We start from the raw sequence: 144,179 nt of genomic DNA on the forward strand, positions 1-144,179 counted from the left end.
TGCACTTCTCAGTTTTACTGATAATAGTACAAGTAACTCATCCGAAGTCGGTTTGCTGTTCCTTTATGACGACAGTGTTATGGATACTGCGAGTGAGTGATTCGTCTCCTCAGCTCACATTTTCTCCGTAGACTTCGCTTTTTATCCATCCCCAAAGACAAAAGAGACTACGGTATCAAATCTGTATTAACAAGTCATTCGTGTGACTTCAATATATTTGTAACATCGTTCCTATATGCACTATGCAGACAGCTGTAGTTCCACACACACATTCCATATTGGACACAAGTTTATATGATCTTTTTACGTGAAATAGCCTACATTACTGCTTCCGAACGCATTTATTGCTCTTCCTCAGACGTCCTTATAAAATTGAAAGATTTACGAGTTGAACAGATTATAATTTCGATAAAACAGAGAAAAGTCGTAAATCTTATTTATGGAGATAAAGTAGGTAACACGCAAGGTGTATCTAAGCAAGAAAACAACTTGCAGCACCGGATGTGTCTATGTATCATTTTAACTAGTGCATACACGCCAGTTCCACTCTTTACGCGTACTTCCGTAGTTTACACGTGTACTGGGGAGTTCAACATCACTTACAACAAGTAGTGATAAAATTACAACCAATTTTCCGGCTATCATCATGCCACAATTGCTGACGACCCTATATCACGAATAAAAACAGCTTGTCCCTCAACCCTCCAGCTCGCTCTCTTCATAATTCAGTGGTCTGAAATATTCCACCATGACATCCGCCATCTCCCTTCACCCTCCACCCACCCACACTTGGAGTGCTGACGCAAACAATTCCATCAGTTCTATGTTTCATACTCACGCAACGTAAAATTTGTGGACGTAGTTGATCTGATGCAAATGACTTACAGTCACAACTACTCACTCTGTGAAAAGGCGTTATTCTTCTTTTAAATTATTATGAACTTACTATTAGTAGGATGAATCAAGGATTAACAAATTCAACACTATTTGACTTTTATAATTAAAAACATATATTTTTACGAAGTTCATATATAAAATTATTCTCATATAACTCTGAATGGGAGTAAACTCTGCGTAAACTACATACTATGGAGGTAATCGATATGAAATTCTGTACATTAAGAACAACTGTCAAGTTACCAGCTGAGAGGCTGGTTGGATCATCAGATAGTACATTCTATACATTAAGAACAACTGTCAAGTTACCATCTGAGAGGCTGGTTGGATCATCAGATAGTACATTCTGTACATTAAGAACAACTGTCAAGTTACCAGCTGAGAGGCTGGTTGGATCATCAGATAGTACATTCTGTACATTAAGAACAACTGTCAAGTTACCAACTGAGAGGCTGGTTGGATCATCAGATAGTACCATCGAGTATTACGCAGTTATAACCCGAGAACTGTCACGGTGGACCACTATGACCCATACGCTTATATTTCCTTTAGCACCACCACCACCACCACCACCACCACCACCACCAAAGGTGGCACCGTAGCACCCCCACTAACTACTTTTCTAACTCCCATCCCTCTACATAAGGGAGTAGTCACCAATCAATTTGAACTTGTCGAAGACAGTTGTTTGCTGGTCGTTACGGCCCACCGTATAAGGTAGGGGGACCAAAATCCGTCCCCGCAACTAATTTCGTCCCTCTGAGGATTTCTAATTTCCAGTTCGCACGGTTGGTACCTAATGTTTAGCCGCACTCACACACGTAGCCTCGTCCCGTTGTCTTGTTGTAAGAGTTCGTTGTGTGCACCATATTTAGTTTCCGTGTACAAGGAACATTCATTCCTCATGCTGAGCTGAAATAATGCACGTTCACATTAAGAGCCAGTTATTCCTAGAGTGAGCACTGATATGAGTATGAAATACTCGACTGCATTTCAGGCGTGCGGTGTAGTTCCTGGCGTGTAATCGCTACAGTGAGGTGGTTGGCGTGAGTTACTGTAGCAGCCATTATAATAAATAAAGGAATGTTCGTAATTTCGTCCCCCTTTATTTTATTTGTTACTTATTAAGTTTATTATTATTTTCAGGTGGGAAACGCAAGCAGTGGGATAAGGAGGCTGTGAAAACGGCTATTAAGGCAATGAGAGACAACATAATGGGTTAAAAACGTGCAAGTAAACCGTTTGACATCCCACGAGAAACGCTGAAAGACTATGTGAAAAAGAATACTAAGAAAACCTTTTTTCATGAATGACCAAGTAATTCATTACAGGGGAAGTGTTTGGTAAGGTTAGAAAGGAAAAATATAGAATATTAAAATGAACTGTACTTTCTATAAATGTTGTGGGAGACGAAATTTAAAACACAGTTTTGGTAGTTTAGTTTTTGTAGTAGTAATGTTTATATCAAATATGGACTACCTTACGTTATAACAGTTTCATTGTATCTTGCGTGTAAGTGGAGAATATATTCAATAATATATATACCAATTTCTAGCCTTGTCCACAACATTCCTGAATTTCTTCAAGTACAAATCTGCTAAGGGGACAAAATATGGACCCCCCTATCTTATGTAAATTTTTCTCAGTTTATATCTGTGGACAAAATCCAACAGATGGCCTCTAACAACGTTCTTTCGTCTTATGAATGTCACAGCTATAAATGCAGTATTTATCTATGCTTGTAATAACAATCATGAGCATCTTATAAGGAGGTATTTCCTGAAATAACTTGCTAAGAAACTGGCCCTTCCTTAAATGAAGAATATCCAATACTTGAAGGACCTCAGATGAGTGTGGTAGGAAACGAAAGAGATGCGCACTGTGCCCCAGAACTGCAATCAAGTTACCAAACCTGTGTGATCTGCAAGAAGTTCGTGTCTGGTAACCATTGGAAACTGACCTGCCCGGACTTCCGTGAAAGTGCTAAACTAGTACCTTACGCAATAAGAAGCTGGGTTAGTGTAAACTTGTCTATTATCTCCATTTTGTAAAAAAAAAAAATAATAACAACAGTAATCACTTGATTTTGAAGTTCGTTAACTTTATTCCACTTGCTCAGATTTTTGGTGTAGCAAAAGTCCATGTGTGGAAAACATTGAAACTTTTACCATAATGTGCATTTGAAAACGAACGTAAGTATTTTCTATATTATGATGAATTTTTGAAACACATGTATTTTTAATAATATTTAAATAAGAAGTTTGTACCTCTATTATGAAGATTTAACAATGATATGGTAATTTTCATGTTACAAAATACTAAATTGATACGCTAGAAGAGCTCCTTACAAAATATAAGATACGATAAATCAAATAAGGTAATAACTTGTGGGTTATCGTGACCCAATTCGGCAATATTAAGGCGCACCAGTGGCGCGACCATTGCCGGAATAAGGAAATCGCAGAAACCTGAAGAAATACTGGACTGCCTTTCAGGCGTGTGGTGTAGTTCCTGGCGTGTAATCGCTACAGTGAGGTGGTTGGCGTGAGTTACTACAGCGGCCATTATAATAAATCATGGAATGTTCGTAATTTCGTCCGCAAGTGGTCGCGCGGCTTGGGTCACGTAGCTATCAGCTTGCATTCGGGAGATAGTGAGTTCAAAATTGGGCACTATGTTCCTGTTTCGGCACATTGTGCCGGTGCATAGTTATATTCCGCTGTTCCGGAACACGGAGCGTCATTTGTTCCGAAACATTCTCAAGCGAGACAGTGACAGTGACTCACTATCCCGTCAGAAGCGCCACCGTGCACTGTCTTTCACCTAGTAGCTAACTGTCGATACCGGCAGTGCGCCGCCATGTGCTGAAGTGCTCCGTGTTCCGCCGTATACTCTTTGTTCTGTGAGTTCCGTTGCACCGGCAACTGGCCTTCGGTACATGCGGATAACTGCGTTCTGTTTTGTAAGAGTGTTTTCATTGAAGCCTAGTAATATACCGTACGAAACACGGTAAACTTTGAATAATGTCGCACCGGGGTCCTGTTTACGACATTTTACTAGAATAAAACCGAACAGGGTAACATGCAATATATGTTCTTCTATTTTGTCTGCAAAGGGATCTTCAACCGGCTCAATGACGAGACATTTGAAACTTAAACATCCTACAATTTTTAATTTCGTGTTCTGCTTGTATAGGCCTAGGTTTATTTTAATCTCCTGTTCCGCTTGTACATTGTGTACGTAAATAGAGTACTGACGAATGTTTCTTCAACTGTGCGAGTATATTTTTAATTGGTGAAAATAACATTGTGACATTTATAAACACACCTACTGCCAGTGTAATTGTGACAGGTGTGTTTCAGTATGAATGAAAACATTCTTATCCTAAAAACAATATTTAGACATGATTTTCTGGGTGCCTATTTCAGAGTTCTTACTGCTTTTTCACGTGCCGTGAAGTTTTATCCTGGCCCTAATTACTCACAATATAGACTGATACATTCAACTGGTGATAATATCCTTGTATTAGTAACTTTTAAACACCTGTACTTCCATTGTAACCGCGCTATATGTATTTCATATTGATCGAAAAAAATCTTCACCTAAAAGCAGCCTTTAAACGTTATTACTGGGCGCGAATTTCAGTGTTCCGACTGTTCCTTCACGTTCCGTGCAGCTTTACCCTGGCTGTAACTACACACAGCACGTCCGGTACAGCAGCACATTCCTGTTGAAGTGGAGCATATCATGTGATTACGTACCTGCCCTTTGTACACACCACCCGTCGCTACTACCGACTGAATGATTTAGTGAGGTTTTCGGACCGGTGCGCGGGATCTGCTTCGCGCGGTTTCCGATGTGTCTGGAAAGATGACCAAACTTGATTATTTGGAGGAAGTAAAAGTCGTAACAAGATTTCCGTAGGTTAACCTGCGGAAGGATCATTACCAAAATTGTTTTATCATAAAACATTTCGAGAAGGTGGATTCGGACGGCCGCGCGCGGTCTTCTCCTCCGGCGAGCCTCCCTCGGGCTCCGTCCGTCGCCGACAGGGAGAGTGTCGCGGTCCGCGTGGCCGCGTCTCCTTCGATGCAGACGTTCGGCATTGGGTACCTCGCTCAGTGGAGCGGGGATAACACGAGGGGAACCATCGTGGCTTCGGCCCGGCGGGCAGGATATAAACGAACGCAACGCCCATGCTCGAAATACTTCTTAGCTCTGTGACGACCCATGAAAATGATTGTTCGTCCTCCACTCACCGTGGAGAGAACGATCGAAAAATGAAAAAACTACCCTGAACGGTGGATCACTCGTCTCGTAGGTCGATGAAGAACGCAGAAAAATTGCGCGTCGACATGTGAACTGCAGGATACTTGAACATCGACATTTCGAAGGCACATTGCGGACCATGGATTCCGTTCCCGAACCACGCCTGGCTGAGGTTCGGTTGCTAAAACTGAACGCTACATTGCGTTTGAAGGGTGGGAGCGTGGCGTCTCCTGAAAAGAGCTTCACCCCGGTGGAGCTGGACCGGTCGACACCACCACTGTGAGTGTGTGAGACGGTAGGGTTGGTCCGCGCAGCGTCTTTGTGTCTGCTGGCGCTGGTTCGCCGCCCTTGAACCTCGACCAAGCAGCGACCGAACATTTTGTGCGATACGCACAAACCAAACACAACCTCAGAGCAGGCGAGACTACCCGCTGAATATAAGCATATTATTAAGCGGAGGAAAAGAAACTAACAAGGATTCCTTTAGTAGCGGCGAGCGAGCAGGGAAGAGCCCAGCACCGAATCTCGCAGGTTCACCCTGCCGAGATGTGATGTTTGGGAGGGTCCACTTATCCCGGGAACCTGCGGCGAGTTTAAGTCCTTCTTGAATGGGCCCACGCTCCTCAGAGGGTGCCAGGCCCGTAGGGACCGCTGCGGCTTTCGGGAGAATCTCTCCTTAGAGCCGGGTTGCTTGAGAGTGCAGCCCGAAGTGGGTGGTGAACTCCATCTAAGGCTAAATATGACAACGAGACCGATAGCGAACAAGTACCGTGAGGGAAAGTTGAAAAGAACTTTGAAGAGAGAATTCAAGAGTACGTGAAACCATTCGAGGGTAAACGTGAGAAGCCCGAAAATACCTCAACTGGGGAGATTCAAGCCTTATCCGCGCCTCTTCTCCTGCTTTGGCCAGATTGGTCCGTCCCTCTGCATGGAGCAATCCGGCGTCAGGGTGGTAAGGGGTTTCTATTCGGCCGGGTAGTGGTGGGGCGGTCGGTGGGGGCTCTTCTCCCCTCGTTGGACGTCGCGACCCGTTGGGTGTCTGTCTACGGCCTGGGTGTGTAGCCTGTTCGTTCACGTCGCACGGCGTGTTCGTCGGACAGACCACCTGGTGTTCCGGCCGACGGGTTGACGGTATATGTGCGCGGAGTTGATTCACCGCCCTTCGAGGCAGGCGTCCGTCCCCTGACAAGCGAGGGTGCGTGGCATGGACGACGGACCTCCGGCTCGGCTCCGGCCCAGCTCAGCTGTTAGTTTGGGGATGCCTCAGACAGAAGAATATTGTAGACTCCCGTCAGCAGCGTATAAGCTTCGGGTAATTTCAGGACTCGTATTGAAACACGGACCAAGGAGTCTAACATGTGCTCGAGTCATTGTGTTGACACTAAACCTAAGGGCGCAATGAAAGTGAAGGTCCCTCCTCGTGCGGACCGGGGGAAGATGGGCCGCGCTGCTGTGCAGCTCCGCATTCCCGGGGTGTCTCGTTCTCATTGCGAGTTGAGGCGCACCCAGAGCGTACACGTTGGGACCCGAAAAATGATCAAATATGCCTGGCGAGGACGAAGTCAGGGGAAAACCTTATGGAGATCCGTAGTGATTCTGACGTCGGAGCTGGGTGTAGGGGCGAAAGACTAATCGAACCATCTAGTAGCTTGTTCCCTCCGAAATTTCCCTCAGGATAGATGGTGCTCGAACGAATCTCATCCGGTCAAGCGAATGATTAGAGGCCTTGGAGCCGAAACGACCTCAACCTATTCTCAAACTTTAAATGGGTGAGATATCCGGCTTGCTTAAAACATTTTTTTTAAGCCGCGAGAGATTTATTTCTTGGATCGGAGTGCGAAGTGGGCCACTTTTGGTAAGAAGAACTGGCGCTGTGTGATGAACAAAACGCAGAGTTAAGGCGCCCCGTGTCCCGTTTGCCGGCACACTGTACCGAAACACTCAATCTCAACCTCCTAATGTTCCGTAACAACTGACTGTTCCGGTCTGTCCAACCCTAGTTCGAACCCCACTGTCAGCATCACTGAAAATTATTTTCCGTGGTTTCTCATTTTCACACTACTCCTAGACCTTTCCTATCCCATCTTTGCCATAAAACCTTTCTGTGTCGATGCGACTTAAAGCAAATTGTTATTTTTTAAAAGAACAAACATTTCATTGTGCTCATTTTCCTATGCGTAAGCCCCTATGTGTAAAGGAAAATGAACCTTAGCCTACCGTACTGTAGAAGTGTGTGTTTCCATTATGTATTTACACACTCCTAGAGTGCAAGGTTTATTTTCTTTTACACTTAAGCATAGGAAAATAAACACAATTATTCTGTTGAACTGCATATGCATTTGTGGCTGGAAGCCGTGACCAGTCTTAAGGAAAGTAATGGAAGGAAGAGCATTACGAGGTTTACCCCGCGCGACGATGCGAAGAATGGAAATAAAATTTTTAGAACTGCAAATAGATTTTCCCACAATCGTAATATGAGTTACAAAACCTTATTCATGCGCGTTGAAAATTTTCATTGGGTTATCCGATGTCCCTCTTACGTATGAACACAGGAGCTACTCTACTATTCCTAGCTTTTACAAACAATAGCAAGCTTGTAGTTTTACGTGATTGTAAATAAAATTACAACCTACAGTTTCACATGAAATGTGAACCTCATGAACGTTTGAATTTTTTTATTTCAAAAATTCCACATGCATTGGCCGCATTTATGAGAAACCAGTAACGACATTAATTAGGCAAATCTGCATTTGCCTCTTCGTGTTGATGTTTGGATAGTGGTTTAAAACCGCTGTCCGCAGACTAAGAAGACTTGAAATTTTATGTAAAAATTCCATACCGAGATTACAATTCTGCCCCCAGCTAAGCCACCCACTACATTGTTGAATATAGCATCCATAACTGGTCGGCCTAAACTTATGGCATATGTTCCGTAAATATACTGAATTAGTCATCAATATGATGAGTCTGATGTTCGCTCATGTATAACCACACTATCATAAGGGTGAGTTGTCCCAATAACCAGAACACACTTGGTTAACGGATTATTAGTAGCTGAATCGATATTGGTCATGTCACACACTATGTCGCCTCAGTAATACATCATAGCTAACGATATAATCCTTTGATACATACCAATCTAATATGGACACCATTATACTGCTTCCTGCATCAGGGACTTTGTAATCATACCGTGAGGGATGGGATCTCCTATCTTGTGGCTGCGTTCAATTGCGTGACGGATTGTTAGTGGAAGGGAGTAGCCCATTGTACCATTGCAAATTGTGTTCCAGAAAGTACATTTAAAATAATTTATTTACCAACAAGAAATGACAGTGTAGCAGAATAACAATTTAATTAACACTATACCCTTGTAGCTACTTGTGCATATCAATGGTAATGTATCAACCTCCGGATCTCAATATTATAGGTTCATGATTATTAAGGTGTCAAATCCTTGTCGTTGGACACTGTGGCTGTCCGATTCGTCCCGTTGGTGGAAAACGCTTTCACAGTCAGGCGCAAAGGATAGTAGATGTGTGTATGAATACAATTCTTAGTCACCAGATGGCGTGCCAAAATCCTCAGTTCAATTCCGTTCACAAATAATGAAGGTATATAACTGCTGTTTCCGATTCGCCCGTCCGAATGAGATGTTAAGCCTTGAGCGGAACCTTTGGTAGTGTTCGACAGGAATAGGCTATAGTTAGACACCAGATTTTACCCTCTCTTTGTCATCATCACCATAATAATTATCGCTAGATAAGGATTTTTTATGATGATTATAATAATAATAATAATAATAATAATTGTACCGGGCGGTACACCTCTACTCTGTTTATTTAAAAGTTGCGCCAGTTGAAACTCCTCTTCTGGAGGAAGTCTGAACTTTATCTACACTATTAATCTACTAATTTCTCAGAAGATGTCACTACCTGGAAATTTTTGAGTTTGTGAACTGTGTCACTTTTGATGTGTTTTTGTTTCGCTTGAAGTAAGAAGTGTGAACTTTCTCTTCTAGAGGACACTACTGAAGATCAACAATAGTGCACCCTAGTGCGGAGTCAAAGAACTATTTTGTTGGAGAAATTTTTATTTCAAAAGTTTGTTTCTTGTTAAATTTCTTCCTGTTATGGTTTAAGTTGGCTGTTTACCCCTCTTTTTCCCCTTGTTTTAGATTTATCCAATCCCGAATTTCTTTTAGTAATTTCTGACCAATCTGGTGTATTTTCCCCCAACTTGTATCTGTTGCGGGGTCCTATCCAATAAAAACATTGTGGGCGGGTGTTTTCTTTCCCCTAACGCCTAGAAACTTCCGCGAGAGTATTTAAACTGCTGATTTTTGGGTCTCCGGGCCACTTCTGTTCCATCTTTCAGTGTGTTAAGTACCTAGCAGGAGGCGGGAGGCGCCTCTTTCTTCGGCAGCGGTCAACAATAAGGTAATGGCCGATTAATAAATTCTTTCTTTTCTTGCTCAGCAGTTTAACTCTCGGGGCGGGTGCGAAGCGTTCCACCATGTAACCTTTTCCTAAAATGTAACTAGTCTTTTCTTCTATTCTCTTGAAAAGCTACATACTGGGATAGAGAGTGCTAACCCTCTCGAGCTCCCACTCATAATGTTTTGAGGTGAACTTATTGTTTCTCAACCTATTCTTCCGTAATGTAATGTAAATTGCTATTAAGTCACCTCTGTAGTATGGGATTAGCCCTTGTAATAACGGCCTAGTGCCAAGGTAGGTTTTAAAATCAAAGTGTATTAGGAGTGCAAGTTCGGCTCCTCTCAAATTGTTTTAGAGGTCATTTAATTAACCTGCTTTTCATTTAATAGACCTCAGTAGGTTGGGTATTTTACCCCTGTGAATACGTCCTTAGAGGACAGCTTGAAGGTAGAGTTTGGTGTGGCCTTTGAGAGGCTTAAATTTTGAGAGCGGATCGCTCTTTTGAAAATGGAGTGTCATATGCCTCGTGGAGGCTTTTCTGTGTAATTCGGAGCCAGGGGCTCCTAGGGATGAATGGGGTTTTCTGCCCCTCTGTTAAAACTTGTGTTTGTGGTAAAACTGAGCTGATCGCTGAAGTCAGGGCGTGAGGCCCAAAAGCTGTAAATATTGTAACTCCCCTTGTTTTGCTACATTGTACCTGCCATGTCTGTTATTGCTTTGTTTTTGAAAATAAAATATAACCTTGTTAAATTTTAAATTAATTTTACATGCACTATAATTTCGTAGCTTGAAACCCATTCACACCCGCACCTTCTTTTACGCATAGCTACCGCTAAAACACGGTAACAATAATAATAATAATAATAATAATAATAATAATAATAATCGTATGGCCTCAGCTACCGTGTGCAGACATTTCAATTTGACTCCATCTGGCTCTGTGCTCATCAATTGCGAGTTCCATTTTACTCTAGGCCCACTAGATAGCAGACCAAGTAAACCGAAACTCTCTTGGGCGTCTATGGCTGAGATTTAATGAATTTTGTCGGATGAACACCAAATGTCCGCTCAGAAGACTACCATTGACTCCACAACATAGACGTGCACGCCTGGCATGGTGCCGGGCTAGAGCGACTTGGATGAGGGAATGGCGGAACGTCGTGTTCTCCGATGAGTCACGCTTCTGTTCTGTCAGTGATAGTCACCGCAGACGAGTGTGGCGTCGGCGTGGAGAAAGGTCAAATCCGGCAGTAACTGTGGAGCGCCCTACCGCTAGACAACGCGGCATCATGGTTTGGGGCGCTATTGCGTATGATTCCACGTCACCTCTAGTGCGCATTCAAGGCACGTTAAATGCCCACCGCTACGTGCAGCATGTGCTGCGGCCGGTGGCACTCCCGTACCTTCAGGGGCTGCCCAATGCTCTGTTTCAGCAGGATAATGCCCGCCCACACACTGCTCGCATCTCCCAACAGGCTCTACGAGGTGTACAGATGCTTCCGTGGCCAGCGTACTCTCCGGATCTCTCACCAATCGAACACGTGTGGGATCTCATTGGACGCCGTTTGCAAACTCTGCCCCAGCCTCGTACGGACGACCAACTGTGGCAAATGGTTGACAGAGAATGGAGAACCATCCCTCAGGACACCATCCGCACTCTTATTGACTCTGTACCTCGACGTGTTTCTGCGTGCATCGCCGCTCGCGGTGGTCCTACATCCTACTGAGTCGATGCCGTGCGCATTGTGTAACCTGCGTATCGGTTTGAAATAAACATCAATTATTCGTCCGTGCCGTCTCTGTTTTTCCCCAACTTTCATCCCTTGCGAACCACTCCTCCTTGGTGTTGCATTGTCACTGTCAGTCAGTGTATATGCTGAGAATGACGAGCTAGTGTTTTGCTTGGGGTTGGAAATGCACAGCTGAAGCTCGTTTATCAGTGTGTTTTAGAGTAACCAATTTGTCTCCGACTTGGTCCTCTAGACACACACACACACATATATACATAACAGGGTCTCCTACTGAACGCGCTGTTAATTAATAAACGCCGCTCCGTCTTTACGTAAAGAGATAATTATATCACGCATTTCTTTTACAGAATGCAAAGTAAAACGTAATATCCCCATAATACCAAGACATAAATGTTTAATTATCTCATCTTAGCTTCTCACCGTGAGCTTCCTATTTTGTAAAAGAAAAAAACATTTTATACAGAGAAGAAATATACTCTCTTTTAACGTTATTTAACAAATGACAGCTGCTATTTCTTTCATATACAACAGGAGAAGCTAATCCGTTGCGTTTGACGGTAACTACACGAATATATTCATGGGCAGTATTCCTAATCAAATATTTGTAATTTACTTTCATAACCGAGTGAGTTGGCCGTGGCGTCAGGGTAGCGCAGCTGTGAGCTTGAATTCGAGCCTCACTTTCGGCAGCACTGTGGTTTTCAGTGGTTACCCATTTTAACACCAGGCAATTGTTGGGGCTGTACCTTATTTAAGGCTAAGCCCACTTCCTTCCCACTCCTTGCTCTTTCCTATCTCATCATCACCATAAGATCTATCTGTGCCGGCGTGACGTAAATAAAAAAAATATTTCGTAGAAATCGATATCCAAGTCCGGCTGCTTGGCAAACAGTTCTGTGGACAGGTCTTCGGGTTGGATTCTCGTTCGGTTCGAGGTTTTCTTAGACAAGTTTGACTGATTCCTCTACTTCGCAGATTGCTTGCTTGTTGCTTGTTGTTTTAAAGGGCCTAACATCGAAGGTCATCGGCCCCTTCGCAGATTGGATGTTTCTGGTGGTCTTAATACCCATCTTCATTAACATACAATATAAATCACGCTAACAAAAACTACACGCGATATTGTATACATCCCTCCATATAAGACTGGTGTCATAAAGGGCATCCGGACGTAAAAGTAGGCTTCATGTATGTTAGTGCTGACCCCAGATAATTGAGAAAAGTGTCAAGAAAGAAAAATAAAAGCAATATACGTAATGATCGAGACCTGGATTCGGCCCTCCTCCCTTCTGAATGTTGTCATGAAGTCAATTTCTTTCCGTTCCAGTCAAAGTACCAGGATTTATATTCTCCATTATGTAACCTTGCCCTCCCCGCGGTGTTGGTGTATCGTGCCTGCCTCTTACCTGGAGGCCCCGGGTTCGATTCCTGGCCAGGTCAGGGACTTTTACCTGCATCTGAGGGCTGGTTCGAGGTCCACTCATCCTGCGTGACTACAATTGAGCAGCTATCTGACGGTAAGATAGCGGCTCCGGTCTAGAGAGCCAAGAATAACGGCTGAGGGGATTCGTGGTGCTGACCACACGACACCTCGTAATCTGCAGGCCTTCAGGCTGAGCAGTGGTCGCTTGGTAGGGCATGGCCCCTCGGGGCTGTTGCGCCATGGGGGAGGGATGCTGCAACCTTGTAGTCGGGCCCCATTCAAGCGGTAAAGAAATAATTTCGATCCCTGGTCTCTGTGTGTGAGACGGCCTTAAATAATGTTATTTAAAACACAAGAAGGCGTACCTTGCCATCTACGTTAATAAGGCGACGGGTATTAAAATTTCTCCATCCAACCCATTAAATCCCGAATTATATTGACTATCCTCTTTTTTATTTTTTACTGTTTTTTGCTATTTGCTTTACGTCGCACCGATACAGAAAGGCCTACGAATGAGAAGGAAGCCGCCGTGGCATTAATTAAGATACAGCTCCAGCATTGGTCTGGTATGAAAAATGAGAAACCATGGAAAACCATCTTCAGGGCTGCCGACAGTGGGGTTCGAACCCACTATCTCCCGGATACAAGTTCACAGCTGCGCGCCCCTGACGCCACGGCCAACTCGCCCGATAATGAAATTTTAGTACACGTCCAGGTCCTTGCGGTTTTATCTTTCGGTTTAGAGGGCTCCCAGTTCATTTCTACACCGGTTTATGAATTTTAGCCGCCTCGGATTCATTCCACCAGATCAGGAGCTCGGTTTGTTCTAATACTCAAAAGTCTTCATATACACATAGCGCACACCACTACCAATCACCACAGTAACACGCAATAGTGAATAGATCCCAATGGTGGGATGACGTTTCAACAGAAAATAATATATTAAACCCTAAATTTATAATTCGCTTAGCTGACAATACACAGAATTTGAAATGAGATAGTTCGTGCACGAATTTAGCAACTTCAAGAGCACGGGTTTAGCCAGCATTAATTCTGGAACTGAACATGCCGACCAATGAAAGTAACAGTATCGCACGTGTTGAATTGTCAGTACTTCGCCTCAGATTCGCTTTTTATCAGTCAAATTAAGATCTTAATCTCTTCAAGACCTTAAACACGATCCACTTCTCAGTATGACGCGGTTCTTTGAGTAATAGACAGGAGATAGGGAGTTGAAATATTTTCATTTTAAAAGAGATCTACTAAATAATAACAACAATAATAATAATAATAATAATAATAATAATAATAATAATAATAATTGTACCGGGCGGTACACCTCCACGCCGCTAATTTAAAATGTGCGCCAATTGAAACTCCTCTGCTGGAGGAAGTCTGAACTTTATCGACGGTATTAATTTTCAAGTTTCTCGGAAGATGTCACTACTTGGAAAGTTTGGAGTTTTTGAACTGTGCCACTTTTGATGTATTTTTGTTTTACCGGTAGTAAGAAGTGTGAACTTTCTCTTCTAGAGGACACTACTGAAGAACTACAATAGTGCACCCTAGTGCGAAGAAAAAGAACTGTTCTTTTGGAGAAAATTTAATTTCAAAAGTTTGTTCTTTGTTAAATTTCCTTCTGTCATTGTTTAAGTTGGCAAAATTAACCCTTTCTTTCCCCTTGTTTTAAATTTAGCCAATCCCGAATTTCTTTCATTAATTTCTGACCAATCGGATGTATCTTCCCCCAACTTGAATATGTTGCTGTATCCTACCCAATAAAGAGTTTGTGGGAGGGTGTTCTCATACCCCTAACGCCTCGAACTTTCCGCGAGAGTATATAAACTGCTGATTTTAGGGTCTCCGGGCCACTTCTGTTCCATCTTTTCGTGTGTAAAGTACATAGCAGGGGGCGGGAAGCGCCTCTTTCTTCGGCGGCAGTCAACAACCAGGTAATGGCCGATTAATTACTTCTTTTCTTGCTTGCTCAGCAGTTTAACTCTCGGGGCGGGTCCGAAGTTTTTCCATTATGTAACCTTCCTTAAAATGTAAAGAAACTTGTATCTATTCCATCTTTTAAACTGCATATCGGGATAGAGAGTGCTTAACCCTCTCGAGCTCCCAATCATATTGTTTTGAGGTGAACTTATTTTTCTCAACCTATTCTTCGTTAACGTAAAGCAAATTGTTCTTTTCTAAAGTCACCTCTGTAGTATGGGATTAGCCCTTGCATTAGTGGCCTAGAGCCAGATTAGGTTTTAAAAACAAGTGTATTAGGAGTGCAGATCGCCTCCTCTCAAATTGTTATTTTAGAGGTCATGTAATTAACCTTCTTGTCATTTAACAGACCTCAGTAGGTTGGGTTTTTACCCCTGTGTATATGTCCTGAAAGGACAGCTTGAAAGTGGAATTAGGTGGGGCCTTTGACAGGCCTGAATTTTGAGAGCAAGTTGCTCTTTTTCTGAAAATTTTGTTTTCTGCGCGCCTCAAGGAGGCCTTACTGTGTATTTTGGAGCAAGTGCTCCTAGGCATGAATGGGGTTCTCTGCCCCTCTGTTGACACTTGTGTTTGGGGTAAAACTGAGCTAATTGCTCAAGGATTGTGATCGCGGGGCTCGAAGCCCAAATCCTGTAAATACTGTAATTATACTTTTGTTGCCTTGCTACTCTGTACCTGCCATGTTTGTTATTTCTTGATTTTGAAAAGAAAATATAACCTTGTTAAATTTTAAATTCACTTTAATTTCGTAGCCTGAGACCTATTCACCACCCCGCACCTTCTTTCACGCATAACTACCACAAAAACACGGTAACAATAATAATAATAGTAATAATAATATAATTTCGTGTGGCTATTTCTAGCCGAGTGCAGCCCTTGTAAAGCAGACCCTCCGATGAGGGTGGGCGGCATTTTCTATGTGTAGGTAACTGCGTGTTATTGTAGTGGACGATAGTGTTGTGTGTGGTGTGTGAGTTGCAGGGATGTTGGGGACGGCACAAACACCCAGTCCCCGGGCCATTGGAATTAACCAATGTAGGTTAAAATCTCCGACCCGGCCGGGAATCCAACCCGGGACCTTCTGAACCAAAGGAAATAATAATAATAATAATAATAATAATAATAATAATAATAATGTATTTATTTATTTATTTATTTAATCGTGTAATAAACATACATTATAACCTACAATAATATCATGCCAATGACAAATCTGGTACTATAACCATTAATCATTTCTGATGATGGCAGGTAACGATGTGATTAAGCTCTACACAAATACAAATTTAATTAAATGTGGTGTGACCAATATGTGGCCAAATCATATGCTTCCTTGGTAGCGTCGATCACAATCTGGAGAGAGCAAGTAGTTGGACACAAGTTACAAACAAGAAAATGGCTCATTTTCTGTTCTTCACCACATTCACATAGAGTGGAGTCGCAGACAAAACCCCATTTTCTCATGCTGGTCTTTGCTTTTCCAACTCCTGAATCCAACCTGTTGAGCGTCTTCCATGTTGACCAGCTTTTCTCGTGGCCTGAAGGAAATCTTTCGGAAGGCGTCATCCATCCTGCAAGGTGGCTGGATCTGGAATGCCATGAATTCACTCTGAAGTTCGATGATGATTCAGTGAGGCTTTCAGTTGTATGGAGAGAGCTTTTCCTTGACTTGATTGGATTGCTGGTTGGTACCCATATAAAGTATGGGTCGTCAGGTTCAGTGCTTTAGATTTCTCCAGTCTGGATGCACACTCACGGCGAATATCTGGAGGTGGGATACCTGCTAGAAATAAACCTTATCAAGTGGTGTAGATCTTAAACATCCTGTAATGAGTCTGCAGGTCTCATTTAAGGCGACATCCACTTTATTAGCTTGACCAAATCTACACCAGACAAGACAGGCGTATTCTCCTGCTGAATAACGGAGTGCTATTGCTGAAATTCTTAAAAGGAAAGGATGCGTCCCCCAGGTTGAACCCGATAATTTCCGAATAACATTGTACCTTGAAAATACCTTCCTTTCGTGATCAGAGAGTGTGTTCTATAGGTTAGTGCTCGGTCAAGAGTTACTCCTAGATATTTGGGAGTGAAGCAGTGTTCTAATATTTTACCTTCCCAAATCACTTGCAATTTTCTCGCTGTCTGTCAACTTTTTTAGGTGGAAGGCACAGACTTGTGTTTTTGATGGCTATGGCTTTAGTTGGTTCTCTTGGTAATAACCACTTAGAATTTGTAGATCATGGAAGAGCTTCTCTTCAGCAAGCTCAAACGTTTCCTCCTGAGCTGCTAGAGCGACATAATCTGCATATAAAGCTCGTTGTCCCTTGTGGGCGAGGCTGATCATTGTTGTATATGTTGAAAAGTATAGGAGCTAGCATACTCCCTTGTGAAAGGCCATTTTTTTAGGTTCATCCATCTACTCATCTGGCCTCGGAATTCAACGAAAACCTTCTGTTCTGTAGAAAGTACTCAATCATATGGGTGAGTTTATAGTCCTTAGCTATAGTGTGCACTTTACGAAGCAGTATATGGAGATTAACTGTATCGGAGGCTGATGTCAAGTCTATAAAACCTACTCCAGTGACTTTGTTGTTTTCATAGACGTCTTCTATATATTGTGTGAGGTGAAGGACTTGGGAAGTACAACTTCTCCCTGGTCGAAAGCCGGCTTGTTCTTTTAAAAGTAATGGGTCTATCAATTCGGATAGTCTGTCTAGAATCATTCTTTCTAAGATTTTGTACAAATGGCACAACAAAGAGATTGGTCGGTATTTCTTCGGATCACTTGTATTCTTGCCAGGTTTAAGTATTGCTATAACTTTTGACTTTCTCCACAGTTTAGGAACTTTGCAATATTTGATGCAGTTGTTGAATAAGTCCAAGAGCCATTGGTTACTGATAGGACCAAATCTTTTGAGTTGCTCAATACAAATGTCATCAAGACCTGCCGCCTTACCATTTTTCCATTTATTCAGCGCTCTATGTAGATATTCCATAACAAACCGGTTAGAGAGAATGCTGTTTTCATGATTAATCGTCTTTTTTTCTTTTTGTTTTGATCCTTTCCCAGCTTTATTTGATTTGCCGCTCTCCACGAGCTGACTAGCTATTTGATTTGCAGAAACTTTGCTATGTACTAAGGTCTTAGTTGTATCATTACTGAAGTGTAAGTAACCTCCTCGCGATGTAACTGTTTCTTCCCATATCCAGCTCTTCCATGAATTTAATCCATTGGTTACGTTTGGATTCTGAAATGGAGGAAATGACACGCTGAAATTATCTTTTTGAAAAGGTCTTGATATTCTTTCACCAAAGTGGATGTTTCAGAGGTAATACCATGAATGTAACTGGTCCTACATTCTCTAGCAATAGATTTTCTGGAGCAATACTGGACGACTTCCAAGAACTCTTCATATGCCTCTGGAACGGGATCAATTGTTGTAATCCTCTCACCAAGCACTGTGGTGAACTTTTACCAGTCTACCTTCTTGAAATTGTACCTTCTCCTGAAGTGCAGGAGGTGTGGGCGGATTGCTGGTACCAGCTGACACATAATTGGGCGGTTTATAATAATAATAATAATAATAATAATAATAATAATAATAATAATAATAATAATAATAATAATAATAATACGGTAATTATCTGTAATAAGACGTGAAGCTCTATATGCAGCAGAATGGCCTATCAATGCATAAGAAAGGTCTGGTAGATCAACTAGAAGCCAAAGAAGGGAAGATCCGAAGGATACCCATTTGGCCCAATAAAGAAAAATGGAGAATATTGGAGAAGGCGCAATCATAAATTATATCTGCATATGGAGAAAGTAACAGACACTATTAGGTAAAGTAGGATTTCTTTCTAAGATCACATAATACGAATGAGACCAGAAGGACTGTCCACTCGAATCTTTACCTTCTTTCTGAATAAGAAAACTAAAGGTGTCTGGTTCACCAAGGTGGAAGAGGGTTTAGAATAATTTGGGATCTTACATGATGGCATCCTGAAACATGATCCTTTAAAGAAGAAACTCGCAGGTCTACAGAGTTTTCGAACAAAAACCTGAAATGAAGACAGGCAGGACGCTTACTGAAGAACGGAAGGAAGTTTATCGAAGAAGGATGTGGTAGCACTGGGCGAGTGTCAAAGCTCAAAATAGAAAACGTTTGAATTAGTGTGGTCCATAGCTGACCTAAACGAAATAAGAATACTTTTGGTAAGTTTTTTTAATTTCTGGTAGATAGTTTGGGCAATTTTCTAGCGATAATTCAAAGTTACTTTCACTCACTTAAATGTTAAGTGGCTGTCCTTATGGGAATTATAATTACTGTCTACTGCATTTGTACAGTAATTATAATCAGATACATCCTTTGATCCCTATAATAGGATACCAGCCCTGCTATATCTTGCAGCACTACTGAGAGGTCCGTAAGCGCTCAATAACGGTAAGCCTCCTCCTCCTTGCCGTCACTTGGAAATTGTTTCGTCGCTTTGACGTACTTGATCTCTGGCTTCTGTCCCTGTAGGCTGAGTTAATTAATAGCCTGTCTTAAAAGAAAAGGAAGAGGCAACAAAGCGTGACAAGACTTTTGATTTTATGTCTTCACAAAGCATATTTTTCTACATATATTCGACACCAAATGTAATTAAGTTTTCCCATTTAAAAATGTCTAGGCCATATTTTGTTTGTTGTTGGATTTCGTGAACCAAAATCCACATTTATCAACGATGGCCTACCAAAGGACAGTCCTTCAACACGAAGGCCTGCAAATTACGAAGCGTCGTGTGGTCGGCACAACGAGCTGGTAAAATGATTTTTTATATATATATTTTTTTCACCATTTGCTTTATGTAGCTCCAAAACAGATAGGTCTTATGGCGACGAAAATAACAATGTACAAGGTAGGAATTATTCAAACTGGAACTTTTGTATTTGGCCGAAGAAAATCAAGTGACATTAATGTGATTTTGTCCAGCCCCATGGCTAAATGGTTAGCGTGCTGGCCTTCGGTCACAGGAGCCTCGGGTTCTATTCCCGGCAGGGCCGGGTATTTTAACCATGATTGGTTAATTTCGCTGACACGCGGGCTGGTTGTATGTGTCGTCTTCATCATCATCATTTCATCCTCATCACGACGGGTAGGACGCCTACGGGCGTCGAATCAAAAGACCTGCAACTGGCGAGCCGACCATGTTCTCGGATACTCCCGGCACTAAAAGCTAAACGCGATTGCTTTATTAACGTGATTTTGAGGAAAACTGAAATCCGACACATTCCTACGACTAACTTCTTAAAATACGAACTGCTCTATAGCTGTAGTTTAAGGAGAAATTTGGAGAAATTTCTGGTAGATATACACACAATAGTGGCACTTTGCTAATAATTTTATAAATGTTTGAATTTAGTTATTTTATGATTAATTTATTAACGAACGTATTCCAGACACCTATCTAATTGTATTCATATCTGAGTCCACATGGCCAGGACATCTGTTGAAATTCAAGACATAGTTTGGCCGCCTCTGTATGGTTGTTCGCTTAGCACTACCTAAGAGTCACGTGTAAGGAAATTTAAGGTTAAACCTACGGACGTTAGCAAGGTAAATATGCAAACTATCATGGACAAATCAATGGACGTATGTAGCTCCACGGCGGTTCAGGTTTCTCATTCCAAATCATGCACCAAAAGACTTTTATCTACCGAGCTGGACTTAGACAGCACTGAATGGGTTTCACACAACACATGGCCAATGTGCATTCTTCCTTCGTAATTGTGACTTCTAAACAGACGCGAAGCTCAGACACTACAAGGCAAAAGTAATATAATAATAATAATAATAATAATAATAATAATAATAATAATAATAATAATAATAATATTTTGCTAGTTGCTTTACGTCGCACCGACACAGATACAGTAGGTCTTATTGCGGCGATGGGACAAGAAAGGCCTAGAAATAGTAAGGAAGAGGCCGTGGCCTTAAGGTACAGTCCCAGCATTTGCCTGGTGTGAAAATGGAAAACCCGGAAGACCATCTTCATGGTTGTGTCGGTGCGACGTTAGCAACTAGCAAAAAAAAGAAAAAAACAACTGCGTTTCAATATTTTTTTTGTGTTTTTCATAAAAGTGAAAGACAAAGCAAAAGTTTTTACAGTGTAAAAAAATGGACATTTAATTTGTATTCCTATTTCAGGAAGACGAAACCTAAAAAGGTAGGATTATACATTTGAGTCGTCCAGTTGCAAAGCCCGTTATGTGCAGACAAACAAATTTTTCAGGAAGGACAAAAAACTGTCATTTGTTGCACAACATAGATAGGAGGTTGAAATTTTGCAATTAAATTGTAAGCATTCATCTTCATCATACCGCAAAACCTCTACAAAACATAACTTATAAATCCCATGTTATTTGCAAAAAACATTTGGGGACATACAGAGTTATGCAGCAGTTTTGTAGAGATAAAAGGTATGTGCTGCAGTATATGGAATGTAGTGTGCAGATTTATGGTTAACATGTTTTATTAGCTACGTTTGAAAGTATTAGACTATGAAAATAGCATGAATAGATATAATTTTAAGGTTAGGATAAAATGTTTTGATATCTAATCCCAGCTCTTTGATTTTATGATTATATCAAGGAATCATAATTCATTCAAAACATTTTGTAAGTTCTTTAACATTTTGTACAGTTATATTAACAATCCGTTATTGTCCTCGACAAAATCTCCCACATCAGTGCCATAGTCTGGCATTTCACTGTTGAAAGTTTGCCGCTGGTCAAACAGTGTCTTGTAGAAAGTGTGTTCATTGTTCCTCATCCACGTTTTCGCGAAATGTTTGGTCAGCAATGTGTCCAGGTCGTTGAACTTATCTTTCTTAAGAGGAACCCCTTCCTCCACTGGTACTAGCACAATAGCAGACAATTGTTTCCCATGCTTCAATATGCCTTTCGCTTCCACCACAATCGCTGTTATAGTTTACTTCACCTCTTATCACATAGTTTCCTGATTTTGTTCGTGTAAGTATGATCCTCTTACATAGTTCTGGGACATAACGAGCTTTGCTGCATAACGACTTCTGCAGCAGTTCCAGTTATGTTTCACCCTTAAACGTGTGGATTAAACGGACTTTCCTCACGTATTACATTACTGGACTGTGTATTTTGATGAGCTGCATACAATAGCGGTGATAACTCATTTTGAGAAAGGACATAACGGGTTTGCGATTGGACGACTCATTTATAATACAGGGCTCTTATCATTTGTTCTGTTGCATAGCTTTAAAGGTTATCATTGTAGCTGAGGATGGTGTTAGTAAGAGACCGAAACTGGTACTACTGTAAGAACGAGATTACAATTGTACATAAATGTTAAAAGCGTTGATTAGCTGGAAGTGTTTTAATTTAGAATCAAAGCTACTGAAACCGGGAAATCAACACGGGAATTATGAAAATCATAAATTATGAGTTAACTTATACTTATTTCAATCCGAAGAATAATAAAAATTGCTAGTGATGAAACAAGAAGAAACTAACATTTCCCAGCATTAACATACTACTTTTTTTTTGCTATTGGCTTTAAGTCGCATCGACACAGATAGCTCTTATGGCGACGATGGGACAAGAAAGGGCTAGGACTGAGAAGGAAGCAGCCGTGGCCTTAATTAAGGTACAGCCCCGGCATTTGCCTGGTGTGAACATGGGAAACCACGGAAAACCCTCTTCAGGGCTGCCGACAGTGGGGTTCGAACCCATTACCTCCCGAATACTGGATACTGGCCGCACTTAAGCGACTGCAGCTATCGAGCTCGGTAAATATATTACCAGGGGACCCGTGATGCTCTGCAGTATTTGTTATAGATGCATCACATAACTTCTCTTGCTAAGAAATTGCTCCATGCACTGCCCGGGTATATTTTTGAATTTTTTATTTAAGGTTTGTATTAGGCCTACCTCTTAATTTTGTATGAAGTGATTTCATGTAGAGGGGGTTGCCTGGCCGAGGCAGTAAAGGCGTGCTGGGTTTGCCCGGAAGGACGTGGGTTCGAATCCCCGTCAGGAAGTCGTAAAATTTATGAAACGAGATTTCCACTTCCGGAGGTGCACACGGCCCTGAGGCTCACTCAGCCTACACCAAAAATGAGTACCAGGTTAATTCCTGGGGGCAAAGGCAGCCGGGCGTAGAGCTAACCACTCTACCCCATCAAGTACCGAGGTTACGGATAGTGGAAGCCTTTACCTTCCACCCCTCCATGGGCCTTCATGGCCTGTACGGAGATGACTTTGCTTTGCTTTGCTTTGCTTTTATGTAGATGTCTTTATTATGACGTTGACTGTGCGAATTGTTTTTTTGGTTTTTAGAGTTATTGTTGTGTTTTTGATTTAAAGTTTCACTTTTAAATTATTTTCTTTCGCGAGGATATTTTTCCTTGTGGCAGCCCAGATTGTCCGCTTAATTATTTAAAATAAATAATAGCTGTATGCATTTACGCTGTCTCGACTTCTTGGCAGAATGGTCAGCGTTGAGGCCTTCGGATCAGATGGTCCTGGGTTCGATTCGAGGCCGGGTCGGGGAATTTAATCGCGTTTGATTAATTCTTCTGGCTCGGGGACTGGATTTTAGTGATTGTACAAACACTCTCCTCTTCAAATTCAGACACCACATCACACTGCCAACCACCGCAGAAACACGCTACAGTAATTACATCCCTCCACATAGGGCTGGAGTCAGAAAGGGCATCCGGCCGTAAAATAGGGCCAAATCTACATGTGTGACACAGTTCGCACCTGTGAATCTACATGTGTGGGAAAATCTGTGAAATAATAAGAAGAATAATTTGCGCGTTGTGCTATGGATATAATGTAAACGATTCCAACCGCCAATAGGACTGTCACAAATCAGCTTAGCGAACCCAAAAACTGTGAAATCAGCACTAACATCGGTCATTTTGGAGAATTTATTTTTCACCTCTTCTGACTCCCATGCCGATGGGGGCTGAACATTGACCGAAAAAGGCATCCAGAGGGCTCACAATTTATCTCAGCAATCCGGAAAAGTGAAAATTCGACACCCAAACGTAGGGGTGCTAGGAGTGTCCTACCCACTCACAACTTTTCTTTTCAGAGGACCTACAGTAAGTTATATGTGTACCATGCTTGGTTGAGAGCTATGCTGGAACCAACACACACACACACACACACACACGCGCGCGCGCGCGCATCCATTTTATCGGTCATTGTGAAATTTCCTTTTTCACCCTTTTTCAAACCACATGCTGATGGTGGCTGAACGGCAACCGGAGTGTCACTCTTCACCCCAGCGAATCCAAAATCTACGGATTTGGCACTACTATAGGTACTGTAGTTTTCGATTATTTTTACATGTCACATCCTCCTTACCCCCACCCCTACTGCCTTATCGCACAATATTTTTCTCCAGATAGTATGAAGTCATATGTGTATCCGGTTTGACTGAAATTGGAGCTTTGCCTATGATCGCCTATCATTTTTAACCGTTTAGCTGCGCCGATGTCTTTACGGAAAGATATTGCTCCTTAGCTGTGTGCAACATGCTAAGTACAGAATGTATTGCGGTCTAGATCAAGCTTTCGCCTGCAATTATTGGAGTGGCAATTATTTTAGTTATTTCACTTTAAGATTACTTGAAGTTGACTCAACTTAGATACCTATCAACGCTCGATGATTCACTGGCAGGTAATTCCGGAGAGAATAGAAAATGGATGAAGCCAATCGGTCAAGTAGTACGGCCGGACGTACTGGAAATAGCTGCGTTTAGTATGTTTTATTATAGGCCTATAGATGTTTCGTAATATCACTGAAGCCTGTAAAGTAAATTGTTGTATACAAGGAACTTAGTATACAGTAACACAACATAAAGTTTATTGCTTCAATAGTTTTATACAGTATTTACAAGAAATATAATGAAACTTGTCTTGAAGCTTGATTGATTGCACGCAGTTAATGCTGTTATTAAATGCTAGATTGAAAGTCTGTGGCACAAATATATATTTACAAAGAGACAGTCCTATATACACATTCACAGCTATCTTGAGGAGATAGTCTATTCCACTGGGAAATGTCCTTGGATAGTCGAAAACTATCTGCTGTGGGATAACAAGTGTAACTTGTAGAGAGAGTCGCGTTAATATAATGCTAGTATTGGGCTTAGACTTGCAAGGAACTTGCATCAATATTTTAATTCGCAGAATTCTAAGATAGTCGTCGGAGCACATGTGAGGACTTGGGAGTGTAGCAGAATGCTTGACTCGGGGCTCGACGTGGCTACGGGAATCAGGGAAGATGAGGCAATGTCCGGAGGTGAGACCTCACAACCAGCAATCTGTACACCTGTTCAAGACACATTTTTAAGAGGAATGCCTCCGTGTTTGACTTGCGGTGTGGTCTGGTCGTTGGGCACTAGAGTAGTCCTCGGTAAGGCGAGGAACGTCGCTCCTTATATAGCGCTGGCTGACGTCACAGACGAGCATGCCAGGCGCAGTGCTGTCATCTCGTAGGCTCTGGAAACATCGGTGATGTGGCGGGTTGCGGAGCTTGTAGGCGCGGAGCATGAGCGCAGAGGACACACACAACATAAATAATCATACGTCACTGAACCTTAGGTTAATCTGAATTAGCGTGGTCATCACCTTTTACAATCCTTAACTCATTTCCGTCAGTTAGAGGAACATTCAAAGTTTAAAAGTCCATGTATTGTCGATACTGCACTGTCGTCACCATGGTACAGCAGAAATACTGTAGTTTTCTGTGTAATAATCAACCAACCTCATAGTTCAATTTTTATCGACAAGATGACAGCATTGTTGCTGCAGTTCAAAGTATTTGATTATCTTTCAGAGTTATAGTGAACCACGTACATTTTCTCATTGGTATGAATAAGAAGCCTTGTTTCAAAGTAGCAAGCCATTCCGATTTCAAATTTCAATACCCAACAGAAAAAATACACAGAGGATCATACAGTGAACGGACTGAAGATACGCTGAATGTGATTCGAAGAAGACATACACTTGAATATCAGTTTCAAAGGAACTTACAGCGGGAAATAAATTTGAAAAGAGAGGAGTTAGGAATATGTCTACAGTCTTTACAAAATATCGAACAATATTTCCTCTAAGGTCTAAGATCCATAGAATTGTATAAAGAAAAAGGAAAGCAGGATGTATCTGTTCATGTTTTTTTTAAAGACATTTTCAATGTTCTTTATATTTAGATACTTCGTTGAGGACTTCAGATTTCTAAGTTTCAATTTGTACGTTGTCTATAAGAAACACTACATCACCTGCAAATGAGAGTTATTCAAATTTAAGGCCAGTTCCTTTGTGACCTAATCTAATTTCATTTGTAAAGTTGAACGGATACAATTCTTTTATGCATTCCCTGATAACTTTCTGTAAAACACAACTGAACCAAGATTCAAAAGAGACCATATCCTATTGTTAAATCTGTATTATTATTCTAAACATGATATAGGATTTTAAGATGATACCATGTCAAGAGAACAAGGTAAAATTATTTATGTTTCGCAAAGAACTTGGCTCTGCATCTTCAGAAGAAAATCTCGACTGTTCACGAGAAAGACTTCCCTACATGGAGAGAATTTCTCGACAAAACGTAAAGAATTTCACCTTATTTCCTTGACACGACCTAAGCCCAAAAGCCTACATCATGTCTACTAGTACGGGCCGAGAAAGCATTAATGTTAACTGTACTATTATTATCAATATTAGAATTACTTTTATTTTACGTTTTCCACTTTGGAATCATTTATACATGTATATATCAACATATATTTCCAAACGCATGTTAAATATGTTTACCAAAGGTGAATATACTGTAAAACCGTTCACTGTGTTTTTTTTTGTCTATGTTTAACTGCATTTCACAATGTAATAAAGCATGGTGAATACACAAACAATATCTGCGTACAAATATTATATATTTTTCTCTGAGGGGATCTATACAACACTCTCCGGAACAATTAACTTATTAATTAGTAGGCGAGGACTAATTAATGGTTAACATGCGTTTTATATTTCATTCTTTTTGTTTACAGCATCCGGTTCCAAACTATGTTTAAAGGGTTTTACACTTAATCGTACTCAAACCCTCCATGAAATTTCGTTTCCTTTTTCCATTAGGAAAGAAGACTGTCCCTGATGTTTCTATTTCTTCGTGGGCGCAGTATTCTTTTATCTGTCTCTGGGCAAAGGCCAGAGTAAAATGTAGCTTCCACCGAAGTCCCAGTCTCATCAATGGCTGTGAAAATATGGAAGTTGCTGTGGTATGGGTAGTGTTGAGTAATGACATTCGGAGCGTTACTTATGCGTCTGGATGAACGGGCTGGAGAGTTCATGGGTTTGGATCCAACTGAATTTCAGTGTAGTCAGTTTTCTGATTTATATCGATTGGTCTTTTTTCATGGCGTCTTTTGAGTTGACGCCGTATAGACGTTATTATTATTATTATTATTATTATTATTATTATTATTATTATTATTATTATTATTATTATTATTTGCTTTACGTCGGAACGACACAGGTAGTTGTTATGGCGACGATGGGATAGGTGAGGCCTAGGAGTGGAAAGGAAGCGCCCGTGGCCTTAATTAAGGTGTGAAAATGGGAAACTACGGATAATCATCTTCAGGGCTGCCGACAGTGGGGTTCTAACCTACTATCTTCCAGATGCAAGCTCACAGCTGCGCGCCCCTAACCGCACGGCCAACTCGCCAGGTCCTTACAGATGACCTGCGCGTTTGTGGAGGAGGGGGCCGTACCTATCACGAATTATTATGCTGAAGACGGCTCACACAGCCAGTGCCCAAGCCACTGGAATTAACAATGAAAATTAAAATCCCCATTCGTCAGGGATTCCCACTCGGGACCCCCTGAACCAAAGGCCAATGTATTTACCATCTAACCAAGGAGCCGGATCACTTGGGATATATAATATACATATTCCGATGATACTGAATGATGTACCACATTTCTTATTTGTTTATTTTTATCCCGGTCAGCATTAACAATTTTCAACTTCCTGACAGGGAATGGAACCCACGTCCTTCAAGGTGAACCAGGCACGCCTTTACCGCCTCGGGGAGGCAGCCACTATGTTGAAGTTCAGTGTACCGGGCGAGTTGGCCGTGCGGTTAGGGGCGCGCGGCTGTGAGCTTGGATCCGGCAGATAGCGAGTTCGAATCCCACTGCCGGCAGCCCTGAAGATGGTTTTCCGTGGTTTCCTATTTTCACTCCAGGCAAATTCTGGGTCTGTACCTTAATTAAGGCCACGGTCACTTCCTTCCAACTCATAGGCCTTTCCTATCCCATCGTCACCATAAGACCTACCTGTGTCGGTGCGACTTAATGCAACTAGCAAAAAGAAGTTCAGTGTAGTCAATTTACATCAGTCGGCTTTTTTGACGGGATCTATTGTATTGGCGCCGTATAGGCGACGTACGCGTCTATGAGGATGATGACTTTTTTTTCTAGTGGCTTTACGTCGCATCGACACATATAGGTCTTATGGCGACGATGGGATAGGAAAGGGCTAGGAGTTGGAACGAACCAGGCGTGGCCTTAATTAAGGTCTAGCCCCACCATTTGCCTAGTGTGAAAATGGGAAACCAAGGAAAACCATCTTCAGGGATGCTGACAGTGGGATTCGAACCCACTATCTCCCTGATGCAAGCTCACACCCGCGCGCCCCTGACCGCACGGGCAACTCGCCCGGTATGAATTCTAATACTGAAGACGGTATACAGACACACGCACACAGACCTAAGCTATTGGAATTAACCAATGAAAGTTAAAATCCCCGAGCCGGCCGGGAATAGAAACCTGGACCCCCAAAGGCCAGCACGCTAACCATTTAGCCATGGATCCGGATCGCTCGGGGTGAATAATTTATATATCCTGGGAATACTAGATGATTTATCGCATTTCGTACTTTTTTTTTCTTAATCCGGTCAACATTCAGAAACACTAAAGAAGGAATACCATTGCTTGTGTTGCAGTTCATTTGATTACTGACGGTTTAGTACAGGTGCGGAGAAAGAAGTGATCGCGAAAAGCGATAGATCGACGACATTTAAAAGGTTTTCTAGATCAGCACTTAAAATTATGTATAATCCTTACAGCTCAACCATTCTCTCCATCGAGCATTTAACAAGCGACTCCAGTCACCCACTCATTCACTCGTTCGTGTTTTTCCATAATTCCTTTCATTCAAACAGTTCCTCTTTAGCTCATTCTTTCGCATATTCTTTCACAGACAAACGCGGCAGTTCCTAGTAATGTTCTGCTCTAAGCACGAATTAAATGCATGAAAAAGCAAGTTCTTGGCATCCTCTGACAGCGAGATACTTAGCTCTTAGGATGCTCCTTGAAATGAACGGTGTTGAAAGGATTAGCGATAGAAAGAAATTGAGACAGAAGCGGGATTTTCGAAGAAAAATCGAATATTTTCCCCACGAGAGTTTATGAATTGTTATAGCTGTGTGTAGGGGATTAAGATATCCTTAAAACCGTGTACTTATGAATCAATCAACCAATCAATCAAATCAGTCAACCGAGCAGTCACCACTGATCTTCCATAAGGACTGTCACCCAAGTGGCCGATTCCCTATACATTTTTTACCTATATTCTTAAATGCTTTCAAAGGAGCTTAAAATTTATGAACCATCTCCTTCGGTAAATTACTCTAGTCCCTAACTCTTGAATTTAATATTTATTTTCATATTATCAACCTTTCCTTCTTTAAAAAAAAACTCAATTAAAGATTATTCGTCTACTAATGTAATTCCAAGCCAACTCTTCACTGACAACTATGAACATTCAGCTTAGTTGAGACTCCTTAAAGTCTTCCCAGCCCAATGTTTGCAACATTTTCGTAAAATTACTCTTTTGTCATAAATCACCCAGAACAAGTCACGCTGCTTTCCATTTGCTATTTTTAAGTTCTCAATTCAAGTAATCCTGGTGAGAGTCCAAGACATTGGAACGACAGTGATCTAGTGTTCGATCCGAGGTAATGAGTCCCCTCAGGTAGCTAGTATGTTTAAAATTTTCCAAAGCTATCTCCGGATGCCATGTGAGGAGAAAGGTATAACACAAAATGAGGCAGAGAGACCACCTTCGTATAATCGAATTTACCTGCCTGGTATGACTGATTATCTTTAATAGAGTAAGGGCACATCAGTTACCTCGACAGAGAATACTGCAATGTATTCTAAACGTCAGAAGTTTGTACATAATATAGAGAGAAAAACGACACAGTTCAACCTGGATGAAGAACATAGTAGGAGTTAGACAAAAACGGTCTAGTTGCTGTTCAGATACACCGAGTGCCTCACCCGCCCCTTATTATTTACGTAGTTTAAAAAAAACCCACCGGACTGTAATTTCTTGGCAAGGTGCATCCTACCGGTGTCTCTGCAATGTAAATGAGCCATGTAACTAGCAAAGGTAAACCTAGAAAACCATGGGCGAAACAGCCCCGAAGAGCCATGGCCTACGAAGTGAACCCTGCCCAGCTCGAAGGCCTGCAGATTATGAGGCATCGTGTGGTCAGCACGGCGGTTCTCTCGGCCATTATTCTTGGCTTTCTAGACCGGGGCCACCATCTCACCTTCAGATAGCTGCTCAATTGTAATCATGTCGGCTCAGTGGACCTCGAACCAGCCCTCAGATGCAGGTAAAAATTCCTGACCTGGCCGGGTATCGAACCCGTGGCCTCCGGGTAAGAAGAGGCAGGCACGCCATCCCTACACCGCGGAGCCGGCAAAGGTAAACCTACTTTGCACAATGTCCCCGATTGTCTGCTCCCTGAAATAACACCTGTACCATTGATACGATCGAATTAATAGGTTATGCCATGAGACCTGTAATGGTAGAAAGTTACCTGAATGCCATAAACCATGATTGAAAACTCTGACACGGATAATAACTTACGAGGTGGAAGGGCTTAACTTTAGGTCTACTCTTCTTGTGAGTATCAAGTAAGTTAGTCTTTGTAAACGAGTCGGTAATGTGCCGGTTACCTTTGGAATGTGAGTATCGCTAGTATAGTGTTTCGAATCCAACTTGATGCAATTTTATGAACGATAAAATGTTTCATTTTAGACAGAATATAACATCCCTCATTTGTTCATACAGTATTTCTTTCTACGGATTTACTGCACGCCAGTTTTAGAGAGAGAGGGAGAGAGAGAGAGTACTGGGTAGAGTCAGGTGTTAGTTTGGTAAATGTGTAAACCTTGGAGAAGGACAAAACACTATTGCAACCTACTGGGTCAGATTTTCTGACCGGTGGTGTACACGTATGCACAGAAATGGTGTCCCGAAAGAAACAATCAACACTGCCCCACTCCAGTACTGAAAAGATGGGGAGGGAGTGAAGGGTTAGTGATGAAGGCTACCCCAGTACGGAAAAGGAGGGTAATAGAGTGAAGGGGAAGTGTTAAAGGCACAGTGTGTGTATTGCTATACATCCCTCACTGTGCCCATTTCAATCTGAACCGTCTCGTAGCGGATTGTCTATCTGCAGCAATGTGTTAAGCAAGGAGGTGGGGGATACTATGCTTCGTTTTTGTACGGGACACTATTTCTGTGCATGCGTGTACGTCTCATATTGTTGCCACAAAACACCAGCACCACTCCTGCAGCCGTATGACAATAATTGAGAAGTTAAAATTGAAATAATTGATAAAGAGATTAAACCTATTCAATACAAAAGAATAAGAAATATAGTGAATTATATTCTTATTTAATAATACGTAGAAGTGGTACCGGTTTCGACCCTAGTCCAGGCCATCATCAGCCGAAACCGGTACCACTTCTACGTATTATTAAATAAGAATGTAATTCACTACATTTCTTATTATTTTGTATTGAATAGGTTGAATCTCTTTATCAATTATTTCAATTTTAACTGTAATATTCTTCAATACGGAACAATGAAATTTTTAACTTTAAATACTTGAGAACAAACATACATTACGTCCTTGAGTAAATGAGTAAGTGCCGTGAGGTGATATGATCTGATAGATGTGGATAAACATTGCGTCCCCGATACATTACTCATTAGATCTGCTGATGAAACAGGAGAAGTATCCGTGAGGAATCAGTATGAATCACTGCAGGTAGAACAGCAGAGGGAATATCAGAGAAAAGGAGAGTGTTGCAGAGGAGATGGAAGGTAAGAGTAATATGAATCATAGTGCAGATGATAAGAAGAGGGAGTTTCTACAGCTAGAGCAATTTCTAAGCAACCTCTCTGCTGAAGAACTGATATAAGGAGCTGATGATGCAGAAACTCGTTGTAAAATCCATTTTAAGACTGTTCACATTCAGGCGATTAGTTTTTCAGATATCGTTTCCCTGTGGATGTATGAAAGGATCCACCAACAATGGTGCAATATCAAAAAATTGCCATATGGTAACGCGCTGATTGCGGCGATATCAGCTGTGATACATGGCAGCCCCTAAGAACGATATTGAATACCACCAGTGAAACATGATTATTCAGGAATGACGTCTTTAGGCCTGTACCACCGGTGGTACACGTCGTCACGACCGTGTTAAGAGGCTGTAACATAATATGCAAAAGCCGCCAAGTCCACATTGACAATATTTTCAGAAATTGAGAAAAACGTGCCTCTGCTTTACAATTTGTAGTTATCATATGTGTATTGGACAAATGATATGTAAGGGGTTTGGGACTAATACGAGCAAAGAAAAATAAACGTATACTTATTATTTTCGATGTAAATGTGGATTTTATTTTGGACTTGAAGGATTTTGATTGGAACATGGTAGTTATCATCAATTGAAAATTACGTCATGTGGATGAATGAGAAGTTCAATCTCTGCAATCAAGTATTTTGTGTTAACAATGACATATTTCAATAATAAAAAGTTGTTTAAAATGTAAACTCAAGAATAATGGTTAATTGAATGCTTGACGTGGCTTCCCAGCATGATTGCAAGTTGGATAAAGCGGCAATGACTTTGCAGAATATCTGTAACAATAATAAACATTATTGTCAGAACGGTGGATTCATTTTATAGCTTTCACTCAAAATAGTACTAACGTAGAGTATAAAATGTCATAGCTAAACATCTAAACATACATACTTTATCCTCTTTTCTCTCTCACGTTTCTAGTTGCTAGGATACGCTTTTCGCTTCCGACCTCTCCCTGGATCACATGGAGTTATTTTAAAAGAACAATCTTCCATGTTATTAATATATTTCGTGATACAAATTTTATGTGATCTTACGGCCTGACAAACTGATCTAAAAATGAAACCTATGCAGAAGGAAGACATGAACTATGAATGTCACGTGAGGCGGATGAGCAGTTTGATTGACTCCTGTGGACTTGGCGGTTCTTGGTTGAAACTGCAAATTTCTACATGCGTTTATAACACGAAATTTCAGGTTTTTCTTATGAGTAATAGACTATAACCAAAGAATTCTTCATTGCGCACATAATGGCGTATACAGTTCAAAAATGTCAGAATTTGGACTTGGCGGGTTTTGCATATTATATCCTCGTATGTGACACGAATATGATTGTTGGTGGTAACAAAAATAATAGTCCACATATTCAGCAGTTTGGAGGATGTGAAGTTTTAAACCAGTACGTAAATCAAGGTTCCTTGCTGTCTACTTCCGGTGGTTCCACAGATAAAATAAGACGAAGATTTGAAATAACAAAGGTATCAACGATCCGTCTGCAGAATATTTCGGAAACCAAGCAAGTGACTACGAGGTATTCATCACGTAACTATCAGCTTGCACTTGGAAGATAATGTGTTCGAACCACACTGCCGGCAGCCCTGAAGATGGTTTTACATGGTTTTCCATTTTCACACTTCCGACGTCCACAATTAAGACCAGGATCGATTTATTCTCACTCGTAGCCCTTTCCTATCCCATCGTCGCCATAAAACCTATGTGTGTCAGTGCGACGTAAAGAAAATTGTAAAATACTGTATTTCGGAAGAAGATAACATCACTTTCAATATAAAAAACTCGTCGAATCTCTATTCTTCCCAGTCTTTTTGTATGGTGGACAGATTTTGATTTTCCTATAATGCGATCGTGCACGAATTGAATGCTCTGAAATGTGCTTGCGGAGTTAAATGCTGAGAATTTCTTGTACCGCTGATCGTACGAACATGTCAATTCTGAATCAATTTCAGATAAAATTTCGTCTGCCAGAGAAAGTCTCCCAGTGGACATGTAATTCACCGATGAGGTACCCGTTAAATAATATTGATAGTTGAAGGCAAAGTCCAAAGAACCAGATCACAGGGAGGAGTACCAGCACGATGGATCGACATGGTGAACGGTTCTGAGAAACCACGTGAAACTCCTTAGATATAGAAGAATGGTGGAGTGTCGTCCATCAAGTGTGAGAGTCATGGTGACTCAGCCATGAGACAAGGCGGGTAAGAAGAAGCCATGAGTACGTTTTCGTTTAGCTTGTATCCGCGTGTACCCATGCTGTGCTAAATGAAACCTCTTTGAATTTCCCTGAACGCGTTACGACAAACAGTGTGCGTCATTAGTGAATTTGTATTTCACCTGTCCTTTAAAATCCCAAGGATCATTGAAATAATTATTTAACTAACTACCTTTATTTTCTGCAGACTAAAGAAGAGGAAACTGCTACACAGATTATGGCACCATTGAGTATGGAGTTTTCTCTACACTGTGCACACGATGAGTCTGGTTATAGCAGAAAAGACTACCAGCTACTTCAGCTATGGCTCTTTGTAATGCTAAGTAGCGTAACTGGTGACTCTGGTCACGTATGGACGCCAGTAATTACTGTCGCGACGCCGAGGTAATTGGACGGTCGCAGTAGGACCCGCAAGATTGCCTCCAATTAGACAAGCAAAATAAACCTTTAAAAGTTATATTACTACACAAAAGTCTATTTAATTCAACAATAAATGTGTAGCTTCACTAAGTAAAAGAGAAAAAGAAGGCGGGGCAACAGTAGTCTTTTATTATGGAGATAGATTAACAAGGGACTTGAATTCTAACACTCATTACCTAAGGTTAAGGATAAATAAAACTGACTCAGACGTGAATTCCAGCTTGCATTCTGGAAACAAAGTGACAGCATTTAAAGCTTACTTCGTACTAGCATGATGATCACAGGTTTTGAGTGGCTAACATGAGAGTGTTTGATAATGTATCATATTCCTTCTTTCGTCAAAGTGTGTATGCTTACGTCTTTTAGTTCCTTCAACTGAAGTACAGTACACCTTCACACGTATGCCACATACGGACATGAAAATGGTCGGTACACAAAAATCAGATCGAATAATCCGAGGAGCAAACAAAAATCTTTATTAAAAATACATAAAGAACGTAAAATACTGTAATTTTACAGTAAATAAAATATAAATCATACAACGCTGTGACTGCAATAACAGTAGATTAACATCAAGAATTACTCTCTCGTGTGTTAAATCCAATGTACACAAAAATACAGTTCTGTAGGCCTTCTTATATATAGAGTAAAGGGAGGTATATTCGTGATACAGGTATGTTCGTGGTAAAAATTTTGAATAAGTATTATGTGACCGCTACATAGATGAAAGACCTATGTGAGTAGCTAGAGAGAGCTGTTGAGAACTCAGGAAATTAGTAGCAATGTTGAAATGCTTACTCTACAATCATGTATCATGAATATACCTCCCTTTTTCCTACTACTAATAAAATTGAGATTAATTTATGGCGTGTGGCCTCCGTAGAAGCCTGGTGCAGGTCTTTTGATTTGACTCTCGTGGGCGAACTGCATAAATTGAGATGTTTCCGTGGTTTCGAATTTTTACTCCAGGCAAATGCTGGGGCTGTACCTTAATTAAGACCACGGACGCTTCCTTCCTTCTCATAGCCCTTTCCCATCCCATCGTCACCAAAAGACCTATCTTTGTCGGTATGACCTAACATAAATTGTAAATTTTGAGATAGTTTTTGTTTGTTTGTTTGTTTGTTTGATTGCTTGTTTATTTGATAGGCTCGAATACTAATGGACAGACTAAGCTGAAATTTGGTAAGAATGTAGCTTTAAATTCCGAGTCACGCAAGGGAAGCTTTTGATTTCGATATATTTCACAATTTCGAGCTAGTGTGGGAACTTTACAGGGCTATGTCCCAAATTTGAACAATTTATATCCTACACTAACTAAGCAGGTCAACGGTTGGCCCTATCGAGAAATGAAGTGCACCGTGTGGCTTTGAAATTAAACTTCCTACAAGAAATGTCGTATGCATTTTCTTAACAACTAACGATTTTCGAGAAAGTTTAGCTTGCTTGTACTTTTGGCTGTGGCCGCCTTCACTAATGAATGGACTACTCATTTCACGCGTAAGTAGCCTCTTCAATCCCGAGCTTGTTTTTGCACTCGATGTGTGGTATATTTTGCTCAAATAATGTTAAAAATTACCACAGAAAATGAGTATGTTTCACTAAGTTGTTTTATGATGTGTAGCATATATTCTACATCAGGACTCAACAGTCAACATTCATGCCATTATTATATTTTCTTTCAATTGCTTTGTGTTATTGTAAGTAAACAATAGCATATGCTACATACGGACTGAGGAGGGTAGGGTTCATGTGAAGCCATGTTCGTCATCATTTATGTAAAGCCGTTGTTAGTTTGTTAAAAAGCCGGCTGAAGAATGAGCGAATATTTCTGCGGAAAGCTTCTGGAGGCTACAGTTGTATTGTTGGGCGTGCTAAACGTGCGTATCCATATTGCCGTCATCATCGTATTATATTTCCGTATTTCTTTCTGTGTTCTCAATCCGTTTATGGTCCAGGGTTAGTTTTTCTCTCGGACTCAGCGAGGTATCCCACCTCTACTCTCTCAAGGGCAGTGTCCTGAAGAGTGAGACTTTGGGTCAGGGATACACTTGGGGAGGAGGACCAGTACTTCGCCCAGGTGGCCTCACCTGTTATGATATGAGGGATAGGAATTTCGGTAGGGATAGACAAGGAAGAGGGAATGAAGTGGACGAGGCCCTAATTTAGCTACCATCCCGGAACTTGCCTGGAGGAGAAGCGAAATATCACGGGAAACCACTTCGAGGATGGCTGAGATGGGAATCGAACCCCATCAACTCAGTTGACCGCCCGTGGCTGAGAGGAGCCCGTTCCAGTCCTTGTACCACTTTTCAAATTTCGTGGCAGAGTCGGTAATCGAACCCGGGCCTCCGGTAGGGCAGCTAATCACACTACACACTGCAGCTACACCACAGACACGGCTTCCGTATTTCTATCCTTTAAATATTGTTTACATAAGATTCATACTTAGTGAGTCTGTAAATCACATATTTTGCGTCATTAATCACTTTAATCCTTGCTGATAAATCCGCACGAAGAAGGGGTACTTTAGCCAGTGTATGATTAAATATTAAGAAGTACAGTAATGCATAAAATTTATTTTGAGTAAATATATATTTACAATTGGCTGTTCGTCGCACCCGTACAGATAGGTCTTATGGCAACGATGGATTAAGAAAGGGCAGGGAGTCGAAAGGAAGTGACCGTGACCTTAATTGAGGCAGAGTCCCAGTATATTTCTGGTGTGAAAATGGGAAACCACGGAAAACCATCTTCATGGCTGCCAACAGCGGTATTCAAACCACTAGAATGCGAATGCAAGCTCGCAACTAAGCGCCTCTAACCACACAGTCAACTAGCACGGTGGAAATAAATAGCCGTAAATAAATCTGTAATAATATATATTCTTGTTTTTTGTGGACGAATCCTCCCATTTTTTTTACTACCACTTGTCCACAGGAGATCCTGCTAGATGATGTTCGTTTCGCCGGTTCTTTTTTTTTTTTTTTTTTTTTTTTTTTGCTGAAAACCAAGGAAACGGAGAACGCTCCAAAATCATATAGCTGACAGCTTGTACTCACGTCGATAGATTGCGCTCAGTTGTACAAGTCGGTAAAGCAAGAACATTGGAGTAGCGGCAGTTGTAAAATTGTTGAGTTACTGAATAACTGGTTATGGGTGAGGCCCGGATAGTGAACTATTTTCTGGGGCGGAACGTTTGTAACCTGTGAACAATCACGGGAGAATGCTGTCGCATACAGAGGGAAATTCTGTCTGCCCAACAGGAGTTAAAGTGGCGCCGTAAATTTGCAGACTCTTGAAAGACTAAGCGGGGAAGAGTGAATTGGTCGTCCATGAATATCAGACGCATTTGTTAATCAGTTGATGAAGTGGTACTGGGGATCAGACATGTAAAATTGGATCAATTAAAGGTATTAAACAAACAGGACGTCACTCTTTTTACACAATGAAAAATGCTTGAATGAGCTTGGTAATTCTTTTGAAAAATAAAAAATTGATGCCGAAATCAAAAGTCCTCTTTATTTGGACTTTTTCACTTAAAATAGAACGTTTGGGAAAACTAACTATCTGACTTTTCTTTGCAGTTGAAACTGTTATTTAAATTTCGACCCCAACTTGGCAGGTTCGATCCTGGCTCAGTCCGGTAGTATTTGAAGGTGCTCAAATACGTCAGCCTCGTGTCGGTAGATTTACTAGCACGTAAAAGAACTCCTGAAAAACAAATTTCCGGCACCTCGGAGACTCCGAAAACCGAAAAATAGTTAGTGGTATGTAAAGCCAGTAGTAGTAGTAGTAGTAGTAGTAGTAGTAGTAGTAGTAGTAGTAGATGTTTTAAATTTCATTTTTTAAATTCTGCCGTCATAATCTACAATCCTTACTTTCTTCTTCAATGAATGCTCTGTCTCCATGGCCAAATGGTTATCGTCTTGGCCTTTGGTCCAGTGAGTCCCGGGTTCAATTTCTGGTCGGGTCAGAGATTTTATCCTTTCTCTGGTGTTCGAACATTAGAATGCATCTTGGGCACTTTCACATCATTGGAGACCCGTAGGTCACCACAAATAACCTGCATCAAGCTTCTCCAGAGGCCATACGCGATTACATATTAAGCAAATAAAACATCCTAGCTTCCCTTCCTCACGTTTATTAATTACGTTGCAAATTATTACTTCCTTCAATTAATGTAAGTATTGGCTGTTTGAGAGATTGTACTGGTGTTTAATGTTGTTTTAAGAGGACGTTCAACTAGATCAGTATCCACCAACTGTCTGACGTGTGACGTCGGAGACCCCGTGTGACGTAAGAGCGCAGAGTAAGAGGGACTGCCTCGCTTTGCAGTAGGCACATGCCGTGCCGTACATAGTGGTGTTTTTTTTTTTTTTGCTATGGGCTTTACGTCGCACCGACACAGATAGGTCTTATGGCGACGATGGGATAGGAAAGGCCTAGGAGTTGGAAGGAAGCGGCCGTGGCCTTAATTAAGGTACAGCCCCAGCATTTGCCTGGTGTGAAAATGGGAAACCACGGAAAACCATTTTCAGCATAGTGGTGTTAGTAGTGGTACAGTACACTAGATCAGCATCGATGAACCGACGCATCATAGTGCGACTATATATATTTGGACTTTTTCACTTAAAATAGAACGTTTGGGAAAACTAACTATCTGACTTTTCGTTGCAGTTGAAACTGTTTTTTAAATTTCGACCCCATATATATGCCTCCGATCTTTCTTTCTTTATAGGAAGACCTGTATTTGTTGATCGAAAATGATAGGAATGATACAGCTAAATGTTTGGTTTGTGGAAAAGAGCTACCGAATGTAAACAGATATAATTTACAGCGCCAGTACAGATTATGATCAGTATCAAGGCGAAGAACGGGTGCGTGTAACTGCAGAACTGAAAGATAAATTAAATAACCCTGTGAAGCATTCGATCAGTGAGTCTGCAGTTCGATTGAGTTTTAAAATTACATATATAATTGCAAAGAAACTAACAGTTCAGTGATGATGAATTCGTGAAGGAATGTTTAATTCTAGCCGCGCGAGGCAGTCCTTTCGCCCCTCTCTACCATTGAAGCACCTGAGCACTGTGCGCTCTTACGTCATACGTCAGCCAGTTGGTGGACACTGAAATAGATAATCGTCAACACTATTCAGAAGGAAAAGTGAAGGTGCCTGACTTTTAAACGAATTAAGTTATCAGTTAAAGGAAAGGTAGTGGCATGGAAACGGAATAATACTATTGCGAATTACAAGCAATTAAGAGCAATGCCCTATCAAGGTAGGGCCATCGCAATAGGATTGGCTCTCTTAGTTAGTTCAAAAGTTCCAACTGTAGACGATAACTAGTTACACCATATTCGAGTCTGTTCATAAAAAAAACAAATTTTGAAAATATCACGCAAATGTTATTCTGAGCGGTTTCTTACAAGTGGCGCTTGGAATCCTTCCTATATAACCAGCCATTGGACGCGCATTTCTAAACCCAGCAGCTCTTAAAATAATTATGAGTGTATAGAATGTGTGTGCTGACTCTCGCGAGGTCTGAATATTATGAGCAGCGTATCAACGGTAGATTCTGTGTGAAATTGGGGAAAATGTTTCTACACAGATGTACCAAAAAATTAAGATAGTTCGTGGTGATTCACAGGGAACGAAGAAAGCCTGGCAGATACATTCGATTGTGAAAATGTTTTTGAAGGTCTGTTTTTGGCATCCACAGCGTCGTGTTCCATTAATCCCTACATACTGTCGGTATTATCTGGAAGTAATGAGAAGTTTGAGGGAAAATGTCAAGGGAAACAAAACAGATCTCTGGAGCAAACTCCTGGAGCCACACTATGACGACGCGTTGCTGTTGATTCCGGCATTTTTACGAACACAACAGGCGTCCTCATCTACCCTATTCACCCTATCCAGCCCCGAAAGAATCTACGAGAATAATATGGGCTCTGTACCTCCAATCTTTTCCGAGTTCCTGAGAACAAGAACTAGATCACCCTGGTGACAGCCGACATCCAAAGAGGATACGATACGAGAATAAGATGAAGCCCCGAAAGACTCATGTCTATCACCCAAGCTGAAATTCACACTGAAAAGACAATAATTTCAATAAACTGAAGAGATCAAACTGAAATCGTGGGTGGAACTGTGCACGGTCTCCCTGAATGCCTACCAGAACTGCTTCAGTTTGGTGGAAATACATTCGTAGCGTTATATTAATAGAGGAGGGAAGTACTTCAAAGAATAATAATAAGTTTTATCTCCAACTAACTACTTTTTAGGTTTCCGGAGACGGCAATTTGCCGGAATTTTGTCGTACCGAAGTTTTGTCTGTTAGGTCATCAGCCCAAAGGCTGGTTGGATTCTCAAATAGCACCACCAACAGCTATGCAGTTGTATGAAAACCACAGAAACCAATAGCAACACCAAAATGAGGCGTACTATGCAAGATGAGGAGTGAGGCAGTTTGCCATTGCTTTCCTCAATGAACTAGAAAGTGCGACTGCAGCACTACTAACCCTATGAGCAAGACCTTTTATAACACTCAGATGCACTAGTTGTGCTCTAATATCATTACTCAGCACCACACATGCCCCAGCAACTTCCATATCGTCACAGCCATGGACGAGGCTACGACTTGGGTGGAAATTGCACTTTGCTCCGGCTTGCGCCAAGAGATGAATGCAAAAGTACCGTATCCATCAAGAAATGACAGCAGGCAGGAAGTTATTTTATGTGCCACTAAATCAACTGACACGAAGTGGACATAATTGAGCACCATCAAATACCATCGAACTAAGGCAGATCGAACACGCCAACATGAATTCAAATGGCCTGCGTTCGACAGTCTAAACTACTCAGCCCAGCAAACTTCGAAGGAGGCAATGCAGACCAGGCTGCAAATAAACCACTATAGCACAATTTAAATTTCAGTTAATGTTTGAAAAGGTCTCCTGCTTGTTCATCGTTGGTCGTTCGACAAAACGAATTATTGTATGGTACCGTATGGGTATGGGTACCGTTTGTGTAGTAAAGAATTGTCCTGACAGATTAACATCATAATTACTACTTTTGTAAAGTAATAATAATAATAATAATAATAATAATAATAATAATAATAATTAGCTTTACATCCCACTAACTACGTTTAGGTTTTCGGAAACGTCGAGGTGCCGGAATTTAGTCCCGCAGGAGTTCTTTTACGTGGAAGTAAATCTACCGTCAAGAGGGTGACGTATTTGAGCACCTTCAAATATCACCGGACTAAGTCACGATCGAAACTGCCAAGTTGGGGTCACAAGACCAGCGCCTAAGCCGTCTGGGCCACTCAACCTGACTTTTGTGTAAGGAAATGGCTTTACAGTACAGTAGCTGATCCCAGAAGTTAAAAAAACAGACTTGTTATTTGTGATATTTTAAGATCAAACTCTCTAAACAGCCGATTTTCTACCTCGCTGCAGAAAAAATAATTAAGGGGTGGTGGTCGGGGTGGTGGCGGTGGTTATTGTTTTAAGAGTAAGTACGACCGGGCAACAATCCTTTATTATTGAATCACGGGGAAAACATGGAAGGGGTACGACACTTCAAAAAATGAAGGTATCGTCTAAAGAAAAAAAGAGGGCTACAAAGGGCATGAAAATGAAAGACTCCTATGACAATTGGCAATACGTCGCACCGACAAGGATATGTCTTATGGTGAGGATGGGACAGGTAAAAGCTAGGAGTGGCACAGGAGCGGTCGTGGCCTTAAGTTACAGTCCCAGCATTTGCCTGATATGGAAGTGGGGAAACCACGGAAAACCATCTTCAGGTCTGCCGACAGTGGGGTTCGAACCCACTATCTCCCGCATGCAAGCTCACAGCTGAGTGCCTCTAACCGCACGGCCAACTCGCCCTGTGAAAGACTTCCTAGGATTCGCAAACCTAACACCGTTGAGGTCGGAAAAGAACAAAAGTTGACCAAGGGAAGTCGGATAAGATAAATGAAATTGAAGACCTTGAGAAAAGTAAGTAGAAGTAATGGTAGAACTCAGCCAAGTGCCCCCTTTTCGCCAACCCACGCTCCCAAGTTATGAACCTCTTGGGCTGAAAAAAGAATAAAACTATTATTCCGTTTTGGTGTAGGTTACGTGAACCCAAGTGCCATATGCCTTTCCAGTAGTGGAGGTCTCATTTCTAAATGTCTCGATTTCTTGATGGAGTATTGAACACACATCCCTCGCCACCTTTATCCCCTCGGATAGACAACGACCATTCTCTAAAGGGAGAGATTACTTTTATTCGCACTTTGTGAAGTTAATTAGATGAGCTGGTGGCGTGAAGTTACAAAGAAACGTCTGCCGTGCAATTCTGGCGTCTAGAAAGAGCCCTCCTTCAACTTTGACTTGACGGAAAGAAATTAGATACAGAAAGATTAAAAACCGATTTTAACCTTCTTTTACGCCCTCTAAAAAGTGGTTGGCTCTCACCTAATATCATCACCCCTTATCTTGCTTTCAGCAGAATTCTGTCGTCTTATGTGCAGCTTTAAATTTAATAATTAAGAGGTTACTTATTTTTAATCCTCTTTCTATTCTTTTTCCCTTTCGTCGTAGGAAACGTAAGATTTCATGACCAGTCATGACTTCATACTAATCAAAGAGAGTACTGATTTACGTAAAATGATCACCTTTCTAAACTGATTAGAAGGAATTGTTCTCTTCCTTAATTTAATTGAGATCTAGGGCTACAGAGAAGACATTTAAGGGGAAATGGAATCGGATTTTGGGTGAAAAAGTTCAATTCTATTTACCTAAGACGGGACGTTATGGATGACTCCATAGCTATCAAACTTAATTCGTGACTTTAAAGCTACTACTTTTCAATGTGATGTTAATATGTAGTGAAAGAAACGTTGATTTTAATAGTTGGTACAGTGCTGGATGCTTTTGGATATGATGAGGAAGTGGAGATAATGCAACAGGATGATTTAATTTTTGAACTCATTTTTCGAAAGTTAAAATGTTCATATTCAAGGAACATTTTCTCAGATTCTGCTGACTCTATTCTTCTGAAGTTTTCCTAACATATTCATTATAGTACTCTAGATGTACAAAATAAGCTTTATTTCAAAATATACCATAATGAGAGTTTCATAAAGGAAAAAATACTCAAGAAAGTGTTGAAAAATCTTAACCATTAAAGGAGTTAATATCTTACTCAAGAGTAGCACTCATAAAAACTATTGTTTCGGTACAGACAACATAATTATATGCTTTCGTTCAATTTCTAAATTTAGATTTGTGGATGCAGTGTTTTATGGGGAAATTTTCCCCATATTAGGCATAAATTAACATTGTGAAGGTAGGTGATTCAATTTCACCTTAAAAGAAGACAAGGTGGCTTACTGTTTTTCCATTTCATTGAATCTTATGATCATGTACCATATAGTCTATCTTGCATTTATCTAAATAACTGAAAATGATTCAAGACCATGGCCAATTATTTTTGGAGATAAATCTGGATTTGAAGTGCAGATGGTAAGGTTACACAGCAAGAATGAATACCACAAAGCGGGCCAAGATTTTGATGATTTAAAAATGTTTAAAAATTAATCTATAAAATGACGGCAAAAACCCAGTAAAATGATCCAAAAACTTTTAAAAAATGACAAATTTTAAATGAAATTTAACAATTATATTGTACGGTTTTGGGATCTTGTCATGTCAAGAAAAAGAGGTGAAATTCTTGATGTTTCGCAATGAATTTGCTCCGCATTTTCAGAATAAAATCTCGACCGTTCGCCAGAAAGACTTTTCCATTTGGAGGTGTCTTTCCTGGAATGTGGACATTTCTAATAAGTAAGTGGTGAACAAAGTTTCCTTAGTCCTCAGATTGAGAAAGCTTTGTGAAGCTCCTCAAGTCTCCATATTCATCCTCACTTGAAGCTCCTATAATGCTTCAAAATCCTCAAACATGTTATAAAATGACCCAAATAGTATAAAATAGTCTAATAAAATGTCATAAAATGACCAAATAATGACGTACAATTTTAGAAAATTATCCAAAATTACAAAATATAAAAATGACAAAAAATGACATGTTAACAAATTAGCATTTCTACAATTTGGGAACTATGATCAGGGTTTCTGTACAAGTTAGCAATGCCTGTTGTAACCAATTAAAATACGGCATTTCATCGAAATCCTGGCCCTGGTGATAACTGTTGGGTACACCAGAACTAAGAGGTAATACAGGGGACGTTCCTCAACCAGATAATCTGTTGGTGTGAAGAAGGTTGTGGAACCGATTTGGATAAGGAATGAATGTATGCAGAAGAACTTGAATGAAGAGAATCCTTGTCCAATCAGGATACTAAGCAGACTAGAAGAAGTAGAAAAAGAATATAAACCATATAATCGGGATATTTACGTGGTAAACATCTTAGAGTGCGTTAGGCTTCATTTCAAAAATTGTCTGAAATCTGAACTTGGTGATAAGCTAATATATTTCACATAAATTGTATGACTATTCTTTCACGGTTTATAACTCGCAAGTGAAAGCACTCATTATTTACAGTGAGGCTTTCTGCGTGTAAAATAGAGAAAACCATGGCAAAAGATAAGACGCTACCAAGCGGCATAGAAATGAACTGCTAGAGCATCCCATGATCAGTCAGTGCTAACAAGTGATCCGCGAACTTAAGCTCTGAAACACTGCCTATGCTACGCGTTTTTATCTCCTTAAGGTCTGGAAAAGCTTTTAGCTGTTACTTAAGTCCTAAACGGAACTGTTACATCAAATTTTACTCTCTTTGGTATGGTGGTTTCTTGTATATCAGCCGGGATGAATGGCTCTGAAGGTTGAGGCGCTGGTCTTCTGAATCCAACTTGGCAGGTTCGATCCCGACCCAGTCCGGTGGTATTTGAAGGTGCTCAAAAATGTCAGCCTCTTGTCGGTAGATTTACTAGCACATAAAAGAACCTCTGCGGGACTAAATTTCAGTGCCTCAGCGTCTCCGAAAACCTCAAAAGTAGTTCGTGAGACGTAAAGTCAATAACTTTATTATTACCTTAGATATCATGATGAGTAAGTGGTATTTTGTTCCTATATAGGCTACAGACGTGTCCGACTCATTAACCGCATGGTCAGAGTTGATGCATTCCATTTAGAGAGTCCCGAGTTTGATTCCCGGGTCGGAGAGTTTAATCGCGTCTGATTAGTTCCTCTGGCTCAGGGACAGGGTATTTATTTTTTTCCCAACACACTCTTCTTCAAATTCATACAGCACACAACAGAAAAACACAGTACTGAATACATAAGGCAGAATATGCGGCGGCAGATGATTCACTGGAGAAATTTTGTTCCCTGACATGCTACTTTGTATGAGAGGAAGCGGTTCTATTATTATTATTATTATTATTATTATTATTATTATTATTATTCAACTCTTTCTTTTTGCTAGGGGCTTTACGTCGCACCGACACAGATAGGTCTTATGGCGACGATGAGATAGGAAAGGACAAGGAGTTGGAAGGAAGCGGCCGTGGCCTTAATTAAGGTACAGCCCCAGCATTTGCCTGGTGTGAAAATGGGAAACCACGGAAAACCATTTTCAGGGCTGCCGATAGTGGGATTCGAACCTACTATCTCCCGGATGCAAGCTCACAGCCGCTACGCGCACGGCCAACTCGCCCGGTTATTCAACTCTTCTGCCTGAAAGCTGCAGTGATTTTTTCCATTAGCTTCACGTCGCACCGACACAGATAGGTGTTATGGCTACGATGGGGCAGAAAAGGGCTAGAAATGGGAAGGAAGCGGCTGTGGCCTCAAGGTACAACCACAACATTTACCTGATGTAAAAATGGGAAAACACGGAAAACCATCTTCAGGGATGCCTGCATTGGGGTTCGAACTGACTATCTCCCGAATGCAAGCTCACACCTGCGCGTCCCTAACCGCACGGCCAACTCGCTTGTTCGATTATTGTTTTAAGAGGAAGTACATTTGGGCAACCTTCCTCTATTAACACTAACCAAGAGGAAAATGGATGATGTCCTACACTTCTAAAAATGAAGGTATCGGCAAAATAAAGGTAACAGCTATGAAGGGCGTGAAAATTAAATATTCCCTAGGCCTTGCAAACCTAATACCTCAGGGGTCTGAAAAGAATCAGAGTTGATTGAGGAAGGCGGGATAGGAAAGTTGAAGGTGCGGGGTCTCACAATTAAATAGAAGTAATACAAGGCTCAGCTAGGAGACCTGTAGTCGCCAAACCACGCTCCGGAGATGAAAGCCACTGGTCTCTTTTTCGAACAGACAGAGGATACTGTGGATATATTCTACCGTCCCACCGACAGAGGGAAGTGAATGCCAATGTGAGGGTGTCCATGTATAAGGTTACTTCTTGGAAGCAACAGTTTTTGGAATATATCCAGGAAGATGTTTGCTGCGTGATTCATGTGCCTTGTGTGACTTCCATTGGTTACAAGAGCTATAAAGTAACAGTTTTATATATATGGTGATAATTTTTGTTTTAGTCTACACTAGTAATTAGGTTCCATACGTTGGCTGCATATAACATTGCCACGTCTGAAATGAGACGCGTTACACTGACCTGGCTACATGGCATGTGTCGTGTAGCTCTAAGTTTGAATTTCAGAGACAATAGGTTTTCACCCCGCTGTGGAAGACGCTCAAGATAGTTTGTCATTTTTCCCCATTTTCACAATAAACAAATACCAGTTCTGTGCATGTCCTGACAGAATATCCACAGTTCTAGCACTAGGCAAGCAATTAAATGTTGAAAACACCGTAAGGATATGAGCTACGAAGTTTAGGTAAATATAATAAAGTATGATAATATATTATTTTTTCTTGAAATTTTAAATCATTTCCTTAATCATCGTTATCCGGTCGATTAGATTAACAGCTTGCCTTTTCCTACCACTACGAGCGCTAATGTGAGTCAATGCAGAGCTTCAATTAAATCCTTACAACTACATTAGGTGTGGACATTTGTCAAAATAAAAATCTTCTGAGGGTACTGTACCAAGGAACACATTACAGAATGAAATATATAAGTTAATTTGGCTAGGATTTGAATATCTATATACAGTAAATAAAATTGTAGGAGGTCCGCTGTCTGTAATTTCGTTTGTTTTGCCAATTTTCAGATGCATATCCGTTTTAGGTCAACTCAATACCGAATCGGCGGGTTTTATTTTTCGCGTCTGTCTCTGTCTGTCTGTCTGTCTGTCTGTCTGTCTGTCTGTCGGTTCCATCATCACGGCTAAACGGCTAGATAGATCTCGACCAAACGTCATATATAGTGTATACACAACCGGGGGAAAGTTTTTATATGCTTATCTTTTTAAAATCTTTAAAAAGACTGGGTGTTCATAGGAAAACCCGAACGGTTTTCCTCCATTTTCTCTTATATTATTGTCTTTCTGTAAACGCCGTGGACTGTATGTGAAACGTCTCTTCATTATAAATAACTTTTGTTATGTTCATAATTGACCTTACTCTTCAAATGACGGAGAAGAATATTGTTTTCTGCGGGTATCATGCTCTGCATTGAGTGACCGACAGACCAACAACGAATCTACGATTACCACGGCAACGTCTCTGACTACTTGCCAGAAAGGAAGTAACGTATTGTCATTTTCGTCATCATTCCTGTAAATTCGTGATTGTTCCTTGGGTAGAAAACAGGAGAGACGTCAATCAGCCATTCTGCGGGATATTAGTGGAATATCGTTGGAGCTGTCACATGAGTATCAAAAATATAAAATAGGATGTGAAAACTGTACGAAATTTCACACCATTCAATGACTAACTCAATCTAATCCGTAAATATAGGAGATACGAAAAAATATCATAGGACCAACCATGTAGAACACTGAACGAGACATCGCATGGTGAAGTCCGTTTCTAGATGCAATTTAGTATAATCTTACTTTACAGTAATTTACGGAGAAATCCGTATACAATGTAGAATATCGTAGCGAAGCACGGGTACATTTGCTAGTAAAAAAAATAAAATGGTCAAAGAAACAAGCGATTTTCATAACTGCACTAGGCCGGAAGTGATTTTTGAAATTTTTTCGTTTAGTTTGATAGCGCTATCGAATATTCACAATTTGAAGCCATTTCGAGACCCTTGGCCCTTCAACTTTCAGCACAATTGAGGAAATTGCTTTATTGTACGTTTCATGTAGTATGCTGAAAATTCTTTTCAACATTAAAATGTCTATGCATACCAAGGACCGAGGGGAATTCTTTCATTCCCCATCCCAAAGGGAAGGGGGCCGGCCACCTAGAAGGTTACGCCTTCTCTCTGGCCAGGAGATTTTTTTCCTAGGGGCTTTACGTCGCACCGACACAGATAGGTCTTATGGCGACGATGGGATAGGAAAGGCCTAGGAGTTGGAAGGAAGCGGCCGTGGCCTTAATTAAGGTACAGCTCCAGCATTTGCTGGGTGTGAAAATGGGAAACCACGGAAAACCATCTTCAGGGCTGCCGATAGTGGGATTCGAACCTACTATCTCCCGAATGCGAGCTCACAGTCGCGCGCCTCTACGCGCACGGCCAACTCGCCCGGTGCCAGGAGATTTGGCGGGGTTTTGAGGTTTGTTGGTGTTGGGAGATGAAGAGGGAGAGCATTGATTGTTTGGGGAGATGTGAGGGTTTGGCCTCTTGGCTAAGGAGCGCAGCTGTTCTGTGCTTTATTATATAGTGTTTACATATATATTTGTGCTTACAGATTTTACATTGAAGTTACAATTATTAGTACATATGATTTTGGATTCTAAGCAGACCATTGTACGTACGAATCGACGTAAATCTTTATATACCACTTCCAATACTTTGATCTTTCGTAATAAAAAAAAATGTCCTCTCATACTCTGTGATCCCTTGAGCCAGTTCCATGAGGCGTGAGTATCCAAACTGGTGCAATGTTTGAATTATCTTCGCCAGTAAATTCATCCGCATTATTCAAGAATTCGGTTTTTCTTCATCTCTATGGGTCATTTCTGGATGCCCTGAACTAGATTCATATAGATCACTGAAAACTGTATTCGTGTACAGTTCATGGATCATCATTTATTGATTTTTGAGTTGAATAATTTTAGAGTTCCAAGATTATGACCTTATCTCGCGAATTCTGTGAATAATATTAGAGAATATAAGTGTTCAAAACTGACTGAAAATACGCACTGATAGCCTAAAGCGAGTCGCACGACAGTGTAACGTACAGGTCATCCATATTATAATTAAATGTCGAATTTTGGAATAGAAATAATGAGAGAGGTAGTTCTACAATTGATACTATTGAGCACAGTACTAGTACGACCAAGAATCAGCTATCAAGGAAAAGTAAATATTCAGACAACTTTCGTGCATGAAGATCTATCACAATTCCGATGAGTCAATTATGCAGAGTGTAGCAAGAATGTGGTGCAAAAAATCTCGAGTGGATTCTTTTATCGAAGTAAATTACAGTACATTCAGTGGATACGATTTTTGAAAAATATGTCCCTTTGCGTTATCCGAGTAACAGCTTGAAGAAGTCTCCACATGCTGTTTCCAATGTAAAGTGTGACTTGCGCAGTTTGAATATAATGGCTGGCTCACTTGCCTACTGCCATTCACAATCGATTTGGGAAGTTTTCATTATAATGGCAGGCCCCATTTCCTACTGCGTGGTCACAGTCGATTTGGGGAGTTTTCGTTAGAATTACTTCCAGACAGATTACAGTTGAGCAGTTATTTTATAATGGCAGGCACCTTTTCTAATGCCAGTCGAAATTGAGTTGTGCTGTTATCGTTATAACGACAGGCCCCTTTTCTTAATGCCATCCAGCGTACTACTAGTCACATCGAGTTGGTGAGTTTCCATTAAAACAGGAGGCCACTATGCCTGATGCCAGTCACATTTTAACTGGGAATTTGTTTATAATGGCGGGCACACTGGCAGACAACCAAACACAATCAGGTAGGAGAGTTTCGAACAAAATTGCATGCTCCCTTGCCTTCTGCCTGTCAAATCGAGAAGAGAATCATTCATGACAATAGTAGACTCTCCTTCCTAACGCCAGTTACACAGGAGTTGATAAAGGACCCCATTCTTGCTGCCGGACAAAGTTGATTAGTATAGTAACGATTACAATAGCACACGCCCTTCTGCTGAGAGTCAGTATCGATTTGTAAAATATTTATTATAATGGCAGACACACACTTTCTAGATCGCTAAAAATCTACTTCAATGAATATATATAGATCGACGTACGAAGTATGTACATGTTTACAATATTGCAAGCCTTTATTTACAGATTAACTGCTGCTAAACGATACGTCGTATCGACAAACGGATTGTACGATAACACCCCTTATTTAGTGATCTAAATGACTGGTCTTATGCTATTTTCTCCTATCCCATCTATTTATGGGTAACATTGAGTTAGAAATTTTGAAAGGGTGAAATTTGTGGTAAGGTTTTCTCACAGTGCATTACTTTTGGAACCTTAAGTGACAGTTACAAACATAAAATTTGACTCACATTTGGATACTGCGTGGGCCAATGTTTGTGTAGAATTAGATGATTCTATCTTTCGTATAAGTGATTCAAACTATGAATTATAGTGTACACAGTACAAAATATACGTACAATCGAGAAATAGAGACAAATCTAATGTATAAGGAATAGAGATACGTAAAAAGTCACAGGAACAAAGTTGCAGATCACTCCAAATTGAACCGAGATTGTGCCATCCGTTCTGTGATACGACTTACCGTTTAGCCACGAAATGCCTCGAAACGAAGGTCTGCACCGACATTTATATTGCCTCAATATTTCGATATTTTCCAGGGGGGGGGGGGGGGGAGGAAGTGAAATATTTAAAGACCTTGGAAGCTTTCCGTCGGATACAGGCTAATACATACAATTTTGCCAAATTTCAATATTCCAGTTCGTCTGGCAGATTGTGTCGCAATCTTGCTCTTGGGGATGGAGCGGTAACAATGAGGACTTTCAAGAAACTTCTGCTTCTTATTCTTCTGCCACTTTTCCCCACTCATGGGGGGTTGCGGGTGTGAACTGTGTCGCACATGTGGATTTGGTCCTGTTTTACGGTCGGATGCCCTTCCCGATGCCAACCTTATATCGAAGGATGTAATCAGTATTGCGTGTTTCTGTGGTGGTTGGTAGTGTAGTGTGTTGTCTGAATATGAAGAGGAAAGTGTTGGAACGAACACAAACATACAGTCCCCGAGTAAGAAGAATTAATCAAACACGATTAAAATCCCAGACACGGCCGGGAATCTACCCCGGACCCTCTCAACCGAAGGACTCAACGCTGACCATTCATTCAATGAGTTGGACGAGGACTTTCAGGAAACTAAAGCTGGCAAATATGCAGATGGTCATTATTACACCTGAAAAGGACAACTGTCCGAAAATTTCGCCAAAATAGTCATTGTACAGACACACGGTTGTTACGATTTTATTTATATAGAAGATAAACTAGGGTCTTGAAATTTGTTAGTTACCGGTATCTGACTTTGAAGCATCATCATAGTGCATTCCAATCATGCCTTTTTTTTAATGTTATTTATGGTAGACTTTGTTGCTATTCTTTACATCCAATACTTTTTGGTTGTAATACAAGTCTCTGTTCGTTATCTTATCGACTTCTGAACAAGCTCTGACATTCCTCACGGAAATCTTATTGTTTCATAGGGTTCACATTTCACGCCGAGGGAGGTGATAGAGCATCGTTCAGTTCAGCCAACATAGACACTCATTGTTAGAGCCTGGATTTTTAAGCACTAATCGATTAGAAAGCAAACTAATTCAGAAAATAGCAAGGAGAATTTAGCCCGCATTACAGATATGTAACGGGGCGTTGCATGAATGTTAGGGGTTAAGGAGTTGTGTCCCTACTACACGGTCACCTTTCCGCAGCGTAATGGTTAACACTATAAGTGGCCATCCTCAGAGGTCCGGGTTCAATTCCCAGTACTGCCAGGGATTTAAGAATGTTAGGAGGGTGGTACGTGGTTAAAATGGCACTGCAGTTCACCTCCATAGGGGGTGTGCCTTAAAAGATCTGCACCACGAATTTACTTTACCGTGCGGCAAAATTGATGGTCACGTAACTCCTAATCAGTAGTATTGGTACAGTAAGTGAGAAAACGGGGCTAAAAATAAATGCAAACAAAACCAAATTCATGATCTTAAGCAGACATGCCAATGCTGAGGCAATCTTTCAAGTAACAGATTGAGAGAGTAACCACTTTTAAGTATCTGGGTGCCATTGCCACTGGGAATAACTAGATCCTGAGAAAAAAATGAAATAGAGGATAGCAATACCACGAGGAATATTTAAACAAATAAAATATTTCTTTTGTAATGACTACCTAAGTTTAAAACTTAGAAAAATGTAAAACATTAAATCTAAAAGTTAGGGAAATGAAGGCCAAGTGCTATGGTGAAGCCGAACTTCACCGTCAAACTTTCGGAGGTTGTTCAGGGATAACTTCTGAGTATATTGGTATCAGGGACGCCAGTGGTTCGTTATACAATAATGGAATTTCGTTTTGTTTCTTGTCCCCGTTATCTTCGTACCTGTATTGCTCTGAAGATAATAAATGCACGTTCTTGACAATCGCCTGGGTGCCAGAATTTTGTTCCACAGGAGTTCTATAACGTGCTGGAAGCCAACATTGCCGTGAACATAGTGGTCGACATTTTGAAAAATGCCTGTAAGGGAATAGTTCACCGAGCTCGATAGCTGCAGTCGCTTAAGTGCGGCCAGTATCCAGTAATCGGGAGATCGTGGGTTCGAGCCCCACTGTCGGCAGCCCTGAAGATGGTTTTCCGTGGTTTCCCATTTTCACACCAGGCAAATGCCGGGGCTGTACCTTAATTAAGGCCACGGCCGCTTCCTTCCACTTCCTAGGCCTTTCCCATCCCATCGTCGCCATAAGACATATCTGTGTCGGTGCGATGTAAAGCAAATGGGAAAAAAAAACCAGGGAATAGTTCGGCTATTGTTAGGTACTATACAGTACACCAGCAGAACAGACTGAACACACTGTGACAAAAGTGTACTTGTTTCGTCTGAGGGTTGTTGCATTACTCTGTGCTTTCTGTTGTATATATGTATGCATGTATAGTCCTCAGCCCGAAGGCAGGTTGGATCCTCAACTGCTCCACCGTTAGCTGTCATAGATCGCCTAGGCACTACTGAAGAGGCGTACTAGGGAAATGAGGATTAAGGTAGTTTCCCGTTGCTTTCCTCACCGAGCCGGAAGTTGCTATTACATATCAGTCCTGCAAACCCATTGAAATGATGAGGATGCTTGTGGTTTTAAGGGGTCCAACATGTAGGTCACCGGCCCCTAATGGTACGAAATGACACGAATGTTATGGCAATTAAAAATCTATAATCCTCCACTGACCAGAATTCGAAAACGTGAGGATGAAGAATGAATGGATGGATATGAAGTTAAAACAATCAGTGGATCCGACCTGCAACGCCCCACATTCCCAAAAACTAGCGTTAAACAATAGTATTACTGACCAAGGGACAGCTTCTAAAGCACAATACTGAATCGATTAGGCTTGTAGTCGAAACGGGCCCAAAATCCAGGTCATCGACCCCTCATAATGGTACTTACCGGTAGGAAAGCAGAACCATGCTATTTGACATGTTGTGGTACTAATCAAAAGTAGCGTAGACTCGCGGTATTCCACACAATATGGTACTACTCACAGGTAATGAAATTCGCACATGTAAGACAGATCTATGGTGTTTCGCACACGGCGGTGCTATTTACAGAAAACGCAAACTTATGGCGTTGTTCACATAAGTGGACTAACCACAGGGACTCGCACTATTCCGTGGTTTTCCTCACATAGTGGGTACTAAGTATAGGCAAGGCAGAACCATGGTGTCACTCATATAGTGGTACTAATCACAGGTACTGTAAACTGCATCCTGAGCCACACACTGTCGCTGCTAATCACACACCGAGTTTGTACCTAACATACCGAGCTCGATAGCTGCAGTCGCTTAAGTGCGGCCAGTATCCAGTATTCTGGAGATAGTAGGTTCGAACACCACTGTCGGCAGCCCTGAAAATGGTTTTCCGTGGTTTCCCATTTTCACACCAGGCAAATGCTGGGGCTGTACCTTAATTAAGGCCACGGCCGCTTCCTTCCCACTCCCAGCCCTTCCCTGTCCCATCGTCGCCATAAGACCTATCTGTGTCGGTGCGACGTAAAGCAACTAGCAAGAAGATGTACCTAACATAGTGGTACTACGCGCAAGTAAAAGCGACCCATTGTGTTCCCTGCTTGATGGTACTAATTACAATTAGTCTCATGGTCCTAATTTGATCATCCCTTGGTCGTCCCTTTTAGTCGCCTCTTAAGACAGGCAGGGGATACCGTGGGTGTATTCTTCTTCTGCGTCCCTCACCCACAGGGGGTTGTGTATTTGGTCCGCGAGAGATACTTTTATTTCCCTCAAGTCGGTTAGGACCCACCTACCCGCCACCTGGGACGCACCACGTGGGAGTATCACCTCTCCCCCTGCTACGCCAGCGTAGTAGGTTCGTGGCTCACTGAAATGCATGCACCAACCGACCGTATGAGCAACATTTTCACACCATTCATATCAGGGACCTCAGTAACTTGCATATCGTCAAAGCCAAGGATGGGACTGAGACAAGTCAACGAAAGTAACAAGACTGTTCTACCCCATACCCCACACGAGAAGACAGGGCAGTGTAAACACTAGATCTCACCAGCAAAGGCATTTTTGTATTGTGCATATTACAGGCTTTGCATTACTCTGCGTTTCGTGTTGTACGTTTTCGGAATTGCATCTTAGCGGCTATTTCACTGATGTGAGGGTAACAAACTGAATAAATCGTAATTAAATTACCGTTGAACATCGATATCTCGCATCACCTCGGGAGCTAAATTTTATATCGAGTTATCGAAATTTCGAGATATAGATATATAGAGAATACCGAGATACAGAGGATAGCAAATAATGGAATCATATCTATCTACGGGCTTATACCGAATACATTATTTTTGACAGTACTTAAAAATATACAAACAAACTCTATTTTACGGCATCACTTTAATTTTTACCGTTATTACAGTAACGCCAACGGCCGTAGCCATGTTGAAGCACCGGATCCCAAGAGATCTCCAAAGTTAAGCAACATTGGGCGTGGTCATGACTTGGATGGGTTGCCACGCACTGTTGGGTGGGGGTAAGGGAATGGAAGAGCGGAAAGGAACTGGCCACCCTACCGTACGTAAACTCCGGCTCAGGCACACCTCTGCGGAGGTTCGGACCTGCCTTCGGGAAGAATATACCCTTACTGTTGTATACAAGGAACTTAGTATACAGTAACACAACATAAAGTTTATTCCTTCAATAGTTTCATACAGTATTTACAAGAAATATAATGAAACTTGTCTCGAAGCTTGATTGATTGCACGCAGTTAATGCTGTTATTATATGATAGACTGAAAGTCTGTGGCACAAATATATATTTACAAAGAGAGAGTCCTACATACACATTCACACCTATCTTGAGGAGATAGTCTATTCCACTGTGAAATGTCCTTGGATAGTCGAAAACTATCTGCTGTGGGATAACAAGTGTAACTTGTAGAGAGAGTCGCGTTAGTATAATGCTAGTATTGGACTTAGACTTGCAAGGAACTTGCATCAATATCTTAATTCGCAGAATGCTAAGATAGTCGTCGGAGCACAGGTGAGGACTTGGGAGTGTACCAGAATGCTTGACTCGGGGCTCGACATGGCTACGGGAATCAGGGAAGATGAGGCAATGTCCGGAGGTGAGACCTCACAACCAGCAATCTGTCCACCTGTTCAAGACACCTTTTTAAGAGGAATGCCTCCGTGTTTGACTTGCAGTGTGGTCTGGTCGTTGGACACTGGGGTAGTCCTCGGTAGGGCCTGTAAGGGGACAGTTCGGCTATTGTTAGGTACTGTACAGTACACCGGCAGAACAGGCTGAACACACTGTGACATTTACTTTTTAGAAGACAGGATACGGTACATACAGTAGTGAAACAAGAAGCATACCTCGGTTAACACCTTTGGGAAAAAATGCGTTAGTCTCTTCTGTTTGTTATTGTTAACCTTTCCTCCCTTCAGACTGAAAATTCTCTTCAATACCATGCAGCCGAGATTCGTAAATGGAACTTTGTCATCCGCGACTTCGGGGGTTGCTCTGGTACGTGACCGTTAATTCACACCCGAGAAGCAGCGAGGCTTCGCCGATTTTCCAATCATTAGAAGTTTTAGTTTCTCGCTTCCCGTCATATTAGCTCCCAGCATCACTGCAGTACCTTTACTTGTTAACTGTTCCTCACAAATCACAAATGCCGTATTGCACAGTTAATGTTGCACAAAATTTGAGTTACAGAGTATTTTTTGCTTCAAGGGAGGAAATGTTTGCTTCGAGAAATCGAGAAATTTGTGTAACCGAATTTCGAAAATAAGTACACGTGAAAAATAGGACAAACGGCTGGGAAATTTAAGTTACTTCGAGATAGTGAAAATTCGATTAATGGAGGTTCGAGATATCGAGATTCGACTGTATTACTCTGTAACGAGCTACCGTAGACCACGAGTCCCTTATATCAATATATTTAAGAAGTATCCCTGAACAACATCTGAAACATTGTCGGTGGAGTTCGGCTTCATCCTCTATATGGTCAGTCTTGCTGTGGAAACGCGGACCCCTCAAGAAGAGATCAGTAAAATACTTGTAAACCTTTGAAATGTGGATCTCCTGGAGGATACTCAGGATTTCTAGGGTTGTTTAACGAACCACAGAGTACTCAGAAGAGCAAGGACAAGTCGGGAACTCATTCGAACAACAAAGCTCCGGAAGATTTCTTACTCTGGCCACATCCTCAGAAATGACCCTTACCTTATCTTACAGTGAATTTTAGAAGGAAAAATACAGGCCGAAATGTTTCGGGAGAAAGCGAACATCAAAGAATGGACTAGAATTCACAGTGTTGAAATACTTTTCCATCAAGCAAGGGATCGCACAACATTCGCCTAAGTGATCATCAACGTCAGGGACACCTGATATTGTACTTCGAACAAGAAGTTAATGATGATGATAGTAGCTACTTAAAGAGGCTTAACAACTAGGTCATCAGCCCCTAATGGTATAGGGTGCAAAGGAATGAAAGCATAATTAAAACTTTAAAATGTATCCACTGGCTGGAATATAAAACAAATGACGATGAAAAATGACCGTGTATCCAAAATAATCAGTGGATCCAATTCACAATGCCTTAGTTTTTGACACGATGCATTTTGTCCAAACGGGTCTAAGATCCAAATTTCCGGCCCCTTACTGGTTTCCCTCGTATAGTGGTACTAATCATAGGTAATGAGGATCCATGCTATGTCACACAAAGGTACCACTCGCAGGTAACACAGACTCATAGCGTTTCCCACATAAAGGTATTACGCACAAGCAGCGCAGCCCCAAGGTGTACCTCACATGATTGTACTAATCATGGGCGCCTGATAGGCACGTGGTATTCCTCACATGGTGGTACTAATAATAGGCAATGTATACCAACGGTGTATTACACATTCGGGTACCACCTACAGGCAACACATACCCATGACGTTCGTCACATAATGGTACTACTCTCAGGCAGTGTAGACCCATGGTGTTCCTCACATAATGGTACTAATCACGGGCAACAGCCAAACCCTTGATGTTCCTCACATAGTGATACTAATCAGAGGTAACTAGACCCATGGTGTTCCTCATATGGTGGTTCTACTCATAGATAACACATATTTTCCAAACACAGTGGAACCAGCCGGTGGAATATACACGATGTTACTTATCACAGACAACTCCCACATCCGTAGTGTTCCTCACGTAATGGTACTGCTCCTATGCAACGTAAGGTAGTATTAATCACAAGTAGTCTTATGATTCTAATTTCACTTTTTCTTGGTCGCTCCTTTTAGTCTTCTCTTACGACTTGCAGTGGATACCGTGGGTGTATGTTTCGTCTGCGACCACCACGAATTGGGGTTTAGCAGTTTTCTAGCTGTTTGTCAACCCAGCCAATCCTCCTCTTTGTTTAAAACTAATTATTTCAGAAGAAATCTTTATTAAGAAGATTTAAAGTTACATTAATAACAATATTTATCAAACATAATTCACTTTCTTATAAGTAAGTTTTCTGTGTGTCCTCCGCCCTCTTCATCGTAAATATCTCATACGCACCCGTATCCAAGTTTTGAAACCACTGTCCTCGAAGGAGAGTCCTAACATTTGACGATGAAAGAAATGACAAGGATTTGACTATGTATTAATGGACGAATTTCTGACTCTCATTGTATTTTATTTTTGCTTGATTGCCCCTCTATCGTCTCATACACTAATGGCAGTAATCTGCATTGTTGTTATATTTATTCCTTGCTGTCAAGCGATAAGAACAGGCTCATTATGGTAGTTCTTGCAGCCGTCCATCATCCACTGTACAATTGATAGCCACAGTCATTACTCATGCCAGTATGTCCCCCAAGTCATCATATATAAGCATCGAACATCAATAGTCGGCTGACTAGTCTGTTGCTGTAGGGGGCTTCACAGGTAATATGTTAATTGCAATCTCCCTTATGGTTTCGAAATCACTCTCTCACATATTACCCTTCATCGACAAGCTATTGACCTTTTCAGTACAGTTCAGTTAGGCCTAATAATGTTACCATTTTGCAAACAATCATGATAGGTTGAATAGAAAACCTTTACGTTTTCTTACACATCCACACACACACACACACACACACACACACACACACACACACACACACACACACACACAGAGAGTGGACCAAAACTTGGCGCCAAAAATTTAGGAATGGATTCCTCACATAGATAAAAGAAAAAAGTTATGACAGCACGGAACCGGAAACGTATACTTACAAAAGAGATAAGTTTCTCCTCGACAGCACATACCTGCTTCCATTCAAATTAAAATTAAAATTACCGAGCTCGATAGCTGCAGTCGCTTAAGTGCGACCAGTATCCAGTATTCGGGAGATAGTAGGTTCGAACCCCACTGTCGGCAGCCCTGAAAATGGTTTTCCGTGGTTTCCCATTTTCACACCAGGCAAATGCTGGGGCTGTACCTTAATTAAGGCCACGGCCGCTTCCTTCCCACTCCCAGCCCTTTCCTGTCCCATCGTCGCCGTAAGACCTATCTGTGTCGGTGCGACGTAAAACAACTAGCAAAAAAAAAATTAAAATTATTATATTAACCATCATCATATTTATATTAATTCATTCTAACGTAAATCATCAATGGGTGTATTTAATAATTAAACGTGAGGAACTTGATCTTATTTGCCCGTATTGAACTGAGATCACAATTGAAATAAAAATCTTGTAGGTTCCACCTTGTTCAATACAAATACACTGTTATTAGATGATTTTTATTACATATATTTTATTGCAGAACTAGTTTCGGCGCTCATTTAGGCACCATCATCAGTTGCATAATAAGTTTTTTTTCCTTGCTATTTTCTTTACGTCGCACCGACACAGATAAGTCTCATAGCGACGATGGGATAGGAAAGGCGTAGGAATTGGAAGTAAGCGGCCGTGGCCTTAATTAAGGCACAGCCCCGGCATTTGCCTGGTGTGAAAATGGGAAACCACAGGAAACCATCTTCAGGGCTGCCGACAGCGGGGTTCGAACCCACTCTCTCCCGATTACTTGATACTGGCCACACTTAAGCGACTGCAGCTATCGAGCTCGGTGTGCATAATAAGTAGAGAAAAACTTGGAAGTATAACAATATAAAACAACATATTGATATAATTAACTCCTTAATATCTATCTTATGTTAAGTTTACAAATTCTAATTTACAATAAGACAACCCTTGTGAGTCAAAAATATAAAATCTCATCTCTGAGTGCTGAGTTGTCTTCAGTATTCTTTGATGGCTATTATTCTATACACTCGTAAAAATCAAATTTCACAGATGAATTGCCAGCCATTTATTGGGTAAAAAATTCGTTATGTTCATTAAATTTATAAATAAAATTTATTAATATGTGAAAACTTAGTTCTTATGTTGTATATCTAATGGTTGGAACTGTGATTATTTGTCCTGATGTTAAGCGGGCATAGCCTCTCAGTTCAATACAACCCTCAACGGCTGTGTACTTGGCACAGCGACTGCAGCACGACGATTATCCAATAAATGGCTAGCAATTTGTCTGTTAAATGAACATTTTAACTTTGTAGGACTTGATTTGGCTCTAATTTTTCAATTTTAAGATTGTATTTGAACTTGATTTTTACGAGTATATAGAATAATAGCCATCACAGAATACTGAAGACAACTCAGCACTCAGAGATAACTCACAAAGGTTATCTTGTTGTAAATTAGAGTTTTAAAACTTAACATTAGATAGATATTAAGAAGTTAATTATATCAATATGTTGTTTTGTATTTTTATATCTCCAAGTTTTTCTCTACTTATTATGCAACTGACGATGGTGTCTAAAATGAGCGCCGAAACTAGTTCTGCAACCAAATAAAAACCATCCAACAACAGTTTATCTGTATTGAACAAGGTGGAACCTACAAGATTTTTATTTCAATTGTGTATTTAATAAGGTAGCGGGAATCTCAAATGTGACCAAATATATCGATCATTTATCGACCTAACGTGCAAGTTATTCTAAGTATCTTGCCTAGAGAAAATCATTTTTGAAGACACCATGTAATATCTACTCTTAATTATATCTATAACATAATATGATAATAATTATCTATATCAATCAATCAGAACCCTCCATGGCTCAGACGGCAGAGCGTCGGCCTCTCACCGCTGGATACCGTGGTTCAAATCCCGGTCACTCCATTTAAGATTTGTGCTGGACAAAGCGGAGGCGGGACAGGTTTTTCTCCGGGTACTCCGGTTTTCCCTGTCATCTTTCATTCCAGCAACACTCTCCATTCTCATTTCATAACATCTATCAGTCATTAATAAATCACCTTGGGAGTGGCGACCCCATTGTAACAATAGCCTATATATGGTTCATTCATTTCATCCCTGACCCGGTCAAAGACTGGAAAACAGGTTGTAGGTTTTCATTTTCATCAATCAATCAATCAATCAATCAATCAATCAATCAATCAATCAATCAATCAATCAATCAATCTTATAAGAATTCATTTCGATGAACTTAATCTACAACAACATTTCATGCATGTATAACCACGTCACCCTTAACATAGGATATGGATTCCCAGACGGTACATTGTCATTGCATAATAAACATACATGGTCCTACTATGCGTCATTATTCCTTTCCTTACTCTTCAAATAACTCACTTATATCTCATACTTCGTCGTAACGTTACATATTCCTTCAATACATTCATCATTCTCAACATATAACATCATTATGTCTTCTTCATAACTCATTTTAACTTACACCACTTCATATTCTTCAATATATTTCAGCTATATAACTTATCTATTCCGGAGGTGCATATGGCCCTGAGGTTCACTCAGCCTACACCAAAAATGAATACCAGGTTAATTCCTGGGGGCAAAGGCGGCCGGGCGTAGAGCTAACCACTCTACCCCATCACGTGCCGAGGTTAACAATGGTGGAAGCCTTTACCTTCCACTCCTCCAAGGGCCTTCATGGCCTGTACGGAGGTGACTTGGTCTTTGCTTTGCTTTGCTTTGCTTGTCGTAGCACTTTACATATGTCGCTGCGAATCAATTTATAAGTCGAGTATTTTACTATTTCCCGCGTATTCATTTAATCTTTTATATTTTCTCCAACTATGTGCTTATTTACATTGTATAAAAAGCTTTCTTCTCTTATTTCCTTTTCTCGTTTTAGCAATTTTTACGTGATTTTTACAGCATCTTGGTCGGAATACGTCCACTCACTTGAGATAGCCTTTCTTTTGTGTAATTTAAAAAGTGTTGATCTTAACAATACTAACATCCATGTTGTCTTGGTCACTGCCAGTGCGATCTTACTCATTCCGACTTTGCGTTACTCTCAACTCCCTTGATATTTTATATAATTTATTCATTGTGTCTAACTGCATTACTAGTAATCACGTTCGTCTTAATTCGATTGAGCTTGATTACTGGAATAGTGCAATGGCAGAGTACTAGCCGCGTAAGTTTCCTTGAGCGCTTGGTCCACGGTTGTGATTCGGTAAAATTCAGCCAACATCGTATGCCGAACTAGCAGGACTCAAACGTGAAATGTGCTTTGACGGCCTTGGCATTTTATAGCTTTACAAGCTTTTAGTCCCGTCATACTGTCCATTTCAACCCGTTGGGTTCTGGTGTTAATAGCTCGTTTTCTGCAGTTCATTTGAAGTGTTCAATTGAGTTAGATAATCAGTACGTTTTAAGCAACACCAACCGCATAACACGTAACTTATCTCAAAACCTCCGAACTCGTCGGGAAGGTACTCAATTACCAGTGCATAGCTAAGACAGAAAATATATAACCAAAGTGACGGAATGTAGTGACTGAGAACGAGAATCCCCAATTCATGCTCCCGCTCAGCAAGTCTACAGAACAAGATACTAATTTGTACAGAATAAATATTAGCACTATTTGGCGAATACAGTCCCAACAAAATGTCGGAATGTGCTGTGATTATGAATGATCAATACTATTGTGTGTTAACAACTTAATTCATTTTCAAATAATAACTAACAAAAGTCATCTGAAAATCCTACATATCCAGTAAAAGGTAGAAACAAGAAGTTAAATTCATTGTGGTTTATAACCCAGTGAAATAAACGCTTCGTTGTCCTAAGTACAATGTCCAATATGGCATAATTTAGCAAAAGATCCCCCACAATTAATTGCGCCGTATATACACGTTTAATCAGTTGGAAAAAAAATCTGAATTGGCGTATGGCTTTTAGTGCCGGGAGGGTCCGAGGACAAGTTCGGCTCGCCAGATGCAGGTCTTTCGATTTGACACCCGTAGGTGACCTGCGCGTCGTGATGAGGATGAAATGATGATGAAGACTACACATACACCCAGTCCCCGTGGCAGGGAAATTAACCAATGGTGGTTAAAATTCCCGACCCTTCCGGGAATCGAACCCGGGACCCCTGTGACCAAAGGCCAGCACGCTAACCATTTAGCTATGGAGCCGGACGTTTAATCAGTTAATATATTTAAACGAAACCCCATGGTGCAACATCTCCGAAGGACCATGGCCTACCAAGCAACCGCTGCTCAGCCCGAAGGTCTGCAGATTACGAGGCGTCGTGTGGTTGGCACGACGGTTCCTCTCGGCCGTTGTTGTCGAATTTCTATACCGGAATTACCACCTCACCGTCAGACATCTACTCCATTGTAGTCACGTAGGCTGAGTAAGCCTCAAACCAGCCCTCAGATCCAGGTAAAAATTCCTTATCTGCCCGGGAATCGAACTCGGGACCCCCGGTTAAGTGGCTGGCACGGTACTACTATATAACAGGGCCGGCACAGTTAGTATATTTAGTGGCTATATATTCAACATGACAAATAAAACATTGAAAATGAAAATCCACAGCCTGTTTCCAGTCATTCGACGGGGTCAGGCATGGAATGAATGGAGCCCCCCATCTATCGGCGAGGATAGGAATTGCGCCGGCTGCCGAAGTCTGTTGCACTCCTCTGGGGCAATGATTAATGGATGACAGATGAAATGAAATAATATTGGAGAGAGTTGCTGGAATGACATATAACAGGAAAAACCGGAGTACCTGGAGGAAAACCTGACCCGCCTCTGCTGTGTCCAGCACAAATCTCACATGAAGTGACCGAGATTTGAACCACGGAACCCAGCGGTGAGACGCCGGCGCGCTACCGCTTGAGCCATGGAGGCTCTACAAATAAAACATTACAGTACAGAATTATGATACCCAATGTCCAATTTTGTGAGGTTACTGCAAACGTTTTCTGGAACCGCAAAGTACATGGCGGATAGCCACAACTATCCATAAAATCACACTTCAATAACTTTGCCTCCATTTCATTTCAATTCCTTTCACCTCTTCATTTGTGTGTCTAAAGTAAATATACCTGTATGAATTAAATATTGTTCACACGAAGCTCGATTTGTTATTCTCCCCTTTTGTTTAACTCGCTTTTGTTGGCAGTCCTGTGTAAATGAACGCTGAAGTGGCACTCGCATTCCTCCCCTGTTCCTACTTTCTCGTAAAGCCAACACTCAATACAACTCGCGCACACAGTCTAGCCCCATGTGAAACCACGAAGAGTCATCTTTAGCGCTACCCATGGTGGGGTGCGAACCCACCATCTACCGATTAAAAGCTCACAGGTACACAGCTCATACCGCGTAGCCAGCTCGCTCCATCTTGTATATTCAGTACAAGGAAAGTTCAAATGACGACAAATTGCCTTAAACACTCCTGTTTCAACAGAAATTCCATGTTTCTTCTTCTTCTCCATCTTTTATTATTATTATTATTCTCCTGCGCATTCTTTCAATTTATTTGGGTCGACACTTGATATGGACTGGGCCCTGTTTTACAGTCGGGTTCCCTTCCTAACGGTAACGTTATGTAGAAGGTGTAATCAATTATTTTGTGATTATGTAGAGGAAGGAATTGTGTTAAGACGAACACAAATCTCTAAATCTCGAGCTAGATGATTAAACAATACATTTTTGTAAATCACCAGCGGAATCAGCAATCGAACTTAGGGCCTTCTAAACTGAAAGCAAATACGCTGATCATTCAGCCAATGAGCCGATAATAATAGAACCACAACATTATTTTCCCCTTTTCCGTCCAAAGAGTCCACCTGAGTTTGGTTGTCAGGAAGTGAACTAATCTCGTCGGAAACTCCCGTAAATAATAATAATAATAATAATAAAGATAATAATAATAAAGATAATAATAATAAAGATAATAATAATAAAGATAATAATAATAATAATAATAATAATAATAATAATAATAATAATAATAATAATAATAATAATTGTACCGGGAGGTACACCTCAACGCCGCGCATTCAAAATTAGCACCTAAAGGAAATCCTCTATCAATCAAAAGTGAAACTAATAACATAACATCGTCGCCATAAGACCTATCTGTGTCGGTGCGACGTAAAGCCCCTAGCAAAAAAAAAAAAAAAATAACATAACAAGTTGGAACTTTAATCAGAAGATGTCTCCAGTGAAATATTAATAAATTTTGTTATTGTGCAGTTTCCTAAACTGACTGAATTTCTCCTCGTTTTGCTTTGATATGCATCAAGAAGTTTGGACATTTTTACACAGATTACCCTATCAAAAAACTAGGATCATACACCCTAGTGCAAGGTGTAAGAACTTATAACTTAAAGAAGTTTTGTGTTCCTAGGTTTTCCATAACTGATCTATGCTCATTTGAGGGGCTTAGAATCATAGTGGTGTAAGTCAGTAAAATGACTATTTTGAGTTAAGCATGTAAGAAGTTAGGAAAATGGTATATTCATTTAGTTTCATAGTGAAGTAACCCATAACTGCAATTTCTGCCGAGAGATGGTACCACTTACTGGGAGGGGTTAAGGAATTTCTTAAACCATTTAGAATCATAGTGAAGTAAGTCTGATTTACACCAGTATGTCACTAAACAGCTGTTTGTTTTAATGGTGATATGAGGTTATAGTATAGAGTGGAATGGCAAACAAGGAATTATTGATGAATTTCATACTTGATAGTGACGGCAGTGATAAAGACTAGGATTATATTCCTTCTGAAGATAGTGGTGATGTCTCAGGTAAGTAAATTTAGTTGATTTTCAGTAATAATTGTCTTTTCGGGCATTGTAAAAGATTGCTTAGCGATCTTAGTGTTTTAGGTTAGGTGACAAAACCAACTGTATTTACGGCAGTTCCTCATTATTTAGCGATTTAAAATTAGACATTATATATTTACATTGATTATTTTCATATATTTCCATTAAAATGAAAGCATTGAGGCAAAAAGCGACCTTAAATAACCTTTTTGTAAATACTAATCTTTTTTATGTTCTTACTAATAACAGTAAGTTCATAGGCCTATTAAATATTTTAAGAATATGATGTGTCCTATATTAACAATTCTTAATATTGTGAGTGTTATTAGGCCTATGTGTGATTGTGTGTAGAGGTGTAGGATTATTTATTTTTGCCTTGGTAGATTTCTAACAGTGTATGCATTTTTCAGATGCAAGCTGTTCAAAAGGCAACACTCCAAAACGACTGAGGACAATAAATCCAGAGGAACCAAAGGAAGGAGGCGGAGAAGAAAAAATAGTTCAGGGTTGTGATCCAAAACCTGTTAAGACTAAGAAAACCAAGAAACATGAATCACGAAGAGCTATAGCAAAGCGGTTACGTAATTTAGGAAAAACTTATATTAATGCCAAGGGAAATATAGTAAAAGGTAAGGTTTTCAGAAATATTGACTGTGGATGCTAAAAAAAATGTTTGTCGTTAGTTACTGAAGATGAAAGACGTGGACAGTTTGAGAGTTTTAGAAAAATTGGAGATTTTGGAAAGCAAAATGCATATTTATGTGGACTTATACATCAGGCTGCTATCAAGCAAAGACGTCCTGTGGATGGAAGTAAAGGTAACAGGCATCAGGCCTGTAACTTGTATCACATAAACAAAGGCAGTGGCACAGTTCGAGTATGCAAACATTTTTTCTTGAATACTTTTCTTGTAAGTGATGGAAGAGTTACAAGAGCCATTCAGAAAATAAGAAGTGGCCAGTCCCCTGGAGAAGATAGAGGAGGCAAACATGTAGCAGCACAGAAAATTACTCCAGAACAGAAACAAGCAGTGAAAGATCATATCAACATGTTCCCTTCGTTCGAAAGTCATTACACAAGGAAGGATAATCCAAATCGGAAATACCTAAGTCCTGAGCTTAACATAACAAAAATGTTCAACCTTTATGAAGATTGGTGTAAAGAAAATAAAACAGAACCCGTGAAAGAGTATTACTATAGACACGTTTTCAACAATGAATTAAATCTACACTTTCATCCGCCCAGAAAAGATACCTGCAAATCCTGTGATAAATACAAACAAGCAATTAATATAGAAGAGAACCTGGAGAAAAGAGCTGAACTGGAGAGAGATCATCATCTGCATTTGCGAAAGGCCGACAAAGCCCGCGAGAGTTTGACAGCTGATGGAGAAAATGCAAAGGAATGTCTCGATCTATATACTATCACTGTAGATTTACAAAAAGCTCTCCCATTTCCCAAAATAAGTGTTTCTGAAGCATATTACAGAAGGAACATGTATTGCTACAATTTAGGAATACATGACATGGCTAAAAATTTAGGATATATGTATGTGTGGGATGAGACCATTGCATCCAGGGGATCACAAGAAATTGCATCATGTGTTGTAAAACACATTAAACTGACCCCCATAAACGAGTAATTATATACAGTGATACGTGTACTGGACAGAACAGAAACCTGAAGGTTGCCTTGTCTCTGATGAAAATTACACAAGAGAGCAGTGTTGAAGTTATAGACCAAAAGTTCATGGTTTCTGGCCATTCTTACCTACCAAACGATTCAGATTTTGGTCTTATAGAACGGGCAGCTCGCAATAAAATTATGTACATTCCTGATGACTGGTACAGAGAGATACAGAGTGCAAGAAAGCACAATAAGTTTATGCTGATTAAAATGCAAGAGGATGACTTCTTAAAAACTGATGTTCTTGAAAAAGCCATTACTAGACGTAAAAAGGATGTAGAAAATAGAAATGTAAACTGGTTAAAGGTTCAGTAGTTTAGGTACACAAAGGAAAACCCATTTTCCATCTTCTTTAAGTATACATTGAATGAAGACATGCCCTTTTATGAACTAAGCATCAAACCAAATAAAAAGGGCAGACCAGCTAGTTTAGGTGGCATCTTTCAAGAAAAGCTTTATAATGGGCCACGTGTTATAAACCACTTAAAGAAAAGGGATATGTTATACCTCCTCAAATACATTCCGCCCGTATATCACCCATTCTTTAGAGGCATCAAAGGTTCGCAGGATGTAGAAGACCTATGGTCGCTGTCTTCTGAGGATGAGGAGGAAGGCATGGAATAGACTTGATTGATGATGATGATGATTATTATTAACAGTACCATGATTTTAGAATTATAAAGTGTATGCACCCATACTGTACTATATTTTATCACAATAAACATAAAATGGTTTATAAGAAAGTTACTCTTTTGTATACAGTTACAAACATAATGGTGTAAGTCAGTTGATATTATTTAAATGCCCCTCCAAAATATTTCTTTGTGATTATTCTTTATAATAATCCTTTATTGTCAAGCTTTAATCTTTTATCAACCCCATAAATACTGTACAATATTTGTTTAAAGCACACAGATTTTTTAATAACGTCAAACGCAAAACATTATTTATTGAAGAACATAAGTAACCTGAGTTACACCACTATGTTTCCAAGCCCTCCATTTATTTTAGGGTTGGCAACCCTCCTAGTTTCTTTCCGCCAGTTTTGAATCAGGTCAATCAAAAATTTCTGTAATTAATTTTCAACCTACCACAGGCTTCTTGTTCGATTCTGAGTGTAACTTTGAAATTAACCAATTAAATTGAGAGGGTGTGGCTGGTTTAGTCTTGAATGATATCGAACCTTCCCTGAGCGTTTATAAACTGCGGCTTTTTAAGTTTCTTGGCCAATTGATCGTCGTCTATCTGAGTGTGTTTAAGCAGGAGGCGGGTGGCCTCTTTCGTCGGCAGCAGAATATCTATAAGGTAATGGCCACATAAATTACATCCTTCTTGTTGTATCTACCTCCGCAGCATAATCCGAGGGGAAAGGTTCGAATCTTTAGTTATGTAACCTACTTTTCTAAAATGTAACTTTCTTCCGGCTAATGTAAAAATTTCATAAAATCTTTAACTGTAAACCGGGGATAGAGGGTGATGTACCCTCTCGAGCTCCCCTTCATCTTGGTTTGAGGTGACTACGTTTTGTAACTGTTTTTCTTCCTTTCCGTAGTGCATTAATTGCACCTTTATTCGTGTCACCTCAGTAGCTTGGGATTAGCCCCTGTATCTCTGGGCCAAGAGCCCCGTTAGGATTTTATTCTTCATTATCTAGGAGTGTAAGTGTACGCCGCCATTCATTTTGTGTTCGGACCGGTTTTTTTTAACCTGTCCTTTTTCGTAAAGGCCCTGGAGGTTGGGTACTAGATATCCCTAAATTAAACCTTGTTATCTGTAATTCTGAAAATGTAACTTTTGAGGTAATATTGCCTTGAGCGCGCTGTAAGATATGGAGAGCCTGTTTGCTCTTTTCAAAGTTTGTAATTGTAAGGTTTCCTCTGGATGGTTTGACATTTGTAACTGAGGGAGCAAATGCTCTTGAATTAGGGGATTTCTGCCCTTTTCAAAAGGATGTCTTATTTTAATTGAACTTCTGTAAACTGAATATGGTATCTCTGACATTATAAAATAGGGGCTTGAAGCCCAAAATTGTTAAAGTTCTGAATCTTGGATTTTCCTAGTCTTGTTTCAAGATTGCTTTGTACCTGATATATTGTCATGTTCACTCAGTGAAAAATATTAAGTTTGTTTTTTGAAAAGAAATATTACCTTTTAAAGTTTTAACTCAACTTTGATATTGTAGATAGACCCATTCACTCCGGCACCTTCTTTAACCTCTTTCTGCTCCACGGGTAACCCCGTAATAATAATAATAATAATAATAATAATAATAATAATAATAATAATAATAATAATAATAATAATAATAGGGCAGCGTAGCTGGGAATTCGGTGTATGGTGCGTTCGAATTCCACCGTCGGTAGCCGTGAAGACTGTTTTCCACGGTTTCTCATTTTCAGACCTGGCAAATGCTGGGACTGTACCTTAAATAAAGCCACGGAAGCTACCTTCCAAATTCTATTTCTTTCCCATCCTTGCGTCGCCGAAAACCTTCGGTGTTTTAGTAACACGTAAAATCACTAGCAATAATAATAATAATAATAATAATAATAATAATAATAATAATAATAATAATATACATGGGTTCATTATGGGAGTTAGCTCCGTGCACCTGCAGTATACAATGACCAAAACACATTTACTTTACAATGAAGCCATTAGTGTTTAATAAAGTTTAAAATCTATTACCACATTTAATATTTGAACTGTTTTACATAAATGAACATACGCAGAACGTTGTATTCCATTGTTAGAACTATTCTCTGGCGGTATAAGTTTATTCAGCTGTGGGAATGGGTTAAACTTGAGCTTCTCTAGAGCTTTTTAATACTAAGATAACTATAAGTAAACTCAAAAGTTGTATGACATCGATTATATTTTTATGAAATTTATTAAATTGATACGATTTGTTCCTTTCATATTGCATTATACACTGTCAGTAGATAATTTTATAATCGGCTCATGACGATATTTGTCACTGAGCAGTCGAGGAAGAGGAATATTTTTATTTTTGTCTAATGATAAATTATTCACGGCAGATATATATACAGTGGCGGTCACAATAATAGAGCCACCTGGCAAAGGTTTGGAATAAAGTGTAAATTTATTACTAGACATGTTTGTACTATGATGGAAACGAAATTTTACGTTGTACAGGAACCATTACAACAGAGTCACATTGTACCACAGTCAGTTATATAGATAACACAACTCAAACTAATCAATAATATTCAAAAGAATACCAGACCACAGGGTCAAAAAAATAGAGCCAATTGACACAAATATTTTGTACTTTATCTCAGTCTTATGAAATTTACAGGAACAGTCGTTTTTGCATAGGAGTGCATTAGTACTTCGTGGGGTAACCCTTATTTTTGAGGATTTCCATACACCTCTTACTCATAGAGTCGACTAAACGCCTGCATTCGTCGCTGCTGATCGCATACCAGGCTCTCTGGATTTCTTCACAAAGTTTATCTAAAGATGTAGCTTTTGAGCGGTCAATTCTCTTGTCTACGATCTCCCATAAGTTCTCAATGGGTGATGCGTCAAGGGATTGAGGTAGCCACTCTAATACTTCGATATGGCGATCTTGAAAAAACTGCCTTAAGATCCTTGCAGTATGCTTTGGATCGTTATCGTGCTGAAATTTCCATTTCAGCGGCATTTCCTCTTCAGCATAAGGCAGCATCATATTTGTCAAGATGTCTTTGCACATTTCTGCGTTCATTATGCTGTTGATACGGTGTATTGGACCAATGCCGTACCATAAAAAACAACCCCATACCGTAACACTTCCGCCACCGTATTTCACAGTTTTTAAAGTGTACTAGGGATTAAATTGCTGGTTTGGTGGGCGGCGCACATAGACTTTTCCGTCTGAGGCAAACCTATTATACTTGGATTCATCGGACCAAAGGATGTTCCTCCACCAAATATTAGGTTTTTGTTCATTTCTCCGGGCGAAGGCCAACCTTTTCCGAACATTAGCTTTTGAAACATGTGGCTTCTGTCTCGCAATGCGCCCATTCAATTTTGCGGATCTCAGTCGTCTTTGAATCGTTGAAGTTGATGGTTGAACATCATTTTTATCGCTAAACAAAATGGCTTTCAGTCGTGGTGTTGACAAAAATGGGTCTTTCTTTACCTCCCTATTGATGAGTCTGTCTACGCGACGAGTAGTTACACGAGGTCACCCCCAGTTCTCCATCTGCGGCTTTGTTTGTTTTGCCAGTCTAATGGCGTTCTGGACTCGTTTTCCCGAAACGTGTAAATCTTTGGCTGTTTGATTCATGGACATCCCACTTTTGAACATCCGGAACATTACTATACGCTCATCATCACTCGTATGCTTTGCTCTGCCCATCTAAAAGAATGTAAACAAAACCAAACGCCAATTTGCATGCAAAATAATATTGAGTGGAGGTTTGTTGACAAATAATATCGCTAGCCCCCAAAACAACTGCAAAATATCAATTTGAACGGGACTTCTGTAAAACGGCTCTATTATTTTGACCCATAAGATTCTTACCTTTATGCCTCTTTTCGCACATCTAGCTCAAACGCTTCCTTTCGCACGACTACAAATAGCAGCGATGTCTTCCCTGATGTTGTCTAAAACGGACTGACAACACGGCACTCGTGGAGATTTTGCGAACTAATAGATATTCTAGTTCTTAATCCCGTCAATAGAGGTGGCTCTATTATTGTGACCGCCACTGTACATATTCTTATGAGAAATGCCGGGGTCCGGGAGCTATAATTAAATATGTGGCAATAATCCCTCCATACGAATTAGTGACGATTCAAATTTATCTGATGACGTAGTAGCATATACAGTATGCCTTACTTCTAATCTTTCTGGTAGAACTTTTAGAGCCAAGGCTGTTGTGGGATGAAAAATCCGTAAATGGCTTGCATAAATTAAGTGAACGGAGAGATGGATGTAGGCCCAAAATCCTGTTCATCAGTGCGCTCTATTAAATAAATATTTTAAAAATATGGTTGCATATTACATGGAGTCAGGAAAGCTATTATCAAAAGTAAAGATATGAAACCTAAAATGTTTTGACTCAGAGATGGCTTCATATATATTTAAAAGAATTCTTTGAACAATAATGAGCTCTAAGTTGTATTCAGATCAAAGAAAGAACGAAATTCTGTGATACATAGCCTACGATTTTCTTCGGCGACTCTTCTACTTCACGGACATACATTCCCAGTCTCATAACAATTTCTCTCTCCTTTTATTCTGCAATACTCAGAACCATGTGAGGTCCAGATAGACCCAATTGGATTTAAATATGGAGATTTAGCTGGCTACTGAATTGGATTAATTTCCGTATGGGCGGCCAGCCATTCTTTATTTAGTTTCCAAGTGTTCGCACCCTCCACCGCTCTGGACGAAATTAATGTATGCCCCATTTTGTATGCTATATAAATTCACCGAACAGTCCGCATCGTGCATTCCTCTCTTCGACTTTAATTTATGACCCTGATTTAATAAGGGCAAAAACGTCTAAGCAGTACAATATCTACAGCAAATATCCATCCACAATGCGTCATGTGCAATGTGTATTATAACATCTGTTAAAAGAAATTCCTTCATGGAAAGGTTTCCCGAAGATCGCACGCTTGAAAAAACAAAACATACATTTTTTTTTTCAAAATTTGTATTCACTTACCTTTGAAACTGCCTCTGCTGGCGAGAACTGGTGTTTTCATGCCCTATTTCTCATGTTATGCGCTATAACAAATTTGTTACTTTCATTGACCTGTCTCAGTCTTATATTTGGCTTCGATAAGAAGCTCACTGGGGAAAACGTTAGTCACCCTAATGCGCATGCACAGATGGATCGTTAAGCCTATACAGATGGCGCAGCAAATGAGTCCCGTGCTCAAACGCATGCGCACTGCCTCTACCTGAGCATAAGGTAGTAGCGATCAGTGAAACATTGGTGTTTCAAGCGGACAATGTATGTCAACATGGGTAGATGTAAGGAAGGGACAGAGTGGCGAAAAACGGACAATGTACTTGGCCGTGCCCATGGTCATATATTGCACGAAGTTGCTGGATTTGTTTGCGTTTCGCAGCGGACTGTTCAGCGTGTCTAAAAGCAGTAGATGTCTGAATTGTAGTCGGAAAAAGATCCTGAATGAGAGGGACCGGAGTTGTGTTTCACGGCTTGTAAATCAAAATCGCTTCCAAACCCGACAAGAATTGCTGCTGTCAGTGAATGAAGATCCATCCCAAAGTGTTAGCTAGGGAACTGCATGCAGTGAACATTTGGAGTCTGTCACCTTGCAAGAGGCCATTGCTCACACAGGAACATGAAGCTGCGCATCTTCAATGTGCTGGATCTCATCGAACGTGGACAGCAGCTGACTGGCGGAACGTAATGTGGTGTGACGAATCACTCTTTTTGTCTGTATTCCAATGAACACTTGTCGTCAAATACATTGGAGGCCAAATTAAGCATTTCATCCTAGATATGTACAAGGTCAGGTTCAAGTCGAAGGTGTGTCTGTGATGTTTTGGGGGCATTTTTCGTATCATGTATTGGGTCCGCTCACTGAGGTCACCACTAACATGAACCAGCATGTTTATTTAAACATTCTGGATGATCAGGTGTTATCTTTCAGTCAACATCTGCATGATGATTACGCTAATGATATCTCGATTTTTCAAGATAACAGCGAAATTCATCGGGCTGGACGTAAATGTGACTTGTTTTATGAAAATTCCCCCACCCTATTACTTGTCGATTGCATTGCATTATCACCTGAATTGAACCGCATTGAAAATCTGTGGGACATGTTGGAACAGCGGATAAATCAACAACATCAGCATGCCAGCAATTTAGTGGAATTGTGCGATCAAATCCTCATCGAGGGGCTTAACCTGGATGTGACGTACCTGTACAACCTTGTGGTTTCACTTCCTAGCCGAATACAGGCGGTTATCAAGTCAAGAGGCGGAGTTTTTTTTTTTTTTGCTTTACGTCGCACCGACACAGATATGTCTTATGGCGATGATGGGATAGGAAAGGCCTAGGAATTGGAAGGAAGCGGCCGTGGCCTTAATTAAGGTACAGTCCCGGCATTTGCCCGGTCTGAAAATGGGAAACCGGCAGCCCTGAAAATGGTTTTCCATACTTTCCCATTTTCGCACAGGCAAATGTTGGGGCTGTACCTTAATTAAGGCCACGGCCGCTTCCTTCCCACTCCCAGCCCTTTTCTGTCCCATTGTCTCCATAAGACCTATCTGTGTCGGTGCGACGTAAAGCAACTAGCAAAAAAATGGGAAACCACGGAAAACCATCTTCAGGGCTGCCGACAGTGTGGCTCGAACCCACTATCTCCCGATTACTGGATACTGGCAAGAGGCGGAGTTACACGGTATTTAATGATTCTCGCAATCATGAAATGATTTCTCAGGAGTGACTGAATTTTTGTCCGGTGAGCTGATGAAAGTCACTGAGATACGAGCGATGCTAGAAATTCCATTCCTTCGCAGTCAGTCCTTATTGTGCATAATGTGAAAATGTCGCTCATACGGTCAGGTGGTGCATTCATTTCACTGGACCTGTTGAGGATCTAACAAGCCTTAGGTCCGAGAACTCATCATTCACATACATTCTAGTTAGAGACTCACATGCAACTTGTTTTAGGTTCAACAACTCCCCATCAATGCTAATCACCAACTGTTAGAGCCGCACGTTCTAGGTACTACAGTCAGCTCGAGAGGAAATGTTATCGAGAATGTTTCACTGAATAAAATACCGAATTACGGCCCATATAAGACTATCCTAAAACATAACTACAGAAAATATGAAAAATAATAATAATGTATTTTTATTTATTTATAAATAAGGGGCAGTCAATTGAAAACCGAACACCCCCTACAAGGTGACCATGGGATGGTTTTATTCAAAAGTTGTCACTAGAGGCCGTATTTCCATGCACTACCAAATCTCAAAATACACATGCATTCATGCACTATCAAATGATGGAACATAAACAATAAACTGGAAAATATGCACTATCGAAATTCACTTCAACTTTGTTATAGTTTCACTTCCTTTTGGAACGTTCTATAACACCTAATTTCTTCATACAGGTTCATTCGCTTATCTGACAGAACATTCCCGAACACAGAAAATGATCTTTCTACGACACACCGGCTCCATAGCTAAATGGTTAGCGTGCTGGCCTTTGGTCACAGGGGTCCCGGGTTCGATTCCCGGCAGGGTCGGGAATTTCAACCACCATTGGTTAATTTTTCTGGCACGGGGGATGGGTGTATGTGTTGTCTTCATCATCATTTTATCCTCATCACGACGCGCAGGTCGCCTATGGGCATCAAATCAAAAGACCTGCACTTGGCGAGCCGAACCCGTCCTGGAATCTCCCGGCACTAAAAGTCATACGCCATTTCATTTTTTTACGACACAAAAAGTGACAGGTTCATGCTTAGAAAAATACATTCAACGAAGTATATATGAAGTTCTCTCTTCTCGAAAATTAACTTTGAAATTCCTTACCTCAGCCCATTTAGACAAGAGGTCTCTTCGTAGACTTTTAACAGGTCGCATGACACCAGTACATTGCAACAGTAAATTACAATTTGAAGCGTGTAAGTGTGCTGCTTTACAACTCCCTTCTTTTCTCAATTATTTTGGCCTCAGTGAGAGTTCCAAAGTTCGGGGTAGGAAATTCCAGGGAAACAAAACAGGATTCATTGCAAAACCAAGGTTCGTAGGCTGCTATCTCAGTAAAGCGGCGTCACAGTAGTGTGATTCGACTTTTGATTTCTTCGTCTAACATAGACGAAAAAGTAATAATATTCAGTTATGCAAAATTTAGGGTTCAGTTTTTACTGGGACACCTTATTTCTAAGGATCAGAGCGGTCGTCGGGGGGTCTTCCCGCTTATGTCAATGTTTACTCAAGCACCAGACAAGAAAGTGCTTGGCTAACTGGATAATAGGACCTCTATGCATCTAACTTTGGTTGTCAAGTAGTATACCAGGAATACATTTTCTTTCTCTCTCAATAATATACAAATAGCGTGGACGTACGGTCCCAAATTCCGTAAAACCATGTCAGAAAAGGCACTATCATGCAAGTTAACATAATATATGCGTCAAATTCAGAAGGAAAGTCATATAATCCAGCATAATTTAAATATCCAATTATTCGCTATTAAATCCAAAATTTTCAAAATATGCATTATGCATGAATTTTTTCCCAAAAAGGTCAAAACATGCAAACATGCACGGGAAAAGTACAGTTGTTTGGAATTGATTAGTCATAAAACGAATATTTGCAAAGTTTCATAAGTGTAACCAGCTTAATTAGGAACATGCATTTGCATGGAATTCCGGGCTCTAGTTATCACTAGAAGCATTTATCCCACCGGGAGACGAGACGAACAATTCGAGTTTTGTAAAAAGAGGTAGGTCGCTGAAGGTTCCACAACCACACCCACTCTTCCACTTCCTCGTCCGGATGAAACCGACGTCCACGCATGTCTTTCTTCAGGTGGCCAAAAATGTGAAAATCACGAAGTGAAAGATGTAGGCTATACGGAGTATGTTGAAATATTTTCCAAGTACAACCCACTGGCTGGATGGTCAGCGTTGATGCCTTCGGTTCCGAGGGTCTCGGGTTCGATTCCCGGTCGGGTTGGGTATTTTGATCATGTTTGATTAATTCTTGTGGTTCTGGTGTTTTTTCCAACACTTGTCTATTCATATTCAGACAACACACTACACTATGAACCACCAGAGAAACACGCAATAATGATTACATCCTTTCATTTAAGGTTGGCATCAGGAAGGGCACCCGGCCGTAAAACATGGCCAAATCCACATGTGCAACACAGTTCGCACCCGCGACCCCACAGGTGTGGGAAAAGCGATAGGAGAAGGATCAGAAGAAGTTGAAATGTTTTCCAACCACATCGCCGAAGCGTAGCCTTCGCCAGACTGGAAGTATGGTGGCAGTGATGTGAGCCCTTCTCGGAATCTCCTATGCCACTCGTGTACACTCGTCATGGACATGCAGTGTTCGCTATACACAGCAGACATGTGACGATGAGTTTCGCGTAATCCAGCTCCCTCAGCCAGCAGAAAACGAACGGCACTTCCCTGCTCTTCTTAGCTTGACTCCATTTCTACAGATGGAAGAACACACTATGCCATCCGCGCACCAACCAAGACATAACCCAACAACGGCGGATCATTTTACCGGACTTTGCCGTCATTTTGTAGATAATTTTTTTTTAACATTCTCAGGTCATCAAAAATCCTGGCCCTGCTGATTATCCTTTCATGTCTCCCCTTGTTTTAGTTCTCTTCAAAGCAAGTTATTTTTGTAGTGCATTTTTCTCCATTTTTGAAGTCTCTCAAGTCTTACTTTTTACCACAAAACTCTCGGCTTACTACTCTTTATAACATGTCCATTGAGTTCTGCAATGCTGAATAAAATGTCACTGACGGATGACGTTTAAGCAAAAGGTCGAATGTTTCCTTCCTGGTCACGGGCAACTGAGCGTAGAGACAGATTCCCCGTTAACATGAAGCGATGACTCTACTAATACAGTTCCAGAAAAAGCCTAACTCAAAGTGGTCATAACATTGACAGATTCCCTTTTAACTCATCGCTATTCATTCAATTCTATATACTCCTTGAAAGGACAACTTGCATATCAACTGAAAAGTATTATTTATAAAAGGAAAATAACCAACCTCCGAACAGAAACATCACGTGACATGAACTGCACTTATAGTCTGGTGATATTTTTCTGTCTCTCAGACTTGTTATTTAGTAGAATGTAAACCCCCTCGTTTATATTCCTTTCCTATGTGAACAGAAAAAATTACCGCTTCTTTTTTTCCTCCCTCTTTGCAATGTTTAGTTATAAATGGACAGGATTAAAGAGAACACTTTAAAAAATCTGCAATGAATATTGAAGGGGATTTGGTTAAAAAGCAGTTCCCATTCCGTGATATATGCTGGCTAATGGGGCACGTAATAGCCATATTACTTATGTTTCAGAGTGAAAGCGTGGGAGGAAAGTTCTGGGAGGGGATTGTCTCTCTCCTGAGAGTTAATCAAGATTTATAACACGTTAAACCATACCTAATTATATGGACTTTAATGTTGATTGTATAAGAGAATCGTTAATCGTGTATCCTGCAGACATTTATAGAGAACTAGTTCATCAACTTTATCCAGAGAATTATACGAAGGTGATATTATAATTATAGAACATCTCCATTTTTTCATTTTTTGATACTGAGCTTTGAATTATTTATTCTTCTTCTGCTCTTTGCTAGTGGCTTTATGTCGCAATGACACAGATAGGCCTTATTGCGACGATGGGATAGGAAAGACCTAGGAGTTGGAAGAAAGCGACCATGGCCTTAATTAAGGTACAGCCCTATTTGTGTGGTGTGAAATGGGAAACTACGGAAAACCTTCTTCAGGGCTGCCGACAGTGGGATTCGAACCCACTATCTCCCGGATGCAAGCTAACAGCCGCGCGCCCCTAAGCGCACGGCCAACTCGCCCGGTCTTCTTCTTCTTCTTCTTCTTCTTCTTCTTCTGCAGAGGCATCCTTGGGACTACCTTGTTCCAATGCTGTCCGGCCCCGCGATGTAGGGGGCAACGCGTCCGCCTGTCACCCGGTGGCCCCGGGTTCGATTCCCAGCCGAGTCAGGGGCTTTTTAATTGTAAATGATTAATATCCCTGGCCTGGGGACTTGGTGTTTGTGTCGTCCTTAACGTTTCTTTCCTCACATTCAACACTTTATACTTCCAGAATTTCCAAATACACGCAGGTTCCTAACATATGGTGCAAGTAGGGGCAAAAGATCTTTCTAGGTCGACGCACCGAAAAAATAGCATTTATTTTAAAAAAGTTGCATCTTATTTCGGTCTAAGTACTTACTCTATTCCAACTGATGGAGGGGGGAGTACCTTCATTTCCAGTGCTTCCCCCTGAAAACACCTGACTTTTTTCAGGATCTGTCTCACAGGCTATCCGTCAGCCGTGTTGTAGATCACGAGCTGACTGAAAACTCTACGTGCACGAGAAAGAGCTGTTACGAGCGCTAGTCCAGGACGTTGTGTATGGATGTACATTACACGTTCAGAACTACGGTACTCCGAACAATACATGCATATATTCTTTCAGATCAGGACATACACTGAAGGAAATGGAAATTGCAACACCCAGAAGGAGTGGTGCTACATTGCTGCAATTGAACATGCAGGACGAGTGTTCGGTTGTGATTCGGTGATTACACCTCTGACCGCAAGTTTGGAAAACAATCAGTACAGGATGTGCCCACCACGAGCTGCAATACATTGATGAATTCGTCGAGGTATGGAGTCAATAAGGCCCTGGATCGCTTCCTGAGGAATTGTGGCCCATGCTTGCTGCACTGCACTGGTCAGTTGTTCCAGAATTGTGGGTGGCTGAGGACGGTTGGCCAGTTGTCGACCTATCATGTCCCACACATGCTTAATAGGACTGAGGTCCGGGGATCTGGCGGCCCATTCTAAGTTTGTGCTGACATGGAGAGCTTCTCTGGAGATGCGTGCAGTGTGAACCCGGGCATTGTCCTGCTGAAACATCCCATTAGCAATGTTCGCCATCATAGGGACAACCACAGGATTGAGTACCCTATCAACGTACTGTCGAGCAGTCATAGTGCCCTCAACAAGCATTAATTGTGATTTCACATTAAAGCCAATAGCTCCCCAAACCATAATGCTTGGTGTTGGCGCTGTGTGCCTCTAGACAATAAGATCTGGGTGGCCCCTCTCCTCGGTACGTCGGCGCACACGATTCCGGCGATCAGTGCGGGCAAGACAGAAGCGAGATTCATCACTAAAGACGACCCTATGCCATTCGTCGACCCACGTCGATCTTTCTCGACACCAGGCCAGCCTTACACGTCGCTATTTTGGGATCAATGGAACACCTTCTGCAGGGACACGAGCTCGTAAGCCAGCTGCACGCAGGCGATTACCAACTGTTTGTTGTGTAACGTGGGGTGCCACAGCTGCACGAATTTGCGCTGATGTTGGGCCTGTCCGCGAGTTTGGGTACCTTCATTTGACCACTGCTGCCATACACGTTGTACCGTACATGCCTGTCGGCCAACACGTGCGGCGACAGTCCTTAGCGATAATCCAGCCTCACACAGCCCAATTATCCGAGCCGTCTCAAACGGCGACAGTTGTTGATTTTCTCTGTCGTCGAGGCATGTTTGACGAGGAACACTTCACTGCACAGACTGCAAGTCAACTACGATACACCAGAGTCCGTATACTGGAGTTGATTCCTCCGCGACCAATCATGTGGGGAGACCTGTAGCAACAATCCAATGGGTCTGAAACTTTGATCGTTTACATACCTACATGGCATCGTTTCATCTTGAAAATCAACACAAAAGACCAATGCCTTCATGGTGTTGCAATTTCCATTTTCTTAAGTGTAATTAGCCTACATTTGTTCAACATGGCGTTTCTATAAAATGTGTCGAACAATGTTATCACCGTGTGCCAGAAAAATTAATGACTACTTGAAAGGTTGACATAAGCAATGAAGTATAAAATAGTAGGCATTTAATTTTAAAACTTAATTACTCGCTTCGGGTCAATTCTTTCATGAATTTTCTTTGATGTATAAACCAAACCAAACCCCATGGCACTACAACCCTTGAAGGGCCTTGGTCTACCAAGCGACCGCTGCTCAGCCCGAAGGCCTGCAGGTTACGAGGTGTCGTGTGGTCAGCACGACGAATCCTCTCGGCCGTTATTCTTGGCTTTCTAGACCAGGTGCTTTGATGTATAGTAGTATAAATTATCGCCAGCACTATGCAATTTAATTCGCTGTTGAATTATTTGTCATAGTGCAGTAGGGGTCATTGCTGACAATTTCTTGCGCATCTGCTGTGCTTATGACATTTGACCCGAAGCGAGTGTGTGTGTGTTCTGCTTGAAGATGCACGTAGAAATGACCAGAAAATTATCGGGTAAAAACATTTCTTAATTTACGTGTAAATGTTATGTTGTGGTGCGACTCCATGGTTTAACTGGTTAGTATGCTGATCTTTAGTCCAAGATTTCTTGAGTTTGGTTCTCGGCTGGGTCGGAGATTTTGACCTTCATTTGTAGTTCTGATTTCATCTGCTACTTTATTAGCCCATGAATTAGGGGGAAATTTAACCTATTCTCTAACATAGTTTTCAAGTATATAGTGTAGAAAAAACTGATTGCTCTTGGGAGCAATACCATTTAACTTTGCGAACGCATCCCCGACTGTGCTTGGAGGTAGAAATATTTTGCGGCAATGAAAGAGTATTTTTTGCAGTAATAAAAATTCTTTTCTGCGGATTTTTTTTTTTTTTACGTTTTTGCACTTTTGCTATCCAGCCAGGTTATAAATTGAAAGCTACGAACTGATATGTGTACTGTACAGCTGAGTGTGTGTATGGCGATAGACTGTTCCTCGTGTATATGTAGACCTAGTTGAAAATTGTATAATATGTGGGCCTGCATTGATTTTATGTAGGTATGTATGTGTGCATGTGAGAAATATTATTTCATTTTGGTAAATGTACAGTATATTATTTTAATTCTCTTATGCACGTGTGAGTGTTTCCATAATGTAACTCTGCAAAATCATAAGTTAATAAATCTGCAGAAAAGTGTTGAAAATATAGTTAAGTGTAAGAGAATGCCAAACACACTAAGTTAAGCACTTGAAAAAACAATAAATAAATAAATAAATAAATAAATAAATAAATAAATAAATAAATAAATAAATAAAAATCCAAACAACTCAATGTTGAAAACATTCTAGTCGTATGACCTACGAATTTTAGGTAAATAAAATATAATAAACTATGATAATATTTTATTTATTTCTAAATATTACAGTCTTTTTTCTTAATCATCGTTATCCGGTCGATTAGATTAGCAGTTTGCCTTTTTCTACCACCACGAGCGATAATGTGAGTCACTTCAGAGTTCTATTTAAGCCCTTAAGCAAAAATCAAAAAACGCCTGAATGTATTGAACCAGGGATCACATTACAGGAAGAGTTATGTAAATAAGTTAATTTGCCTAGGATTTTTTCTATTTGTTTTACGTCGCACCGACACAGATAGGTCTTATGGCGACGATGGGAAGGGAGAGGGCTGGAAGTGGGAAGGAAGCGGCCGTGGCCTTAATTGAGGTACAGACCCAGCATTTGCCTGGTGTGAAAATGGGAAACCACGGAAAACCATCTTCAGGTCTGCCGACAGTGGGGTTCGAACCTACTATCTCCCGAATACTGCATACTGGCCGCACGTAAGCGACTGCAGCTATCGAGGTCGGTGCCTAGGATTTGATCAAAAACAAAGCGAGTAAAGAATGCTATTTTAAGCCGTTTTTCCGGAACTGCATTTAGACCGGAGGTGATTTTCAACATAAATAAATAAATAAATAAAGGAGGTATTTGGAAGAAGCAAAGGTGTAGTAAATAAAAATTATAATAATCACACAAACAATACATCAACGGCTAAAGAAACTTAATCAGCAATTCTCATTTTCCACCTCTAAAGCATTTACGTAGTTCTTGTTCATGCTGTTTACAAATCTGAGCCACTTTGCTTACTAACACGGCTCTTTAGTCCACACTAATGATTTCAGGTTGCGTTTTGCGTTTTGGACATAACACAGACGAACAGTAGTTACTGTCAAGAAACAAGGTGGGGGGGGGGAATTGTGTTATATTACTTAAGTCAAACAATGGATACAATAGCAAATATTGCGTATTTGTGTTATTTCTAAACAAATGAACAGTTGTTTTGTTCCAGAACAATGCAAGTGCTCGCGTACGGCTGAGCACACACAGTAGAAATTAGTCTAAATGTTTGTTCGCCACTGGCTATTCCCTAGACAAATCTAGCTGTACTGTTCGCTAGGTGGGGTCTAGTTCCCAAGAGACTCCCCGCGGCTACCTCCACAGCCGAGCACCGCAACAAGTAGTGGAGGTTCCTTTGATGCAACCAGCGGAACACACAGAGTAGGAAGCATATTGTCAGCTGCACAGCCTGTATTGGTTCTCAGCAGTCTTGGTTGAAGGTGATTCACCAATACTGTGCGTTATAATTTAGTACCTGGTTGAGTGAGCTTCCCTAGCCCTAGTACCACAACGTTCATTTCTTGGAACTAGAATCACAACGTGGGGTCACCCACGACCATATATTTGAACAAATTATTTAGGCATTGAATAACATTTATTCTACTTGAAATAAGGAAATTACTTACATTTGAGTATATTAAGCTCAAAATATAAATAAATTTACCAAAATGTCAAGTAATATTGTTTACAGAACAATTCGATAAAAATGCGTTGGTTTTTTTTGTTGTTGGTTTGAATATTAAGCACTTGTCTACGTGAATATTTAGTGTCTTATTGTTTATATCTTCGCCATATTGAGCTTAAAATAAAAAAATCACTTATATTTTGGCAAGTTAAGTTCAGATAAGAAAGTAATTAACTGTATTACCACACAATATGATGTACGTATCTTTGTTATCAAAAGTGTGTTCCTTTTTTTGGTTTTGATGTTCGACATTTTCCACGGTGAGTAATCACTATGTTACGGCCTGCATTATTCACAGACATTATTCCTATGTTCTGCACATAGGCTTTTAGAGCAGGAACAGCAAGTTGCTACACCTTTTCGGTCCCTGGTTCCAGGACAGAAAGCACATCGTCCAGGTTGTCACCCAATTGGCGCAGTAACGTCACTGTGCTCCTCCTCATAACCAAGTACATTGTGAATATCATTTCTGAGTTGCCTTGGAAGCCTCTTGTTTACCATTCTAGTCTTCATATAGTACTAGGGAAGCGTTTGATCCTTTTCCGTCTTTTACCAGTCTTTATACCACCGGGCGAGTTGGCCGTGCGGTTAGGAGCGAGCAGCTGTGAGCCTTTTCCGGGAGATGGTGAGTTCGAACCCCACTGTCGGCAGCCCTATAGATGGTTTTCCGTGGTTTCCCATTTTCACACCAGGCAAATGCTGAGGCTGTACCTTAATTAAGGCCACGGCCGCCGCTTCCTTCCCATTCCTAGGCCTTTCCTGTCCCATCGTCGCCGTAAGACCTATCTGTGTCGGTGCTACGTAAAACAAATAGCAAAAAAAGTCCTTGTACAGTGCCACTGTTTGTTAACTTTACCAATAAAACACTCCACTACAAACTGTTCACCACAGACGATTACTTTACACAACTCACAACGTGGGGTCATATGCGACCCAAGAGCCTATAACTTTGAATATAAATAGCGGGGGAAAATAATGCAACCACAGGTTTCAAGAACGTGTCAAGCACTGAAGGTACTGGAAGCATCAGCTTCCTTGATCATAGAGGTGCATGGGCAGAATCGGTTTAGTAGTCAGGCAGGTCGCCCACGACCCCACGTTGTGGTTCTAGGGCTAGGAACCAGTGAGAACTTCTATTCATACTTGAACAGTAATAAAGGATCTTGAATACAAATTGCAGTAATTCATACACATCACTTTTACTGCTGGAAACATTCCTTAGCAAAGCAGGTGATGCTTGTTGTTTAAAGGTCATGGGCCCAGAAAAAGTAGGGGTACCCATTCTGCGAAAACCGTACAACTACCGAGCTCGATAGCGGCAGTCGCTTAAGTGCGGCCAGTATCCAGATAGTGGATTCGAGCCCCACTGTCGGCAGCCCTGAAAATGGTTTTCCGTGGTTTCCCATTTTCACACCAGGAAAATGCTGGGGCTGTACCTTAATTAAGGCCACGGCCGCTTCCTTCCACTTCCTAGGCCTCTCCTATCCCATCGTCGCCATAAGACCTATCTGTGTCTTGGCGACGTCAAGCAAATAGTAAAAACCGTACAATTAATCAATTTCCTCAATTGTGCCGAAAGTTGAAGGGCTAAACGGCTAAAGGGCCCGGAATAGTTTCAAATTGTGAGTCCTAGATAGCTCTGCCAAAGTAAAAAGGAAATCGAAAATCATTTCCGGCCTAAATACAGTTTTGGAAAAACAGCCTAAAATCGCTTATTTCTTTTTTCTTGTTTGTTTATCCTTATTGATTCAAATCCTAGCCAAATTAACTTATTTACATAATGCTTTCTCTAATGTGTTCTTTGGTTCAATAACTTCAGGAGTTTTTTTTGCCCTTTTTGAAAAATGTCCACACCAAAGGCAAGTTATAAGGGCTTAAGTGAAACTCTGCAATCTACCGGATAACGATGATCAAGAGAAGTATCGTAATTCTTAGGAATAAATAAAGAATATTTTCTCATACATGATTGTATTTCATTTACCTAAAATTCTTAGCTCATATCCCTAGGATGTTTTCAACATCGAGTTGCTTGCCTGAAGAGCCAGAACTGTGGATTTTTATTTGTTTCAGTTAAAAAACTAATCTGATACAATGAAACTCAGTAAACAATGAAACGCAGATGTTTAGCATTGACATCCTAATAATAATTTACATTAGAAAAAGTCACTCAGTACTTAAATTTCTTGAAATCATCGAAACCATTACAGCAGTTTATGAGAAATCTGGTACATAGTTATTAATATTTGTTACAAAATCATATTCTCTTGCTTGGGAGTTAAACTTCTTGAAACACTATTTTCTAGCTGCCTTCCTAAATAAAATGATTGATGCCGCTATCACGCTGGAAAAGAAAAGCACCTAAATTCCTGATAATGAATTTTCTATTAAGTAAGACCACTGATAGTCTGATTTCTAGACTCGAAAGAACCCTCGTCTGTGCTTTCATCGAAATCGTCAGTGTCGCTTCCGAGAAAGCTAGAAGATAGTTAAAAGGTGAAGTCAAATTCCACCGATAACTTTCGGAGGATGTTCAGGGATACTTTTTGAGAATATTGGTATAAAGGACCTGTGGTTCAACAGAGAAACTGCATTTCGTTTGGTTTGTTGCCCCAGTTAGCTTTGTACCTGTATTGCAATGAAAATAATAAATGCGTATTCTTGACGAGAGCCAGGATGTCTGTAGTTTGCCCCACATGAGTTCTTCAACGTGTCGGAAGCCAACGATGCCGTGATCATGGTGGTCGACATTTTGAACAACACCTGTGAGGGAACAGTTCTGTATTTGTCACGTACTCTACAGTACACTGACAGAACATATTGAACACACTGTGACAAACGTGTACGTGTTTTGTTTGAGGGCTGTTGCATTACTCTTTGTATTTCGTGTTATATGTTTTGGCTATTGGATATTGCAGGCTTTTTCACTGATATTAAGATATTTTCACAGAAACTAGAATAGCAGATAATGTCGATGCTTAATTATTTGTAGATTTGGCCTCCTAGCTTCCAGGTTCTAAATTGTTTCAACACAAAATGCGTCTTCAGTAGTGCAAGAAGAAGAAGAAGAAGACCGGGCGAGTTGGCCGTGCGCGTAGAGGCGCGCGGCTGTGAACTTGCATCCGGGAGATAGTAGGTTCGAATCCCACTATCGGCAGCCCTGAAAATGGTTTTCCGTGGTTTCCCATTTTCACACCAGGCAAATGCTGGGGCTGTACCTTAATTAAGGCCACGGCCGCTTCCTTCCAACTCCTAGGCCTTTCCTATCCCATCGTCGCCATAAGACCTACCTGTGTCGGCGCGACGTAAAGCCCTTAGCAAAAAAAAAAAAGAAGAAGAAGAAGAAGAAGAAGATCACCAGGATTAACTTATTCAAAATGTGGAAAAAGTCAAAAGAAAAGCAGCTCGATTTGTTCTGAGTGATTTCCGACAAAATTTTTGCAAAGTTTTGGGCTAGGAAGACTTGGGAGAAAGGAGACGAGCTGCTCGACTAAGTAGCATGCTCCGAGCTGTCAGTGGAGAGATGGCGTGGAATGGCATCAGTAGACGAACAAGTTTGAGTAGGAAAGATCACAGTAGGAAGATAAGGCTGGGATTTAAGAGGAAAAATTGGGACAAATATTCGTTTTTAGGAAGGGGAGTTAGGGATTGGAATAACTTACCAAGGGAGAAGTTCAACTAATTTCCAATTTCTTTTGCAATAATGTAAGAAAAGGCTAGAAAAACAACAGATAGGGAATCTGCCATCTGGGCGACTGCCCTAAATGCAGATCAGGATTGATTGATTGATTGATTGATTACTACTGCAAGTAAGCATTGCAAGAAGAAGAAGAAGAAGAAGAAGAAGAAGAAGAAGAAGAAGAAGAAGAAGAAGAAGAAGAAGAAGGCTTTGATGCCACTAAATGCGTGACAATGTCGATGCTCTGTTTTATTCTGTCAATCGACAGAGGAATAAGAATTGTGTTGGACCTATTTATTTTAGATTTAATTTACTTCATCTGGTAAATATCAAAACGGCCATCTGATATTCTTATGCTTGAGTGTTGTTTTAAGGGGCATAACATTGAAGGTCATCGATCCTGATATTCTTATACGTCGACATCGAACTACATATACAGTACATTCATGCATTTCTTATAACTTCAATAACACGTCGCAAATATTCAGAAAGAGACATTTAATTTGTGACCATTCCAAAACCAATATGCTTTGCTAAGCCTCCACAGAAACTGTAACATTATAATAACAAGTGGTTCGATAATTTGAAGAATGAAAGACAACTTAAGACCTCAAAGACGCAATAACATCAGATCGCATAAAAATATGGTTTGAACATGGGAATTTTGACAGTCAAATTGAAATAAGATGCTGGGCACAAATAAGATGAAGCAGCTAGTGGCTCGGTTGCCCTGAAAATGAAAAAAAAAACAAGGGATGAATAGAATATAGATTCGATACAATTTCATTCACGATAGGCTCTGAACAAATAATAATAAAACGGGTGAGTTGGAGGGGCACGCATCTGTAAACTTGCACCCGGGAGGTAGTGGGTTCGAAACCTACTGTCGGCAGCTCTGAAAATGGTTTTCTGTGGTTTCCCATTTTCACAGCAGGCAAATGTTGGGGCTGGACCTTAATTAAGACTACGGCTGCTTCCTTCCCACTCCTAGCCCTTTCCTCTCCCATCGCCGCCATAAGACCTATCTGTGTCGGTGCGGCGTAAAGCAAATTGTAAATAATAATAATAATAATAATAATAATAATAATAATAACCTTATCTTCCTCTCCATTGATGTAGGACTTAGAAGACGTCTAGATGCTAGAATCTCGGCCTGTACAGTTGTTCCTTTTAAGATCTGGCACCTTTACAGATTTGTCATCATCGCAGATCTCGATACAGCGATCCAGATTTCGATTGCTAGCCTGGTTAAAGATTTTAGCCACATCTGGTAAATTCCTTTAACTACTCGACTGCATGTGTTTATTTGTCTCAGTACATACTATACGTCTCCATTTACACTGGTGACAAAGTTACACTACACTAGAAACAACCACAACAACACGTGATAGTAAATACCTCCTCCCATACAGCGTTCGCGAAAGGAAGAGCATCTGTCCAAAATAAAAACAAGGCATTGTCAATATGTGTGACCAAGTTCGCAATCGCGACCCCACCAAGCTGTGGTAAAAGTGGTGGAATAAGAAGAAAAATAATGTGTGTACTTTAATGTTCAAGTAATTTTGCCTCTTTTATTTGAGCATTATTCATTGCCAGCCGACTGACCTGGGAGCTAGTCACGCACGGCAGAACTAAGTCCCACAGGAAACGTTAATTTGCTACGTTATTCAAGAACCAAATACCAAAACTTATCGTAAAACAGCCCTGAAGGGTCTTGGGCTACCAAGCGACCTCTATTTAGCCCGAAGGCCTGAAGATTACGGGGTGTTGTGTGGTCAGCATGACGAATCCTCTCCATCGTTATTCTTTGCTTTCTAGATCGGGGCCACTAACTCTCCGTTAGATAGCTCCACAATTGTAATTACGTAGACAGAGTGAATCTAGAACCCGCCCTGAGATCCGTGTAAAAATACCTCACTTGGCGGGGAATCTAACACGAAATCACTGTAAGAGGCAGGCAAGCTACGCCACGGGAACGACTGCTGTCATTTCAAGAGAAAGAAAGAACTATATTGGACAATATTATTATTATTATTATTATTATTATTATTATTATTATTAATATAGGCCGTAGTTTCTGATGATGATGATGATGATACTTCTATAAAGGGGCCTAAGATCTAGGTTATCGGCCCCTAATGGAACGAAGTGAGACGAAATGAAATGGCAATTTAAAAGTCCAAGATCACCCTCTGACCGGAATTCAAAATTTGATTATGAATAATGCATGGATTAATATGAATTTAAGACAATCAGTGTATCCGACCCGCAAAGTCCCACCTTCTCAGAAACTATCTTAAAACAATAGTACCATTATTACTGACCAAGGGACTGCTCAGTGGCGGCTCGTGATGATAAAAATGGGTGGGGCACATTCAACATATTAGGAACACTAGGAATCAATTAAATTAATCTTACCTTTTTATTTCTTGTAAATAAAACTGCGATTGTAGGTTCTATTTTTATCTCTGAACACTTGATTTATGCTAAGCTCTGGTCTTGGTCGGCTTCACTCACTTTTAAGACTTACAATGAACATCGACACCGATGGACACGATTAATCTAACAGACGTACAAGGTAAGCACAGGTTTGCTACAAACACTACTTTTGCGCGCGTTAATAATACATACACCGGGCGAGTTGGCCGTGCGCGTAGAGGCGCGCGGCTGTGAGCTTGCATCCGGGAGATAGTAGGTTCGAATCCCACTATCGGCAGCCCTGAAGATGGTTTTCCGTGGTTTCCCATTTTCACACCAGGCAAATGCTGGGGCTGTACCTTAATTAAGGCCACGGCCGCTTCCTTCCAACTCCTAGGCCTTTCCTATCCCATCGTCGCCATAAGACCTATCTGTGTCGGTGCGACGTAAAGCCCCTAGCAAAAAAAAAAATAATACATACGCCGACAAGAAAGTGTAGCTGGGTGCTATCTAGTAAGCTGTAGGAGAAGTAAGTTCAAAATACGAACTAGCGCTGAAGTGTCACGTCGTAGAAATACTGTGACCGGGTCAATGGAATTTGCCATAACCCCCTTCACCCCTCACAGCTCGCAGAATGAGGGGATGATGTTCAGGTATAAGAACGAGTCGGTCCCATCCAGGATTAGACCTTTACTATGTTGCCTAGTTTAGTCCAGGGCTGCTAGAACAAGAACAACCATGGTGAATCATAGCCTCTTGAACTCACTGAAGGTGGTCGTGACAGTAATCGTGCATAATGTTGTTCTGATTTTTATAATAGTTTTAATCGGTGGAGGGGCACGTGACCATGTGACCTAAAGGCAGAACCGCGCCTAGGACTGCTTCTAAAGCACATTCTTGTAACGATGATGCTTGATGTCTATAGAGGTTCAAAATCCAGGTCAACGGTCCCTCATAATGCTACTTATTGCAAGTACAGTAGAATCATGGTATTTCTCATGTCGCGGTAGTAATCAAAAGTAGCGTAGATTGACTGTGTTCCACACATTATGGCACTACTCACAACTATCGTACGTCGCACAGGTAATGCAGACCTATGGTGTTTCTCACATAATAGCGCCACTCATAGGGAAGGAAAACTAATGGTGTTCCTCAGATAGTGGGTACTAATCACAGGCACCGCAGACCCACGGTGACGCTCATATAGTGGTACTAACAGCAGGTACTCTAAACCCACAGTAAACCCACTCTCTGCTGCTGCTGCTAATCACAAACCTGTCGTGTATCTAACGTAGTGGCACTACACGCAAGTAAAGGCGATTCGTGGTGTTCCCCGCATGGTGTTAGTAATCATAAGTAGTTTCATGGCTCTAATTCAAACATCCCTTAGTCGCCTCTTACGACAGGCAGGGGATACCGTGGGTGTATTCTTTGTCTGCGTCCCTCACCCACAGGTGGTTTACCCGTTTCTGAGCGCCGTGACAACATTAACGACGCTCCTCCATTTTGGATGGTTTTCCACTCCTTCTAATATTTGGTGAAGTTAACTTCTTAACTTGATCGATCCATCAGCACGATGGCCTTCTCTGTGATCTTGTACTTTCGATCTTCCTTTGAATGCTTACATTTTTAGATTTTCCCCCCCTCTTCTTATGATGTTTCTGAAGACCTAGACAATTTTCTGATTAACACGAGGAGAAAGACGTTTAGAGATCTTTTCATCGATGATGGACACAATCGTTTCTTTTTCAGTCCGTCGTTCACACATCATTCTGTGCTAACGCTATCCCTAGAATGTATGGATGTGTTGTTTGTTTCTGGCAAATTTTCAGGACACATTTCTCACACGTAGAAGAAGAAAATATGTTATATGGACGTGGATCCCAGGAACGCTTTATTTCCATGTTTTGGTGATGATGATGATTGTGGTTTAGAGGGGACTAACATGTAGGTCATCGGTCCCTAATGGTACGAAATGCAATGACAATTTAAAAGTCCAAAATTCATCAACTGACTAGAATTTAAAACGTGATAATGATGAATGAAAGTATAAATATGAATTTAAAGTAATAAGCGGAGCCAACTCACAATACCGAAAGTTAAAAATGATTCCAAAATCGATCCACTGGATAGAATTAAAAAATATGACGATGAACAAAGATTATGAACTTAAAAACTATTAGTTGATACGTCCCGCAATGCCTCGCCTGCCCAGAAACAATATTAGTGACAAAGGGACTGCTTACAAAGCACAGTCCTGAATCGATGATCCGCGTTGTCCAAAGGGGGTCCAAGATCCAGGTCATCGGGCTCTCATAGTGGTTCTTATCGCTAGAATAGTACAAGTTGCTGTACTAATCAGGAGTAGCGTAGACTCACGGTGTTCCAAACGTTATGGCACTACTCACAAGTATTGTACGTAACACAGGTAATGCAGACCTATGGTGTTTCGCCCATAATGGCGCCACTCGTAGGCAACGAAAACCCATGGCGTTCCTCAGATAGGTGTACTAATCACAGGGACACGTACTATCCAATGGTGTTCCTCACATAGTGGGTACTAATCACAGGGACACGTACTATCCAATGGTGTTCCTCACATAGTGGGTACTAATCACAGGGACACGTACTATCCAATGGTGTTCCTCACATAGTGGGTACTAATCACAGGGACACGTACTATCCAATGGTGTTCCTCACATAGTGGGTACTAATCACAGAGACACGTACTATCCAATGGTGTTGCTCACATAGTGGTTACTAATCACAGGGACACGTACTATCCAATGGTGTTCCTCACATAGTGGGTACCAATCACAGGCAAAGCAGAACCACAATGTCGCTCATATAGTGCTACTAATCACAGGTAAAGCCCAGGTCCATAGTGTTTCTCACAATGGTACCAATCACAGGCAATGTAAGCCCATGGTGTCCCGCATATAGTGGTACTAATCACGCGTACTGTAAACCCATAGTGAGCCACCCACTATTGCTAGTGAACACAGACCTACTGTGTAACTAACAGTGGTACTGAAAAATACACAGCCTGTTTCCAGTCATTTGACCGGGTCAGGAATGGAATGAATGAAGTCCCCATCCAGCGGCCAGGATAGGAATTGTGCCAGCTGTCGAAGCCTATCGCATTCCTCTCGGGCAATTATTAATGAATGACAGACGAAATGAAATGAAATGATATTGGAGAGTGTTGCTGGAATGGAATATGACAGGTAAAACCGGAGTATCCGTAGAAAAACCCTGTCCCACCTCCACTTTGTCCAGCACAAATCTCAAATGATTGACTGAGATTTGAACCACGGAACCCCGTCCTGAGGAGCCGGCGCACTGCCGCCTGGGCCACGGAGGCTCTACCAGTGGTACTACTCGCAAGTAAAGGCGATCCATGCTTTTTCCCGCGTGATGGTACTATTCATAAGTGGTTTCATGGTTCTAATTCAACCATCCCTTGGTCACCCCTTTTAGTCGCCTATTAAACAGGCAGGGGATACTGTGGGTGTATTCATCATCTGAGTCCCCTACACACAGGCGGTTATTTCCATATTTTAACACATTTTCTACATGTATCAGTGCTAACGGGAGGCAATTTGAACATGTGATATAGAGTTTCATGTGCTGGATAGGGTTGCCAGGTTTTTGAAATGCCAGTAAGGGACAGGTTATGTCGACACGACATAACGACACTTGCTCAAGAAAAGTTTCATTGTCGACCCGACAGTCATATCTGAAACACATACACACCAGCCTGTTGAAGTCGATGAAGAAAGGAAGAGATATATTCACCAACCATTCCATAATACCGCAATAAGTACAACCCTGAGGACATCAAAGGCATAGGGCTCATGCTAGGGTAAATGTAATGGGCACAATTCCTTAACTATTGGTAACCTAATGACGTCGCTTTGGTGTGCCGAATGAGACCATCATGAGCTGCGGCATACAAACATTGGAAGCCCAAATACAAGCTTGCAGACTTATGACCCGTATCACATGGTCATCTCGTAAGATACCATACTTAGGGAATCTACCACCTGCGCGACTGCCCTAACTGCATTCAGTAGTAATTGATTGATATTATTATCGTCATCGTTATCATCATGATCATTATCTCTCATACGCTACACAGTGAACTACCACTTACTATCGTTTCAATCGGATATTGCAGAATTATACGGACGGTTTGTTTAGAATTCTGAATACAGTATTATCAAGGCGAGGGGTAAGTGGTTTCTCGAGTTATGTTGAGTAACCACCTAAAATTGTGAGGTGAAAGTACGCTCAATACATTCGGTACAATTTATAACGTAAAAGATTTCTCGATATCGATCTTTAGACATCACCTCTACACTTCACCACGTCATCAAATTAATTAAAGAAATTTATCCGCTGCTTCTTTGTGACAAAGTATTTTTTCTCCACATTATGAATAGAATATTTTCTATTCTGTATTGTCATTAGTTTAGATTACTAAATTAATATTATGTGATATTCTTTGTCGGTTTGGAAACCTCAGCCATTTGAGGAACAATAAATATTAGTCATTAATTATATTTTAGGCAAACATTTTATTAGAGTATCTTGCCGTTTCATTTCTTACACAAAAGTTTAAAACCTTTTTTTTCTTTTCGTTTTTAGACCATTTCAAAAATTCTGAACCTCGCTGAATAAAATCTAAAATTGATCGGGCCAGGAAACAATTCATTACCGTGAAGAAATTATTTATAAGATCAGATCTCAGTCTGCAGCTTCGAATCCGCATGATCCGCTGTTACATATTCCCTATTCTCCCATATGGATGTGAAATCTGGACCCTGGGTCCAAGCACTGAAAAGCGTATATATAGATACCTTAAAATGTATCTGTATCACCGTCTCTTGCGCATTCATTGGATATTAAAAATTCCTTGAATATCCTTCATCGTATGAAAAAGCAAAAAGAATTGTAACTTATTATAAAATAATGGAAAACACAATACTTAGGGTATGTTATGCGGGGTGAGCGGTATCAATTATTACAACTAGCTATTGAAGAAAGGATACAAGGGAAATTGTCCGTTAGGAGACGAAGAAATTCATGGCTAAATGACATTCGAAGATCGCACAGATGTACATCAGAAGAAGCTTTTCATGTAGCATCGTCAAAATCAGAGCTGGCTACTTGTATCGCCAACCTCCGTATTTATTTATTTATTTATTTATTTATTTATTTATTTATTTATTTATTTATTTATTTATTTATTTATTTATTTATTTATTTATTGCATTGTTTTGTATGGCGCGGCTCAGGCTATAGAGCAGTGTGGGGACGGCGTCTTAAGAAGAAGAAGAAGAAGAAGAAGAAGAAGGAACTCTCTTGCTCTTATCCCACCACAGAACAACAAACTGACAACTTTGACAGTTTCTACTAAAATAATTTGAAAATGAAAGAATGCTGGGTTTCGTTAATTGTTGCGATGGCATAAACTAGATGCCCCTGTGTCTTGCTCTCACGAGTCGAGCGCTTGGATTCGAAGCCGGTTATTCGCTCGCCTACTACACTTTTCGATCATAGTGCAGAATCGCTAGATGAAAAATAATGAACTGAAATGCAGGATCAGTAAAGGATACTGTAAATAGATAATTTTAACCATGACAGAAGTGAGTTGTTCAAATATGATATTAAAAAGGGGCGTCCCATATGGTTTTGAAACGGGACAGCATTTCAGATATTCAAATTCAGGGAAACCCGTACAATACGGGACATCTGGCAACACTAGTGCTAGAAGAACAGAGTGATCATAGACACAGGGGTGAATAGATTCAAGGTATGAATTTTGGTTGAAGTATATACAGCTATCTTCTTTCCCAGTAATGGAGGAACAGACAGACAGACAGACAATTTAAAATAAACACATTAATAAGACTTGAAACTGGCAAGTATCCCATGCCATTCTAAATTAAACGACACCCTACAATTTTATTTATATATATTTCAACGAGAGGGGATACTGAAGAACGACAAGCGATTGTTCAAATTATTGTGTCGTTTCGTGTTTCATTTATTCTTTTCGGCTATACCAGATTCATAAAACTTGTTTAAATATGCAGCGTCTTTGCGAGACCAGTGTATATATTTATTTCCGCTGCCCGGCCTGAGTGGCTCATACGGTTAAGGCCCTGTCTCTCCTAGCCCAAGATGGAAGGTTCAATCCTGGCTCAGTCTGGCGGTATTTGAAGGTGCTCAAATACTTCAGTACTGTGGCAGTAGATTTACCAGCACGTAAAATAACTCCCGCGTGATAAAATTTTGGCACCTTGGCGTCTAAGAAAACCGTAAAAGTATTTGGTGGACGAAAAATAAATAACATTAATTCTGCTGTTTAGTGGTAGGTTCTGATTATATAAGACGCCGAAATAATATCCTAATTCAACAAATTTTAAAAAAATGAATGTTTGTATCTCAGAAAGTATTTAATGATGAATGACTTAGGGATATGCTGACAAATATTACAATATTTAGCAGTGTGAAAAAGCTTACTTGTACGTAGAAAGTTTTTATACAACTTACACATGCATACTACATGAAGTTGCAGTGGATTGATGTATTCTGATTAATTGTTTTTTGTTTACTCATTACGCAAGCATACATCCTGAAGCCGCAGTCAAGTGAAGTGTGTTAAGATGCAGAGTCGTGATGTACTGTACTTAAAATAGCTTCTTTCATATTACGCATTTATACTGCTTGAATCATGGCAATGCGGGTTGTATAACTCGAGGGGCAAACAAAGCTACTACCCGCCGAGTAAACACCGCGGGAAGTATAAGCTGATGGGCAAACGAAGCTACTACACCGCACACTATTTCAGGCTATTCCTTCAAACAAACTATTCGCTAATTTTAAATGCAGTAAAACTTACTCAAAGCGGCATCGCAAGGGACCAATTATTTTCCGAATTAGACAGGTCTCCGCATTACACAAAACATTCTTTGTTTTCGCCTTTAACACAGCGATCACTAGCACCGTATACAAAACATGACACAGTATAGAATATTTTTAATTTTTTTGACTTCGTTACGGCCTCTTCGGACAACGCTTATTTATCTTTCCAACCATGTTTACCTATTCTTGCCCACATGTGCTTCATTCTCTTAATATGAGCGTTTCTTCTGTCCTCTGACAAGGGAAGTCGTTCCGCTGGTTTGACCTCATCTTCAGATACCCTTCTACCCTGGATTTTTTATTTAAACATGCGTCTATCTAGGACATCTTGTTTCGTTATCCCGTTGAGCATCAAATCATCCACTCCTTGGTGCCATCAGAGTTTACCTTTGAGATTTCAGACTTGTGTTAGGATATGTTTCGTCAGCCTGCTGTCAGACATACGGAACACATGACCGAAGAAAAAGGCAGCCTCCTCTTCCTTATGACGTCCGTTACATTGCCCACTGTATTATGCACTTCTTCATTTTTTCTGAGCTTCCATATTATTTGCTTTGTAATGGGTCCTAAGTTCGTTCTTCATATCCTTCGTTCTAGTTTCTCGTTTTGAATTTTTATTTTTCAAACTCAGTGTGTCTGATGCACACCAAACTCCTTATTTTACAACTGTCTAGTAGTGTCGGATCTTAGCTCCCCATGATAAAATTCTCTCAGAGTATATCGCAAGAGTCTTCACGTTTGCTGACTTCATGTTCATTAATATTGCCTTCACGTCCTGTTTTTTCATTGTTCTTCATATATAGCCACTCTCCTAAATATATGGAATCTTCAACCTTTTGGACATCGCCCTGTGTAGTTTTCATCTTAAATGGACTGTCCTTATATTTTGTTGTTTCAATTGACACTTGACATCTTTTTTGCCTGCCTGATATGAAAGTTCCTCAATCTGCTGCTCAGCTGCTTCAACGAATTATGCTAGGGTTGCAAGATCAACTGCAAAAGCTACGCAGTCTGTATGAAGTTTAATTTTAGATCCCGAGTCCACTTTGAACTTTCTTACTTTCGAGGGCTTTCTCCATTCCCTGGTGACCTTTCTTAAAGTACAATTAAAAATAATAGGTGATAAACCATCCCCTTTCCAGATTCCAGTTTTGATGTCAAAATTTTCTGAAATTTCATCTAGAAACTTAATCTTTGATTTGTATCATTCAGCGTTCTTTGATGATGTTTTTAGTCTTATTGTCCGGCCCAAACTCTCAGAGTTTAAGCTGTATCTGCCTTTGCATGGCGTTTGGCTACCAAAATTAATGTCTTTTTATACCGTAATACACTGATTTGTTAATTATTATTCAAGCGATTTGTTATTACATGCAGTATGATACACAGTAGACCTATATCTTAACACTATATTACACTATTTCAGAACACTAAGTCTTCTTCCACAGATCAAACAAAATAACTTGTTTCGTCTTTTTTTTCTAACCATTTCTTTTTTAAATGTAGTCCTGCAGTGAGTACATTAGTTCAAGAAGCGTGAAGAGTAAGATTTTATAGCAAATTGCTTTAGATCGTGGGTTCGAATCTTGCTTTGATCTTCATCTTCTTTCTGGTCTCCTTCTTCTTCCATTTCCTTCTCTTTGTCGGCCTCTCTCAGTGTTAGAACGCCTGCAGCTGATCGAAAATCTGGTATGTTCAGTTCGAATAAAGTTGTCTGCCTTTCAGGGAATGTTTCTTGTTTGACACAAGTTTGATATTGCCGATGCGTTTTCAAGTAATTGATTCGTTTCAACATCCGTATTATCACCCTCTCCAAACTCATGCGTCAGTTCGAACAAACAGTGACAACGATCATACAAGCGCCAGAAATGTGTAAATATTATACGTAGGACTACATCAGTTTCTAATACGTGTTTTCCGCATTTTACAAGTAGATTTTTAAAAATTCTTTCATTTTCCTGTCCGTGTCCGCGTTGAGGATATTCCACATTATACAAAATTAAGCTTATCCAGGACCAAGAAAAAATTCCGTAGTGAACAAGTTTCCGCTTTATTCAAGCTCCGCATTGAGCAAGTTTTTCTGTAATCATATTTTACAAACAGCGGACTTCATCCCTACCTTCCGTAAAAATATTTTCGCTTTACTCCCAAACACCTTCCACGACCAACATGTGACAATGTTCTATTTATATTGTCGAAATGCTGTGTAAACATAGTGTTAATTATTACGTTAGTTATACTATGTTCTTTTTTCTTTTGCTAATTTGCTTTACGTCGCACCGACACAGATAGGTCGTATGGCGACGATGGGAGAAGAAAGGCCTAGGAATGGAAAGGAAGCGGCCGTGGCCTTCACTAAGCCAGAGACCCAGAATTTGCCTGGTGTGAAAATTGGAAACCACGGAAAACCATCTTCAGGGTTGCCGACAGTGGGATTCGAACACACCATCTCCCGGATGTAAGTTGACAGCTACGCGCCCCTAACCACATGGCCAACTCGCCTGGCACGTTATTTATTCATTTGAGGTTTACAATCCAATATTCGAATTTAGAAACATACCTACACTAGCAGTTTCTTATTATTATGTCGAAGTTCGTGTTGCAAACGCACATCCATTAAACATTTTCACTGTATGCAAAGGAAGGTGACAGTTATTCGACCTCTCCGCCTCCTGGCGGTTGGCAATTTATAGCGAGGAAAGCTTTTCCTTCGTGCAGTTAGCATGTGCTAACTCTCGCTATGTGGCCCACACGGTAAGGACGGCCTATTTCTGCCCTTAACTGTTGCCCTAGGGCGACCTAGTTGTGCGAGTCTTGTCTATTTGATGCATAACAGTTTGGACAACAGGTCTTGAGATCCCTACAGCCAAATATAAGCTTCAAAATCGATGTGCGTGATAACTCATGGTAGATCTAAGTGAGTACCTTGTACAAGATCAATCGAGAGACTCGTATCACATATACGACAGAAATAAATAGTTGATTAAAATTCTGATAATAAAGAACACTTAAGTCCTTCTATTAAAAGAAAGGAAAAATCCAGGAGCTAAATTCTTAAGGAAGGATTATTAACTAATTATTGTTAAGGAGAATAACAAGTGAAACGGGGACAGAACGTGTACCTAGTATGTAATTTTATTCCAGAACAAGTAGAGCGGAATCCCTAATGGATCCATTTATTACATAAATGTAATTACAAATTATCTTTGTCGTGCAAACGAGATTAAATGGGAAGAAAATAAAGATGAATACAATTTTCTTATAAAGTATTTAAACAAGAAGGCGGTGTTTGCACGGTGTAAGTTTCACTCCTTTTTCGCTTGGATATTTCTTGTTTGATTTTCTCTACTCCTTCTCCGTTGCTTTATTCTTAAAAGCTTCTAGTAATTAAGGACTGTTTTGAAGGAAGATATTTTGTATATTTCCCAGTGGGCGTTGTAATAAATACGCATTGCCCATAGGTTATAAGAAGTGCTGCCACGTTTCCAATCACAGTGTGTGCAATGCTTTCCAAATTACATGACCAAAATGAGTAGCTCGCTTTCTGAGTTCAAGTTAGTGGGTTCGATTCTGGCTCAGTCCGATGGTATTTGAAGGTGTTGATGTGCGTCAGAATCATATAAGTTATGCTGACCGAACAAGCCTTCTCCACGTCAGGCAGCACATTAAATACCTCATAAAAATACAAAACTAAAAATTAATCACTTGTTTCAGAAACTGTACTACATGACCTTTCTTTACGAAAAAGTGTACTAATACATTTTTTGGCTTTGCGTTGCACTGACACAGATAGGTCTTACAGATGCACTAATACAGGAAAGAGCTAGGAGTGGGAATGAATCGGCCGTGGCCTTAATTAAGGTACCGCCTCAGCATTTGCCTGGTGTGGACATGGAATAATATTTTTGTGATTAGAGATCCAATGCAATACCATATCAAATTAGCAAGCCATAGGTATATGGTATACGTATTCCTTCTGCACAAAAATTGTAGCCTTTGCGACTGTAATCACGGGAATACTGGTAACTCATACAAAAAGTGAAGAAGTGTTATTTCTGCAACAAAGTATTTACTATACAACACAGTCATTACGCCAATTATTCTAATCTAGGGACCTAGTGAGTTGGCCGAGCGGTTATGGGCGAGCAGCTGTAAGCTTGCACTTCACTGCCGGCAGCCCTGTAGATGGTTTCTGTGGTTTCACATTTTCACACCGAGAAAATTCTGGGGCTGTACCGTAATGAAGGCCCTGACCGCTTTATTCCCCCTCCTAGCCCTTTCCTATCATATCATCGCCATAAGGTCTCTTTGTGTCGGTGCTACGTAATGCAAATAAATAGTAGGCCTAGTATTCTAATTTAGGGCTCAGAAATATGAAGTGCGTCCAAGAAACAATACAATTACGGTATTTTGAAATTAAAGGTATGTATCCGGCTTAAATGTCTCTCAAGTATAGAAACTGTGTATGCGTTCCTCTCTCCCCCGGCTGTTTTAATATAGTGCACATCATATTTATTTTTGAAATTACGAAGTCCTATTTAGATTTGGGCAAAATAATTCGGGGATTTAAATGCGATTTATTTTGTACTATCGATCACCATTTCCCTCTGAAGTATACATCCTCATGCGATTTTTTGCTTTTTCTTTTTCTTTTCTGATACTCCAAGAAACGTAGCCTCAAAACATTCTAGTATCGATTAGAAATTTCCATTACATAGACCGCAAATAAGTTTTGAATATCAAGGATACAATGCCATAATAAAGTTACAGGAATGTTGTTTATTGTATTAATAGGACACAACCTAGAAATGTAAACTTTTATAAACTCAAATGTTTCCTCCAACATCTAACGCTAACAAACAGTAATATTGAAAATGTTACAATTTGTGATCATTTTTAGTTAAGGTTGTACCTTCTTAAAACTGCCTTACGGCAGCCCTGAAAATGATTTTCCGTGGTTTCCCATTTTCACACCAGGCAAATGCTGGGGCTGTACCTTAATTAAGGCCACGGCCACTTCCTTCCCACTCCCAGACCTTCCCTGTCCCATCGTCGCCATAAGACCTATCTGTGTCGGCGCGACGTACAGCAACTAGCAAAAAAAGAAAAAAAGAAAAAAACTGCCTTAGTAAAGTATATGGCAGACATTTCAAGGTGACGAGCCGATCGACAGTTCTGCGCGCATGAGAAACAGCTGTCAGAGCGCTAACCCAGGACGTTATCTTCTGGTGAAAAATCCTTCAGGGGTGTACGTTACAGGTCCATAACTACGCTTGTCCGTACAATACATGTATATATTCTTTCATTTAAATGTGTCCAACATGGCATTTGCATAAAATTCGTGAAACAATATCACCGTGTGGCAAGAAAATAAATTATTACTTAATAATTTCGTGCGGCAATTTCTAGCCGGGTGCAGCCCTTGTAAGGCATACCCTCCGATGAGGGTGGGCGGCATCTGCCATGTGTAGGTAACTGCGTTGTATTGTGGTCGAGGATAGTGTTATGTGTGGTGTGTAACTTTCAGGGATGTTGGGGACAGCGCTAGACCCAGTCCCCGAGGCAATGGAATTAACCAATGCAGGTTAAAATCCCCAATCCGGCCGGGAATCGAACACGGGACTCTCTGAACCGAAGGCCAATATGCTGACCATTCGGCCAGTATGTGGTGAGCACCGATCAAATAAATAAAACACACTATTTAAGTGATATGTAGGCAGTTAAGAGCAGATAGACTGGCCTTAAAGTGAATCATCATTCGCAGATATAAGCCTAATAAAAACATGCTTAAAGTAGGATATACCGTGCGAGTTGGCCGTGCGCGTAGAGGCGCGCGGCTGTGAGCTTGCATCCGGGATATAGTAGGTTCGAATCCCACTATCGGCAGCCCTGAAGATGGTTTTCCGTGGTTTCCCATTTTCACACCAGGCAAATGCTGGGGCTGTACCTTAATTAAGGCCACGGCCGCTTCCTTCCAACTCCTAGGCCTTTCCTATCCTATCGTCGCCATAAGACCTATCTGTGTCGGTGCGACGTAAAGCCCCTAGCAAAAAAAAAAAAGTAGGATATACTAGCTGCTGATATCAATTTCACAATGGTCATCAGGAGTGGTACTGCTTGATGTTTTCTGCGAAAATGCAGTGGTAGATAGACTGAACCTCGAACAGGAAGAAAGAAAGAAAGGAAGAAAGAAAGAAAAATGATATCTTCTTAGTGCATTGCTTACGATGAAGATGTGCTCAGTGACTAAGAAACGAACAAGTGCTTCCCATGTAGTAAAGACTTCAAAAATAGATAAGTGTTCTTGTATATGTGTATTTTTAAGTCTTGATTTAATTTTACTATGTGCATAATTGCAGATATTGGTGGTTTCATTTTGCGTAGTGTCACAGACGAGTGGTTAGTGATAACGTCGGTCTTGGGGGGAAGAGAGGTTAGTGATCAAGGGTTGTGTGCACACAGTGCTCTCTACCACTAACAACAGGACTACAAATGCCCTGTGCCTGATCCTACAGAATTCCAAACTTTTTTGAGGTGTATATATGTTATAAAATATAATTCTTTCAAATGGCTATACAAAACATTTTATAATCGTGAATTATACACTGGCCAAAGTCACGGAAAGGGCTGTCCCCTTACATGATGATGATGATGATTGCTGTTTAAAGGGACCTAACATCGAGGTCATCGGCCCCTAATGGTACGAAATGAGACGAAATGGAATGAAAAATTAAAAGTCCAAAACTGTCCACTGACCAAAATCAAAACGTGAGGACGAAGAATGAATGGATGGAGATGAATTTAAAACAATCAGTGGATGCGACCCGCAATGCCTTACATTCACAGAATCTGACGTAAAATAATATGATTACTGACCAAGGGAATGCTGCTATAGCATAACATTGAATCGATGATGCTTGCAGTCTAAAGGGGGTCCAAAATCCAAGTTATCGGCCCCTCATAACGGTACTTATCGCTAGGAATGTAGAACCATGGTATTTGTCATGCTGCGGTACTAATCAAAAGTAGCAGAGACTCGCGGTATTCCACACATTATGGTACTACTCACAGGTTATGAAATTCGACATATACTACAGTCCTATGGTCTTTTTCACATTGCGGCGCCATTTACAGGCAACGCAACCCTATGGTGTTCAGCACATAAGAGTACTAACCCGTGGTGTTCTTCATATAGTGGGTACTAATCATAGGCAAGGCAGAACCATGGTAGCTATCATCCCATGGTCCCGCTCATATGGTGGTACTAATCACAGGTACTGCAAAAGCCGACCGCACGGTGCTCCTGTTTGCTACTAATCACAAACCTATTTGGTACATAATATAGTGGTATTACGCGCAAGTAAAAGCGACGCATGATGTTCTCCGCGTGGTGGTACTAATCACAAGTAGTTTCATGGTTGCAAGACAATCATCCCTTGGTCGCCCCTTTTAGTCGCCTCTTACGACAGGCAGGGGATACCGTGGGTGTATTCTTCGTCGGCGTCCCCCCACCCACAGGGGGTTGTGTGTTTGGTTTGCGAGAGGTATTTTATGTCCCTCAAGTCCGCCGGCAAGCCGGTTAGGACCCCCTATCCGCCACCTGGGACGCGCCACGTGGGATTATCACCTCTCCCCTTAGTACGCTAGCGTAGTAGGTTCGTGGTGTCCCATTAGAATTGTAAGGAAAAATTAAAGGACATGTATGACGCCTGAGCGTTGCGGCTAGCTTCACCAGTGTCGTGAAGATGACAATACGTCGCGTGTTAACCGACTTTGAACTTTGGATGATCATCAGCGAACGGCACATGGGTCATAGCATTGCGGAGACTACACGCGAATTCGGGTTTCCAATACCGCAGAGAGAATGTTACCACCCGCGTAAACCGCCGCACGGGAAGACCACAGGTGTTTAACGAACGGACGTCACGTCGCCTCCGCAGAACCATACTGGGCGCTCGACGGGCTACTGTGAGTCAGATCATCGCCCAGTTGAATGCTGGAAGTCAGGAATCCATTTCTACCAGGACTGCAAGGACGCAACTGCACCGCATAGGCTGTTTTTGTCGTAGTTAAAAAATAAACGTGAAAGAAAGGAAGGTATTAAAATTAGGACTATTATGCAGTACCATATGGCTGATAAAACAGGCATGAGAGGGTTTTCAAAATGTAACTATGATCGATGGAAAACGGTTAATGAGAATGTAAACAGAATCTGGGATGGGTTTAAAGCAATTGTAGAGGATTGTGAAAATAGTTTTATATCTTTTAAGGTTATAAAAAATGGTAAAGATCCACTATATTCTAACAGAGAAGTAAAGAGACTAAGAAAGATGTGCAGGTTGGAAAGAAATAGTGTTAGAAATGGCTATGGAATTAAGGAGAAATCGAAGGAACTGGCTAGAAAATTGAATCTAGAAATGAAGTCAACTAAGGATAACATGACCGGGCGAGTTGGCCGTGCTGTTAATGGCGCGCGGCTGTGAGATTACATGCCGGAGATAGTGGATTCGAATCCCACTGTCGACATCCCTGAAGTTGGTTTTCCATGGTTTCCCATTTTCACACCAGGCAATGCTGGGCCTGTACCTTAATTAAGGCCACGGCCGCTTCCTTCCAACTGCTAGGCCTTTCCTACCCTATAGTCCCATAAGACCTATCTGTGTTGGTGCGACGTAAAGCCACTAGCAAAAAAATGGATAACATGATGGGAAGCATAATGGGCGGTCATACAAATTTTAGCGAAAAATGGAACGGTATGTATAGGTACTTTAAGGCAGAAAGAGGTGCAAAGAAGGACATGCCAGGAATCATTAATGAACAAGGGGAGTGTGTATGCGAGGATCTTCAAAAGACAGAAGTGTTCAGTTAGCAGTATATAAAGTTTGTTGGTTACCAGGACAATGTCCAGATAGGGGAGGTGACTAATACTAAAGAAGTATTAACATTTACCTACGATGACAATGCCATTTACAGTACCGTAGGATGCATAAGTTGAAAACTAGAAAAGTGCCTGGATTTGATCATGTTTCTGGGGATATACTAAAACAGTGGGTTGGTATATATTACCATATCTGAAGTACTTATATGATTAATGTGTGCATGAAGGAGCTAAACCAAATGAATGGAGAGTCGCTGTAGTAGCTCCTGTGTATAAAGGAAAGGATGATAGACCTAAATTTGAAAATTACAGGCCAGTCATTGCCTGTAAGCTTTGGGAAAGCATTCTTTCTGATTATATTAGACATGTCTACGAAATCAATAACTGGTTTGATACAAGGCAGTTTGGGTTTAGGAAAGGCTATTTCATTGAAGCTCAACTTGTAGAATTCCAGCAAGATATCGTGGATTCAGGAGGTCAAATGGACTGTATCGGGATTGACCTATCTAAGACATTTGATAGGGTTGATAATGGGAGACTACTGGCAAAAATGAGTACAACGTGACTAGAAAAATGAATGACTGAATGGGTGGCTATAGACTATTTCTAGAAAATAAAACTCAGAGAATTAGAGTAGGTGAAGTAGGTGTAATAATTAAGAGGGGAATTCCTCAAGGCAGTGTTATTGGACCTGCATGTCTTCTTATATATATCAATGATATGTGTAAAGAAGAATCAGAGAAAAGTTTTTTTTAGATGATGTTAAAAGATTGTGAGCAACTGTAAAGTGTCCTCCATAATGTTGTGAGATGGACAGTAGGCAATGGTATGATGATGAACGGGGTTAAACGTCAGGTTGTGAGTTTCACAAATAGGAGAAGTCCTCTCAGTTTTAATTACTGCGTTAATGGGGGTGAAAGAGAATCATTGTAAGTACCTAGGTGTTTATATATATTTGCTATTTGCTTTACGTCGCACCGACGCAGATAGGTCTTATGGCGACGATGGGACTGGAAAGGCCTAGGAATGGGAAGGAAGCAGCCGTGGCCTTATGTAAGGTATAGCCCCAGCATTTTCCTTGTGTAAAAATGGGAAACCACGGAAAACCATTTTCAGGGCTGCCGACAGTGAGAATCGAACCCACTATCTCCCGGATGAGAGTTCACAGCTGTGCGCTCCTAACCGCACGGCCAATTCGCCCGCTGGGTGTTCATGTAAGGAAAGATCTTCATTGGGGCACTCTCAAAAATATGATTGTAAATAAACAGTACAGATCTCTCCACGTGGTTATGAGGGTATTTAGGGGTTGTAGTAAGAATGTAAAGAGCCTCCGTGGCTCAGACGGCAGCGCGTCGGCCTCTCACCGCTGGATACCGTGGTTCATATCCCGGTCACTCAATGTGAGATTTATGCTGGACAAAGCCGAGGCGGGACAGGTTTTTCTCCGGGTACTCCGGTTTTCCCTGTCATCTTTCATTCCAGCAACACTCTCCATTATCATTTCATTAGCATTTATCACTCATTAATAAATCACCTGCGGAGTGGCGACCCTATTGTAATAACAGCCCAAATATGTTTCATTCATCACATCCCTGTCCCGGTCAATGACTGGAAAACATGTCGTAGGTTTTAATTTTCAGTAAGAATGTAAAGGAGAGGGCATATAGGTCTCTGGTTCTAGCGTATGGGACCCTCACCGGGGTTACTTGATATATGAACTGGGAAAAATCCAAAGAAAAGCAGCTCGATTTGTTTTGGGTGATTTCCGACAAAAGAGTAGCGTTACAAAAATGTTGCAAAGTTCGGGTTGGGAAGACCTGGGAGAAAGGAGACGAGTTGCTCGACTAAGTGGTAGTCTATATTCCGAGCTGTAGGTGGAGAGGTGGCGTGGAATGACACTAGTAGACGAATAAGTTTGAGTAGTGTCTTTAAAAGTATCACAATATGAAGATAAAGCTGGAATTCTAGGGGACAGATTGGAGCAAATATTCGTTTATAGGAAGGGGAGTTAGGTACTGGTATAACTTACAAAGGGAGATGTTCAATAAATTTCCAATTTCTTCGCAATCATTTAAGAAAATGCTAGGAAAACAACAGATAGGGAAGCTGCCACCTGGGAGACTGCCCTAAATGCAGATCAGTAGTGACTGATTGATTGAACAACCGACGACCTACTCGTGTCCCTTTGCCGACACTCGACACAGAGCTCAAGGTTGTGTGTCAAGGTTTTGTGCAGGCGGGAAAAAGCTCAGTTCTGGTCTGAGTGGCGTTCTCATGGTCGCAGTTAGGCCCTACACTTCGACTGCACGGAGCACTGACAGGTGCACGTTATGTGGACATTCTTTCAGATCATCTGCATCTCTTTCTGGTCCTAGAGTATCCTGATGGAGATGCCATGTCACCGCTCTGTGATGGCACGTAGGTGGTTGAAGGAGCCCTCCAGTGAAGTTACGACCATGGATTGGCCATCCACATCCCCCGTTCTTAATCCAATCGAGCATTTATGGGATGTTGTTGAGGCTGGTGTACGCTCCGTGAACCACGTGGGTAGCTGTGCAAGATGCGTCGGTCCAGACCCCTCCAGAACGATTCCAACACCTTGTAGAATTGATGCCCCGCCGTCTTGGAAGGGAGGGTGCGATCAGTCGTTGGGAGGAAGTTGGATGAAAACCAGTGTGGTTTCAGACCACAGAGAGGCTGTCAGGATCAGATTTTCAGTATGCGCCAAGTAATTGAAAAATGCTACGAGAGGAATAGGCAGTTGTGTTTATGTTTCGTAGATCTAGAGAAAGCATATGACAGGGTACCGAGGGAAAAGATGTTCGCTATACTGGGGGACTATGGAATTAAAGGTAGATTATTAAAATCAATCAAAGGCATTTATGTTGACAATTGGGCTTCAGTGAGAATTGATGGTAGAATGAGTTCTTGGTTCAGGGTACTTACAGGAGTTAGACAAGGCTGTAATCTTTCACCTTTGCTGTTTGTAGTTTACATGGATCATATGCTGAAAGGTATAAAATGGCAGGGAGGGATTCAGTTAGGTGGAAATGTAGTAAGCAGCCTGGCCTATGCTGACGACTTGGTCTTAATGGCAGACTGTGCCGAAAGCCTGTACTCTAACATCTTGGAACTTGAAAATAGGTGCAATGAGTATGGTATGAAAATTAGCCTCTGGAAGACTAAATTGATGTCAGTAGGTAAGAAATCCAACAGAATTGAATGTCAGATTGGTGATACAAAGCTAGAACAGGTCGATAATTTCAAGTATTTAGGTTGTGTGTTTTCCCAGGATGGTAATATAGTAAGTGAGATTGAATCAAGGTGTAGTAAAGCTAATGCAGTGAGCTCGCAGTTGCGATCAGCAGTATTCTGTAAGAAGGAAGTCAGCTCCCAGACGAAACTATCTTTACATCGGTCTGTTTTCAGACCAACTTTGCTTTATGGGAGCGAAAGCTGGGTGGACTCAGGATATCTTATTCATAAGTTAGAAGTAACAGACATGAAAGTAGCAAGAATGATTGCTGGTACAAACAGGTGGGAACAATGGCAGGAGGGAACTCGGAATGAGGAGATAAAGGCTAATTTAGGAATGAACTCGATGGATGAAGCTGTACGCATAAACCGGCTTCGGTGGTGGGGTCATGTGAGGCGAATGGAGGAGGATAGGTTACCTAGGAGAATAATGGACTCTGTTATGGAGGGTAAGAGAAGTAGAGGGAGACCAAGACGACGATGGTTAGACTCTGTTTCTAACGATTTAAAGATAAGAGGTATAGAACTAAATGAGGCCACAACACTAGTTGCAAATCGAGGATTGTGGCGACGTTTAGTAAATTCTCAGAGGCTTGCAGACTGAAGGCTGAAAGGCATAACAGTCTATAATGATAATGTATGTATGTAGAAACTTACACAACTCTGGTCAGCTTTGCTGGAAATAGATAAACAAAAGTTACCGGTTGTACTTACAGAGAGAGAGTTAATCAGTTTAGCCCCAGTAGCGCATTTAAAACCACATTAACTCGTTTCTTTTCTTCTTGTAATCCTGACGCATAGTTGTACTCTGGACGTGGCTGTCGGTGTTAGAGGAAGAGGCGAACTGTCACACGAGAGTCCAGCTGCTGTGAAACAGGAGTGAGGTTCGCTGGCAGCCTTCGTGTTAGCTTGTAACATGACAACTGTGCTAAATCGAGTCAAATTTCGGTAGATTTTAAAAAAACAAGACAAATAAAATCTTCCTTAGATTATTTTATGCCGGGCTGAGTGGCTCAGACGGTTAAGGCACTGGCCGTCTAACCCCAACTTGGCAGGTTCGATCCTGGCTCAGTCCGGTGGTATTTGAAGGTGCTCAAATACGACAGCCCCGTGTCGGTATATTTACTGGCACGTTAAAGAACTCCTGCGGGACTAAATTCTGGCACCTCGGCGTCTCCGACCGAAGACCTTAAAAAGTAGTTAGTGGGACGTAAAGCAAATAATAATATTATTATTATTATTAGATTATTTTATTCGACTACCCTGAGGATTACATACACTGGCGCCAGTTTCTTCGATGTTTGGTCACAGAAAACAACAAACATCATCATGAATATTGAATTTTTACGACAGCATTGTAATCTAAATAGACTATAAGTTTTTCTTCACGCGCTTGTTTCGAACTAACGCTCCGCTGATGTACACATATATTTTGGATGAAAAATGTATTTCCTTGACAGGAGACACATGCATTCTCACCGCCAGGAAATAAGAGAGTACGAAATCAATCGCGGGTAGAGGTCAAATAACCCATGATTAACTTACAAATGATGGTAACTGTGAATAGACGGTCATGTTAAGACGTAGAAGGAGTTAATATGATATGCAGTTACGTGATGTGGATTATAGTATCATGTTAAGACCTAGAAGGAGGTAATATGATATGCAGTTACGTGGTGTGGATTATAGTATCATGTTAAGACGTAGAAGGAGGTAATATGATATGCAGTTACGTGGTGTGGGTTATAGTATTATGTTTAAGAATATGTATCGCCCTATCTACACCTATCTAGCCAGTCATTGAATTCTGCTTTGAAACGGTCATCGCGTGTTCGTATATTGATCAAGATGCACTCTGATGAGTAGTTTAATTAAGAAAGGTGCAGTACTGACTCGTTCTGTTCACAGGGTTGAGCGCCACGGGGCTATTACTCATAATCAGTTTACTGATCAGTCTAGGATCGTCGCACTCTTTTTGCCATACAAGCTACTTTAATACTGACACATTCAGGGGGCTTATATAATTGTGATCATCAGTTTCATGAATTTTAAAGTCTGTCTGATGACTATCGTAGTTGAAGTGTTACTAATTTCGTGAGGCATTGCTAGCTTCTTAAGGGAGACCTTCTGCCGTGTATGGGGAAACTGCGTGTTATTTTACGGGAGGGTAGTGTTTCGTGTCGTGCAGGGCTGTTGGGGACAGCACAAACACCCAGTTCCCGAGACAAAACCACTAACAACAAACAATTTTCTTTACATCGCACCTACACAGATAGGTCTTACGCCGACGATGGGAAAGGAATGGCCTAGGAGTGGGAAGGAAGTGGTCGTGGCCTTAATTCGGGTACACCCCAGGATTTGCCAGGTGTAAAAATGGGAAACGGCTGAAAACCATCTTCAGGGCTCCCGAGAGTGGGGTTCTAACCCACTACCTGCCTAATAGTGGATACTAGCCGCACTTAAGTGACTGCAACTATCATGCTTGGTTAACTAACCGTTTAAATGTTAAAATCTCCGACCCAGTCTAGAATCGATCCCAGGCCCTCTAAACCGAAGGTAACTGCGCTGACGAAACAGCCAAGGAGCCGCATGTAGTTGAATTGTCTGTAAGATGTGTCGTTTAGGAAGAAGCGGCTATAGACTAAAGGTTTTGTACAGGACGTTCATAAAGTCACAGGACTCTGAATTTAGAAAATCGTAGCTCACGTATCTGATGGAATAAGTTGGCAAGCTTGGTTATGAAATAGTATCAGGCTTTGTAGAATCGGTTTCAGTATTGTCAGAATAGTGCAGCCGTTGCCTTGCGCAGAGTGAGACGTACACTCATGCTCATAATAACAGAACACCTTGAAAGCCTGGAGATAGGAACTTCATATTCACATGGCAATTTCATTAGAATGTTCTGCAGAAACGATTAGCATTTCAGTCACCTAGGTTCAGCATGTGTCCTTTTGCCTAGTAGGCACTAGGTCCTTCATGGGCACTAATAACTTGTCCCATGCCTGATCGCAATCGACGCGTATAAGGCGCGAATGGCGTCGTGAGGCATAGCCATCCATGCTGCATTCACCTGGTTCCACAATTCATCTTTGGTTGTTGGCATTGGGTCACAGTGCTGCACCCCCCCCCCCCCCGTTTCACCATATCCCACACATTTCCGATTGGCGAGAAGTCTGCTGATCGGGCGGGCCAAGGCAACAGTCTGACTTCCTGTAACAACAAGAAGGCACGTGTTCGTTCAGCAACATTGGTGGCGCATTTCCCTGCTGAAATATGGCGTCTGAGGTGTCGTGCAGAACGGGTATGGCTACGGGTCGCAGACTATCAATTACGTTGGTCAAACTGGTCACATTCGCACCAGCTGGGATGTTTGGTTGTACCCAATAGCACCCTACGCTATAAGGCGCTGTATGTCTTGTGCGAATGCAGTCAATGTAATGCCTCTCCTCCTGTCTGCGGCGAACCAATGCTGCCATCATTTTCAAACAGAAAGAACCAGGATTCATCCGAAAATCTGCTGACATTCCCGTCCCCAGTGCCGTCGCTTCATACACCATTGCAGTCTAGCAAGTTTATGCACAATAGTCAAAGGTAGGCAGGAAAGTGGACGATGCAATGGTAACCCAGACCGTAATAAACGGCGACGGACTGTCACTCCTGATAGTGTACGATGTGTTACACTGTTTCACTGTTGCGCCAGAGCCGAGGACGACGCAGATCTCTCCTACAATGGCATTCGGATGAGGTGTCGATCTCCTCGCGGGGGGTCTTTTTGGTGCGACCAGACACATCTCGTCGTGTTCTACGGCTTTCTGTGAACCATTCCGTATACACACCCGTTGCACTGCCGACACACTTCGTCCCACACGAGCAGCAATTTACCGGATGGATGCATCACGTTCTCTCATACCAAAATCACTCATTTGGTGGTACGGTTCTCGCATACTTTGCGAGGCATCCTGCACGTCTGCTCAAGTCACACTGATCCACTGCCTTCGGTTTATAACGGCAGTGAGAGCCGCAGGCACAATTTACTAGTCGGTGGTGGTGCGCCGAGATATCGATGTGAACCTTGAATCTGAGGGCCGATATGGCTCAAATGCTGACCATTTCTTCATAACATACTAATGCACATGTCCTATAAAATGAACATCCTATCTCTAGTTTTTCAAGGTGTTCTGCTTTTTATGAACATGAGAGTATAACGTCAAGCAAGAGATAATGCATTTTACACGGGCATAACGGATCGCTCTTTTGGAGCCTTGTTTTTAGTGCAGAATTTATTAGGGATGTGTGGAAAATGGAGACATCGACTTTCCGAATATCCTTATCAGGAAAATTTTCCTTGTTTGATATCGTACGCAGGTTTCATGACACGGGCTCCGTGGACGATAGGGAACGATGTGGGAGACCTAAATTAATTACAGATTGATTGAGATTGAGAGATCCATAAGACGTCTGTCACAAGAACTTGGAGCATCAAATGGGTCCACACATAAAGCGCTGAAAGTGGCAAAGCAAAGCTACGCTGGTATAGAGTCAAGCCCACCCTGGAGCTGAAGCTGCCTGATTTAGCGTAACGTCGCCGTTACTGTCAGTGGTTCCGTACCTTCACACGAAAGGTAGCCATACGGAACAAGACTTTTTCACAAATGAAGCATAGTTCCACCTCAGTGTCTACATTAACTCCCAGGACACCAGAATTTGGGCAACCGAAAAGCCAAATGCCTTGCATGAAGTACCGCTTCATTCTGAAAAAAATTGGCGTGTGGTGCACAATAACGCGCAACAAACGTATCGTTGAACCTCTGTTTTTTTACACAACAGTTGGCAGTGCCGTATACAGAGACATTGTGCAACAATCCGTGGCTTTATTGGAAGAGGATGTGCGCTATTTCTGGATCCAGAAAGATAATTCCATTTGTTATACTGCTAACGCCAACTTGACGATGTAGCAAGATTTTTTCGCTTTTCTCCGGTGGTCTTACGACAATGGCAAAACATTCAAGCTTGTTCTCCCTGTTTATCTCAATTTATTTTGGTTCTCACATACGCCCCAGCACCTCCAAATTTGAAAATAGTAACACGAGATCATTATGGGTTTGAGCATAGCTGCGGCATCCGATCCGGCAACGCTGTCTTAGCAGTCGCCTGCCGTGCTATGAGAGAACGAACAGCCACGCCCTCCTTGTACCGTCACATTGTAAAATTTATTGGTAATGGCAATTAACTGGAATGCCGTATTTTTTATTATTTAGAGACTTATAATGTCCCTCCGTGCATTGTAAAAACAATAATTCTAGAGTTCTTCATCGTTAAACGCTTATTAAACATCAAAGGTAAACCACTAAATGAAGTGGTGTGTTTGAAACTTCCACATTGTTAATTTAGTCCTCTGTAAAATTGTTCTTTTCCTTTTATATTTCAAAAGACTCTGTTCTTTTCTTATCATAAATATTGAGAAACGGATTGCTGATTATTTTACTGCACAATTTACGAAATTTAAGCGAACCCCGCCATAGCGATTAGATGCTTGGAATAAACTCGTTATTATAAGGCGTGATCAAAAAGTTTCCATTTGAGGGCGTTGCTGCAGCGGATTCGTGCGGTAGTCGTGTCGTGCCGAGGTGCGCGCATTAAATGCGGCCACGTGAACTAGGGCAACGTTATTACCAAATGCGTCCAAACAGGACCAACGTGCTGTTAGTCTGCTCTTGGCTACCGAAGGACAAAAACCATCGGAGAGTGAAGACTGTGTATGGGGCAGAATGTCTGTCGAAAACCACCGTTCTGGAATGGTGCACCAAGTTCCGTGCGGGTCGCGTTTTGATACAGGACGCCTGTCGATGTGGGAGGCCATCCTCGTCCAGTACAGACAACAAGCGGGCGGTGGATGACACTCAGACACCCGCCCTATAGTCCTGATCTCTCCCCGAGCGATTATCACGCCTTCAATACCCTCAAAAGTCCTTGAAGTGTCGACGCTTCCTTTCGGACGAGGATGTGCAGCAGGCGGTTAAGGACTTCTTCACGCAGCAGGACACTGTGTTTTATCTTACAGGGATCTTCAAGCTGGTGCGTTGGTGGGATGAGTAGCTCAGTGCTCATGGCGATTTTGTCTGATTGGCATCCCGATTCAGGACTGTACGGCCATTGAACGGAAATTGTTTTGATCGCCTCTTATACTTTGCCACTCTGGACACCCATTTCAGTTAAGTGGCGAAGAATTTATGTCTGCTAACTTTCCTGCAATATAAACCATAATATTGATATTTAAACAGATGGCTGTCGGATTTGGAAGCAAAACGATGGTTGGCTTGTGGGTTGCGCTTGGATAACATCAAGATTGACCACAACGGTGGTTTTCGACAGACATTCTGCCCCATACACAGCTTTCATTCTCCGATGGTTTTTGTCCTTCGGTAGCCAAGAGCAGACTAACAGCACGTTGGTCCTGTTTGGACGCATTTCGTAATAACGTTGCCCTAGTTCACGTGGCCGCATTTAATGCGCGCACCTCGGCACGACACGACTACCGCACCAATCCGCTGCAGCAACGCCCTCAAACGGAAACTTTTTGATCACGTCTTTGACATCAAGATAATTTCAAATTGTCTTCAGAATGTTCAATAACTCAAGCAGAACTTTATGCTATACACAGGTAGTTGAATGGATTAAAAGCCAACGGCCATACCATGTTGAATACACCGTTTCCCGTCCGATCACCACAGTTAAGCAACATGGGGCGTGGTCAGTACTTACATGGGTTACCACTTGGAAATGGATTAAGAGTCACACCTGTAATGCACGTATATTGGTCTATTCTCAGGATAATTTGAAGTTAAGAAGTGGTGCGATCTCCCTCACAAACGTAAAGGTGTTATGCGTGTTAAACAACTTCCAACTTCCAATAAACGTGTCAGCCACCATGAAGGATTGCTACACAGCGAATGGAGAGACGGACTTAAAATGACGGGGAATGTATCAGCAGTTCGTACTGTTCCAGGTAGGTCCATGGACAGTAACGTTGTAGGCGATGCCTCAACGAGATTGAAACACTTGCACACGTCCTTGGTTCCTGCCAGCACGGCGAAACTCTGCCTATCGCTTATCATCATAAAATAAGAACCACCATCACCAAGGCTCTCAGAAGAACTGGACCTGCCGTTCATGAAGAGATCCATGGTTTGGCAGAGAATGGAATTACTCGAAGGCTCGATGCAATTGCCTACAAAGACAACAGTGTAGGATGTATAATCGATCCAACCGTCCACTTCGAATCCTCCGCGAGTCAACCAACGATGTTGATTGTGAGAAGAAGAGAACATACGATCCCACAATTTCGTTATAGAAGGAATCTTACGATCTAAAAATGATCAAAGTTATAGGCTAATCTAGAGTAGGGGCACAATACCTCGAAAATTCGTTGAGTTCTCCAAGACATTCCACCTGTCAACATCTTTGACTTTTGACATTACATTTCCTGTCTTGAAATAGTCAATCAGTATTTTTTTAAATATCTTCGGTGATTGTCTTTAAAATTCAATAGACTTTTACTTATCTTTCCATTTCACAATATTTCCCTATCTCTTTGCTTTCACCTGAGCTATTTTTCCTGCTTTGTTGGGGCTTGTCCAGTAGAGCATGGGACAATTAACTGCCACTGCAGCGACGTGTAAAGGAGGCGCTGTCGACTTCAAAAGTGGCGGCATTTAAAAAATGAAATCATTTTTTGATAGATCACACGTCAGGGTATATTTGTGGCCGAACCCTATTTCGATAATTTTCTTGAAATTCATAAAATTTCAGGTGATGGAAAGAACGATTTGATTGATGTATTCATTGATTGATTGGTTGTTATTTTTGTTTATTTAAAGGAGAAAACCATTTCGATAATCAGCCTCGCTGTGAGAACGCATTCGTACGTTTTCTCCGTTGCACGGGAAAGCATACAATTATGGATATATTTTTGGGCTAAGGAAACGGACAGCAAGTTCATATTTAAAATTCTACGCTTAGGAAACGGAGACCGAGTTCATATTTAAAATTCTACGCTTATGAAACGGAGAGCAACTTCACACTTACAATACTACGCTTAGGAAACGGAGAGCAATTTCATACTTACAATACTACGCTTAGGAAACGGAGATCGAGTTCATATTTAAAATTCTACTCTTAGGAAACAGAGAGCGAGTTCATATTTTAAATTCTACGCTTTCCATAGAAATTACCCCCTTTGGATGAGGGAAGTAGGGATGTAGATAACATCCACGGTATTCCATTTCTATCATAAGAGGCAACTAAGAGGGGCCCCAAGGGCTCTTAACTTGGGAGCGTTGATTAGTGACTACGGGGCCCTTATCCGACTCCTGGCATTGCTTCCACTTACTTGTTCCAGGCTCCTTAGTTTTATATATGCTATCCGATCCATCTCCCTTGGACAACGCCTGTTCTTTTCCAGCCCCGACGGTATTACAGCATTCCATTTTCACGCCTTTCGTGGTACGGATCCATTTTGGGTCGATAACTTCATTCTTCGAAGTGTCGGATCCCTCTGATTAGTGTTCGTAGAGGATGGTTGCCCAAGTGAACTTCTCCTTAAATCAATAATCACCACTACCACCACCTTCTATAACAGCGTGTATGATACTGAAGTAATAGTGAAAATTAAAACAGCTGTGAGTACACGATACTAGAAACAATAAAGTCTTATTAAACATGGGTCCGCAAACGTTACAGTTACATGTTACAATGAGAGTACAGTGTACTTACTCGTAGTTAAATGAAGTGTTCTAAGTGTCGTTCTGGTACCCGGATTCAGGCAGTCCTGGAACACGATGCCGCAGCAAACTAAGGTAATTCCGTCCATTGAGTTCATATTGTAAAATGTACGGCCCAATAAAACGATCGCACAAATAATGAGAAAAGTCGCTAATATGGTGACTCATGCATAGCATGTGGGTAACGTACTAAGTAAGACTGTTTTTGATCATTAAAAAACTGCACTTCTAAAAAAGTATCTAACAACTTTTATTTATATTCTATTGGTACCTTTTCCTAACTGGGATGACGTGTACACACAATTATTAAGTCAATGGCGGCTGGTCGTGACACAATCTAAATTATCTCGCAACGGCTCGTTTGTGGACCTATGTTTACCAAGACTATTTTGCTTCTAGTATCTTGTACTTACAGCTTTTTCAATTTGCACTGTTAATTCATTATGATACACCCTGTATAAATTTGTTTGTACCTCTCCGTACGCTACAGTCACTGCTTGTCTCATAAAATAACTAAGAGCATACTTTCTTATAGCAATGTACATATGGCGCTACTGACCGTGTATACATAGATGATGAACATTGGTTTGCCATCCCAGGAAACTGTTGAAGCTAATTCCAGATCGACCTACAGCCTAAAAACATATCCGTGATAAATTAGCAACAAAATCCCGATCAGTTATGCGTCTTCGGTTGGGGAAATCTTTCCCGGTATAACTTGCCTGACCACAAATTAAAAACATACTACACATTGAATGATTTGTAAAGCTATTTCGCCTGTACTCAGAGCTCGTACCCGTCTGCACAGCTCGCAGTATACTGATCTCGAGACACATTAACCTTCAATATTGTGCAGTCTTGGAGGTAGGAAATCAAAATGATATAGTTAAGTTTGTGAAAATGACTTCTTTTGTAGTACCCGATTATAAGTGCAATTTCACCTCTTCAATTAAAACATAAGGCTATGTAAGGACTTTTAAATTTCCTAAAGATGTAGCACATGGAGAAGAATGAATTTGCTCTATTCCATGAATCAAATGGGAACTGAATGTGTGACTGATTATTTGCTTAAAAATTTTCATAATTCAGACTTTCTTAACGTACAAAATTGCATAGATAAGAACGGCACACCATGCGAATGTGTACTTTGAAGTCTCCGCTTTAAAATGACAGTGCAGTGCCAGAAATATTCCTCGGCTTTCGGTCTTTTTTTTTTTTGCGGTAAGAAGAGTCACCTCGTCTTTCTCTCCGTTACACACATCGACAGCAGCTTGCTGAAAAAGCTTCTTTGTCAGGCTTTTGGAAATCTGACAGTTACAATGCATTGTGCCATTGCAATATTCCTATGAAGGACAAATCGCCACGGCTGCTTCCTTCTCAATCCAATGCTTACGTCACAAAATACCTTCAATGTGGCAATGCGATGGTAAAACCACTAGTAAAAAACTAAAAATGTCGATATAACAATATAGATTCAGTATATATATATATATATATATATATATATACACAGGGTGGTCGGAAACAACGTGATAGGGCGTTGGTCATACCGATAAGTAATATGAAAAACTACGTCAATATCTCGCAACCTTGTCATTTCATCAGCTGATAAGATGACAACGGCGCAAGATATCAAATTATTGATCAGCATGACCAACCCTCTAACTCTCACATACCCGGTTCACGTTCTTTTCGACCACCCTGTATACAAATTAATCTCGTAAAGTCTGAGTATGTTTTAGAATTTTAGAATTTTCTCACCTTCAAAATAAATATGAATAAAATAATTGAATAACCAAATGTGCGTATGTTTATATGATAATAGCAGCACACCTGCATTGTGAATACCACACCTGTCTGTTTAATGGCAGAAATTTAAAACGCCTTAATTAGTATGGTGTTTGAGACTGCTTCAGGCTGAGAATGAGATGAAAACTAATACAACAATAAATAATATTCTATAATTCAATACCTTCCCAATGATATGCATATTAAATATACATATCTGTACTAAAGAAAATCTCTCGTAAATATCTAAGTTAATACGTTTTGTGCAGAATATTCAATATTGAATTAATTCACATTCTGAGAGACTTCCACATAGACAAACTAATTCAGTTTCTGTAGGTAGGAGTTTCGTAGGAGGAGGGCTCACTGGTAACTCATAGTAGCTCGAAGAGAATCGACGTTGTATCAAAGAAGGATCGTCTGAAGTATACATTCAACAAATTATTATTAGCCTATTATTATTATTATTATTATTATTATTATTATTATTTTGTGTGGGTATTGGTAGCCTTGTATGTCATTCCCTCCGACGAGAATGGGTAGTATCTATCATGTATGTGAAGTTGCGTGTAACTATGGTAGATGACAGGTTTGTGTTTTGTGTATGACTTTGCAGCGATGTTGGGAAAAGCGCATATATCCAGTCCCCGGGCCAAGGGGATTAACCAACTTAAGATGAAAATCCCCATCCCGGCCGGGAAACGAACCAAGGGCCCTGTGAAGAGAAGGACACTGTGCTGACTGCTTATCCAAAGCACCGTACAAAACATCATCAATAATAATAATAATAATAATAATAATAATAATAATAATAATAATAATAATAATAATAATAATAGAGAGATTATCCACCTGGTAACCGCCCCTATTAGGGACTCAAAAGATCTGTCTCTTAATCAGTTCATATGAACAATATTTGTTTTATATGAAGTTTGGATTAAGCAGAGCTTGAGTCGTAACACAAGATTAAAATTGCCACCGTCAGGCAGATTGTCTCTTTCAGAATGTATTTGAAAAGGAAAATTCAGTACATGGTACTTCAAGTTGGGGAGTACCAATGGTGTCTAACAATCGGCAATGTATTTTTCAACACAGAGTCCGCTATGGTCTGGATAATGATGTCCCAAGATTTTTTTTGCCCTTAAGAAGTTCAGCGTCTACCAAGGAATTGTCGTTCTAGCGTCAATCTTAAGGCCAATGACTTCCCATTTTGTAATTTTTTACTTATTTCCGAGATCCTCAATACACGGTTCGTATATGGCCTTTTTTTTCCTTCACACACTAATCGATGCTGCTGTTCATTTTCCTCGAATCTTACAGAGGGATGAATCACCATACCCTTACCTTTCGCCCGGTCGATGACAACAATATCAGCTCGTTTTGTGGATCCATTTGTGGACAGACATCCTACTTCTTCGTAGATCTCCAAGTGGTGTTCTTTACGGAGGCTTCCAGCAATCAATGTGCGAACTGTATAGCGTCGATTGATTCTCGCCAGCTCTCCCTTACGACAGGACTCTAATCTACTCATATATGAGATAGAGAAGATCACGGACACAATGCGCAAAATCAGAATTCGCTTCTACGGTAACTTATGACGGATGGACAAAACGCATTTTTAACTATTTTTCCGGCCCCGCGGTGTAGCGGTAGCGTGCCTGCCTCTTACCCGAAGGCCCCGGGTTCGATTCCTGGCTAGGCCAGGGATTTTTATCTGGAATTGGGGGATGGTTCGAGGTCCATGCAGCCTAGGCCTACGTGTTTACAATTGTGGAGCTATCTGACGGTGAGATCCGGCCCTGGTCTAGAAAGCCAAGAATAACGATCGAGAGAATTCGTTGTGCTAACCACGTGACACCTCATAGTCTGCAGGCCTTCGGGCTGAACAGCGGTCGCTTGGTAGGCCATAACCCTTCTGGGCTATTGCGCCATGGGATTTATTTGTTTTTTCCAAAAATCAGAATAAATCTACCAGGTTTGAAGCCACTATCTTTGAATATGGAAGCAAACACACTACCAGTAATCCATAGTAGGAGCTAAGATGTGTGTGTTCCTTCTCAGCTTTTTTTGAAATCATTGGACATTGTATTCATTGCACACGTTATTTACAGGGACTCATCAGCTTTAGTGGCGCATTGTAGGTAATAAGTTCACTTCTATCTCGTCTGTGTGTATTTTTACTGATTTACATTTGAAACATGAGATGCGAGAAAATTCAATTTACCAAAAAAAATAATTTCAGCAGTAAAGGAGTTAAAAAGCAAACGACTTTTTTTTTACGTTGACAATTTTCACATTGGTAGGCCAGCTTCTATCCTGCTTACCGAGAAGTGTTCAGATTAAGCTGACTCGTAATTCATGTACTAAACAAACCCACATGTTGCTCGTATAACTTGCTGCATTTCCCCTACTCTTTGTGCGGTAATGATATATCGTGGTTTGCGGTATCATAACACCGATAGGTTACACAGTAGCATTGAAAATACAGGAACAATGTTTCGGTTGCTCCAACAGTGTTATTTATAAAAATAAAAATGGCTTATTGGTTCAAACCCAACTCGCAGACGAGTGACACATTTATGGTATATACTCCCACGAATTAGATTAATTTAAACACATGATGAAAAGGTTATGATTTTGTTAACAGTACTGTTTTTCTTGTGATCATGCAGCTCAGTGTAATATATTTTAAATCCAATTTCCATTATTTGTACTGTGATGTTTTTAAAACTTCTTTCTATATTTCCCGTCCTTGTTAAGGGAGGATGTGGGTAAAAAGTAAGATCGAATGTGGATAGCTTCTGCATTTTTAAATGTTTTTAGCTGAAACGTTGTATACATATTTTCAGAACTATGCCTAATATTGAGGTGCACTGTATAACAGTGTTTTAAATGTAATAACAAGTAATGTTTTACAAATATTTAAAATTAAGGTGCAGTTTCTTCAGAACGACTGAGTAACTTTTCCAGATATTTTCGTAAAATGGTGAGATAGGCTCAAATTAAAATCCTGTGGAACGGAATTTATATAGGCCTACATATATTTTAAATGACTTAAATTTTAAAACGTGTATTCCATTCTTGTTCAATTCTGTTCTAAAATGAAGATGTGTGCATTAAGGCAATTACCATCACTCAATCCTCTGGCCAGAGGAATTAACTACAGGCGGCTAAAATCCTTCGCCCGACTAGGAGTCCAGCCCGGTACCCTTTGAACTTAAGACTACTAAGTTGCTCAGTCAGCCAAATTGACAGAAATATTACAACTTTTCATTAATGTTACCTGTTTATTTGATGTACTCAGTACTTTTAAATTTGGTGTTGTTCAGATCCAGTCTCCTTATAAGGAAAGTACGAAACATACGAGTGAAATTGCCTCTCATTTCTCACCAATACGGCTACGGTTATGAACGAATGTGGAATCCTGTCATTTCCCTGTGGTTCTGTAACACTGCAGGTCCGGTGGCTATAATTACGATAAAGCTAGATGTTTCCTTACTTCATTTTTTAAATTCTTGTGTTTTTATCCACATTCGGAATTGCATGAATTTTAAACTGTTTTTTCTCCGTTGTGACTTTTCTGTTTCAATCCCACATTCTAGTAGATTTTAGACAAAGGTTATAATAAGTTAATTTCTGGAGTACAATATATAAAATGGTATATTTGAAAATAGAAAGAAAGTTCTTCAGAAGTTAGTGTTCAGAGTTTCCTATATGGAACCCTCATACGAAAGTAGACATAGCAGAATACATCAAGACCGAGATTTATTATACATACAAAAGGTTCGTAAACATCAAAGCTTTAGTAAAAAAAAGAGCAAATATAGTTCAGTCCTGAGTTAAATGGCTGAATAGGAAATTGAAAAGTTTCTAAATCAAGAGAAATGGAAACAGTACGCGCTTCAGCTGCAGTTGCTGTGTAGCGTATTAGAAACTGAACTGTAAATAATGAAGTATTTTATTTCTTTGAATAAGAAGTAGCCGAATCGTCGACGTTTAATCCAACAGGAATTCTTTTAGGTATCGAAACCATGCTTGAATTTGTTTAAATACCATCGTATTTACAATTGACGAGAAATGTGACCAGTCAGTAGAAACCAAATAAAAAATTGATAGAGTTAAAAAAGCATTTATAAAGGAAGTACGCCCCGTTACTTCGCTGCGTATATATTAGCGTAGGATTGAGAATAAAGGACTGTATGCCGTTTAGTTCTTTCATATCTAATCTACGGCATTCGGGCATTTACGAGGTTTGGGCAATGGAGAAAAATGTGTGTTGATCTTTCAGAGAATACTTTGAAACCGTAGAATTGATCATTTCACTAACGAGAGAGTCCTAAAATAAATGGCTTGACAACTTGAACTTACGGAAATTGTATGGAGAAACTGAACACTTCCACAAGCTACAAATACAAAGTACTTATCACTTAGTCACTGTGATAGCCGACATCCGAAGCCGAAAACGCAGAAAGAGATATACAGGTTGTTTCTGAATTCACATTACAGACTTAGAGGGTGCAGTGGGGGCCAAGACTGTTAGATTTATCATAGGAAATTGTGTCCGGAAACGTACTGTCTTACCACTATCCGCACAAAAACCATTACAGCACACGTTCACAACTCCTCCCATTTTCGGCGCTCTGTCCTACTCCTGTTGCTTGTCGTCTGGGTCCAATTACAGGTTGGGCTCAATGTGACGACTACCGACGTCAACACAGACGCGGTACCTACGTATCATATTCTCGTACACGCGATCACCAATCCCTGGTCTTCCAACATCCACCGCAGCCATAACCCGCGCCAGTAAGTCTTCCTCGGATTCCACAGGGGTCTCGTAAATCAAGTTTCCATGTGACCTCACAGGTAGAAGTCTAGCGACGTCAAGTCGGGTGAATGTGCAGGCCAAGCAATTGGACCACCACGACCTATCCACTTTGCCCAAATCCTTGGTGCAGATGAACTATTATAAGTACAGTACTGTACGTACAGCCTTCTACTGTGTTCGTAGTAAAGAATTACTGTTGTACTGTAGTATGAAAGAAGATCACAAACACAACAGCAGGTACAACACCTCTCCGTACGGATCACACACTCATCCGAATGGAATGGAATGTCAACAAACCTGTAGGGATATGAGACATCACGTGATCGTTCACTGACGTACGTACTCTAGTAAGTGGCGCCGACACGGCGGGAGATTTCAACGTGTGCTGTGGCGTTTTTTTACGGGTAGCGGGAAGACTGTACTTTTCCGGACACAAATTCCTCTGCTAAACTTAACCGTCTTGGTCCCCACTGCAAGCTCTCTAAGTCTGTAATGGGAATATAGAAACACCCTGTATAAGAAATCATATAGATCTCAGCTGGGATCGCACCAGTAAGCCAGCGTTCTTCCATTGATCCACTCAGTTCGGATATTTGTTTATTTGTTATTTATTTATCTAATTAAACATTTCTTATCCATCGCAGGCATCTTGAAGCGAACAGGGATTTTGGTCAAATTATTATTATTATTATTATTATTATTATTATATTATTATTATTATTATTATTATTATTATTATTATTATTATTATTATTATAGCTAGTGGACCCATGCTCAGCAGTAATCGTTTTAAATAGTTCTTTCTTTTTACAAGTTGCTTTACGTCGCGCCGACACAGATAGGTCTTATGGCGACGATGGGGTAGGGAAGGGCTAGGAGTTGGAAGGAAGCGGCCGTGAATTAAGGTACAGCCCCAAAATTTGCCTAATGTGAAAATGGGAAATCACGGAAAACCATCTTCAGGGCTGACGACAGTGGGGTTCGAACCCACTGTCTTCCGAATACTGGATATTGGCCGCACTTAAGCGCCTGCAGCTATCGAGCTCGGTTTAAAATTGTTCAGATAATTCGCCTTGATATGCCTCTCGTAGTCATCTTGTTTTGTCTGCCCTTAATACCAGTAAATAATAACTGATCCATTCGTAATAGTTTATAACGCTTCTTTTCATATAATATTCACTGCGCTTCGACCATTCGGGCCTTTTTTAAACGATTTTACCCAAGATAGTGCAACTTACAAGTGGCCGTGACTGAATACTGGTTCGGGTAAGTTGACTAACCACTTTTTTAAGAGTTTGATCCTGCGCTTTATTAATTCTCATAGAGAAGGCTAGTCGACTTTAGACCTATCCGTCTGTGCGTACGTCGACCCTTTTCTCTAAGCAGTATGTAAGTTTTAAGAACGTTCTGCCATCTGTTGAGTATATTTAAAAACTGGGGAAGGTCAGAAAATCAAAGAGTATTTAGCAAAGAATAGTATTCTTCCATGATCATTGGAATGTAAACTCTCTGGCTTGACAGATAGTAATCAAACATGGCTGCCTGCAATCACATTATTAAGGATGAAAATCGCATGTGTCAGAATATTAATGAAAGGGTTAATCGTTTAGCATCCCGCTAAGTACAGACTGTATTGCGGGATAGGGTAAGGATTACTCGAAGTTGTTTGAACTCAAAGACCTATGAATGTCTGATGATTAACCGACAGGTAATTCCGGAGACAGTTAAAAATATGAAGGAAATTGGTCCAGTAGAACGGAGAGACTGAATGGACAAAATTGTTTCAGTAAACATTTTAATATATAATAAAATAATAATAATAATAATAATAATAATAATAATAATAATAATAATAATAATAATAATAATAATAATCCTGTGGTGTAGGGGTAGCATGTCTGCCTCTTACCCGGAGGCCCCGGGTTCGATTCCCGGCCATGACAGGGATTTTTACCTGGACCTGAGGGCTGGTTCGAGGTCCACTCAGCCTACGTGATTACAATTGAGGAGCTATCGGACGGTGAGATAGCGGCCCCGGTCCAGAAAGCCAAGAATAATGGCAGAGCGGATTCATCGTGTTGACCATACGACACCTCGTAATCTCCAGGACTTCGGGCTGAGCAGCGGTCGCTTGGTAGACCAAGGCCCTTCAAGTGTTGTAGTGCCATGGGGTTTGCTTTTGTTTGCTCATAATAATAATAATAATAATAATAATAATAATAATAATAACGAATGTAGCAAGGAAGAGACGCCTAGCATTTTATGGGCACATCTATCGGATGCATCCGACCAGGTTGACCAACCGGATTCTCAGCTACTGGCAAAATAGGAAGACCAAGTCACCATGGTTGATGGAAGTGGATAAAGATCTACAGGAACTGGGAATAACAGAAGGAAACTTAAAGGATCGGACAACACTCAGGAAGATACTTAAACATAAGGAGTTCCAGGACAGACTACCAACAAAGAAGACTGGCGCCCTTTGGACAAAGGAGAGGAAGGAGCAACACAGCCTGAGAATGCGCAACTACTGGGCAAACATCAAAGCCCATTCCAAAATGTAACAGTTGAATGTCGTGGTCCTTAGCTGGCCTATACGAAACAAGAAGAAGAAGAATAAAAATAATAGACTGAAGGCGTATGGAAACTTCGCAGTACCAAAGAAGTTTACCAGAAGGTGGAGATAATCTCAGAGAAAATGAGAAGCTGAAATGTGTATAGAATGAACGAAATAGGCTTACCAAACAGATATTTGATTGATTGTGGAAAAAGAAGGCCATTTCAGCATGAATTGAGGAGCGCGAACAGATATGAAGGTCTAAATGTTAGACAGAAATAAATTTAGGAACACAGCGAAAAATTTGGAAAGATTTCAAGTCGAAAGAAGAACTAAGAAGAGTGGAAGAGTATGGAGAGAAGAACAACGAAAGAAGGCCAGCACACGCTTAAAATAGTATTGGACATAGGAAAAACTCCACAAAAAGATAAAATAATTCAATTGTAGCGATATCCTAATCGATGTAAATAATAATAATAAGAATATCTGGCAGATACGATGGTTAAGTCAAAAGATAGGTTTGCTTATTTTATTGCTTAGAAGCAAAAGAACAGCAGTTTATGTATACATTAGTTTGTAGCTCAGTCGATTGGAGTCCTGAAAGCAAAGCAGACGTGCGTGGGGGGGGGGGGGGGGGTGCTGAGTGCTTGTTGCGTAAGCGAAATGGGAATATGTATACAGTAGAACTCTACCGAGTGACCAGCGGCCGTTGGAATAACCACATTAAGTACCAACTATGTGGACTAAAATGTGATGTACATTATTTTAAAATGGTGTGGGCAGCGATAGTGATCGCAGTGCGATTGATAATCGGAGGAGTGGAAAGCAATCCTGGGCCATTTGAGTAGGGAGGATATTGAAAAAATAAAGAAGTGGTAAAAGTGGTCAGCCAAAGAGACACAACGAGGAAGCTGATCACGGAACAAAAATAAGAATATCTAGGACTTGAAAGATAGCCTACTGGGCGAGTTGGCCGTGTGGTTAGCGGCGCATCCGCGAGGTAGTGCCTTCGAATTCCACTGTCGGTAGCCCTGAATATGGTTTTCCCTTGTTTCTCATTTCCACATCAGGCAAATGCTGAGGCTGTACCTCAATTAAGGCCTCGACCGCTTCCCTTCCACTCATCGGCCTTTCCTATCCCATCGTCCCCATAAGACCTATCTGTGTCGGTACGACGTAAAACAAATTGTGAAAAAATGATATCCTGAGAGTTTACATGACAGGTGTAAGAGATTACCTGGATAAATACCAGGCGGAAGAGGAAATTGCAAAGGAAGATCGTTTGGAAGGTGACGATGCAGGTCCGGAGGTCAAGACTTGCACTACGTAGCAGTTTGAAGTTCCACCAATTGATGGTGTACGGGCTCTCAAGTCGGTGAAAGAGAACCTTGGTGCAACGGCAGTTTCAAAATAATAATAATAATAATAATAATAATAATAATAATAATAATAATAATAATAATAATAATAATAATAGCAAATGACCCCCGCAGAGGCAAGGTGCAGGTCATTTTCTAGTTGACAGCCTGTAGGCGACCTACGTGCCAGTCAGAATGAAAATCAATCAATCAGTCAATCAATCACTACTGATCTGCATTTTGGGCAGTCACCCAGGTGGCAGATTCCCTATCTGTTTTCCTAGCCTTTTCTTAAATGATTGCAAAGAAATAGGAAATTTATTGAACATCTCCCTTGGTAAGTTATTCCAATCCCTAACTCCCCTTCCTATAAACGAATATTTGCCCCACTTTGTCCTCTTGAATTCCAACTTTATCTTCAGATTGTGATCTTTCCTAATTTTAAAGACAACATCCAAACTTATTCGTCTACCTAAGATGAATTCTAATTAATGATGACCACACAAACAGCCAGCTGCCGAGCCAGAGGAATTAATCAATTCAGGTTAAAACCCGTCCCGGCTGCCATTCGAACCAGTAACTCCTTGAACCAAAGGCCAGCCAGCTAACCATTTAGCCATGGAGCCGGACAGTTGCAGAATGAAGGTACTGATTGAATGGTAGCGGGAGGAGTTATGTACAGTTACCTTCTTTGGAGGATTTTACTGTGTACACTGATAGAAGGTAACGTCCCTTCAAGGGCAAAAACGGAGTCATACATTTTCCTGGGGTTGGATAGTTGTGGAAGATGAAAAATTCAGCGGTAGTCCATCCATGAATGAGAATCTACGGCCTGCTTTCCAGTCATTTGACAGGGGCGGGGATGGAATGAATGGAGCCCCATCTTGCGGGGAGGATAGTAATTGTGCCGGCTGCCGAGGCCTATCGCACTCCTCTGGAGCAAAGATTACGGACTGATAGATGAAATGATATTGGAGAGTGTTGCTGGAATGAAAGATGGCAGGGAAAACCGGAGTACGTAACCGGAGAAAAACCTGTCCCGCCTCCGCTTTGTCCACCACAAATCTCCCATGAAGTGACCGGGATTTGAACCACCGAATCGAGCGGTGCGAGGCCGACGCGCTGCCGCCTGAGCCACGGAGGCTCCCCATCGGTAGTTCATCCATATTATAACGTGTTGGCTGTGTAAATAAGTGAGTACAGAACCTGATAGCGTCCTATTTCTAAGATTTATTAATCAAGCACGACAGTTACAGATTTTACACACACACAGACGATAGCCGAGCTTACAACTTACACAAGTACACGGTTACACACTTACACGGTTCGCGCTCTCTCTCTCTCTTAGTTTCTCATGTTCCATCTACAATGACACACACGCACAGAGTCATCGATTATTTACACTACACTCTCTCAGCCACTCAGTCACACTCGTTAGCGCTGTCACTGTCCACAGCCTACACGTCACTCTCGCAGGTCGGGATAGTATCCGCTGTTCACTCAATCCGTCGAACTCCGTTCGCAGTCTGCACACGTCGTCACCCAGTGCTCCCTTCGCGCTGCTCCAGAACACCCAAGGTTCTTCTCCAGCAGCCGGATACAAGAGACTCACACACACGACATCAGGGAAACAGGAACGAGTCCTCGGCTCCAACAGGCAGATACTCCATCGGGCTGACATCCCCAGCCCAGGCTACCAGCGAACTCAATCTCACTCACTCACTAACCCAGTCTAACTTTCACTGACTGCAGGCAGGTCGTTACCAGCGCTGGCCCTTCTAGAATAATCCGGATGCTCGATGGATCCAGGGACCTCGCGAAATGGAAGAGTCGCGATTATTCGTGGAGTCATTTCCATACTCCTCCGCTACGGGACCGCAGGCAGAAGCGAGTGGCGCTGGCCTAGCACTTAAGTGCTGCTCGTGATTGGCGCGGTTGAAGTGAGGGGGTGGGCCGAATAGGGTGACGAGCCGGGGCCATAGCAAGTTGGCATGGCGTACGCTATAACCATTACAATAACACATCCAATTGTTATCATTACTGATTAACATCTGTGGGGCAGAAGATTTTCCGCGGACAGCAAAGTAGCAGATTGTTTTTCCTTTGTTTACTTTACTGTAGGTACCAGTCAAAACAGCCAGCTACAAATACATTGGAATACAAAATATAAACAATAAATATATACTTAGGATGCATACACACGTAGGAATCTTCTATAATATTGTACTTGGATTTCGTAGTTTTAATAGTTCTAAGTCCTTACATAATATTCTCTCTCTCTCTCTCTCTCTCTCTCTCTCTCTCTCTCTCTCTCTCTCTCTCTCTCTCTCTTATACACACAGAGAGAGAAAGAGAGAGAGAATAAAAAATAAGAAATTTCAATTGTACTATGTTAAGTTATTTTTTCCGATGTTGTATCATGTCAAACCTTGGAGTCTTAAATCGGTGTCTTAATAATATGGCGATGGCATTATACACCTCTGGTTGCTGCGATGGTAAAATGCACTGTATGATGAGTGATAGTTGATAATGATGATGCTTGTTATTTAAAGGGGCCTAACATCTAGATCATCGCCCCTAATGGTACAAAATGAGACGAAATGTAATGACAAATTAAAATTCCAAAATGCTCCACTTCCCAGAATTCAAAACATGAGGACGATGGATGGATGGATGGATGGATGGATGGATGGATGGATGGATGGATGGATGGATGGATGGATGGATGGATGGATGGATGGATGGATGGATGGATGGATGGATGGATGGATGGATGGATGGATGGATGGATGGATGGATGGATGGATGGATGGATGGATGGATGGATGGATGGATGGATGGATGGATGGATGGATGGATGGATGGATGGATGGATGGATGGATGGATGGATGGATGGATGGATGGATGGATGGATGGATGGATGGATGGATGGATGGATGGATGGATGGATGGATGGATGGATGGATGGATGGATGGATGGATGGATGGATGGATGGATGGATGGATGGATGGATGGATGGATGGATGGATGGATGGATGGATGGATGGATGGATGGATGGATGGATGGATGGATGGATGGATGGATGGATGGATGGATGGATGGATGGATGGATGGATGGATGGATGGATGGATGGATGGATGGATGGATGGATGGATGGATGGATGGATGGATGGATGGATGGATGGATGGATGGATGGATGGATGGATGGATGGATGGATGGATGGATGGATGGATGGATGGATGGATGGATGGATGGATGGATGGATGGATGGATGGATGGATGGATGGATGGATGGATGGATGGATGGATGGATGGATGGATGGATGGATGGATGGATGGATGGATGGATGGATGGATGGATGGATGGATGGATGGATGGATGGATGGATGGATGGATGGATGGATGGATGGATGGATGGATGGATGGATGGATGGATGGATGGATGGATGGATGGATGGATGGATGGATGGATGGATGGATGGATGGATGGATGGATGGATGGATGGATGGATGGATGGATGGATGGATGGATGGATGGATGGATGGATGGATGGATGGATGGATGGATGGATGGATGGATGGATGGATGGATGGATGGATGGATGGATGGATGGATGGATGGATGGATGGATGGATGGATGGATGGATGGATGGATGGATGGATGGATGGATGGATGGATGGATGGATGGATGGATGGATGGATGGATGGATGGATGGATGGATGGATGGATGGATGGATGGATGGATGGATGGATGGATGGATGGATGGATGGATGGATGGATGGATGGATGGATGGATGGATGGATGGATGGATGGATGGATGGATGGATGGATGGATGGATGGATGGATGGATGGATGGATGGATGGATGGATGGATGGATGGATGGATGGATGGATGGATGGATGGATGGATGGATGGATGGATGGATGGATGGATGGATGGATGGATGGATGGATGGATGGATGGATGGATGGATGGATGGATGGATGGATGGATGGATGGATGGATGGATGGATGGATGGATGGATGGATGGATGGATGGATGGATGGATGGATGGATGGATGGATGGATGGATGGATGGATGGATGGATGGATGGATGGATGGATGGATGGATGGATGGATGGATGGATGGATGGATGGATGGATGGATGGATGGATGGATGGATGGATGGATGGATGGATGGATGGATGGATGGATGGATGGATGGATGGATGGATGGATGGATGGATGGATGGATGGATGGATGGATGGATGGATGGATGGATGGATGGATGGATGGATGGATGGATGGATGGATGGATGGATGGATGGATGGATGGATGGATGGATGGATGGATGGATGGATGGATGGATGGATGGATGGATGGATGGATGGATGGATGGATGGATGGATGGATGGATGGATGGATGGATGGATGGATGGATGGATGGATGGATGGATGGATGGATGGATGGATGGATGGATGGATGGATGGATGGATGGATGGATGGATGGATGGATGGATGGATGGATGGATGGATGGATGGATGGATGGATGGATGGATGGATGGATGGATGGATGGATGGATGGATGGATGGATGGATGGATGGATGGATGGATGGATGGATGGATGGATGGATGGATGGATGGATGGATGGATGGATGGATGGATGGATGGATGGATGGATGGATGGATGGATGGATGGATGGATGGATGGATGGATGGATGGATGGATGGATGGATGGATGGATGGATGGATGGATGGATGGATGGATGGATGGATGGATGGATGGATGGATGGATGGATGGATGGATGGATGGATGGATGGATGGATGGATGGATGGATGGATGGATGGATGGATGGATGGATGGATGGATGGATGGATGGATGGATGGATGGATGGATGGATGGATGGATGGATGGATGGATGGATGGATGGATGGATGGATGGATGGATGGATGGATGGATGGATGGATGGATGGATGGATGGATGGATGGATGGATGGATGGATGGATGGATGGATGGATGGATGGATGGATGGATGGATGGATGGATGGATGGATGGATGGATGGATGGATGGATGGATGGATGGATGGATGGATGGATGGATGTGAATTTGAAACAATCAGTGGATCCGACCCGCAGTGCCTCACATTCACAGAATCTGATGTAAAACAATAGTATTACTGACCAAGGGACTGCTTCTAAAACAAAATACTGAATTGATGATGCTTGCAGTCTAAAGGGGTCCGAAATCCAAGCCATCGGCCCCTCATAATGGTACTTATCGCTAGGAAAGTAGAACCGTGGCATTTGTCATGGTGTGGTACTAATCAAAAGTAGCGTAGACTCGCAGTATTCCACACATTATGGTACTACTCACAGGTAATGAAATTCGCACATGTAATAGAGACCTATGGTGTTTCGCACATTGCGACGCCATTTACAGGCAACGCAAACCTATGGTGCTCATCATATAAGTGTACCAAACAGGGAGACTCGTACTATCCCGTGGTGTTCCTCATATAGTGCGTACTAATCATTGGCAAGCTAGAACCATGCTGTCGCTCACCCATGGTGTCGCTCATATAGTGGTACTAATCACAGGCACTGTAAAAGCCGACAGTGCACTCTAAGTGGGGGCTGACCGCACCGTGCTCCTGCGTGTTACTAATCACAAACCTATTTGGTACCTAACATAGTGGTACTACGCGCAAGTAGAAGCGACCCATGGTGTTCCCCAAGTGCTGGTACAGAAGTTGTTTCGTGGTTCTAATACAATCATCTCTTGGTCACCCCTTTTAGTCGCCTCTTACGACAGACAGGGGATACCGTGGGTGCGTTCTTCGTTTGCGTCCCCCACCCACAGGAGATAGTTGGATGTTGATTGAAAGTAAAAGTTGTTATTAATTTTTTCAGCTGCACGAGAAGGGGATATGGTTGAGGTTAGCGATTGCTTGGCGGTCACGGGAACAGTAAGGGGGGTTTAGAACTCCTATCCAGTAGAGATGGTTTAAAAACCTGCCGTGATTGTATTTCATGCGAGTAAGAGAAGTGAAACAACGGCTACAAGCATTCCATCTGGACAACCAATGTTAGTGAGGAGGGTATGGTTGTACTACAGAGTATTGTTTTCACCGTTGACATTTTTGTAAACATCCATTCTTCTTCAATTTGCGTTCCGGAACGTTGCTTGATACGTGGCACATAGTCTCGAATTGACACTGGTAAATCTAGGCGTTGGACAAAATGCGTTGCTGCTCTAACGAGCCGGTCAAAATACTCGTTGTGTTGGGTTCCTTTATGGGTAGGTATCCAAAGAAAGTGCACCTCAATATTGAGCCGTGTAAGTTGTCGAAATCTCTGAATGATCTGCATTTCAAGGACCGTTAGTTTGTATGTTTTTTTTCTGCTAGTTACTTTACGTCGCACCGACTCAGATAGGTCTTATGGCGACGATGGGACAGGAAAGGCCTAGGAATGGGAAGGAAGCGGCCGTGGCCTTACTTAAGGTACACTCCCAGTATTTTCCTGGTGTGAAAATGGGAAACCACTGAAAACCATCTTCAGGGCTGCCGACAGTGGGGTTCGAACCCACTATCTCCCAGATGCGAGCTCACAGCTGCGCGCTACTAACCACACGGCCAACTCGCCTGGTAGTTTGTATGTTGTAGGTGCCTGTAGAGTCTTAAAAACACTGACAGAGTCAGTAATTATAAGAAATGATGAAGGTTTAGCAATTAATCTGTATGCTAGAGATTCGGAAATAATGACAGCTTCTGCTGTAAAAATGGTCCAGTCATGTGGTAAAATAAATAAACGAGATTCTTCAGTTGAGGGACAATAAGAAGCGTATCCCACTGCAGGCGGTGACGGTATTTGGCAGACTTTGTTCAACGAGCAGGACACCTCTTCTCAATACAAATGTTTGAATAACTTTTGTGATAAAGTGAAAGAAAGATTGCTACCAAAAATGTGTTTTATACTTGACCTATTCTTCTATATTCAAATAGAGTACAAAGAATTAAGGAAAAGTTGAACGTACATTTACGCACAGAAAAAGAAACAAACAAACAAACAAACAAACAAAAAAACAAACAAACAAACAAACAAACAAACAAAGACCGCACAGTATTTTATAAGTTGCTCGCAAGTCAATTTTCTCCGAAACAATTAATCCTATAGATATATACATATTTTGTTAAGGTATCCGCAGCGTTTGTGCAGGGTGACACTCCATTCTCTCCCACAGTCAACCTTTATTCCCGATTTCCTCCAGAATAAAAGTTGCAACTATTCCAGTTGCCTCCTCACCAGAAAGGAGCAGCAAGATTTAAACACCCCGATTCCCTCCCTAAAATATTTCTTGCTATTAGAATTCTAATGTTTCGTTCATTAAAAATTCACATCGATTCCGTTGCGTAGTATTTTTCTTTTTGTATTGGTTGCACTGAATGAAATAAAGGAGGTGTGACGTCTCGCTCCTTATAGCTCAGAACACGGCGAAGTAGCCTGTTTCAGTTTTAATTAACGGGAAGGACCGATAGAAAAGAAATAATCATAACCAGTGAATAATGATCATATACAATAATTGCGTATGGCCTCCGGAGAGGCCTGGTGCGGGTCTTTTTCTAGTAGACGGCCTATTAGGCGACCTGTATGTCTGTGAAGATGAGGACCCTACATAGGATGATTTCTAATGCTGTATACGCCACACACACACACACACACACACACACGCAGCCCCCGAGCCTTTGTAATTACTAATTAAAGTTATAATCTCCGACCCGGCCGGGAATCGAACCCGGAAACCTCTGGGCCAAAGGCCAGCACGCTAACCATTTAGCCATGAAGCCGGAGAATGATCATATGCAAACATATCATTCAACCTGTTAACTTGACAGTAGCGGGCGCATCACTGGAGCTAGTCCAACGCCTGTAAGTTCCTCGGTACCGTAGCTTACTTGTTCACAGCTGGAACAATGCCGATGAAATTAGGTCGCGGATTGAGAAAGCAAGGACTGTGTTCAAGAGAACGAGCAAAATTATCTGCAACAGGGACTTTAAGATCAATCTCCGTCTCCGTTTACTTCGGGGTTATGTATTTTCTGCCTTACTTTATGGTGTCGAGAACACCACCAAAACACGTCGATCCTTAGAGATGTGGTGCTATCGACACCTGGTCAGAATAGCATGGGTTGACAGATTACAGAAATCTGAAGTACTCCAACGCCTGAAAATAGCTGGAGGCCATGCACAGCACCAAAACGAAGAAATTTGAGCACTTTGGATAGACTCCTTCAGCTTATCTTACAAGGTAAAATTAAAGGAAGCAGAAGTAGGGGAAGGAGGAGAATATCCTGGCCATAGAATTTACGAGATTGTATTTGCTCATTGCCCTCACTCTTTTCCGAGTTGCTGAGAACAAGAACCAGATCGTCCTGATGACAGCTGACATGCAATGAGGATATCGTACAACAAGAACGGTCCGTAGTCTGTGAAAATTTGACGGAAGTTTGTGTGCCTGGTTAAGGAATGTTTGCTATGGAGGTAATCACCACTAAGAAGTAAATTACGTCAAACTTGAAGGGAACTAGGGTGGGAACCAGAAATTGACTTTTCGGAGAATTATATTTTGATAATAAATAAAATATTAAATGGGAGTAACAACCAATACCGACGTGCAAACCGAGGCGCAGACGTTCTGCAGCCGGGCTGAGTGGCTCAGACGCTTGAGGGGCTGGCCTTCTGACCTGCACTTGGCAGGTTCGATCCTGGCTCAGTCCGGTCATATTTAAAGGTGCTCAGATACGTCAGGCTCGTGTCGATAGATTTACTGGCAATGGATAGCGTGCTGACATTTGGTCACAGGGGTCACGGGTACGATTCCCAGCAGGGTCGGGAATTTTAACCATAAGAGGTTAATTTCTCTGGCAAGTGGGCTGGTGGTATGTGTCGTCTTCATCATCATTTCATCCTCATCACGACGCGCAGGTCGCCTACGGGGGTCAAATAAGAAAAACCTGCATCTGAAGAGCCGAACATGTCCTCGGACACTCCCGGCACTAAAAGCCATACGCATTTCATTTAATTACTGGCACGTAAAATAACTCCTGTGGGGAAAACTTCCGGTACCTCGGCGTCTCCGAAAACCTTCAAAAGTAGTTAGTTGGACGTCAAATAATAATATTAGTAGACGTTCTGTGTTCCGTGCATCGGTGCGACTCGGCTCTGTCCGGACTAGCGCTATGTCTCGGGGCGACTCGGCTAAACTCGGCTCAACTCTGCTCGGATGGAGGAGCGCTGCAGAGCAAGTGAGAAAGTGGGAAACAGGCGGAGCGAGCAAGGTAGGCGTAGAGAAAGAAAGAGAGAAAGCGCTATTGCTCAAAATCGAGTAGTAGGACATTTGCAATTTGGTCAGCCTAGCGAAGTCGTCTTTTGCACCTAGCGCCGAGCAATGCACCGGTGCATGCACCCTGAGAGGCCCTGATCTAACCCAAGACACTTGACACTTTCAGAACTGCTGCTGTCTGTCAGACATTTTTGGTGTGCGGCAACCTTGGTCGGTTCAACCAATTTGTGGAAGAATATTCTCGTATGGACCGAATACCTACGCATAAGTTACGAGTAAGCAGGACAACAGGAATTAGACCGCAAATCGCACGACATATGCACCAACCAACCTTACATGTTCGCTCTATATAGGAAAGGAGTGTTCCCTGCTTTCACTAGCGGCGTAACCGCAAGGAAAACACAGCCACTCCCTGCGCCCCATACTCCCTCAGTCGTGTTTACCCTGTTATAGTGTGCGGAGTGTAGCCCCGTGGTGAACGCTACAACATAATGGCACAACGATGCCATCTGGAGCCCGCTTTGCAGGGTAGAATACTCGGCCACCTGGAACCAGGCCAGACACAAACCGAAGTCGCCGTATCCACGAATGTGCCATAAAGTGTCATTTCCAGGCTTTGGAGACGATTTCGAGACACAGGAGATGTTAGTCGTAGGCAAGTACCAGGTCGACTAAGGGTAACCACCCCACAGCAGGACCGACATCTGACCTTAACCGCCGGACGAAACCGGAGTGCATCTGCAAGACAATTGTCGGCGGAGCTTGCAGCCGTCTCGGGGGTTGTCGTTACGCAGCAAACTGTGCCGGAAGCTCAGAACAGCAGGGTTGTTTGCCCGACGTCCAGCGGTGTGCGTCCCGCTCACTTCACCACAGAGATGGGCCCGTTTACTGTGGAGCCGTCAACATCGAACCTGGACCATGAATGAATGGAGGCGTGTGCTCTTCACGAACGAATCCCGCTTCAGTTTGCAGAACGATTCCCGTCGCACATTAATCTGGAGAGACCCGGGTAGCCGATACAACCACAGGAACATCGTGGAACGGGACCAGTATGATGGTGGTGGCATCATGGGGTAGGGTGGCACCATGTTGAATGGCCGTACGGGCCTGCACATCTTCATGGGTGGTCCGAGGAACACTGTTAACGCTCAGAGATACAGAGATGACGTACTGAGAACACATGTCCGACTCTTCAGAGGTGCGGTTGGTCCAGACTTCCTCTTAATGGACGATAATGCCTGACCGCACCGCGCTGCTCTGGTGGATGAATTTTTGGCTAGGGAAGACATTAATCGCATGGACTGGCCAGCGATGTCTGCGAATGTTAATCCTGTAGAACATGCCTGGGAAGCATTGGACAGGCGAATTGCATCCCGTCAGCCTCTACCAAGGACCCTCCAAGACCTTCGCATTTTCCTTTCGGAGTAATAGGATCGACTGCCACAAGACCTCTTGGACCATCAGATAGAGAGCACGCCACGTCGCTGTGAAGCATGTGTGGCCGTTAGGGGTAACAATACACTCTATTAACAGCATATTTTGTTGTGGAAGACATTGCCAAGTTTTGTTAGTTGTTGTCAAATGTGTACCTTGGCTATCAGAACCTTTCTGACACTGTTTTTTTTTTTGTTTGTTTTTTGACAAGTTTTGTGACATATGGTGTGTGATTCAGCTTCCCTTTGCTCAGCAATACATCTGACATTCCTAACAGGCGGTATGGCCTCATTTAGTGATTATGCTTAACTTTTGGACATTAGTGTACCTAGGGTCAGTTGTCACTTCGAACTTTGATGCCACTTTCGATACCCGAGCGCGGATAAATAGAGCTCGGCTCAAGTGGAGACAAGTCACTGGAGTCCTCTGTGATAAAGAGATGCCTCACCATCTAAAGGCAAAAATATACAAGACCGTGGTACACCCAGCAGCTATTTACGAGACAGAATGTGGTCCAATGACAAAAAGCATAAGCAGACTCTTCATACAATGGAAACGAAGATGCGTCGGTGGACTCTTGGACTGACTCGATGTGACCACATAAGAAATGCAGATGTTCGACAAAGGCTTTGCGTCTCTCCAATTGTGGAAAAAGTGAGGGAAGCGATCTCTGCTAAAACAGCTTTTCAAGTTGATCCGGGAGGAATACGACCTCGTAGAATGCTTTTAAAGTGGTGGACTGACAATATCAAGGCCCACATGCACGACGTTGGTTTAAAACGTGAAGATGTCAGTAATAGGACGAAATGGAGATGTAGGAAAACAGCGGAACCCATACTTTGGGCTAAATGCTAGGAAAGACAGAGAGAGAGACTCTCGTACGAAGAGGGAAGTCATGGGTACTGCAGCTTTGTAAGATAAAGGTAGGAAGTGAAGAACGATTCACAAAATGGCTTACGCATCGTCGTTTCTCTACTTGTCTGTTTCATGACGCACATACACAGATAGATGCCTTGGCGACGAAAGAAAAGAATAGGGTGCGAAGTGGGAAGGAGATCACCGTGGACTTATGAGTAACCAAGGGAAACCATATGCAGAGTTGTCGACAGTTGAGTTCGAACCCACTATCTCCCGAATACAAGCCCAAAGCTACGTGACCCAAACAGCACAGCCAAATTGCTCAGTTTTCCTCTCATCTTTCAGTTCTACTAAAAAGGGAAAGGTGACAAAATTTGCGAGTCTCTTCTGTCCACTTACTGACTTCAGAGCGCAGCCCGCTATTTTCAGGCTTTTCTTTCGAAAGTTGGTGGGTTCGTCCCGCACCGAGATCAGCGGCATTTCATGCTTGTTTCCATCGAAAAACTCCTGCGGGATAAAATGCTCTACTTTTATTCAAAAGTCTCTCAACATCTATAAAACTTACAGGCGCGTTAAACGATTTTTTTAAATTTCATATTCGTATTGTCCATTGTTACAAAAGTCTAAATTCATTATTCTGTTATTATAGTCGGTACAGTAAAACTGTATAAGACATAAATGATCGGAACTTGTATTCTCTATAACATTAGTTACGGTATGTAATACTTTTCGATAGGACCAATAACATAGGTATTTTAAAATGTTAAATTTTAGTCACCTTCCCCTAAACTACCATTTCATCCAGCGTGAATAAACATTATTTATAACCTAGAGTGTAGCTCCTTATTCTCACCGACCTCTTTGGTGTCATTGATTGCCGCACGTACTGTTTTTCGTCTCTGGTTGTAGTATAAGAATTGAGTTTTTTGGTACTCATACTTCACACGGCGCTTTATTCTATCTCTCTTGGTCGCCCTTTCTGGATTGCTTGATTGCATAAATTAATGTTGATTGTTAAGAAACTTTTTTCTCCGCCGCATCTCATAAAATTTAGCTACCGCTACCGGGTGTTTTGGACCTGGAAGCTGATGCACGTATTTGGATAGGTATTCCATGAATTCCTTAATATGATTACAGAAGACAACGTCATTACCGATATTATGGAATGCCAACTTAAAATTTTGCATCGTGACCTTGCATGTCTGTGTGTTTTGATTTTGTATATACGTACCGTGATTCGTTATGTCTGGCGTGTTAATATTTTCGTTGATATTACCTGGAAGCAAGACATCATTATCACTTGAAAGGGGTGCCCGAACACTCCTCGCTGATTTCCATTCGATCTAACAGTCCAGTTCTATGGCCTTGTGGATGAGATCGGCTAATGTGGATCCACGACAGTTTTCTGCTTGAGTACATCTGTTGGCATTTACTATAATTCTTGAATATAAAACAGATTCTTACTGAAATAGCTCCTTAGCAATGGCCAGAGAGAGGGCGTAACCCTCTAGGTGGCCCACCCCACCCCTTCAGGGTGGGGAATGAAAACATTTGAGCAAGCAAGCCTTAACAATATCATTGAGACAGTAATCCAAACCGGCAGAGAAGGAGGAAAATCGGTTTTCATACCATGAATTCCAGTGATCTAAAATGATCTCTCATTTTGTTTCAAGAGTTTACAATTTCTAGTGAAATTAGCTTGTAGTATGACTATCGATACGACTCAGCGTCAAACGTTCAACAATTGCGGAGTTAATTTGAAGGATTCCTGTTTCACACATGTTCAGCTCGGACAATCTGTCCATGTACCAAGCAACAAGACATCAAATTCAGTGTATAAGAATGTATTTTTATGAAATGACTCAGAATGTAAGATATTTATGTGTCCCTAATAAAGAATAAAAACAAAAGGAGAAACAGAAAAAGAGTAGTCTTTCAATGCATGTCGCCTGTATTATATAGAGAAAACCGCACCGATTTTCAAAAAAAAAACAAGCGAAGCGAGTTGTCTTGAGCTAGTAAATAAATACAAATTTGAATGTTGAGTTATGCTATGATTTTTCCTAATAAAATAATTCTTGTCTTAACCTTTTTTCTTTTGTTGTTTATTCTATATTTCGCCGACTCAAAGAGGTTTTATGGCGACAATGGTGTAGAACAGGGCTAGGATTGTGAAGGAAGTGATTGTGACCTTAATTGAATGTAAAATGGGAAACCTCGGAAAATTACTTTGAGGGCTGCTGATAAGAACCCACTGTCTCCCGAATGTAAGGTAAAAGCTCCACGCCTTCGGAGCAAACGCTCTCGTTATGTCTTTCCCTCTGATATGCTGTATAAGGGGTAGTCAAATGAAAGTGGGTCAGCTGCCAAATGTCTAGTAAAATATTTCGTGTCGGGCTAAGTGGCTCAGACGGTTAAGGCGCTGGCCTTCTAACCCCAACTTGGCAGGTTCGATCCTGGCTCAGTCCGGTGGTATTTGAAGGTGCTCAAATACGACAGCCCCGTGTCGGTACATTTACTGGCACGTAACAGAACTCCTGCGGGACTAAATTCCGGCACATCGGCGTCTCCGAAGACCGTAAAAGTAGTTAGTGGGACGTAAAGCAAATAGCATCATTATTATTAAAATATTTCTTACCTCGAAAGTAATCCCTAGAATCGTTAAGAGATGAGATGGTCGATCTGGCCCTGGTTGGCAGGCTGTTGACGGAACCACATCAGTACGGTACCCAGCTACACACGTCTTCGTCGGATGCAAACCGATATCCTCGAATATTTCTTCAGCTTGAGCATGGGTTTACAATCAATGCACAGCGCAATGAAGACACGTAGCAAAAAATGAGGTGTGTACCGGGCGGTACACCTCCACGCCGCTAATTTAAAAATCGCGCCAGTTGAAACTCCTCTGGCGGAGGAAGTCTGAACTTTATCTAATGTATTAATTTTCAAGTTACCCAGAAGATGTCACTACTTGGAAATTTTGAAGTTTCTGAACTGTGTTGTTTTCGACGTATTTTTGTTTTGCTTGTAGTAAGAAGTGTGAACATTCTCTTCTAGAGGACACTACTGAAGAACTACAACGGTGCACCCTAGTGCGAAGTGAAAGAACTGTTTTTGTTTTTTGTTTTTTTTTTTTTTTTGGAGAAAATTTAATTTCAAAAGTTTGTTCTTTGCTAAATTTCTTTCAGTCATAGTTTAAGTTGGCAATATTAACCCTTTCTTTCCCCTTGTTTTGAATTTAGCCAATCCCGAATTTCTTTAATTAATTTTCCACCAATAATGTGTTTCTTCTTCATCTTGTGTAGGGGTTTCCTTTATCCACCAATAAAATGTTTGTGGGCGGGTGTTTTCCTTCCTGAAACGCCTCGAACTTTCTGCGAGAGTATATAAACTGCTG

General features: G+C 41.3%; 1 pseudogene; it reads left to right on the top strand.

Annotated features, from left to right (window-relative positions):
• Nucleotides 1–5,187: 5,187 nt before the first annotated feature.
• Nucleotides 5,188–5,343, top strand: LOC136881334 (5.8S ribosomal RNA; annotated as a pseudogene).
• Nucleotides 5,344–144,179: the final 138,836 nt, after the last annotated feature.

This window comes from Anabrus simplex, chromosome 9, assembly GCF_040414725.1.
Source record: "Anabrus simplex isolate iqAnaSimp1 chromosome 9, ASM4041472v1, whole genome shotgun sequence".
Lineage (NCBI taxonomy): Eukaryota > Metazoa > Arthropoda > Insecta > Orthoptera > Tettigoniidae > Anabrus > Anabrus simplex.